A 144,179-nucleotide genomic window follows, 5' to 3' on the forward strand; every position below is an offset into this window, starting at 1 on the left:
TAGTGGGGATTCGACCATGCTTTACCTTCATTGTTTTAAATATGGGAACCTGCATCAGGTGAGACCTGTATACAAATGGTTAAAATCTAGCTCAGCATCTTGCTTCCAGTGGAGGTCAGCTAGGCCTCTGAGAAGGAAAACATGGGAGCAGTGGGCGTCACCTCTTGTTTGGCCTCCACCTCCAATCAGGGGCGTACCGACCACAGGGACATGGGGTATCACATGTGCCCGGGTGCACGCCATCTAATCACATCAGGAGGGAGCCAGGCCTGGACCATGCTCGCTGGCTTTGGGCGGTAGACCTGGGCACTGTTGCCAGCTTCGGGCAATAGACCTGGGCACTAGCACTGGTTTCGGACAGTAGACCTGGGCAGAGGTGGGATCCAGCAGGTTCTCACAGGTTCCCAAGAGTAGGTTACTAATTATTTGTGTGTGCCGAGAGGGGGTGACTAATTAGTGATTTTGCCACATGATTTTTGCCTTAGTTACGCCCCTCCTCTCAGCAGTAGCGCGCAGAACTTGAAGCAGTCTAGCAGGAGGTGCACCGGCGTGCGTGGCAGCCTGCGCCTGCGTGCATTCGTTTCCCGCCCAAGGACCGGCGCAGCGGCTGCATCCTTGCCACAGTCCCCAGAATGCCCGGCCACGCCCCCATCGTGCCCCGCCCAGCCCCATTGGCGCTACGCCACAGTTTGAATCCCACCACCATGGGAACCTGTTACTAAAATTTTTGGATCCCACCACTGGACCTGGGCACTGTCACCAACCTGGCACTCCTCTGGGAAATTGGCAGATGGCTCGATCTCTCTCTCTCCACCCCGTATCTCAGGAAAATGGAGCTGGGGGGAACTAAGATGTTGCCCAAGGCTCCATTTTCCCTAGGTATGCCTCTACCTCCAGTCTCTATGGTTGAACTTTGGACCACAATTTTTCAGAAATGCAATACCCTTGTTGATACTTTTACAAATGCAAAGTGTGATACGTTGGCGGCATTGTGACATCACTTCCTTTCCTCTCCCCGCAACAGACACCTTGTGAGGCAGGTGGGGCTGAGAGAGTTCTGAGAGAACTGTGACTAGCCCAAGGTCACCCAGCAGGAACGTAGGAGTGCGGAAACACATCTGGTTCACCAGATATATAAGTGGAATAATAAATAAATTAAATAAAATAAAAATAAGCCTCCGCCACTCAGGTGGAGGAGTGGGGAATCAAACCCGGTTCTCCAGATTAGAACCCACCTGCTCTTAACCACCACACCACGCTGGTGTCTGGACATCCTGCTTGCAAATCAAAGGCTCTTCTGCTGAGTAGGGTGGCCAACTTGCACGTCTGGAAATACCTGGAGATTTAGGGAGAGGAGAGAACTTGGGAGAGTATAATGCCCTGTAGTCCCCTTCCCAAAGCAGCCATTTCCCCCAGGAGAAGTGGAGTAAGCGTTTTCAATAAAATAAACGATTCGTTCAGGCTGGAGATCAGGTGTAAGTCCAGGGGAATCTCCAGCCCCCGCCTGGTGATTGGCAACCCTACAACTCAGCCACAGCTGCTCCCCAAGAAGAAGAAGAAGACGAAGAAGAAGAAGAAGAAGAAGAAGAAGAAGAAGAAGAAGAAGAAGAAGAAGAAGAAGAAGAAGAGGAGGAGGAGGAGGAGGAGGAGGAGGAGGAGTTTGGATTTATATCCCCCCTTCTCTCCTGTAGGAGACTCAAAGGGGCTTACAATCTCCTTGCCTTTCCCCCCTCACAACAAACACCCTGTAAGGTGGGTGGGGCTGAGAGAGCTCCGAGAAGCTGTGACTAGCCCAAGGTCACCCAGCTAGCGTGTGTGGGAGTGTACAGGCTAATCTGAATTCCCCAGATAAGCCTCCACAGCTCAGGCAGCAGAGCTGGGAATCAAACCCAGTTCCTCCAGATTAGATACACGAGCTCTTAACCTCCTACGCCACTGCTGCTCTTAACCTCCAAGCCACGTGACCCTAGCACCTCCTCGCTGCGTTCGCCGTCAAGCTATTTCTGTCCCTGCCTTGCTGGGATGGAGCAATTCTCCAGCCACTTGGGACTATCCCTGCCGAGCCCCCGATCTGATTTCCACAAGCAAGTGACGAAAGGGAACTCCCCCGGGGTCATGTTTCTGCCGCCTTTACCTGGCTCCAGGTAGCAGGACGTGAGGTTTGCTGACAGCTGATGGAACCGGGGCACAGGTCTAGGGGAAAGGGATGCAGGGATCAGAATGAGAGAGCAGGCCCCCCGCTGTAATTATTCCACGCCCGCATGTCTTGCAAGGGAGCCGTGGCGTCTCTGCCGGTTAACCTGGCAAGATTTCAAGTCTGATAATTGCTTTCTACTTCTGTCAGCCCCTCTTGCCCGTCCAAAGGGACGAGGCTTCTGCGTTCCGAGCTGAATTACAAAGAGGCAGGAAAGGAGAAAAATCGACTTTTTGAGTACCCTTTAAGCAGGCTCGGAGGTGGGGGCACCCCACACGCACGCAAAAAAAGTGAAACGCGGTCAGGTATCACATCTTGGATTTGCATAGGAAAAAAATCCACCCCTCACAATCCAAACTCCAAATAAGCAAATGGCAGAATTAAGTATTGGCATTTTGGGATCACCTGCCGTTTTGTCTTTTGAGCGTATCGAGGGAAGCACTCACGGATACCCACGCACATCTGTGGCACCCCTGTTTGTAATACAAGGTCAACGTGTGTTTGCGTTACAATGAAACTGATGGACCAGTCCTTGGGTCAATGTGGGGTTTCAGTCATATGGTCAGCTATACATGGATAGAACGTATCCTGAGCATTACTCAAACATATAGGAATCCTGAGCATTACTCAAACATATAAGAATCCTGAGCATTACTCAAATATAACAGGAATTGATAATAAAACTGCAAGGATTGTCATGCCCTTATATAAAGCCGTGGTGCGACCGCACTTGGAGTACTGTGTTCAGTTCTGGTCACCACATCTCAAAAAGGACATCGAAGAGATAGAAAAAGTGCAGAGAAGGGCAACGAGGATGATTGATCAACGAGGATGACTGGAGCACCTTCCTTATGAGGAGAGGCTGCGGCGTTTGGGACTCTTTAGTTTGGAGAGGAGACGTCTGAGGGGGGATGTGATTGAAGTCTATAAAATTATGCATGGGGTAGAAAATGTTGACAGAGAGAAATTTTTCTCTCTTTCTCACAATACTAGAACCAGGGGGCATACATTGAAAATGCTGGGGGGAAGAATTAGGACTAATACAAGGAAACACTTCTTCACGCAACATGTGATTGGTGTTTGGAATATGCTGCCACAGGAGGTGGTGATGGCCACTAATCTGGATAGCTTTAAAAGGGGCCTGGACAGATTTATGGAGGAGAAGTCGATCTATGGCTGCCAATCTTGATCCTCCTTGATTTGAGGTTGCAAATGCCTTAGCAGACCAGGTGCTCAGGAGCAGCAGCAGCAGAAGGCCCTTGCTTTCACATCCTGCAGGTGAGCTCCCAAAGGCACCTGGTGGGCCACTGCGAGTAGCAGAGAGCTGGACTAGATGGACTCTGGTCTGATCCAGCTGGCTTGTTCTTATGTTCTTAAGGCCATTGCTTTCACATCCTGCATGTGAGATCCCAAAAGCACCTGGTGGGCCACTGCGAGGGGTGGGAGATAGAAATTAGATCTACGACTATTTCACACAGCTATCACTTCACGAGACAGCCATCAAGGGATGAAGGTGCCTGTGTGAACTGACCTTTACACTAGTTCCCTGGTGATTTAAATGACTCTGATTAAATATGATCCTTGGAGAATTCACAGCCAGTGGATCACAAACCAACAATATTGGCAAATGTCTCAGGTGCACAGAAATTCTTGCCCAGTTACTAACTTTCTGTGTGCTACACTGGATTCACGTGTAGAAAACTAGCAGTCAGCTGACCCTAGACTTTTTACATCGGTAACTGGAAAGTTATTTCTGTGCGAAGGGAAAAAATCCTCCCAAGAGATGAGCCTTAAAATTCATTTCTTTCCGCCACTTCTGCTATTTAAACTTAGAAGAACAGCTTTCTCTGCTATGTGTGTGTACACATATTACCGGGTCTTGGTCTTATCCTATATATCCCTGAGAATTTCTTTTAATGCTTGTGTTTGGAAACCCATAAATATGAAGTAAGTTAGTGGATTTCGTGGCTGGGGGGGTGATGCTTTTCAATGGTTTTAGCTAAAAGCTTCGGAGCACGGGAGAAACCGGAGGAATTTATTAGCATCTGAAAACAGAACATGACTAAAAGCACGGAGACAAACCCGGCATTAAGGACAAAGGGAAAGGAGGGATTTCAGCAGATAGGAAATGGACAACTTAACCTCCCTCAGTTCCATCAAACAGCACAGATTGCTTATGCATATCTGTAATACAGATGCCATGTATCTCATATATATTCAGATGGATATCAGGACACTTCAGGTCTTCAGCGGTAGACAGAAAGCTGATGGTTGGTCCCCATATTGTTCACCACTCCCTGATCACTGAGAGAAGCCTTAGCATGGGAAATGTTTGTGTTTGTCTCCTGAACGTCGGGGTAACAGAGGACATGGTGGCATTCACGCACATTTGGATAGCTGGCTGTTGTGATAGGAGGGCAAGTGGACTGTCCGCACAAGATAACCCAGCTGCGAATAATTGCTGCAGCCAGCATCCAGTGATGTGTGGAAAGAACCTACGTTTTCTGGAATGCTAGAAGAAGAAGAAGAAGAAGAAGAAGAAGAAGAAGAAGAAGAAGAAGAAGAAGAAGAAGAAGAAGAAGAAGAAGAAGAAGAAGAAGAAGAAGAAGAAGAAGAAGAACAAGAACAAGAACAAGAACAAGAACAAGAACAAGAACAAGAACAAGAACAAGAACAAGAACAAGAACAACAAGAACAACAAGAACAACAAGAGGAGGAGGAGGAGGAGGAGGAAGTAGTGGTGGTGGTGGTGGTGGTGGTGGTGGTGGTGGAGGAGGAGGAGGAGGAGGAGGAGGAGGAGGAGGAGGAGGTGGAGGAGGAGTTTGGATTTATATCCTCCCTTTCTCTCCTGTAAGGAGACTCAAAGGGGCTTACAATCTCCTTTCCCTCCCCTGCCGCAATAAAAACCCTGTGAGGTGGATGGGGCTGAGAGAGTTTGGAGAGAACTGTGACTAGTCCAAGGGATGTGTTGGCGTGCACCAGCTAATGTGGTTCACCAGTGGCAGAGCAGGGAATCAAACCCGGTTCTTCAGATTAGAGTGCACCCGCTCTTAACCACTACACCACGCGGGGATGAGAAAATGGGGCTTCAGCACTTTCGTCCCTTCTGTCTTCTCATTTGTCAAGCCCCATCTCCCTCTTGGGTCCTGCCATGGTTATCCAGAGAGTCCAGGATATTGTGACGCCAAAGAATCCCTTGCTTGGGCTTATACTTTGTTTAGAGATGGGTAGTAATGACTTTTCCAAGCCTAGCCAGGCAGCATCTGCTCCTTATCCGGGGTCTGACCTTGGAAGAGCTTCACAGCCTGAGAACCCTTTTGGTTTTGGGAAAGACCTTTCGGGGAGGGGGCAGTGGTGTAGCTTCAAGGGGAAAAGGGGATGCACTGGGTGTGCACCGGTTCTGGGGGGCGGCGGGGGCGAAGGGCGCACGTGTACCCCGGACACAGTTCCCCCTCACTCCGGCCCTGGGAGGGGGTACATTGCTGGGGATACAGACTGCAGCTCTGAGTGTGAATGTTAGATTCAGCAAAAAACCCTTTTTTATTTTTATTTATTATTATTATTATTATTATTATTATTATTATTATTATTATTATTATTATTATTATTATTATTACATAATAATAATAATATATGTATGTATAATATGTACAATAATAATAATAATAATAATAATAATAATAATAATAATAATAATAATAATAATAAACCCCCCTCTCCGAAGGGCTCAGGGCAGTGAACAAACATACAGATAGAGCACACAATAAAATCAATAGTATCAAATTAATTAAATAAGCATTAGATAGTAGCTCTATACATGTTAAAACTAACCCCATTAAAAGCAGCGTCCAATCAAATATACAGATGGCGCCCTTTAATGTAATTGTTCGTTACTCTGAAGCAATAAACCTGATTTCGACACACACACACACACACACCCGAGGTCTGGTTATTGGGAGGTCAGCGGGCTGACAATCTAATTGCAAATGTAGCTAAACTCCCACTCTTTAATTTTAGAACAAAAATTAGTCCATGCTCCACACTAGGTTAGGGACCACCAACATGTCTTGTTCGGTCTTCAGTTTCTGTCATTATTGGTTCTGATTCCTCCCCCGCCCAAAGGCATTATATTTTTTTGCTTTTCCCTCATCCTAACCTTTGGCATTGCAGAGAAAGCTGACGTGGAGAACGACAAAACATTATTCAGAATGTAAAATCCAGCGAGTTACTACCTACTTATGAATTTCCACAAGCTGCCTTCCAAATTCCCCGGGATAAGTGGGATGAGAAACACACGCACTAATATGTGTGTACACACAAACCGGACAAAGCTGTCTTCTTAACTCTTTAACTAGGGCAGGGTGTTGGGATAAAATGAAATTCATAGTCAACGGATTTGTCCTTATCCTTCTCTTTTTTTTGGGGGGGGGGGGACTTTGCTTTCCTGAAGGAAGAGACACTTTTCTGTTTATTGTCGAAGGCTTTCGTGGCTGGAATCGCTGGGGTGTAGTGTGGTTTCCGGGCTGTATGGCCTCGTTCTAGAAGCATTTTCTCCTGGCGTTTCACCCGCGTCTCTGGCTGGCATCGTCAGATGGGTCTCCAAGAATGGAAGTTCTTCCCACTAGCAGAAAATGACTCTGGAAAAATGGCTTCATAGAAGAAGCAACCACATAGATCAGTGGTGGCGAACCTTTGGCATTCCAGATGTTATGGACTACAATTCCCATCAGCTCCTGCCAGCATGGCCAATTGGACATAGGACATAGATGCAGGTTACCACCACAGACATACCCTGTTTCCCCTAATATAAGACATCCCCGAAAAATAAGACATGGTAGAGGTTTTGCTGAAGTGCGAAATATAAGGCATCCCCCGAAAGTGGAAAGACATAGCAAAGTTTTTTTGTTTGGAAGTATGCCCGACGAAGACAGAAACACAGGAAAAAATAAGACATCCCCTGAAAATAAGACATAGCACATCTTTTGGGAGCAAAAGGTCAATATAAGACACTGTCTTATATTCGGGGAAACACGGTAGATGCAGGTTAGGATTACCAGCCCCCAGGTGAGGACCGGGGGGCTCCCAGGATTGCAACCTGTCTCCATGCTACAGAGACCGGTTGGTCTGGAAGAAATGGATGCTTTGGAGGGGGGAATCTATTGAATCACATCCCCACTCCACTCCCGCTGCCTTTGTGGTGAGCCAGCGTGGGGTAGTGGCTGAGAGCAGGTAGACTCTTACCTGGAGAACCAAGTTTGATTCCCCACTCCTCCACATGAGCGGTGGAATCTGATCTGGGGAACTGGATTTGTTTCTCCACTCCTACACATGAAGCCTGATGGATGAGGCCTTGGAGGCTGAAGCTTTCAAAGAAGTTGTCTCAAGAACTCTTTCGGTCCCACAAGATCCCACCACAAGGTGTCTGTTGTGGAGAGAAGGAAGAAGTAAAAAGCCTTACTAGAGATCTCCTTAACAAGAGGAAGAGTGGGTATAAATCCAAACTACTACTACTACTACTACTACTACTACTACTACTACTACTACTACTACTACTGAGACAGCAGAGGCATGGGAGGGTTAAGGCTGGGTATTATCTAATCTGGGAGGAACCCGGTTTGATTCCCAGCTCTGCATACAGGCTGTAGAGAGCTTATCTGGGGAGTTCGAGATTAGCCTGTACACTCCACACCTGCATCCAGCTGGGTCACCTTGGGCTGGTCACAGCTTCTCAGGAGCTCTCTCTCAGCCCGCCTACCTCCTGGGGTGTTTGTTGTGAGGGGGGGAGGGCAAGGGAGATGTAAGCCCCGAGGTCTCCTGCAGGAGAGAAAGGGGGGATATAAATCCAAACTCCTCCTCCTCCTCCTCCTCCTCTCCTCCTCCTCCTCCTCCTCTAAATCTCTTGGAATTTACCAGACCGGAGCTGATCACTTTAATAACAATTGAGCACTCCAAACAAAAGGCCAATGTGGTGGAAAGAGCCATCAAGTTGTTGTTGTCGTCGTCGTTGTCGTCGTTGTTCTTGTTGTTCTTGTTGTTCTTGTTCTTGTTGTTTATTGGATTTAATATACTGCCCTATCCCCGAAGGGCTCAGGGCAGTGAACAATATAAAATATCATATATAAAAATATACATACAATTTAAAACAGTTACATTCTAAAACAATTATAACTGAATTACAGTGGTAGGGTTTTCAAGGCAAGAGACATTCAGAGATGGTTTGCCATTTTCTGCCTCTGCTTCAGCTGAAAGAATTCTGAGAGAACTGTGACTGGTCCAAAGTCACCCAGCAGGCTACATATGGAGGAGAGGGGAATTGAACCAGATTGTCCAGATCACAGTCTGCCACTCTTAACCGTTAACCCTACTGGTCAGTGCTGTGTTTCAAATCGCCCTACTGCATCGTGGGAAATCAGCATGACCCATAACATAACCCAGGTCTTATCACCACAATTCAGTCGGTCATTTCAGTTGATACGGTGCAAGCAAGTGCATCTTTGCAACATGTAGATGTGCAGCTTCATATTTAAATGAGTCACCATGCATAAATGGGTGGGGGGCTGTGGACTCAAGTAGCTCTTTGTGCATAAAGGTTGTGGGATCCATTTAGGTCCTCGGAGGAGGTCCTACTTGTGATCCCTGGCCCCAAAATGATCAGGCTGTGGCCTGGGACAGAGAGGGCCTGGCCTGGGTGGAGACAGGCTCCCTAGGAGATCCCGAGGCCCTGCTTGGGACACAGAGTTTCCACAGGGCCTGCAAGACGGACCTGTTCCGCCAGGCGTTTGGCCAGCCTGGTTAAAAACATCTACCATGTCATCTGGCCTCCCTTGGGCACAAGGGGGGGAGGGGGGTAGCCAGACGCCATCTACATTTTTAAATGGGTTCTGTTTTTTTATGTAATTAATATTTAAATTATGTTTTACTGTATGTTTTAATCTTGTTGTAAACCGCCCTGAGCCCTCAGGGGGAGGGCGGTATATAAAACTAATAATATAATAAATAAATAAATAAATAAATAAATGTGAAGCTGGCCAGCCATTTATTTACCACAGAGATTGCAGGTATTCCTAGAGCAGTACGTGGGAAGTGATGTCACCACATCAGCAATCCTCCACCAACCCAAGCCCTGCGCCCTCCAAAAACTCCCAGACATTGCCAGCACAGGACTGGCAACCCTACACAGCCAGTGAGACGATATTGGCCTTGGTATACTCTTTCTCGTGAACAGTTGACAGGAGATTTGTGAATTAATCCGCCATTTCCTGGATCGTCTTTGTTCCAGAATGCTCCACTTGGGTCCTAGTGCTAACCAAGTTCTGTCCCCAAGGCACCAGAACCGAGGCAGAGCAAAGAAGGTCCAGGAAATGGCGGATTCAGGACCAAGGAGGTCGAAGAAATGGCGGATGAATTCACAAATCTCCTGTCAGCTTTTGGCGAGAAATAGTATAGATGGATGGTCTTACGATTCAGTATGAGGCAGGTTCAGATGAGTTCATCCAGTGGTGGGATCCAAAATTTTTAGTAACAGGTTCTCATGGTGGTGGGATTCAAACTGTGGCGTAGCGCCAATGGGGATGAGCGGGGCATTCTGGGGGCGTGGCCGGGGATTCTTGGGGCGGGGCATTCCTGGACGGGGCTGTGGCAAGGACACAGCTGCTGCACCAGTCCTTGGGCAGAAAACAAATGCACGCAGGCGCAGGCTGCCACGCACGCCGGTGCACCTCCTGCTAGACTGCTTCAAGTTCTGCGTGCTACTGCTGAGAGGAGGGGCGTAACTAAGGCAAAAATCACGTGGCAAAACCACCAAATAGTCACCCCCTCTCGGCACACACAAATAATTAGTAACCTACTCTCGAGAACCTGTGAGAACCTGCTGGATCCCACCTCTGAGTTCATCCCATAGCATCACCTCAGTCCTGAGTAAATAAGATGGACGTAAAGATTCTAGAAATAATCTCCTTTGAAAGTTGCCTCCAAAACGGTCAAATGTGCCAAGTTAGATGTGGGAGGTGGAAACCTGTGGATTTTTTTGTGCTTGAAAACTGAGACGTTCGGTGTTTTAAACGTCGTCTCTTGTGATATCCAAACAAAACACCAAGGCGGAGTGGCCAGAGATCCCACTGTCTTAAAGCTTGCCGCGCCGCCAATAAAAACCATACGTGCCCTCGACGCTTAATGCCGCGCACAACAAAGCAAAATCAATATCGGCGTGATGCTTTTTTATGTACAGCCAGATAATCAAAGGACATAGAGTGTTTTTAAAAAAAAAATAAAAAAATCCTTCCAGCAGCTGATCCGACCCGGCGTCGAAGCAGTTAAGCGATTGGCAACAAGCGGTTCCTAATAAACACTCAGCTAATTCTGTAGGAAAAGCACTAATTAGAAAAGCAATAATAATCGGTGTAATTGCTCTAAATTACCCTCCAAACAGAGAAGTGTGTTTGGATACTAAAACGCAGCTGCTCCTGAGCAGGGGAACGCTGTCGCTTCTAGACAAAGCCGGCTACACTTTTCGCTACTGCCCTCTAGAGCAGCTCGTGGGGAAACGGCCTGGGAAACAGGACATTCCGATACATGGACAACCAGAAGGTATCTTCAGCATGTGGGGCTTATGTAAGCAGGGGAGTATTGGGGAGGGGGCTTTGCCTTAGACATCACAAATGTATTGACTATATCAACGCCAAATTAGACAGCTTTAGACATTGGATAGCTTTAAAAAGGGCTTGGACAGATTTATGGAGGAGAAGTCGATCTATGGCTACCAATCTTGATCCTCCTGGATCTGAGATTGCAAATGCCTTAGCAGACCAGGTGCTCGGGAGCAGCAGCAGCAGCAGAAGGCCATTGCTTTCATATCTTGCAGGTGAGCTCTCAAAGGCACCTGGTGGGCCACTGCGAGTAGCAGAGTGCTGGACTAGATGGACTCTGGTCTGATCCAGCTGGCTTGTTCTTATGTTCTTATGTTCTTGTGACAGCTGGGGTGGTGTAGGGATGCCAGGTGGAGCCTCCTCTAGAATTGCAGCTCATCTCCGGACTACAGATTTCCCTGGAGAAAACGGCCGCTTCGGATGGTGGACTCTATGGCACTGAGGTCCCTGACCTCCTCAGGCCCCACTGAGGTCCCTGACCTCCTCAGACTCCTCCCCCAAATCTCCAGTTTTCCAACCTGGAGGTGGGAACCCAACCACTCCATTCCCTGCTGGTGGCCAGGGGAAACTGGAAACCTAGGGTGGCGTAGTGGTCAATGGAGACCTGGAAGACTTGGTTTTGAATACCCGTAGCCCAGGGGTCTGCAACCTGTGGCTCTCCAGATGTTCATGGACTACAAATCCCATTAGCCCCTGCCAGCATGGCCAATTGGCCCTGTTGGCAGGGACTGATGGGAATTGTAGTCCATGGACATCTGGAAAGCCACAGGTTGTAGACCCCTAGCACAAGGTTAGACTCTTTGGCTTGATTGCCGTAACCCCCACAATATCAATCTGTGGAAAAGGCTGATCCACTGAAAGACAGAGCATGGTGGGACAGAAGATAAAGATTTGTTCTTGACCGGCCATATTGTATTCATTGAATATCTATTTGCATTATTTATAATCCGCCTTTCTTCCTGGGACTCCAGAGGAATTACACAGAACAAGTCCAATTGGCCATGCTGGCAGGGGCTGATGGGAATTGCAGTCCATGAACATCTGGAGAGCAGCAGGTTGCAGACCCCGTAAGCCCCTTTGAGTCTCCTACAGGAGAAAAAGGGGGGATATAAATCCAAACTCCTCCTCCTCCTCCTCCTCCTCCTTCTTCTTCTTCTGATGCTTCTTGGAGTTCTCCCATCTAAATACTAGCCAAGGCTGACCCTGGTTAGCTTCCAAGAGCTAATTAGGGGCTATCCAGGTCAGGGCTCCAAGGAACCTACAGTGCTGCAAATGCTTTCCACTTTGTTGTTTACAATAACTGTATGAGGAAGATGAGGTTGAGAGAGTGTATCTGGTTCATGATTACCCATCATGTAGAAACACCAAGGCTGGTTCCGCATGGGCCAAAAACAGCAGTGTGAAAACGGTGTGAAAATGGCATAAACCCTTTTGCACTGTTTTAAACCCTTTTACACCGTTTTCACACTGCTGTTTTTGGCCCATGCGGAACCAGCTCAAGTTTCCGACTACAGCAAGAAATCTCTCGGCCTCACACTGCTGTGCCTGGTGCCGGTCAAATTGGGGGGGAAATGGCTGCACAACTCAACAAAACCATAGAGTTTGGGAGAAACCCTAGAGCATCACACTGGCACTTTGGCATCACTTCTGGTTATTCACCAAAAGTGCCACCATGCCTTTTGCCTGTGATGCTTTTTACAGAGAAGCGGGGGGGGGGGGGGGTTCTGTACAGAGTTATATATTCCATGTCATTTTTTAAAATTAAAAACCCAAGCATCTTTAATATATGTTATTTCTAAATAAAACTATAAATGAAACTTTTTTCCAAAAATGGCGCCACACTTCCTCTCCCCACAACAGACCCCTTGTAAGATCGGTGGGGCTGAGAGACTTCAGAGAGAACTGGGCCTGACCCAAGATCAGTCTTCAGGTGGAGGAGTGGGGAATCAAACCCAGTTCTCCAGATTAGAGCCCACTGCTCCTAGCCACTACGCCAGGGGTAGGGAACCTGCGGCTCTCCAGATGTTCAGGAACTACAATTCCCATCAGCCCTACCACCAGCGGTGGCCAAATACCGACAGAAACTTTCGGTGGGAATTATGGATCTAATTTATGACAGGATCCTACACGCCAGGGGTGGGAACCTGCGGCTCTCAGATGTTCAGGAACTACAGAGATTCCCATCAGCCCCCCCCCTACCAGCATGGCCCAATTGGCCATGCCCAGGTGAAGCTGATGGAATTGTAGTTCCTGAGCTGTCTGGAAAACAATTCTACACTTCATGTCTCTGCCTCTCAAGCAGAAACTGTAGAACCTGTCCTTCTGTACTGCCCGCCCTATAGCAATCTTCAATCCACTATATAGTCCCATCCTGTCAGCCTTACCTGGAAGATCTGAAGAATCTTATGTTTCTTTTCTACCTGCAGACTTTTCCTGGGAGATATTAAGATGAGTTGCCAATTTTGGCCTTTGGCCGAACAGCTGATTGACACTAATTTTTCTGGTGTGTTGTGTGGTTTCCGGGCTGTATGGCCGTGTTCTAGCAGCATTTTCTCCTGATATTTCTGCTATACAGAAGAAGAAGAGTTTGGATTTATATCCCCCCTTTCTCTCCTGCGGGAGACTCAAAGGGGCTTACAATCTCCTTGCCCTTCCCCCCTCACAACAAACACCCTTTGAGGTAGGTGGGGCTGAGAGAGCTCCGAGAAGCTGTGACTAGCCCAAGGTCACCCAGCTGGCATGTGGGAGTGTACAGGCTAATCTGAATTCCCCAGATAAGCCTCCACAGCTCAGGCGGCAGAGCTGGGAATCAAACCCGGTTCCTCCAGATTAGATACACGAGCTCTTAACCTCCTACGCCACTGCTGCTTAACCTCCTACGCCAACATAATCCTGCTGTGCTAAAACTCCCCCATCCGATTTAATTTTACTATTTGACCATTGTTGTTATTACCACGGATAATCATATTTTATTTTCACTGCAATCGGGGGTTGTTGTTTTTTTTTGGAGTTGGTTTTGTATCAAAAGAAATACGGATGGACCGACTCGCCCTGAATGTATTTGGATTGGTTCTTCGGGTCAAACACATGGATGATTTGACACAACCTTTGCCACCAAACGGACACGTCCAAAGGCCATTTCCTCAGCCGCCCCTTGACAATAAAGGACATGGAAGAGAACAGACGATGTACATCAGCGTCATTCTGCAGAGGAGAGACAGCCTTCCTCTTTCTTCCACCCGCAATTAGTCCTCGTGGATACGTATTAAATGCCTGTCTTTTATGCTTTCCCCTTCGCTCCTTTTCCACCCGCCTCCTTCCTTTTCTTGAGATCTGGCTTATTGTGCTTGGCCTGGTAGAGTGGAAAATTTAATTTGAAACTAATTAGCTTTGAAGTTGGCGAACGGTCCTCAAGTTACGGGGCCTCACCTTTCCCAGAGGATGTAGCTCACCTGTAGCCAACACTTGACAAAGCCGGGATCCGACAAAGGATCTGGGATTGGCCATTGTCTCGGCAGAAAGGTCAAGGGTAGTTTATGACAAAGCCCTAATCAATACTTTATTACCCGTAAATGACCAGAGGGCCTCTTTTGTCGGCATTTAGTATTATTAGCTAAAGGTTCGGTTGGCATGCAAAAGATCTTTATCGTCACAATCAACTTGTTCCCTTTTCTTCCGAGCTCAAACAAGACAGCCTTCGGAGTCCTTACTTTTGAACCTCTCGGAGCACGAGTTCTATTTGTGTCAACAACATTGCAAGGGAAACCCGACCCGACACACGCCTGTTCAATGGTTTTTTCGGTCAACGAAAGGTCACTCCTGAATAGAAATGTCATTCAGAGTTGGCTCCGTGGTTCAGCCGTAGCACCAACGGAGCAGGGTGATTGGAGCTGACGAAGCGACGTGGCTGACGGCAACCCAGCAGGTCAGAGGTTCAAATCTTGCCACAGTCACAAACTCGATATGTTGGCACGGGTGAAGCAGAGGTGGGATCCAGCAGGTTCTCACCCGAGAGTGGGTCGCTAATTATTTGTGTGTGCCGAGAGGGGGTTACTAATTGGGTCTGCTTTTCCGTTAGAAATTCCATTAGGTCCAAAAATCATAAAGTCTTGTTGTTTCCTATGTGGCTGGTTAGCAAAGGTAGAAAACGGGATAATTCCCCCTGTTGGGCTGTTTTAAAAACATGTTTTAGAAATATGGTAAAGTTCCTGGTTTAAGGAAAGTATCCTTCTTTTGATTTCTAGAAACAAAATTAAGTATTTGAAAGTATTAAGTATTTGACAGGCAGTCAATTAGAGGAGAAGTAGTTGTTTCTGTTGGCAGTAGACGACAGGACTTGCTATAATGAGTTTAAATTATGGACAGAAAGAGACCAGCTGGAAATTAGGAACTTTTTTTTGCAGTAAGAGTTTTTTACAGTAACAGAGAAATTATTAATGCCCCGCCCCCGGAATGCCCGGCCACGCCCCCGTCGTGCCCCGCCCTTCCCCATTGGCGCTACGCCACTGTTTGAATCCCACCACCATGGGAACCTGTTACTAAAAATTTTGGATCCCACCACTGGGGTGAAGCCATTTTAGCCCACTCCCCCTCCACCTACAAGGATCATAATACTGGTTGAGGCTGACTTTCCAGCAAAGTGGATTACTGTGAGGAAGGGTGTGCTTTTGAATACTGAAAACCCGACACTACTGCTAAGCTAGAGCTTTTGTTGTAGAAGACTTGGGACTCTATGCTCTTCTGAATGGCCCTGGCCAATCCAATCTCACTCCAGCCGAAAAGGTTAGTCGGGTCAACACTGTTTATTAAAGGTAAAGTTTCCCCTTCAGTCGTGTTCTACCCTGGGGTACCACTGCAAGCAGTGATTTCATAGGCAAGCCGGTTTTGTGGGGTAGTTTGCCATTGCTTTCCCCGGCTATTCTTTACCCCCTAGCGATGTGCTAGGTACTCATTTACTGACCAAGGAATGGATGGATGGCTGAGTCGACCATGAGCCAGCTGCCAGGATATCTGACCCTCAGGGGGCTCGAACTCCTGACCATGTGAGTGGCAGTGCAAGCACTTAACCACTACGCCACAATGCTCCTGTTTATTACTTGGGTGGCAAACCACCAAGGAAGTCCAGCATGCTACACAGAGGCAAAAACCATCTCCATTCGTCCGTTCCCTTGACATCCTCCAATTCAATTCCAGGCAGGCAAGAGAAAACACCTCCATATTAGAGGCAGTGAAAAATCTTGCTTGCAAATGGGGCACGGAGGGGCACAAATTAACATGATTTTCCCATCCATACCAGTAGGGGGCAGCCTGACTTCCCTGTCCTCAGTCTCAATTTGCCTACAAGGCCTTGAAGAACCAAACTGACCCTTCACAGAAAGATGGTTGGACCGCAAGCGTTCTTAGCTATCACAGGCGTTCCAAACCGGATCCCACCATAAGAAGCAGGGTTTGGATTTATACCCCATCTTTTTCTCCTGTAAGGAGTCTCAAGGGGGATTACAAATTCCTTTCCCTTCCTCTCCTCACAACAGACACCTTGTGAAGTCGGTGGGGCAGAGAGAGTTCAGAGAGAGCTGTGACTAGCCCAAGGTCACCCAGCAGGCTTCACGTGTAGGAGTGGGGAAACAAATCCAGTTCACCAGGTGAGAGTCCGCCTCTCAAGTGGAGGAGCAGGGAATCAAACCCAGTTCTCCAGATTAGCATTCACTGTTCTTAACCAGTACACCACGCTGGCTCCTAAAGAAATGGCATTTAGCCCTGTGAGGATGCTTAAAGACTATGTGTTAAGTAGGCTTCTGTTTATATTTGCTTACGGTAACGGTGAATGTAGAGATATTGGAATGCCCCCTAGTCGCATCTCAGAGAGGAGTTAATTTTGGACCACACTGAAGCTCCATCCCACCTGGACGTCACTGAAGCAACTGTCTTTTAAGAGAGACTGAGGCCCCTTCCTCACATGCAGAATATCACACTTTCAATCCACTTTTAGTGCACTTTGCAGCTGGATTTTATGGTGCAGGATAGCAAAATCCACTTGAGAACGATTGTGAAAGTGGATTGAAAGTGCATTCTTCTGCATGTACGGAAGGGGCCGAAGTTCAAAATGGGAGGGGTTGATATTTAAAGTAAACTCTGTCCTTCTCAATTGTGTATGGAAGTAAGCTGGCTTTTGGTGACCTTAAATAGGTGTCAAACTCGCGGCCCTCCAGATGTTACGGACTACAGTTCCCATCATCCCCTGCCAGCATCATGCTGGCAGGGGATGATGGGAATTGTAGTCCATGACATCTGGAGGGCCGCGAGTTTGACACCTATGCTTTAAACAAACCAATAAGCAATCTCTGCATTGTGGGGATGAGCTGTCCCTGGCACCTCCCAGCTCTCCAGCCCCCACCTGGAGGTTGGAAACTCCTTGTCTATGGAGGCCCAGGTAGTGCACCCCACTCAGGCGGCATTTTTCAATACATACATAGGCCTTTATTTCATTGTACAGGAGCAGCAGTGGCGCAGTGGTTAAGAGCAGGTGCATTCTAATCTGGATGAACCGGGTGTGATTCTCCGCTCTGCCGCTTGAGCTGTGGAGGCTTATCTGGGGAATTCAGATTAGCCTGTGCGCTCCCACACATGCCAGCTGGGTGACCTTGGGCTAGTCACAGCTTTTTGGAGCTCTCTCAGCCCCACCTACCTCACAGGGTGTTTGTTGTGAGGGGGGAAGGGCAAGGAGATTGTCAGCCCCTTTGAGTCTCCTGCAGGAGAGAAAGGGAGGATATAAATCCAAACTCTTCTTCTTCTAAAGAGGAAGAGGTATATTGAGCTCTCTCAGCCCCCTCTCCTCACGGGGTGTTTGTTGTGAGGGGGGGAGGGCAAGGAGATTGTCAGCCCCTTTGAGTCTCCTGCAGGAGAGAAAGGGGGGATATAAATCCAAACTCTTCTTCTTCTAAAGAGGAAGAGGTATATTGAGCTCTCTCAACCCCACCCACCTCACAGGGTGTTTGTTGTGAGCGGGGGAGGGCAAGGAGATTGTAAGCCCCTTTGAGTCTCCTACGGGAGAGAAAGGGGGGATATAAATCCAAACTCCTCTTCCTCTTCCTCTTCCTCTTCCTCTTCCTCTTCCTCTTCTTCTTCTTCTTCTTCTTCTTCTTCTTCTTCTTCTTCTTCTTCTTCTTCTTCTTCTTGACATCAATGCATTTTTCCATCTTTGCCAGGCGAAGGAGCTGGTGCCCTATCTTTCCCAGACCAATCTAGCAACTATAGTCCATGCAACAGTCACCTTTAGGCTAGACTACTGTAATTCACTGTGTGCAGGGCTGCCCTTGGATCTGCTCTAGAATCAACCTTGTGCAGAATGCGGCCATGGAGATCCAGGTTTAGAAAGTCCTGGAGATTTGGGAGGGGGTGGAGCCTAGAGTGGGAGTGGTTTGGGGAAGAGGCGGGGACCTCGGTGTGGTCCACCCTCCAAAGCAGCCGTTTTCTCCAGAGGGAGTGATCTCTGTTGTCTGAAAATGAGCTGCACTTATGGGGGACTCCGAGGTCCCACCCGGAGGTTGGCATCCCTAGAAGGGGACCTTGACAGCCACCCTAAAGTGCCTACCCTGCAGGGCTGCCAGGTCTGGTTGGGAAATTCCTGGTGATTTGGAAGCAGAGCATGAAGAAGGTGGAGTTTGGGGGAGGGAGAATGGTTGGCAGGAATCGGTTGCCATAGAGTCCACCCTTCAGAGTTTCCCTTTTGTGCAGGGGAAGAGACTTATTCATCCCTTAGAACAGTGATGGCGAACCTTTTCGAGACCGAGTGCCCAAACTGCAACCCAAAACCCACTTATTTATCGCAAAGTGCCGACCCGGCAATTTAACCTGAATACTGAGGTTTTCGTTTAGAAAAAAACGGTTGGCTCCGAGGCATGCGTTACTCGGGAGTAAACTTGGTGGTCGTTGGTGGCTTTGCTTTGAAGCAACTGTGCAACTCTTCCAACGAGTGAATTACAACCCTAGGAGCAGAGGTGGGATCCAGCAGGTTCTCACAGGTTCCCGAGAGTAGGTTACTAATTCTTTGTGTGTGCCGAGAGGGGGTTACTAATTGGTGATTTTGCCACGTGATTTTTTGGCTTAGTTACGCCCCTCCTCTCAGCAGCAGCGCGCAGAACTTGAAGCAGTCTAGCAGGAGGGGCACCGGCGTGTGTGGCAGCCTGCGCCTGCATGCATTCGTTTCCCGCCCAAGGACCGGCGCAGCGGCTGTGTCCTTGGCACAGCCCCGCCCAGGAATGCTCCGCCCCCGGAATGCCCGGCCACGCCCCCGTCGTGCCCCAGCCCAGCCCCATTGGCGCTACGCCACAGTTTGAATCCCACCACTATGGGAACCTGTTACTAAAATTTTTGGATCCCATCACTGCCTAGGAGGGTTTACTCAGAAGCAAGCCCCATTGCCAGAACTGAGCTTACTCCCAGGTAAAGAATCGCGCTTTAATTCTTTGCATGAAAATCAGTGGGGTTTAACAGTGCTTGACAGGGTTACCTACACTGCTTCCCCAAAACTAGGTCTTAGGTTTAATGCTAATAATCGAGCCCAGAGACCCAGGCCAGCCTAGATGTGTGTGGGGGTGGGGGTGACTTTGTTTGTGCATGCCCACAGAGAGGGCTCCGAGTGCCACTTCTGGCACCCGTGCCATAGGTTCGCCATCACTGCCTTAGACTGTTTACTAATTAACCACGCGAGCCAGCAAGGTGTAGTGGTTAAGAGCGGTGGACTCTAAGCTGGGGAACTGGGTTCGACTCCCCACTCCTCCGCATGAGGCCTGCTGGGTGATTGTGGGCCAGTCACAGCTCTCCCCGAACTCTCTCAGCCCACGCAAAGGCAGGCAATGGCAAACCACCTTCGACCTCTCTTACCTTTAAAGCCCTACAGGTGGCCGTAAGACAGCGCTTTGCACCAGACGTACGCAAGCATTGATTGGCGTGTCAAACCTCAGCATTGGGTTTTTGATACGTGTGTGATGCGTGTGGTTGTCGCCGCTTTGTTCAAACATTTGCGTGTGTGCTTTAAACAGGCTCACAATTGTGTGATTGTTCCGTTGGAGTTCCAAACTGTAGCACTAGGGGGTGCTGACTTCTCAAAAATGACCCCCTTTCCACAGTGCTTTTGTAACCTCAGCTTGTGGGTTCTGTGGGGCAGAACCTGGAATGAGTTTGCAACAACAATTTTTAAAAACACAAAATGGTTTACTTTCTTAACACAGAACATATAACATCAACATTTAACATCACACTTCAAGGTCCTGTTCAGGTTGCATTTTCAAGTCCTTCTAGTTACAGTCTACTGATAACTGCCAAGTCCAATTCTTCTTTGCAAGTGGGTTGGCTCCTGAAGACTCCAAGGGCTTGGTGAACAGGATTCAACATGGTGAAGGTTTCCAGGAGAACTCTCACCCATTACAACCACAAAAAGAAACCCTGAAACAATAAACTCCAACATTTACAACACAGCAAAAATAAACAACTACCTTCCCAGTAGTTCCCAACAACATTGCAGTTACCTTAACAAGGTGTTAAGGGCTTATACAAACCAAGGTCCGAGTCTGGTCGCCTTGTCTCCTCCAAACTATGAGCTCTGCAGCCTTCTGCTGCTTTGAGTCTCCACCCCTTTCTGGGTCAACCCATTCTGAGCATGGGGGTTACACTTTCAACACCCCCTTTCTTTTTGCCCCCTACAAAAACTTTAAAATGTAAAGCTAGATTATTTCTTTATTAGATTTATAGCCTTCCCTTTCCTGTCAAGCTGGGCTCAGGGCGGGTCACAACATCAATATCCAATACTAAAACCAAAACAAAATTTCCACAGTTTACTCCAGCTTTGAAATTCTTCAGTTTTCTGACACCCTTAAAACCAATAAATAGGTAAATCAGAACGAGGAACAGGGCTAAAGCAAACAACACAAAAAAGTTCCCAAGAAATCTAGGAAAAGGATCAAGAAAAGAAAAACGGTATTCTAACTACACTGTTGTTGATTGGATATAATTAGTACCACAGTGGCGTAGCGCCAAGGGAAAAGGGGGTGTGACGCACTGGGCGTGGGGCATTCTGGGGTGGGGCAGGGGTGGGCGGCAGCATGACAGGGGTGCAGGGTGCATGCATGCCCTGGGCGTAGTTCCCCCTCGCTCTGGCCCTGTAGTACCACAGCACTCTGTTTTGCATGAAAGTACACCCTCACAGACAAAGGAGCAGATGAGTAAAAAAATATGAAGTGGAAGATCCATTTCAAGGTTATTACTCTTGTAACATGTGTATCCGAAGCTATATTTAGATGGAGGCAGGACGGAGAAGTTCTGCAATTGTAGATGGAGGTGGTTTATTGAAGGCCTGCCTCACCTTCTATCCTTGCAGTGACCAATACGAATGAAACCAGTTCTTGATTTGAGGTCCCCAACTTCTTTTTACCCCTCATTGGTTTGATGGGATGGCAGGTGACAAAGTGGCACCTCAAATCCTTGGACGGCTGACCTTGCCTTGTAGGAGACTCCACCACACTCCGAGGTGGTGCATTCCACTGTCCAACAGCCCTGACGGTCAGCCATTTTTTCCTGATGTTCAGGTGGAATCTCTTTTCCTTCACCTTGAGCCCATTTCAAACCTGAGTTTCCCAGATTCTAGTCCAACACTTAATATTTCATTTAGGGGAAAGACATTATCATGCATCCTCCTGACCTTGTCAACATTAATAGATGGGAAAGTTCTTACTATACCCGTAAAAAAGGAGTTGTAATTAAACATCCCTTCAGAGAAACAAAGGCAAAAACCACCCCTTATCTATTCCTTTCCTTTCCCATCATCTGTGTTTTCATTCCTCTTAGGAATGGATTCCCTTTAAAGACAGGCTCTAGTTTCATTTTGAGTACTTGAAGCGATAACTATAAGAATCTACCCTTTGGCCCAGACATTGCTGGACATTTCATTAAATAACTGGGCATGGATTTGATGGCTTGAGGCCCAGGTGTCAAACTCACGGCCCTCCAGGTGTTATGGACTACAGTTCCCATCATCCCCTGCCAGCATGATGCTGGCAGGGGATGATGGGAACTGTAGTCCAATGATAAGGCTGTATCGAGGCACGCTTGAGGTTCCTAACATTTATTCCACTTCTCTTGGAGAAAATGGCTGCTTTGGAAGGTGAACTGAATGGGACTACAGTATGCATGGTATCCGTTTCTTGGCCTCTCCTCCTCCTCCTCCCCTTTCCCTTTCCCCTTCCAATCTACTCCCTGAGACCCTGGAGAGCCACTGACTGTCAAAGCAGACATGAGTGACCTGGACGGACCAAAGGTCTGATGCCGCAGAAGGAAGCTACGAGCGTTCAAAGAGCCACCAAGCCCTGCTACACCCCGGCTTCACATACACCACCTTTGCAGGCCACCTTCCTGTTCCCTATTCCTTATTCTCTGCTGCCACCCAGTGGCTTTTACATGCCATGCAGTTGAAGGTTGTTACAGGCAAATAGGGGCTTGTGGCCTGCTTCACATTGAGCATAAATTCCTACCCGACCTCTGCCAGATAGTACTCCGGGCAATTTCCTTTGAAGTAAAATAGAGTTGACCCAGTTCCACCAAGGAAGGGTACTAACCTAGGTCGAAGCCATTGTTGTTCCCCACTGCAATCAGCTTGATCCCAGCTCGGAGGGTGGAATCATCCTGTGCCTCTTCGCCGCTCCGTTCCGATTGGCTACTGTTCTATGGCCATGTTCCGTCTATCCCCACACACGTTATTAAAAAAACCTGCCACAGGAATGGAGGGACGAAGGTGGCGTTTTTTGATTGGCCAGCTGTACACATGCCCGAAACACTCAGCTGTGATTGGCTGAATGGGGGACTCCTGGCACCAGAGATTCCACACTTTACTGGAATCGAGCTGAGTTCGAGCATGGTTCCCTGAAAAAGTAGTAGTTCCCAACTGAAGTCGGAAATTTGACTGTTACACATGGCGAAGCTGGTACAAAACCACGTCAATCCCAGTGGTTGTGCGGAGCACTTAGGTCAAACACAGCTTGAACTTAGATCGATAACGCAAGTGCGGAATCAACCTCAGATGGAGGAGTGGGGAATCAAACCCTGTTCTGCAGATTAGAATCCAACTGCTCTTAACCACGCAACTGCTCTTAACCATTTTTATTTTAAGTCATTTTTATTTCAACGAGGCGTTTGGAAAACAGCACCATTGAAATATGCTCCAGTACCAGTCTTTATCATCATTAGCCCAACCATTTTTCCTTCACCTCAACACTTGTCGATTCATAATTTTCCAAAGACACCGCTAGAGCCAGTGTGGTGTATATAAGAGTGTAGCTAAGAGGGGCAAACTCTGGAGAACCCGGTTTGATTCCCTCACTCCTCAACCTGAGCAGCAGATCTAACCTGGAGAACCGGAGTTGATCCCCCCACTCCTCCGCATAAAGCCTACTGGGAGAACTTGGGCTAGTCACAGTTTTCTCCCAACTCAATGCAGGCAGAGGCAGGCAACGGCAAGCTACCTCTGAACATCTCTTGGTTTGAAAATCCTACCGGGTCACCGTAAGTCAGTGGAGACTTGACAGCTCTTTCCATTACCAAGATGCCTTTAGTGCCACCCTCCCTCCCCTCCTTTGCATGTCACCCCTCCCCCCTCCCCTCCCCTCCCCTCCCTCCCCTTCCCTTGCATGCCACCCCTCCTTTCCTTCCCCCTCCCTCTGCTTGGGTGGGTGGGCCAGATCCAGATGCCAGGCCCCCTCCCCTTCCTTGCATGCCACCCCTCCTTCCCCTCCCCCTCCTTCCCTCCCCTTCCCTTGCATGCCACCCCTCCTTCCCCTCCCCCTCCCTCCGCTAGGGTGGGTGGGCCATGTCCAGTCAGCCAGCAAGCCTCAGGTATAACGCCAGCCTGGGAAGGCTAACAAGTGTAAACCTTTTCCCAGACGAGGGTGTTGTGGGTTTTCCGGGTTGTATGGCTGTGTTCCAATAGCCTTGCAGAGGCGGAGCTACCAGGGGACTGTGGGGTGCGTGTTGCACTGGGCGTGCGCATGGGGGTGGAAAATCACCCCTCTCCCACGGTGCCCCCCCCCACACACACACACACACACCTTCATCAAACAGTGCAGGCTGGAGAAGCGGCCTGTTCCCTTCAGGTTGAAAACGGCCTGGTGGGAACTACACTTCCCAGGAAACTTTGCGAGCTCCAGGGTCTCATGGGAAGTGTAGTTCCCACAAGGCCATTGTCAACCTGAAGGGAACAGGCCGCTTCTCCAGCCTGCACTAAGGTAAGGGGTGGCGTCGGGGGGCGGGGCACCATGGGTGGGAGGAAAACAGAGTGTGCACCAGGCGCACGCTGGCCCAGCTACGCCTCTGTGGTTTTGGCTACAGAAAAAAGGGAGATGGCAGTTAACAGGTGTTGAGATGGGATACGGGAGAGGCACAGTATAATGAGGGATTACTTTGCAAATGGCTCCAAGACAGCGGTAGCATCTTTAGACTCAATTGCACCAACTTCACGAAGACCAGACGGAAGCTGGGGATTATAAATGATCTCCAGATGCAGTTATATGCTTCCTTGGGGAAAATGGCAGCTACAGACTCTATGGTATACCATAGTATCCGTCAGTATCCGTCAGAATCTGAATGCCTAGAGTGACAAGTCATCCCAGCTGAGCTCTCTACCCAAAACACCCCAGGGACTGTTCCCAAATCTCCAGAATTGTCCCAAGCTGGGATTGGTGACACAGTCAATTTGCCTTAGTGGAGAGCTGTGTTCCGGCTGCTTTCTATTTCAGTTGGGCCAGCTTGACGAAGACCAGCGCTCAGAGGAAAGCAAGGTTAAGAGAGCAGTAATTCTGCCCGTTCACTGCCTTCAGGGCCCTCTCCTTCAACAGTCTTGATAAACAAATTCATAACATTGCACAACTCCCTGGAACTCTTTATTAGCCATTTATGAGTCGTATCCTCTCGGTCAAACCCCAGCGGCCACCCGTTAGTCAATACCTTTGCATTGATGATGATGTAATTTCTGCTAATTAGCCAAACCATTTCAATATCCAACCATTTCAATATTCAATATCCCCCTCCCCCCCCCATCCGGTGGTTTATTATCAGACCGATTCTTTTTAAATTTACTGGCTCATTTATCACGTGTGCGTTTTCTCCTGGGCTTGTACTTTGGCATCAAGGCTGCAAGAAGTCTAGACACAACTTTGCCTCGGCTGACAAGGATATTTTGCAAAAACAGCTTCTCAGAACTCACGGGTAAACGCCGTTTGATGTCCTCTATCTCCGCGTTTTTGGCTCGCAGAGATGTTTGTCTGTTGCGAGCGTTATCACGCTGCCGTACAGCAAACTTTACGAAGATCTTGGGAATGTTTATCTTTTGCTGCGCTAAGACAGGCAATGACCCTCGCTAACTGCTGAATAAAAATCTTAGAAAGCACAGCATAATGGATTTTCATCATTCCACACTGATCCACACGGACCAAATGTTGGCGCAGGGTTAATACTGACTCTGCTTTGATACCTTTGTGCTAACTAAGACCCTAAATGTACATTGAAATCAGTTTAGCTTACCGGACCCCACCCTCAGAGAAAGAGAGTCCCCAACAAATTCTGATGGTCTCCTTGCACAGACAAACTGCTAGAGCTCCCAGGCGGAAACTGGAAATTATAAATGATCTCCAGATGCAGAAATCTGCTTCCTTGGGGAAAATGGCAGCTACAAAGGGCAGACTCTATGGTATACCATAGAATCTGTCAGAATCTGAATGCCTAGAGTGACAAGTCATCACAGCTCAGCTCTAGGAGCAGCAGTGGCATAGGAGGTTAAAAGCTCGTGTATCTTATCTGGAGGAACCGGGTTTGATTCCCAGCTCTGCCACCTGAGCTGTGGAGACTTATCTGGGGAATTCAGATTAGCCTGTGCACTCCCACACACGCCAGCTGGGTGACCTTGGGCTAGTCACAGCTTCTCGGAGCTCTCTCAGCCCCACCTACCTCACAGGGTGTTTGTTGTGAGGGGGGAAGGGCAAGGAGATTGTTAGCCCCTTTGAGTCTCCTGCAGGAGAGAAAGGGGGGATATAAATCCAAACTCTTCTTCTTCTCCTTCTCTTCCCAAACACTCCTGGGATTGTTCCCAAATCTCCAGAATTGTCCAAGCTGAAATTGGCAATTTGCCTTAGTTGAGAGCTGTTTTCCGGCTGCTTTCTATTTCAATGGCACCAACTTGATGAAGACCAGCCCTGTCTAGCCTCGGAAAGCAGGTTTAAGAAAGCAGTAATTTTGCCCACTCACTGCCTTCGGGGCCCTCTCCTTCAACAAATTCATAACATCGCAGAACTCCCTGGAACTCTCTTTTAGTCATTTATGAGTCCTTTCCATGAACAGAAGACTAGTGCTTTCATTAATGCTGATAACTATGGCTCACTCCGCACATGCAGAATAATGCACTTTCAAACTGCTTTCCGTGCTCTTTGAAGCTGTGCGGAATAGCAAAATCCACTTGCAAACAGTTGTGAACGTGGTTTGAAAACGCATTATTTTGCGTGTGCGGAAGGGGCCTATGGTATGGTACAGTAGATACAGTTCATATCTCCATTCTACCACAAAGCTCACCGTGGGACTTTGAGCCACTTATTATTAGGTTTAGGGACAGAAATAATAAAAGTGAGGCACGGAGAACCACGTACGACATCCTGAACTCAAAATGCATTATAGTCTATTCAACAGCACACAGTAAACTTACTATCTCGGCTGCAGTTTTAAGATATCTTTGCATATCGCAAAACCCTGTGACTGGAGGAAACAACTCTTCTGTAGTACATTAAAGCTGTTTTCTGCATTTTTTTAAATCTGTACCACATTTCAATATGTGCTTTCCATGGAAAAAAAATATTTAATTTGCTTATTTCCACTCCCGTTCAGCCTGTAATGTGTTTTTGTTTTAAAAATAAATCCCGATCCGGAATTTCCATAACCGCAAGCTGCCACTGTTTTTATTTTCTGCAATTCGTTTTAAATACCAAAAGAGCAGGGTTGCCAAGTCTACCAGAACTAAGAATTCATGTCCGGAGGGGGGAAAATGGAAAGCTTTGATGTCCTGAAGTCTTCTACTCCAGCCAGAAACCTCAGTAGCCCCCACTAGTTTCAAAAAGCACCTTCAAACTATAATTCCGTGATTTCCTGTCTGCCTGCTTCCAAGTTGTGCAGATTCATTCTTTTTGTGAACAGAAGAAATGAAAAGTTCCTGGTTTTGATCATGCTTAACTGTGTCTCAGGTATCCACCTACTTCAAAAACAACTAATATCCTTCCTGCTTCTTTTCAGCAGAAATGAGGCAGGCCAGTAATAGCACAACGGAGTGCCAGAGAAATTTTGCAAACCATTTAACTTTGAGGGAGCAGCAGTGGCGTAGTGGTTAAGAGCAGGTGCGTTCTCATCTGGAGGAACCGGGTTTGATTCCCCACTCTGCCGCTTGAGCTGTGGAGGCTTATCTGGGGAATTCAGATCAGCCTGTGCACTCCCACACACGCCAGCTGGGTGACCTTGGGCTAGTCACAGCTTCTCGGAGCTCTCTCAGCCCCACCTACCTCACGGGGTGTTTGTTGTGAGGGGGGAAGGGCAAGGAGATTGTAAGCCCCTTTGAGTCTCCTGCAGGAGAGAAAGGGGGGATATAAATCCAAACTCTTCTTCTTCTAAAGAGGAAGAGGTATATTGAGCTCTCTCAGCCCCACCCACCTCACAGGGTGTTTGTTGTGAGGGGGGAAGGAGATTGAGTCTCCTACAGGAGAGAAAGGGGGGGATATAAATCCAAACTCTTCTTCTTCTTCGAAAGATTTCAGAGAGTTAATACCCGATGAAGGTAAAACCAGAGTGCTTAAAATAAATGTACTTATTCTTTGGGGGAGGGGGGGGTTCTCTTTATTTTTCTCTGGTTGTCCTCTTTGTAGCTAAGCTGTTTTAAAAACTAATAAAAAAATTTACAAGAAGATATTTTCCAAACCTAGGAGTCTGCCCGGTGGATCTCTGCATGATTTTCTGCTCCAGTGGGACTGGCCATTTTCTTATGAAGACTCCACCAAGTGTGCACGATGCTACCATAAGTCTGCGTCTGGATTCATTCAGGTTTTCCCACAGAAGAGAGGTGTCACCCTTTCCAGGACTGCCACTGACCTGCGGTCACAAGTTCACCCCCACTCCCACACACACATCTAGGCTGGCCTGGCCACTGGGCTTGATTATTAGCATTAAACCTAAGACCTAGTTTTGGGGAAGCAGTGTAGGTAACCCTGTTAAGCGCTGTTAAACCCCACTGATTTTCATGCGAAGAACTAAAGCGCGATCCTTTACCTGGGAGTAAGCTTGGTTGCTGGCAATGGGGCTTGCTTCTGAGTAAACCCTCCTAGGGTCGTGATTCACCCGCTGGAAGAGTTGCACAGTTGCTTCAAAGCAAAACCACCGACTACCACCAAGCTTACTCCCGAGTAATGCACAACTCTGAGCCAACCTTTTTTCTAAACTAAAATCTCAGTATTCAGGTTAAATTGCAGTGTTGGCACTTTGCGATGAATAAGTGGGTCTTGGGTTGCCATTTGGGCCACTCGGTCTCAAAAAGGTTCGCCATCAGTTATAGGCAAATAAATTGCTTTTTGCCGTAAAGTGTTAAATAATGAAATAAAAAATAGGCGATATGGTGAACATAAATTGGGGAATCTGTACAGACTGGCCTGCAAGGAAACTGAAGTATGAATCTTGCAAATGGAAGGGCAGGGGCATCAAAGTTATGGCCTTATGACGTCTGTCGGACTCCATCCGGTCCTGGTAGCACTAAAGGACACAAGCAGGAGTTGGTTCCCTTGTGCCCTCGAGTGCTCTCGCAGGAATCAGGACCACTTCGAAACTGTCACTGCCCCAGAGAAGTATGTGGAGGCACTGATCGAGGGGACCTTGATCTAGCTGCTTGGCCTATAATCCATCCCTTCCTCCTGATAGCGGAGTCAGAAGTGATTTTATTCCATTTCTGGTCTTGTTTTGAATAAAGATGGAACTATGTTTTATTTCTGTGTAAGTTAGGTAGGAACATACTATATTAGGTAGAAAGGAGGAATTATAGCTATCTTTTGTATTTGTGCCTGCATGGAACCATGGAATCATTTGCTAAAACCATGGATGGACGTTGACAAAAGGGACCCCGGAAGAAGTGCCTCAATCTGCCTAATCCCACCAGCAGGCAGATAAGGGTGCCATCGTCGTTAAGTTTAGTTTCCTGACCCCAAGCACCCAAAGGACTCTTTTGTGTTGTTCCCGCCAGTGCTTACGTCATCGCCTCGCCCTGCTTCGGCCGCGAAATTCAAGAAGGGACTGCCCACTGGACTCTAATTGGTTCCTATGTACCTGTAGATGTGTGATTGGTTGTCATGTATTTTGTGAATGAATGGTTGCAGGCTGTCCTGTGTTCTCCCGGACTCCCGGCGGAGAAAGTGTATATAAGTTGTTGTAAAGCTGCTAGGCAGCGCAGTTGCTGTGGTGTGGAGGTGCTGACACGTAGGTCGGCATCTCAATAAAACCTTTTATTATTTCACTATACTCGCTGTGTCGAGTCCCGTTTCTGTTCCTCTGCGCTGCCGAGAGCTGGTTGGTCTGGAGCTATTAAAAGTTACCAGGCAGCGCGGTAACACTCCAGTGGCATTGCAAGGAAACATTGGGACACAGCAGACTCAGAATGGCCTTCTAGCAAGTATTGACAACCGTCCAGGGGCACCTCTGTCCCCCACAAAGTGGTGAACTTTCTTTCCGGGGGGGGGGGGCAGTTTGCAGCAAGAGACTCCTGTTCGATCAGAGTCTACTTCAGGGGTCTTCAAACTATGGCCCTCCAGATGTTTATGGACTACAATTCCCATCAGCCCCTGCCAGCATGGCCAAGTGGTAGGGCTCATGGGAATTGTAGTCTCTGAACATCTGGAGGGCCATAGTTTGAAGACCCCTGGTCTACTTCCTTGCTTGGGGAGCATGGAGAGACCCTGGCGCAGCTGAGCACAGCACCCTCAGCCCCAGCTGGGCATGCAAGCTGAACTTCTGCTGTCCGGCAACGATTCTGATCAGGCTCTTAAAAGGTAGTTACGGGGCGGCCCTTCGATGAGAGCCAGCATGGTGTAGCCGTTATGAGCCGGTGGACTCTAACCTGGAGTAATCTGGGTTTGATTCCCCACTCCTCCACCTGCGCAGCTATCTGCTGAAACAATTTGTTTCCCCACTCCTACGTTCCACCTGGGTGACCTTGGGCTAGTCAGTTTTCTCAGAACTCTCTCAGCCACACCTGTCTTGCAAGGTGTTTGTTGTGGGGAGAGGAAGGGAACGGAGCTTGTAAGCCCCTTGGACTCTCCTTACAGGGAAGGCAGGATATCAATCCCAACTCCTCTTCTTGGTAAGGAAGAACTTCTGCAAAAGGAGGCAACGCTTGATCAGTGGTGGCAGCAGACACAGGCGGGACAGTGCAAGAGAGACAACTGAACCTGTCCCCCGCATGACCCACCGGAGTGGCACCAGGGGCTCCAGTCCCCTTCCTCATGAAGCCTGTGTCTGGCACTCTTTCAAGGACAATGCAGCAGCCGAGAAATCAAAAAGCAGGCCGCAGTCTGGGAGGAGTCTGGGAGGCCTTGTCCCTTTGGAGAGCTGGGACAGCTGAGGGATTAAGGGACTAAGGGAAACCTTGCAACACTTTGGGAGTACTATCGAGGCCAGACGATCACCTGGGGGCAACTAGCTCAGTGGTTTTAGGAATGATTTGTGTTTGTAAACTACACAATATCTGGACTTAAAAACTTTGTTTAAGCAGCGTTTATTTTACACGTTGTGTAGATGAGAACTGTCTTTGCTTGGTGTTCTCAGATGTTTACAAGTAATTCAGCTGTTTGGGCTGCAAGCCGCACAGTGTAACTGCGCTTTCGGGGATCTTCGGAGTCCCCCTGAGGGCTGCTGTGGCACTCTTTTATATCACAGGTGTCCGGGCGCGGCCGTGGCTCCTGCCACCGAGCCCGGACTTGCGTGTTGGGACGGGCTGGTGGGGACCTCGCCACGATCGAGGGAGAGACCGGGGACAGATCGGGACACGGCCAGGTCGAAGCGGCGACGACAAGACAGGGCAAGGACCTGGCCGCACCTTGGGAGGAGCAGTGAGGCTGTAGTCTCGGCCGCACTCAGGGCGCAGCTGGGCACGGTCAAGGAGACTCAGTGGACTCAGCTGGGAAGAGGAAGGGATTTAAAGGCCGGAAGGGCATATAAGGGAAGAGGCAACGACGCTTGGGAGCTGCCGCTGCAGCGGGAAGCAGGGAGGGGAACTGACAGTGCCGGAGGGGAAGAAGGGGGCGTGCGGCTGGGTGCGGACAGGCGTTTAGGCAGGAAGATAGCCAAGCCCAGGAGATTGGCCCTGGTCCCAGTGAAGTAACTGGGCAGGGCGTGCCCCCCCCCTTGAAGCCTGGGCCCAGCTGCCAGCGAGGCAACTGCGGTGGACCCTGCTCCTGCACTCACAGGGATAGGAAGGGAAGGCTGTGAAGCCTGGGACGGGCCATCTATAGCCCTTTGGGTTATACTGTTTCTTGGCCCCTCGGGCCAATTGGAAAAGAACCTCTCTGGGGAGACAAGCCCCCAGGACAGGGAGGGAGGGAAGGAACCAGAGGGGGGATCCAACCAGTTCTCACCACTTCTCTAGAAGTGGTTACTAATTTTTTCTGAGTGCCGAGAAGGGGTTACTAAAGCAACCTCCCTGCCCAATAGGGACTGGAGGTGCGTGTGTGCGGTGGCGCCACTGCTTGAATCCCACCACCATCGGAACCCGTTATTAAAATTTTTGGATCCCACCGCTGGAAGGAACCACAGCCCGAGAGCCCCGGGCGGGGAGGGGAAGCCCCACAACAGGATTCTCTTTCCGTTGGTGGGCTGCCTTCTTGTCTCACCGGCAACATAATGGTCAGATTTATTTGGCTGGAACACCTTCAAGATAAGCAGAACAGATTTCAAAGGCCATTTGCAGCAGGGCTGACATGAAGACAGCCTGCGAACAGGAGACATTTTTTTTTTTTGGCCAAAAAGGCATCAGAACAATGTTTCTGTGAAGCCTTTTGAAAGTTTTTTCTGTTTTGGACTGTCTTTTTGTTCCTACACTCTGTTGATACTTAGGCAAGTGTCGGTTTCGAAATAGCCGAAGATCTCTGACAATCAGATATGTTTCAATCAGATGAAGAACAGCCGTCTAACATCCTTGGCATGCGCTACTTATTGCTGCAGATGTGCCACACACTTACTTGCCTGGGATTAGATGAAGGGTTTTCGAGGCCGGCTATAGCCCTATGCATATTCGTGACTGTCTCTTTAACCAAGCAGAAGACAGTAAGAATGCTCCAGACACCAATGTTTTCAATGCTTTCAAAATTACTGAACGCCCCCCTCCCCCCCCCCAATCCCCACACAGAAAAGATGCTCTTCAGATTGGTGGATAACACCTCCAACCTCCTGAGACAACCTGACCGTCATTTCAAGGAAGACACTAAACAGGCCTGCCTAGGGGAATTAAAGAACCCAGAAACTTCTCATAAGAACAAGCCAGCTGGATCAGGCCAGAGTCCATCTAGTCCAGCACTCTGCTACTAGCAGTGGCCCACCAGGTGCCTTTGGGAGCTCACAGGCAGGATGTGAACGCAATGGCTTTCTGCTGCTTCCTCTGAGCACCTGGTCTGCTAAGGCATTTGCAATCTCAGATCAAGGAGGATCAAGATTGGTAGCCATAGATCCACTTCTCCTCCATAAATCTGTCCAAGCCCCTTTTAAAGCTATCCAGGTTAGCGGCCATCACCACCTCCTGTGGCAGCATATTCCAAACACCAATCGCATGTTGCGTGAAAAAATGTTTCCTTTTATTAGTCCTAATTCTTCCCCCCAGCATTTTCAATGAATGCCCCCTGGTTCTAGTATTGTGAGAAAGAGAGAAAAATTTCTCTCTGTCAACATTTCCTACCCCATGCATAATTTTATAGACTTCAATCCTATCCCCCCTCAGACATCTCCTCTCCAAACTAAAGAGTCCCAAACGCTGCAGCCTCTCCTCATAAGGAAGGTGCTCCAGTCCCTCAATCATCCTTGTTGCCCTTCTCTGCACTTTTGCTATCTCTTCGATATCCTTTTTGAGATGTGGTGACCAGAACTGAACATCAGACTTCTCACCCTGACTCTGTAACACAGCATGCCCTCCCCTCAGAAGGTCAAGAGTTTTGCCAGGGGGAGGAGGGGGTGGAGAACCACTGTGGATTAACTGACGCTCTGCAGGTGGTTCTTGTGATCCACAACCAAGTGTGTTGAACATCGGACTTCTTCACACATCCTCGGAGTGGAATATCGCAGAAGGCGGCTGCCGCGTCGCCATTCAAACAAGCCAAGGCGAGAATTAAAACTTTTTTTTATTAGTGTATTCACATATTAGGCAATTGCAACACGCATGAAAAGCTTATTTCTTAGGCTTACGAGTTCTACCAATACAATAGGCTACTGGTAAAACTAGCACAAAAATTGGTAACTGCTTTGCCGATCCTTTTTATTTGCCCGACCCCCCCCCCCCCCGCTTTGACCACCTCCCCCACCCACCCGACGCCTCCAGTCTTGATTTTTGGTATTGCTCCTATGCCCTATTTATTAACGGCATAAAAAAATGAAAAGATTTGTCGTTGCTACCCTCGATTCAGTCAGTTGATTACGAAGCTTAACACTGGCCACGTTTGTTCTCGAAGCTGAAGTCGGCGCTAGGCGTACTGTCGGAAGTACGACCCCAGCGCAAATGAACAGTCCGGGAAAGGGGACAGAGGGAGGAGAGGGAAAGAAAACAGACAAAAGGCAATCCCGCTACTGCCACGGCGACGACGAGAATGACAGACAGCTAGATCACAAGGTTGTTAGTAAGATGTATACTTTTTTTTTCCAAGTCAGAAAAAAACCCTTCTATACAGTTTCCCAACCCTCACCCAACCCAGTCTTATCTGTAGAATATAATTCAAAATATTTTTAAAGTAAGGTTCAGATGTAGTGTCCTAGGGTTCACAATAACATGTACTATGGAGTCCGGCCACACCCAAGCCGACCGTCTACTTCTGCAAAATCCAGCCCCATAGCAACGGATGCTCACAAAAAACATATCCTTTGGATCTGACTGACCCCGTAGAGCCTCCTCTGAACGTCAAGTTGCATCTTTACACCCCTGGGGAAGCTGAACTTCATGGCACGAAAGGGACAGAGGGGTGGTCCAGATCTCTGATGCGAGATCTTCGTTTTAACATTTAAGCCCACGAGTCAGGGGAAAGGCCAAGTCGATGCAGAGCTTCTTGTACGTGCCCGGTTCTCTTGTTCGTTCAGTGCCGTCTGCTATTCCGCGGCAATCTCGGCACCCAGCTGCCGTAGTTAGGAGCAGCTCAGGGAGGGAAAACAGCAGCATGCCAAACAGTTGGCAGCTTTAAAGGAAGAGGGATCTGTCGATCTTTACAGGGGCAGAGGTGATGGGCTGGCAGTCCCCGCAACTTCCAAAATGGTAGATGCCAGTCCCTGCTAAACTGACAACTGGAAGGTCTACATCATGAAAGGAGTAAGGGGGGCTTTTTTTCCAGGCAGGTGCTTCTCAGAAAAATATGCTCATCTGTGAAAGGGGATCCATGGATCTGCAATGCACACAGTTCTTCTCTGGTCGGCAGTGCAAGGCTCTGGAACTGATCTGGGGAGGGGAATTGACTGCTCAGCTAGAAGACTTTCCTTGAGCCACACAAGCAGACCCACGCTGTGGACCCAAGCACTTCAGTGGCACGTCGGAGGACCAGTGCCAGGTCGGTCAATCTTGCAAACATGCCATAGGATTGGGGACTCCCTCCCCCACTAACCGCTGCTCTGCATTACCCTGGCGACTACCTAAAACTAGTCTGGGTTCTTCAAACCAAAGTTTGAAGGCCACTACAAAACCAGAACCAAGGAGGAACTGTGGCTGGCCTTCAGTATGACCTTAGTGCTGACCTCAACCTTGGCTAACTGTAGGCAGGGAATTAAATAAGAGGGTTAGAAGTACATGATCCTGTAGTCTTATCCAACCTCCCAGCCATGGTTGGAGAGATTAAGCAAAAATGCCCACAAGGGAGTCTTTCAGAAGTGACCCCCCTCCCCCAAAATTTTCTAACAGAAAGGTGCCAAGCGGCCCACGGGACCAGCAGTGCCGAGCACCCGTTGCCGGCAACAGATGCGTAATCCTGGACGGGCAGAGGAAGAAACGTGTTTTCTAAACATGATGCCGTGCGGGAGAAAAGTGATAAAAAATAGACACTGCAGGCTCACTGAGCACACCCGGCATCGAAGATTTCAAGACGACCCAACCCAAGCATCGTGTCCTCTCCAAAGGGGTTTAAAGTAGCAGCTACTACCTGCAATAAAAGCCTATTATAGGGCAGCGGAAAGCCTGCATATATATATATTTATATATAAAAATATAAAAATATGGAGAAGGAAAGACCTGGGCTTTTACGAGATGTCGGTTTAAATTAGAGAGGGGAGCTCTAACCATCTATCAAAGGGAATCAAAAACCGAGACAGCGGGATGCTGTCTTGCTGGGGGGTGGGTCCGTGATGCGTTAAGCAAACGCCGTCCATGTTATTGGTAAACCTGTAGGACACTCACATTCATATATACCCAATAAAAACACCATTAAAGTCTTTAAAATGTCCCCCCCCCTCCATCCGAAGAAGGCGTTTCTATACACTAACGTCTTTTTATCTAGTATCAGAGTATAGGAAACAGAATTCACAAGGTGCTTTAAAACTGATCAGACCCTCAAGTGCTTTGCGTCCCCTGTCTGTCTGCCTGTCTCTCTCTCTCTGAACTTTTTTTTTGTTTTTGTTTTGGATAGGAAAACAGTTCATGGAGACCACACACGGTTACTATGACAGACGAGCTGTTACGTGAAGTCTGCTGACAAGGCTTGGTATCTTAGGCCCGCTGGTAAAGAGGAGGAGCTTTACGACATGCTAGAGCAGCGTACTGATGGGGAGCCCATCTGAGTCAATACTTTATCCAGCCACTGGAGAGGCCCGTTCAGGTGAAGTTCGATCCAGCAAGGAGTGCTTGTGACTGTTTGCCGCCTGGAGGGAAAAGAGGGGGGTGGGGGAAAGCAAACGTGCTGTGAAGCCGGGAGTCGCCAGAGACAATAAAACCCCTGCCCGCATCCTAGGCCAGGTGTCCCAAACCTTTTCGAGCCAGCTGGCGCTCTGACGTACTGTGTCAGGCATGGCTCTACAATGCCTGCTCTAAGATGCCCCTCGTGCACAATGCCCCTCGTGCTGTCCTGCGCACTGGCGATCTATTGGACCATCTGCCAACCCCCTCCCTTCCCAGGGTTTGATCACTGGGGCTGGGTGCCAGATGTCTTCTATTATTCATTAATTATTTATTGAAGGCTACTGCTGCAATAGTTTTATAGGTTTAAGGTTTTGTATATTCTAATTGGGGCTATTCGATTTGTTTTATTGTATTGCTATTTGTTGTACACCGCCCTGAGCCCTTTGGGGGTAGGGCGGTTTATCGAATCGAATCGAATGAATGAATGAATGAATGAATGAATGAATGAATGAATGAATGAATGAATGAATAAATAAATAAATAAATAAAAATAAGAGGCAGCGCCAATAGCAAAAATGGCCGAGGCAGCTTACCTTCAATCACACAGTGAATTTTTTAGAATCCTGGACAGCCAATCAAATCACCAATGGCCAGCCAGAAGCCTTGATGGGCAAAAGCGCCACAGGACCCACCCACTTTCTAAAAAGCACTTGGCGGACACCAGGAAAGCTGGTGGTGAGTACCATTTATGTATTTATTTAAATGTATACTTTGCCCAATTCCTGGCAGAAGTCGGGCTCTGGGCAGCTTACAAAGATGGCTAAAGATAACCGTACATTCATTAAGTCTAAAACCAATACCCACCACAGTTCTAAAATACAATTTCTACGCTGCCACGGGAGAGAGGCTTGTTTTTAAAAAGAGGCTCGTCTGAAAAAAAAAGTTTTTAAAAGCCCTCCCAATCATCAGGGGAGGTGGGCTGGAGCCAGAAACAGACGCTGCTTGTGCTGCTCCTTGCAAAAGCCAACTATGTTATATGGATAAATTGATATACTGAAATGAGAGTTTCAAGAAGGAGGGAAGAGTTGGACACATGGAAGTGGGGGCAAAAGGGAAGGCATGGACGGCAGTGTGAGGAGTGGGAGGGTGGAGCTAGATCAGAGGTGTGCAACCTGCGGCTCTCCAGATGTTCATGGACTACAAATCCCATCAACCCCTGCCAGCATGGCCAATAGGGAACATCTGGAGAGACACAGGTTGCACACCCCTGAGCTAGGCAGGCTGGCCATGGGCGGAGGGAAGAGATCCAGGGTAAAACTATGCTCCCTTGAAAATATCCCCACTCTTGCAGTAAAGCAAAATTACATTTGTGGTCTCGCTTCCCAGAAGTGGTCTCGCTTCCCAGAGGGAAACCAGAAAGTGAAAGCGGGGCTGGAGGAGAAACATCCGCACAAGAAATCTTGCTGTGACAGACCTTATAGACACCTTGCGCATAATCAGCTGTTGCGTAACTATTATATCTAGAAATGTAATCAAATGAAATGTACTAGTAGATTGTGATTTGTGAGAAAAAAACTTCTTTCCTGAAATGTGTTTGGTCCACATATATTATTGCGATGGAATAGTGCTATAAAGCTAGCAGCATCACATCTACATGTTAAAATGGTCTTTGATCACTGGATGGGGAAACCAAAAGGCCATGGAAATGTACCCAGAACAGGAAGATGCCCAAATAAGGCACTTCAAAGGCTCTGGGTAACCGCATGGCACGGAGGGTAGTTTTCTTGTAGACTAGAGAACAAAGACCAGGTGACACTATCATGGGCTAAGCTAAGAGAAGCACCTCTTGGGCAAGAGGTCCCAACAGAACCATAAGAATGTATTTAGCTGAGCAATCTCTGTAACTGCATTTATGTTTTATTTCTTTGATTTCTATTTTTCAATAAATTCTTGAGAACTCAGCTGGTTGGAGTTATTGGAGAAAAGGACCCAGATTTTACTGAAACAAACTTGGCTTTCCCCGGCTTGGATTCATGATAATTATATCATTGGATTTATCCGTGATACTTTTGAGAACCGCAATAGATGCAAAGCGCATAGCAGTTTATGACTTGCAAGCCCCAGAAGCCCGTTTTCTTATTAATGTGATTTTGAGTACACTGCTGTATTAAAGATAGATTTTGTCCAATTCCTTTTCATAGTGTCACCCATAAAATCTTGGATTTCCAATTCAGTGGGATGGCATCTGCTTGGTAAGGAAGAGAAAGATTCAGTTCCAAGCACTCCAGGTAAAAGGATCAAGTAGCAAAAGGTGACCAGGGGGTCACTTCAAGCTTACCACTGACCAACAGGCACAGATCAAACTCAAGTCCCTCATCTTCCACATGTCTTACAGGAGCAGAGGGAATCAGTTAAGGAAAAAAGAAGATAGTTTGCAGATCTAACCCAATCTGCACTCCCAGAGGCGTATCGGGGAGAAATGAAGCCCGGGGACACCTTCTCCGGGCGCCTCCCCACGTGCTCAGAGGCGGGGCTCGGGGGCGGCTCAGACAGCCACTACGCTATGGCAGCAGGCTGGCTCTGCATTTAGGCGCCTCTCCCGCACCAACCCAGCTCTTCCGAGCGAGGTCGGCGCAGGGAAGGAGGGGGTGGGGGTGATTCTGCCCCCCTCCCCGCGCCATTGCGCCCAGGGTCACCTGGCCCCCCATCCCCATGGGTTGTACACATTTGTGCATTCCCCTGGAATGTGTCAGACTGAGCCAGTGAATGAAAGATTGACACAGTGCATAAAACTACTGAGTGACAATGGCCCTTTGTGGCAAGGAGACAAGAAAAATTGGCCAGAGGACAGAGGAAGAGAGGAGCTGGAAGGCTAAAGCACGTACCCAGAATCCACCTGCAGAAATCAAGAGCAAACTGCCTTACAGACAAATTGCCTTGTCTACCATTACTGGCAATATCATTGCGGAAACCTCACACTCAAGGCTTCCCTCGATGACAGATCCCCACCTAACGTGAGGGGAAACAGCCCGTTTAAAAAAGTAGTTTGAAATTTGACTACACTACCTTGATTAAACGAGTCTAATAGCATAGAGAAAGGCTACAACTGCTTCAGAATTGCACAGGAAATTGGATTGAAGTGCAGCTGCGGAATACAAGCAAACGGCTGCATCTCCACAAAGCTGGGGTACTGCACCAAAGCAGCCACTCACATCCAGGGTGGGTTTTGCCCAAACAGAAAAACCCAGTGGTGCATGATTTGCTAGTCGAATGCAGATTCACACCTGTATTCAGCCCCCCATCCTTTCACGAAGCTCATCCTTATGGTGCACATTCGGGTGAGCTGATACACCGCTTCGAAGCCCTGATTCACCGACTGAGCTAGAAGAGCAGCAAATTCCTGGTTGTTGAAGATCTTCAGGTTGCAGCCTGCAAAAAAACCAAACACGCGATCTTACTGCTACTGCAAGCTATTAACGGATTAATGATTTCCCGCTTTAACGCTCAATGGGGGAAGCCTTATCAAAGAGACAAAGGCCTCAATCAATCTTTATTACGGTCATAGAACAGCATAAGATAGATTAGATACTCAAAAATTTAAGGAGATAAAAATATAGTTAAACTATAAACATATATCTAAAAGAATCTACGAGCAGGAAGAAACTGGGAATACAAAAAAAAGTACAGGAACATAAAGGGAATTGGGTAAAAATGTAAATGTTAAAAGGAAACAGTGCAGAAGGGAACAATAAAATTGGCACATAAAAAGGAAGGCTACAGCTATTAGGTCAGAGGTGTCAAAAATGAGGCCCAGAGGGCTGGATCTGAGAGGGCTTATCAGTGCCCCTGAGGCAAACCCTAATCCAGGTGTCTGCAACCTGCAGATGTTCATGAACTACAATTCCCATCAGCCCCTGCCAGCATGGCAAACTGGCCATGCTGACAAGGGCTGATGGGAATTGTAGTTCGTGAACATCTGGAGAGCCACCTGTTGCAGACCCCTGCCCTAATCCTTGGGCCACGCTCCCAATTTGGCCTGGTCAAGCAGCCACCTACCGCGCCCCTGATCTGGGCTGGTGAGCCTTTTGTGCGCTCACCAGCCCCCCCCCTTCCAGTGCTGACCACCTCCCCCTGTGCTGAGCTGGACTGGTGAAGCTGCTGTGGGCTCACCAGGTAAGACTGCCACACACACCTGCAACAGTGCCGATCACCTCTCCCAATGTCATTCTGGGTTGGCAAGCACACTGCAAGTTCAACAGCCAGGACAGCAAACCCCCTCCGCCCCCGGTCACCATGGGCTGGCAAACCTGCTGCTGGCTTGACAACCCAGGCAGCTCCCCCCCTCCCCCAACTGCTGATCCAGGCTGGTAGCCACACCCAGCCCGACCAAGTCACAGTAATGTCATATCCAGCCTTTGTTGACAAGTGAGCTCAACAGCCCTGTATTAGATCACGGTACATTCCAGTACAACTTTATTATCCATGACACCTGAGCATCCCACCACAGCACATGCTGCCTACAGCACAGAGATGCCATTTCATTTCAGTCGGGCGCAAGTACCTCACCTGGCGGGATTTTGCAGACAGTTGCAGGATGCCACCCGTATCTCTGATTGCAGTTGGGGCTCTGGACAAAGATTGCGCTGTCGCTTAGGCACTCGGCAAAAACCTCCCCGCCGATGTAGTACAAACGTACTCCCCTTCCTAGAAAAAGGGCATGCCCGAGTCAAGTTTAACACAGACTTCATCAAGTCTTCATGATTTATTGCACTGTCTCCTTTGCAACCCAAAATAAGCCACCTCCAAAATTAACTCCCACATCTATGCAAAACAAGGAGCTGTTTTTCAACACACGAGAACAAGTCTGAGAAGGCGGGTTGTCCCTACCTATGTGCCGTCTTGTCATTTCCACGGTGGCGTTTCTGTTAACATTGGAAAGCAAACCTAGGCAGAATCTTTCAGAGTTCGACGGATCTGTAAAGCCGTCTACGGTAAGTGAAGGCTGCGATGCATGGAAGGTCTCTCCCACTCTCTGGTTTAATTCATAATATGCTATTGAGCACCAAAACGCAGGCTCTGAATAGGTTACTGGCTGCAGGTCTGAAGGAAAGAAGCAGAGAATGTGTGTTAATAGGCATTGCACACCTCTAAAATTCTGGAATTAAGTAGCTACTCACAGCAACAAGCCCACGGTACTCATACGATCTTGCCCATAGTTCAATGATCCCCTAAATGTTTGCGCATTAAAACTGAGAAGTAAAGGAAACTGTCAAATGAACAGACAATGAAAGGGACTGGATGCAACGTATCTGTTCTGCTTATGGCAGTGCATTCTGCCGGCTTGAGGATGGAATGCAACTAGCACCCAGGGGGGAGGGAGGGAGTGGCATATCTGCAATGGGGACAGGGTCAAATGACCCTGAGCGTAACGACAGGGGGGCACAAAATTTCCCCCCTGCTGCGACCCCCTCCTGCCCCATGCCGACCCGGATGAGGAGCAGGCCAGCTCCTGGGGCAGCCTGTTGCCGCAGCACCTGTTGGAGCTGCAGAGGGCACCCCCTCAGCCTCTCTGCAGGCTGCCTCCTGCCCTCCACAGGCCCTTGTGACAGGCACCGCAGGGGGTTCAGCGGCTCCAACAGGCACTATAGCAGCAGGCCGGCCTAGGTGCCTACCACCACGGTGCCTGTCCGAGCCCCCCCCCCCCCAATACACCTCTGGGGGGGATGCGTGCCACAGTCAGTGGGATAGGTGCACAGGATCATCTGAAAGTCTGCACTTCAAAGTACTAATAAAGAATCTTCACATCACAATTTTGTTTCTAAGTGTTTATCTCCATGTCCTCTCATTCTACAGCATTTGAAGTAAGCCTCTGGAGAGGCGGCACATATATTTTGTAAATAACTTTCCTAGTATTGAGGGAAAGACAATACTGGGGGTGCATTCTTGCCATGACTGTTTCATCCCAGCGCAGCACCACTTCGCAGTCACACAAGGTGTGCTTCACAGTCCATGTTTCCGGTGACCCGAAAACAGCAAATACGTGACCTATCACCTTCATTTAATGATAGCAAACACAGTAAAGTCACTGGGGTTCTTTTTAGAAACAAAATTGGTCAGCAGAAAGGTTTACACAAGCTGCGTTCAGTGTTCCAGGGTTCTGCTTCGGCACACTCTAGTTTTTAGGGAACCAAAAAAGTTTTCGGCATACAACTACCTGTATTACACATACAATATACCAGTGGTGGCAAACCTATGGCCAATTGGCCATGCTGGCAGGGGCTGATGGGAATTGTAGTCCATGAACATCTGGAGTGCCATAGGTTCGCCACCACTGCAATATACCATTAACAGGCCAACTCAAAATAGGCTCACCTCCGTCTAAAAGTGATACTCTTCCCACCCATTCTCCCCTTTCAACTAGGCCAGGGGTCTTCAAACTATGGCCCTCCAGATGTTCAGGAACTACAATTCCCATCAGCCTCTGCCAGCATGGCCAAGTAGCAGGGCTGATGGGAATTGTAGTTCCTGAACATCTGGAGGGCCATAGTTTGAAGACCTCTGCACTAGGCTCTCATTGTACAGTATGTGAAGGAAAGTAGAAGGCACCCAAAGCAGTTTCAACAATCAAAGTACGACATCAATGAACAGAAAAGGGAACGAAAGCACAAAAAAGTCACCTAAGTGCTGTGAGGTTTTTATGCTGGAAGTGGTTGTCTTTGTCCAAGATGACCTTAAAAATTTCAGGTGACCTTCAGCAAGGAGAGGTCACCTGAAATTTCTAACATATTCTTTGGCCAGAACAACCAATTCCACCAACTTTATCACAGTTCCTCCCCCAGATCTGCCTTCTCTGAATACAGCCTCCTTCATCCTAAGCTGGAGCTTCTTCCCAATGTGGTACATTTACATAAGTTACGAGGAAAGTATCTGGTGCTTACCCAGGCTGTGATTGACAGGAGAAAGAGTACTAGGAGAAAGCTCTGCTGGAGATCCTGTAGAGTTAATAGACTGTGTTAGTTGAGAACAAAATCTACTTCAGTATTTCTTTACCACATGCTAAATGTTTCTCTTGGGTGCTATGTAGCTGTTATTTGAAGAGCCGGAGGTTAGTTTTTACTAACCTGGGCACGTGGTACATTTATCCTGAAGATATCATCACAAAGCTACTGCCCCAACTGAGTAAGTACACTTGGAAAGATGACCAGGGGCATTCCACCCACGGGGAAATATGGGGCCAAATGTCCCCAGGTTGTGGCCATTCTGTCATGCCCACACACCCCTCCTCCTTCCCCCCCCCCCCAGGTCCATACACTGACTTCAAGACCTGGTGCAAAAAAAAGTTGTTTGGTCGTGGTGCGGGAGGGCGGCCGCCCATAAGGGGGAGGGGGAGTCAGATTTTGCACTGGGCTACATTTTCCCTAGATACAACTCTGAAGCTGACCCAAGCTTTGCTGTTTTAAAGTTCAGGAGCCAACAATTTAGCAAATTGGTAGAAACCTCATACCATAGGCGGATTTCATTTTATAAAGATTTAGAAGTCCCTCGGTTCAAGGGCCAGAATGGAAAGAGTGGGCAATTTCCTTATCATGGATGCGAAACAGATATGCAAAATTTCCTCAAGTAACAGGGCCGGACTTACAGCTCAATTCCATTACTACTTGGGAGAACCAAGGAGAAAGTTATGAAATCAAGACAGCAGATACCAAAATACTTGTACATATTTTGGTGTCTGCTAGCCTTAAAATCTCCTATTAGGAAATTTTAACTATACTTTCTACATTTATCATTAATTTCAGCCCTCCAAAGCCCTCCTTATGGCGCCACCCTCATTGCACTAGTGTTGTACTTTTATTGTCCTATATCTGTAATGCTGCTATGTTTTTATAGAGTTTGTAATATGATTTTAATTTCACTGAATTTACTTATTGTGTGTATTGTTGATTCTGGTCTGACGTACACCGCCCAGAGTCCTTCAGGGGTGGGCGGTTCTAAAATCTAATAAATAAATAAAAGAGGGGACGGAATGGTGAATTCAGTCTCATGACTATACACTGATCTTCTCTTTGCATACAAGACAAGATTTATTTATTTATTTGGATTTGTTACTACATCCTTTCCTGGCCACAGCTGGGCTCAGGGAAGCTTACATACATTTTAAAACACATCAATCATCATCATCAAGCCAGCTCAGTACCAATATCACTTAATCATTAAAATATAAATACAAATATAAACATAAATCTTTCTGATAGCAACTAGCCACAGCAGACCATAACACAGCCTAAAAGCTGTCCAACCCATCCCATCATGAATCAAATCACTGCTCGGTCAGGGAAGATGAGGGGGAATAAAGGTTTGGGGGGTGGAGGAAGCAAGATGGGATGGACTTATGGTTACTTCAACCAAAGGCCTGGCAGAACATCTCTGTTTTGCAGGCCCTGGGGAACTGATTAAGATACTGCAGGGCCCTAGTATCAATTGGCAAGAAGTTCCAGCAGACAACAGCCAGGGCCGAAAAGGTGTGGGTGAAAAGCTTCCAATCTTGATCTGAGATTGCAAATGTTTGGGAGGTGTTTGGAAGCAGCAGCAGCCGCAGAAGGCCATTGCTTTCACATCCTGCAGGTGAGCACCCAAAGGCATCTGGTGGGCCGCTGCGAGTAGCAGAGTGCTGGACTAGATGGACTCTGGTCTGATCCAGCAGGCTCTTTCTTATGTTCTTATGTTCTAATCTGCTATCATGGGCAATTGTCTAACCAAAGACAGTGCACTACTGTGTGAACCAGAATGCTACACTAGATGGGCCATTGCTCTGATCCAGCAGGGAAGGGTCAACGAGTTATCTCACGCAGTTCCCTTGATTGAAGCTTTTGCTTACCTGTATCCATGCTTTGGTTCAACTGCTGGTCACTTGTTTCTCCATCTTCACTGATATAACCAGGTGGTGGCGTTTCTACCAAGAGCAATTTTACAACTCGTGAGCCATTAATATAAAAAAGGTTTCTGAGGACCACACATAACATGAAAATGAAATTAAAATGTCAAGTTCTTCTAACAACAGAAGGGGGTCAGGCTGCTGTCTTTTCCCATCATGAAAACCGGGGTGGGATAGAGGGGGAGGGTGCCATTTGCTTCTTCTTTCACATACTACTGGTCACGCCCTTCCTAATCATTACACTCCAGACCTAGCACAGTTTAATGAAATTATGAGCCAGCCAGATGACGATCGAATGGATCTAAATTACAGCCACTCATCAGGCTGATGCTTTTACTACAGTTCATCTTATTCACTTTCTTCCACCTCCCTGCAGAACCTTCCAGCCACAGGAATGCTGGTTTTCCAAGTAATGATTTCTGCATGAAATTGCTGATAGAGAAGGGAATGATTCCACTCGCCAATTTGCATGGCTCTAGGTAGGTGGCTCCTGCAGTCCCATGAACCAACTTTTTGGGTTCAGAATGCAAGTGGGAAACAATGCTGGATCCAACGCCCCCATCCCTGGTTGCTGAAGCAGACACACCGTTCCTGAGATCATCTTTGTAGGACATTAAGTACACTGCAAACTCTAAACACAGCTGTGTAGTTTTGAAAAAAAATATATGCTATATGCCAATCTCAGACATATGGAATGAAACGTGGCCCTCTGTGAGTACAGCATAGGTGGTCTCTGTACATAAAATATAAACCGAGCAGACTGTAAAATTAAACATAGGTCAGCAGGGAAATAAACAGAATTTAAATGTGGTTACAGAAATATCTAAAAATAGGTAGCTTAAAAGCTTGGATATGGATGCAGCTAGCATTCCTGTAGACTTCTGGAACAAAGAAAAGGCTGACGAGATATGGAATGAACTCCGGACCCCTGGCCCTCTCACACTGATAAGCAGGGCCTTTTCAAAAGATCCTGAGGATAAGGTGGCCCACAGAAGAAAGCACTCCAAAATATACTAAGGACATACATAGGGCTTTTGGGTCAAAACCACAAAACCTTCCTTGAACTAGACCTTGAAAAATAACCAGAGTTTAGTACCTAGTCTTTCAGAGACCCCTGAATAGATCACGTCTCCAATCCCTAGACTCAATCTGTTGGCAAATATCAACTCTGTTTCTAATGTTGCATTAATTCCGACACCCATTAGAGTTGTGCGAGCCAGGCCACTGGAGTTGAACATCACCACTGATGACTGAATGGCCTTTTCAGGCAGGCGAACATACAGCTAACCATGCAGTAAAGACGAAAACAAACCCTAGGGGCCAGTGTAGTTTTCTGTAGCACCCTGGGCGCTGTATGGATTCAACCCCTCACATAGCAGAATAAGCGTGCTTTGTGCCATTTGCTTTGCATGAGTACCTGGTATGTAATTGCTCTGTGGTTCGATGCCTGCTGGAAAGTTAGTGTTTTCAGGAATGGAATGCGTATAGTCATCAAGCGGCGGAAGTTCGGTCAGAATCTCAGTATGTCGTGGCACTAAGACAGGAGGCAGAACTGGGGGAGAAAAGCCCAAAGTGTTAGATACGACACTCTAGACACTAACTGCACGGCTTCGTAAAACGAGAATCAAGAACCAACTTTGAACCCTGTCCAAACTGCACTAATCTCATCCAGCTGGCTTGTGTCAAAGTACAACGGGCAATAGGGATCCCAGCTGGTCAGACACACACTAGATCCAGATTCCCTTGGTGTTAAAAATGGCAAGCAAGGAGGGATGATTTAGGAAAAGGACGCAGCTCTCCAACGGCAAGGGAAAACAGAGTCAAGACATACAGCACTGGCTTCCCTACATTCCTCTGGCTCGCAATAGTTGTGGAAACAGGGGTTTTCTTTTTTGAGATCATAGACACCAGAAGACTAATTTCAGATAGACCATGATGAGGCTCAGACCACCCAAAGAGATTTAGAGCTCAGCGGTTAGGAAGAATTGGCTTTTATACCCCGCTTTTCTCTACCTTAAGGAGTCTCCAGGTGGCTTACAAGCATCTTCCCTTCCTCTCCCCACAACACCTTGTGAAGTAGGAGGGGATGCGGGAGTTTGTGTAGAGGAGTGAGGAATCAAATCTGGTTCTCCACATAGGAGTCCACAGCTCTTAACCACTACCACAATTCTGGCTTTCAATGTTCTTTCCAGTGCCGAAGTTGCTTTTTTGGCCTCAAGGTTAGTCTGATACTACTGGAGGCTATCAGGGAATAACGCCAGACAAGTGAAGACAAGTGAAGATGCAGTTCGCACCAAGTTTCAGATTCATGGAATTCCCTCTCCGCAGAAAAATCAAAGGAAGGTTTATCCTTTGGGTTGACTTCAGTGGCTAAGACTGCAAAGGGAGATATTCATATATTGTACAAACTGTGTTTTCTAAGCCATAATCTAAACTTAAGTATTATTATCTAACCTAGGCCTCCACAATGACGTATATGCCAAATGACTTAAAGAAACCCTCTACTGCCTTAGCTGCAAGCATTTATGTCAACGTTTTGCAACACCCAGCTATACAGAACAGTGCCAAACACACGCATTCAATACAGAAAAACAATCCCACTTCGACATTTGAGCACCGTTGTCAAGATTGAAAAATTGGATCAATTCCCACTCAGCTCTGGGAATTCTTGCTCACAAACTTTGCACACACTGAGAATTATTTAAAAACTTAGTCAAGCGAGGCTGCTGAGGCGGCAGCACCTTTACGCCAAGAGCAGTTTGTAGGTGTCCTACCTGGAGTTTCCACTCTCTGGTAATGGTAGGGGTTAACGCACACTTCGTCCTTTTTAAGATTAAAAGCATAATCGCAGTTCTCAATTGCCTTAAGTTCGTGGTGACTGTGAAGGTCAGGCCAGCGCCACAAGCGGCAGTAAATGACATGCGGTAATCCTTTACGATGGGATACTTGCAGGCGGCCATCGAGAGACCTAAAGGGAGGAAAAGGGTTTCAGAAATATTCAGAGTTGTTCACAGGTAGCACAGTCAAGTCCAGATGTTCAGAACTTCAAGAGTTTGTTCCCTGCCCTTCTCCTTTCCCAGCACCCGCCCAACGGAAGGGCTACAAGAAAAATCCGCATTCTTCCAGGAACTCTCAAAATAAGAGGAAGACGGCATTACAAAATGGCCCCTTGCTTATACTGGCACCTAAATCCAGCTGTCCTTGTGTGTGAGGGGCTACTAGAGGCAACTGCACATCTGAATTAATTTAATGATCTCCTCCTTCCACCCCCCCGCCCCATTCCTCACAACTATGCAAAAACAGTTACTGCTTTAAGTACATCTTCATACAAGACTGCACATAAGATTACAGCAGTCAGACCCGAGTGATTCAGGTTGGCTTACAACAAGAGTCTGCAACCTGCGGCTCTCCAGATGTTCATGGACTACAATTCCCATTAGCCCCTGCCAGCATGGCCAATTGGCTGATGGGAATTGTAGTCCATGAACATCTGGAGAGCCACAGGTTGCAGACCCCTGGCTTACAACTTGAAGCTTGCATCAGACACTGTCGTATTTGCTAGTGGGTTCTGCGAGCTGTTTGCATCCTCGCTTCCCTCGCTGCTACCGGTTGAAAAGTTTTGCTAGTTTTAAGACAAAGGCTGCCTAGGCCTACACAAATGCAGATGGTTTATGACTCATGGGATGAGAAAGACGAACCTCAGGGCACGATGCAAGTAAAGGGTGACATGGGAAAAAGAACCCTCAACAAACTCCTCGTTCGACATTGAGCCTTGCTGAAGGCACATACCTGAACGACAAGTCAAAAGACAGTGTGCCGACTCGTAGTTTTTAAACACACTTCATCTGTGATTTAAAATTTCCCCAATCTTGCTAGACAAATACCAGACCATGTGGTTGCATTTCCCAGACCCCTGGGTTTCCCCACTTTTAACAGCACTGATGTGGAACAAGGATCTTCCAAAGTTAGAATTTCATTGGTCAAAACATCAGCTGAAAACACTTAGCAGGGGGGGAAAAGGTACTGTTGGTAAAATGCGTTGCTGACTACGAAGCATTTCCAGCAGACAGGTCCCTCGAAAGTCAACCCCTCCCACGAGATCTCTACAATGAGACACAGGGCAGAATATTCACCTGGTTTGTTCAGAGAAGCTGTATAGGCCTGTTGTATCCCACTGATCTATCGTATTTGGTGCACTCAGTCCCCAAATTTCAGAGCAAGTGCTGTGCATAAATTGAAAAAAACAAAAAAACAAAAAAAGTTGATGTGAATATGGAAGCATGATTATTTCAAACTATCATGATGTAAAGACATGGGGGAGGGGAATGTACAGAAAGCCCTCTTTCACATAGAAAATACTGCTTTTGCAACGAAAGTCTCGGCTGCTGTATTTTCGACATGAAGGAGGTCAGTCAAATGGAACATGTGACTCAACGGTAAAATGGTGTCTCAAAAAGGTGACCAAGTTAGCTGAATTTAAACAAACTGGCATATTTGTAAGGTACCTTAAAACAGGCAAAACCTCAACCTGGCAGAACATAGTATCTTTTTTTTTAAAGGGAAAACCTTTGCAAGCGTCAGAAACTAAAGTCACACCAATACGAAGTTAGTATTTCTACAAGTATTTTAAACAGCATTCAGGAACCACTAGTTGGTGGAGAAGAACTACTACATGAATGTGCAGGCCTTGTTCAAAAGATCTTATAACACCACCCTAATCCATCCAATTTTCCCCAATTTTCTGTGCCACAGAAGACGAGAAAAGGTAGTAATGTTAACTGTGGATAAGTACACTGCTAGGAATTTGATTCCAACCTTTAAAAAAAATTGAACAACTCTGCTTAAGATGTGGCATGTCTTTTAACACAAACAACTTTTTTCTTAAAATGGCAAACCAAAGATAGCTGCCGTTTTATGGAAACCCAACTTGACAAGGCTGCCAATCCAAGAAAGAGGAGGAAATCACAACGAATAACCATTTATACTACTGGCAGAAATGAAGCAGAAGAAATATTCAGCATTTTCCTAAGTCCCTGCCTTGCATTCTTCAGTAACTGTATGCTGGGTTTCCAGTGTGATGTACCTATCAGATACAGACAGTTCAGTGACTGCTCTAATGTAAAGTGTCGAGTGAAGTGTCTGAGATCCGCACACTTTAACAATTCTTTCCTGGAGAGCTCAATTTGCCTTCAAACCTTCCAACACTTACCAGCCCGATGTGAGTTACCCCTGTGTCAAGTGGACATACTGCATCCCTGGGACCAATCAGCAATGTCTTAGCTCTGACTGGTCACATCTCATGATGAAGAACCAGAGGGCCAGTCATCTTGCGTGTTTAGTGGGACACAGCGGACAGTTTCTGCCTAGGGAGTTTCCATTAATATAGTAGCAGTTAAAAGGAGATCTGTCCATTGTGGTTTTCCATTATCCTCAGTATACGGCAGAATCAGCCCACACAATTTCACAAGGAAGTGATAGTCGTCTACCTGCCCAGACACTTAGGTCAGCCACTTATAGCCCAGAGGGGAGATTAAGCTAGTTTTTTGTAAAGCTATTCTACCTGCTCTAACTACACATGACTTATTCTCTCAAGCGATCTCTCAAATACTTTTTTGCCCCCAAATTTATTATCTCTTAGCTTGGTCATTGGTCTTTTGACGTCGATTGACCTTTCAGAGTGAATGTTGTTTTCAATGTTTTACTTGTGCTGTTTTATTGTTTTGATATTGGATTTGTTTTTATGGAAATGGTGTTACTGGTTGTGTCACTGATTTTATATTGTGACCCGCCCTGAGCCCTGCGAGGATAGGGCGGGATACAAATCCAGTAAATAAATCCAGTAAATAAATAAATATCAGTATCTCCAGGTTCTGAGAATACCAGCGTACGTTCCAATCAGCATCCCGACAGTTAAGTTGATGAAGTTACCAGCTAACTCCAAACAATTCTGCGGCTATGTGGATACGTGGCCATTTTTCTCATTTATTTTCCCCTCAAATACCATTAATTTATCTGGGAAGTATCACATATGAAAATGTTCACTCAAGGCATTAAGGGTTTCCTGCTCATTCTGAAGCACAAATTCACACCTGCACACAAAACCACACATTCTTTAGATGTCCCACCATTAATAGTCAAATCCGAACTACCATTTATCAACCATAAATTAAGGCTATACGTGGACTTGGGTCATTGTTCTTGACTAGGGTTGTCAACTCCATGTTGGGAAATACCTGGAGATTTGGGAGGTGGAGCCTGAGGAGGCGAAAGGGGAGACTTCAGTGGAGTCTAATGCCAGAGAGTTCACCTTCCGAGGCAGCAATCTCCAGGTGAACTTGATCTGACAACTTAGAGATAAGCTGCAATAGCAGGAGACTGCCAGACCACCTGTTCTTGACCTTTCAGCACTTTCATGCATTTGACTGTACAGGAAGACTTACCCATGTCCAGAGAAGGCGACTCCAAAGAGCCAGCATGGCATAGTGCTTCAGAGCAGGTGCACTCTAATCTGGAGAACTGGGTTTGATTCCCCACTCTGCCACTTGAGCTGTGGAGGCTTATCTGGGGAACCAGATTAGCTTGTGCACTCCAACACACGCCAGCTGGGAGACCTTGGGCTAGTCACAGTTCTTCCGAGCTCTCTCAGCCCCACCCACATCACAGGGTGTTTGTTGTGGGGAGAGAGAAAGGGGGGGGGGATATAAATCTCAACTACTACTACTCATTATTATCTAGGGTGGAGTTGGAAAGAGGGCATGCCAGAATCGACCTCCCGAAGACAGGCTGATCAGGAAAACGGACTGGTGACCGGCGTTCCATCTTAGCCCCTTCCAGAGTGACTGCTGGCCACAGTGAGAACAGCCAGGTGTCATTGTCAGCTCGGGTCGAGCTAGATAGGGGTGGGCCATCAGAAATGCCGAGATACAAGGTAGGAGGCCTTGATGGAGAGGGGAAGGGTGAGGGAGCAGAGAGATGGCTCAAAGGGTGAGTGTGGCCCATGCCACGAGAAACCTATGGAGTCTACGGAGAGTAGGGACAGAGTCTCAGCTTGAGAAGTAGGCCAGGGCCAGAAAAGGAGTAGAGCAACCCCTTTCAAAAGAAGTGGGCAATGCCAAGGAGGAATCAGGCTAACAGGTCCCTGCATTATGGGGAACCTTGCAGCCAGGAAAGGCGGAGGCTCCATCTCCGGCTCATCCTTCCCGACACATTCTGAGGCCAGTAGCTGCCTGCAGGAGATGAAATCGGGCCCCAAAGGAGTAACTGGAAGGGGAGTGAGGGCTACAGCCTGATCTTCCCACAACCCACATCTAAGCTTGCAGGTTTACATGCAACACTTCCCACTACTAGGTTACATGTTAACATAACCTCTTGAACAATGTTGACAAAGCTCCAATCTAAAAATCATGCACTGAAGAAGAATATCAGACCCTGAAGCCTACTAAGCTATAAGCATTACGCCCTAGAAAAACTGAGGGGAGGGGGGTGTAGGACTCAGCGGGTTCTGATACTAAGTGCCCTAAAGAGGGGATTGGGGAAGTTATCTCGCTCAGACTCCAAGCCACCAGTTCTCACCTCCGTGGCGTAACTCTACTACACCTTTCAAAACCAAATGCACGCTTATAACACTTGCATTTCGTGAGTTTCCCTTCTGGGCAGTTCTCATATACCCAGACCACAGGGACACTTTTGAAATCAGGCTCTTGAGTCACTTAGGCCTGAAAAGCCATTTCTCCCTTTGGAAGGCGCTGGCTTCCTTTAAGCACTTCCTCCAGTTTCGAATGAGTCTCCACCTCCACAGAGGAAAGGTTTTGAAAATTAGTAGGTTGACCAGTGCTTCCTATTAGGCCAGAAATAATGTGCAAAAAGTCCATTCGCCCTCCCCCGATTCTTTTAAACAAAAACAACAGAAGCGCCAGATACCGGAATTTTTGTATGTTTTCACTACTCCAGCGATCTCCTATTAAGTCAGAATTTAAAATTCGAGTAACACAAATTCATTGCCAAAACCACAACTCGGTCCAGACATTTACGTATTCCCAGCATTCACCAAGTGCCTCTTGTAAAAACTACGCTGGGACCAAGAGTAAGAAATACTGCTTCAAACAGTGAAAAGATCTTTTCAAGAGTAGGCTAGATTTTAAATACACACACATACTGAAAAGTTCACAAGCTGCGTCTCGGATGTTCATTAATGTTAATAAATACTGTATATGGTCTGTCAAGGCAGATTTCAGACGTGTTGATGACAGGAAGAAGAGTTGGTTTTCATACTCCACTTTTATCTACCTTTAAGGGGTCTCAAGGCAACTTACAATCGCCCCGCAACAGACACTTTATGAAGTAAAGTAAAAAACAGACACTTTATGAAGTAAAGTAAAAAAACTACTTTATGAAGTGGGTGAGGCTTAAGAGAGTTCAGACAGAACAATTATTGGCCCATGGTCACCCAGCAAGCTTTATGTGGAGGAGGGGGAAATCGAACCTGGTTCTCCAGTTTAGAGACAGGCTTAAACAGTCTATGCTTCCCACATTCAAATGGGGGCCAGAATCTCCACCCTCCCTATCATTTAGAGCAGTGTTTCCTAACCTTTTCGACATTGGGGTACCCTTGACCTCGCTCTTCACAACTCAGGGTACCCTTGAAGTTCTTTTTTTTTTTTTGCATTTTTAAGGGCTTTTTTTCCATTTTTTGGCCTGTAGGTGGGGGGAGTGGCAATCAGGGGGAGGGGAGGGGAAGCAGCGTTGACAGCAGCATTGTTTGTTTGCCTAAATGTGGCATGGAGAGCTCCCTTTAAATCTACCCCCCAATCCACGCTGAATTTAGGCAAATAAAACAATGCTGTTTTTCAATATTGTTTAAAGGGAGCCCATGAGGCTTCCAACCCCACCTTCAAAATCCATTTGATTCCGGTGGGGGGGGGGGCGGGGGGGCGGACAGGCGGTAGCATTGTCATGGTACCCCTAGGACGTGTTCATGGTACCCCAGGGTACCATGGAACCCTGGTTGGGCATCACTGATTTAGAGAGTAGGAAGAAATCTGAGCAGGCAAAAGGCAAAGCTTCTCTCTGCCCTGAGCCCTCAATGGAAGAAACCCAAAGTCAGCCTTTGAGAAGGAGGGATTCTCCCAGCAAACTTGGAGAAACATGCCTCAAAACTGGCTTCTGGGTTCAAATGTTCAGCAGAATCCACTGAGATCATAGGCATGGCATAATTGGGTATGAATTACAGAGCGCTTCTCCAAGTTACACAGCAGGTTGGTGTTAACACAAGACTCCTCCATTCACTGAAAGCTTTAGTTCTTATTAAGGTATAACTGGCTCAAACCAGTTTAAAATCCATACATCCTCTTCTGTGAGGAAAGACCGACTGGAGATCTTACAAGGCGTGCAGAGATACCACTGCCATGATCTCTTAAGAGCAGCCTTCCCTTGTGAGAATGTCGGAGGATGCTTCCAGGAGACACAAGCGCTACTGAAACAGCTGTACAGCTATGGATTTAGGGCCTGGAAATTGAAGTGCTACAGGAGGTTCAAGCACAAATTTGGCTCTAAGAAACAACCAAAGATTCAAACTTAACCAAATATAACAGCACTGGGGTGTAGGATGGGGAGAGGAAACCGCGTCCATTATATTTTAAGCCTGGATTTCAGGTGCTAAGAATACTCAAGAAGCAAATAAAGTACAGGTTTCAGCAGCTGCACAAGAAAGTTACTCTCTGGATTGACATGCACAGCGATTTGCCTCACAGGCTATGCTATACTCTGTCTCACAAAAAGGTGCTGGTAGATTGTATATTCCCCCACCACAGAACTCAGTGGGTCAGAGAGCCTTGCAAAGGTGCTGCTCTCCCTGATGAGGCAGGAAGTAAACCGGAGATCAAGACAGGTGCCCAGGCAATTCCCAGGAAGTGACAAAATTCTACATCCTGCCTCCCTGAGAACGTGCGGGAAACACCCATCCAGATGTCCTCTGCCTCCAGTAGAATGCTCCGCCTGGACCCTCATGCCTACCTCGCTCTGTGTCGTACACAGGCCCTTACCAAGAAGAGCCAAGAGCAGCTCTCAGCTGGAATCAAGCTTGATGGAATCAAGTACCAAGTACATGGGGGTGAAACAGAATGCAGTCCAGAGTCCAAAGCAAAACCAAAAACAGAAACCAGAAATAGTGGCCTGCAAGTCCATGCATGGCATTGCTGCCACAATACAGCTTGACTACTAACTCTTTTTATTGCAGATATCCCACCTGCCAGTACAAACTCTTCACGCAGCTGTGTTACTGCAGTCTGGCTCCTGCAAAGACTTCTTGTCAAGCTCAGCCTGCCCCAGAGCTGCTAGCCTGCTGCTGCATCTTCTTCCCTGCAAACCGGCACGCAGCCTCCTCCGGCGATGCTCTTAGAGCTCTGGAGACAAAGGGAGTAAGAGGGTTGGCAGGGCCTCCCCTGGTTTGGTGTCAGGAGGCTGGTGAATCCCAGAGCTGGGGCCTGGCTGGGTCTCCCAGCCTGCTTGCTCTGTTGGCACCTCTGGATTTGGTTCCGCAGAGACTACCGAAGGTTCTCCTGAGCCGCTGGGCCAGGTCCTGCAGGAGGTTCTGGGGCCAAAGTTGTGCCCGTGTGGTGAAGTGGTTCAGAGCAGGTGGAGTCGAACGAAAATGAACCACATCGGATGTCAAATTTTACCTGCAAAGCTGACCTGAAGGAAAGGAAGCCTACCGAATGGGTGCGTTGGTCCGTCAAAGCCAGCACTGTCTACTGAGAGTCAGCATGGTATAGTGGTTAAGAGCAGGTGCACTCTAATCTGGAGAACCAGGTTTGATTCCCCGCTCTGCCACTTGAGCTGTGGAGACATGGCTGGTGGAGAGAAAGGGGGGATATAAATCCAACTCTTGTTCTTCTTCTCTTCCTCTGTACGAGTCCTCCTCTAAAGGGTCCCCAAACATGCTGGGGACAACACAACACCCTGCTCCCCCCATCCATTTGAAAGTTTGATGATAGCCATGCAATGAACTATAAATGTTCTTGTATCTAAGTACCATGTTCAACAATGCACAGAATAATGGTTTTGACAAAGGCAGCATGTAAAAATGAATCATATTTCTCATATTTGTTCGGGACTATATTCTAAGGCTGAAACATACCATTTTCTCAACCGTTGCACCTCAACTGACCTTGCTAACATCTTTACCTGAGACACAGTATAGAACTGTGGTGGCGAACCTTTGGCATTCCAGATGTTATGGACTACAATTCTCATCAGCCCCAATTGGCCATGCTGGCAGGGGCTGATGGGAATTGTAGTCCATAACATCTGGAGTGCCAAAGGTTTGCCACCACTGGTATAGAAGCTTATAGTCTCCAGAAGCAAAAAAAAAAGAAGCCCTCAACGACAGAACAAACTGAGCCAGAATTAAAAATGTGGGATAGAGGGAGTGTGACAAAGACTAACTTTTCACATATCACCAAACATGCCCACTGTTACCATTCACCGCACCTTGGATTCTATTTGAACATCAGAAAGCACAAGGCCAACCAGCTGACAAGATTCACAGGCGTTGTTTTCACCCTTGAGTGTGCTTCAAAGCTTAAGATATGCAATGCTGTCACGGCACCCCGACGACCCCTCTAGTATAAAGTGGCTGTGTGGGGATGAGGACCTGCAAGACCCACGTTCAAATCCCCCATCGACGATGAAGGTCACTGGGGGTCCCTGAGTTACTCTCCTAGAGTAAAATGTTTTACGAGGCTGTTGAGGATAAAAGGGAGAAGTGGAAACCGTATCCGCTGCTCTGAGTTCTCTGGAAGAAGGGTGGCATGTCATGCAGCACGCAGTCTTGGCCTAAAGCCAGACATTCCGCACAATGAAGCCCTGAACAGCATGCATGCTTGAAGCGCCTGTCAGTCGTCCCAGTACAGCCATATTCACAGAACCAGCAAACTACATATTTTATCCTGTTTGGACAGTAGCTGCCTGCTATTTGTGCTTACCACTGATCTTCAGCTTCCCCAAATGTTGTTTGTGTGTGTGCATCAACACACTTGTGCGTTGTGTCAGCACACTTGGAGGCCCCATCTTGCATGCTCCTGGCCTTATACCACTTCTCTTTGCCCCAGATTTCAATAGAGCAAATGACACTACCCGCCAGCTATACAGGGAGGGGAGGGTGCTTCATGTTACACAGAGCACTGAAGGAGGCAGAGGGTGACGGCTCCAGAACCTCAATGAAGAATGACAAACTTCACACGAGTTCTCTGCAATTAACTGGGAACTTGGGGGAGGGGATCTGTCTCTTCTGGGTGCCCTACAACACCAGAAGGAGGCAAAAAAGAGCTGAAACATACGTTTGGAGGAGGCTAGGACAGAAAGCTGCAAGGAAGACTGTTAATCCACTTAGGGCAGAATACTCCTTAGTTCCCCTCTACAGGCAAGATGCTTAGAGAATTTTATTAAAAGAAAAATTCCTACTCAGGCACAGGGTGAGAGAGAGACAGAGACAGACAGACACACACGCTTCCCAACACCTCAGTGAGAAATTAAACTGATGGGGTATGACTGGCCCCAAGACTATTACATATTTCGAAGCAAATGCCATCTTGTGGATTAAGGACTGGATCTCATTGGACAACAACCATTTATTAACTTTAGAGGGTTTTAATTTAATGAGAGGCTGGCATGATTTTCTATGGCCAATAGAACAAACAAAAAACTATCGGAACTTCAATGCACATAAAATAAGGAAACCGCTAGGGAGGGTGTGGAACAAATACAAACATATTTTTTACCAAAAAACACCTACTTGGATTTCAAGATCTGAAACAATTCAAAATAAGGAACACGCAGATTTAAAAAAATGGCCTATATACAAAGAAACACTTAAACAAACGAACTCAAATAAGGTATTAAAAGAAAGAGAGGAACTTAATCAAGAGGGAATTAAATGTGGATGGTTCACATATAGACAACTGAAAGAAATTTTTGAGAAAGACAAAACAAACTGGAACTTTGCAAAAGAAGACGAAGAATTAGATATAAATTTACTCAAAAATGATTGTAATATAGTAAAAAAAATGTATAATTTGTTATTAAGGTTCAAAACGGAAAAAGAAATTGTTAAAGTAAATATGATTTCATGGGCCAAAGATATAAAGAAAGAAATAAGTTTGGAAGAGTGGGAGACCTTATGGAAAAATTATAGCAAATTTACTTGTTGCCAAAATCTAAAAGAAAATTTTTATAAAACATTTTACAGATGGCATTATACCCCCATCAAATTGGCAAAGATAAATAAAAATTCCAACTCTAGATGTTGGAATTGTAAAAAACATGAAGGAACACTTCTCCACATGTGGTGGAACTGCAAAAAAGTGGCCAAATTTTGGAATAAGGTGACCAACACAATAAACAAAATCTTCAAAATTAAATTAAAAAGGAAACCGGATATATTTATTTTGGGAATCACAAATGATAATACAATTAAAAAAAAAAAAACATGTAAAACACACCTAATTACAGTGACAGATTAGAGAAAATAGCTCAAATTGGAAAAAATGTTAAATCTATAAAGTAATGTGGGAAATGGGAAAAAGGTTTTGAACTAATGAATTAGATAAATTAACATGGATCCCTGAGAGACAACCAGGGAAAATACTTGAGAATTTGGCAGCCCGTTACTTATTGTGTTTGGATGGAAAGAAAGTAAATGAAGAAGCATATATAATTGTAATATAGCATTTAACATTAAGAGATATGTATGCAATTCTATAAGATAGTAAAATAAATGCAGGAATAGGGAGGATATTACTTTATTATTGTATAGATTGAGACTGTAAGTATTTGATCTCTCTTTTCCTTTTAAAACCTAGAAGGACAGTTAATAACAGCAATATATTGGTGAAGGAATAGCAACAATAACAAGAGATCTCACTTGTGAAGTCACTGGATGTTTAACGAGACGAGGACTATTTGTGTAAACTTATTTAGGAAGTGGTTGGATTAGAGGAAAGATAGAGCAATAAGATTTTAATTTCTGTATTTGTTTTTTGTTTCTGTTTTTTATTACTTCCATTGTAATAGGTTTAGACATTATGTAACCATTTTAAACTCAATAAAACCGTAAAAAAAAAAAAAAAAAGACTATTACTTCTTCTAGATCAGGGGTCTGCAACCTGCGGCTCTCCAGATGTTCATGGACTACAAATCCAACTGGCCATGGCAGGGGCTGATGGGAATTGTAGTCCATGAATATCTGGAGAGCCGCAGGTTGCAGACCCCTGTTCTAGATCAAAATACTCCCTGGTTCCTCTTTGTGGAGTAGAGGCTTAGAGACTTTTATTAAAAGAAAAACGACCACTCAGGTATACGGTGGTATACATTTTTCTCTTCTTAACAACTCTTGTGAGTAAAGCTGATGGATAGAACTTAACTGGCCCTAATATACCCAGTGAACTAAAGTCAAACACAGACCACTTGGATTTCCCTGGCACTTGGATTTCCCTGGCTACTGCCTGGCACTCTTTTCTGCTCCCATAGGGCAGCTAGCAAATGGAAACATACACATTAAAAATCTCATCTTAAAATCCATTAAAATTAATGCACTAATATATCATTGAAACAAATTAAAACTTGAGCCTAAAAAAAGGACAACGGATAAGTTAAAATAAAGCAGAGGAAGGATGGACCACTGAGGGAATTCCGAGCAAAAGAACAAAGACTTAACTCATTGGTGGAACAGAAGGAGACGGGCGATATCTCCAGGAGGAGAAGTTCCTGCTTTCTGGTGCCACCACTGAGAAGGCCATTTCCTAGACTGCCACCCCACCTAATCTTAAACAACCAAAGCAGACCCTCTAAAGCTGAGCGTGGTGGCCAGGTAGGTTTATAAAGGAGTAGGCAGTTCTTCAAGTACGTTGCTCCTAAACCATGCACGGCTTTAAGCGTCAGCACCTCGAATCGTGCCCAGAAACAAACTGGGAGTCAGTGTAGTTGGAACAAGACTGGAGTGATGTTGCCTATGCTATTCACCCTAACTGCACCAAATGATATTTCCAAACATTTTTCAAGGGCAGCTCCACATACTTTGCATGGCAGGGTGTTGGACTTGATAGCCCTCGTGGTCTCTTCCAACTCTATGATTCTATGTAACAAGGACAGCCAGTTTTTTCTTGCTCAGGAAAGGCCACGACTGGCTAACTAGTCAAAGCTGGTGTAAAGCACTCCCAGCCACAGCTGCCACTACGTATTCTGAAGCAGGCCTGGGTCAAAGAGCAGCCCTCTCTCTCCCAGGGGTGTACCAGGCCTAAATGGTGCCCGAGGGCATCACCGCCTCCCCGTGCCTGGAGCTCAGAGTGCCACGGTGGCCAGTCCAGACAGGCGCCACAGCCACTGGCTGCCAAGCCCTGCCCCCTGCAGGCCGGCTTCTGCCCTCCCCAGAGCCAGGGGAGGGCAGAAGCCAGCCTGCAGGGAGGGTGGGGAATTGCGGCAGGTCCGCCAGGCGGGCACACACCCCCCCACGTGACGAAACGGCGTATCCCATGTCCCCACTGGCAGTACAGCACTGCTCTCCCCAAATTACGGAACTGTCCTTTCAAGGTGAGTGCAACTCCATCCAGAATGGCGAAGCCCCAAATCCTGTGTCAGACCTTCTGCCTTGATGAGTCTAAGCTTCGGTTTCTTAGCCCACATCCATTCCAAAATTGCCTCCAGGCCCTGGTCCAGGGATGCTGCCGCCTCCCTGGGATCAGCCGGAAGTGAACGACAGAGCTGAGTGTTATCTGCACGTTGATGAAAACCCAGACCAAATTTCCTGATGAGTGATGAGCTCACCCAGCAGTCTCATATAGATGTTAAAAATGACAGGAGGAAATATGGAACCCTGCAGAACCCCACCAGGCCGTGGGGCTGAGCAGCAAGCCCCAGCACCCCCTTCTGAGACTTACCCTCCTGGAAGGGTAGAAACCACCACAGTGACTCTCATTATCTTCTTAAGGGATACAACTTCTGTCCATTAAGGAGATGAAGCAGCTAGACCATGGTGAAGCTACAATTTTTCAGGCTGTTTTTTTTTCTGATCTAGTTAGCAGTGAGGAGAAGGAGTGGCTCAGCAGCAAAGCATTTGCTTGGTGTGCAGAAGGTCCCAGGTTCAATCCCCAGCATCTCCAGTGAAAGGGACTGGGTAACAGGCAATGTAAAAATCTCTCTTTGAGACCCAGGGGAGCTGCTGCCAGCCTGAATGGGCAAAAGTGACTTTGATAGACTAACAGCCTAATTCACACGGGAGTTTCATGTGTTCAAGGAACTATTATTTTCCGTTAAGCTGTCTGTGAGGAGGGGTGGGTTTTGCCAGCCAATAAAAACTGCCCAAATCCTAGGCCAAGGTGGCAGGTAGGTCTATTGCAGGGGGCAGCAACCTTTAACACCCAAAGAGCCATGGGGGCATGGCCCCGCCTTCTCAAGCCCCGCCTTCAGCCTACAAGGCAGCCATGCAAGCTGACGGACAGAGTAAGTTGCAGGGGCGGCTGCACTTACGGAGGCATGGCGAGGCGGGTGTGAGGTGACAGCAGGCGCAGATGAGGGAAAGGAGGGGAAAGGATGAGGAGAGGAATGAAAGAGGCGAGGGGAAAAGGCTGCACTCGCCATGGAGAGTCCCAAGTCAGACAGTGGCGGTGACGCCAACGACGGCAAGTTGCACTTGGGACGCGGCGAGTGCGCCTCCTTCCCCACCCCCTCCTTCCTTCCTCTCCAGCATCTTTTTCCCTCCTTCCCAGGCACAAGGACGAAAGAACCGAATGAGGCTCTGGAGCCGTGGGTTGCCGACCCTGGTCTATTGGAAGCTGCACTGTGTTTCCAGATGACAACAAACGTGAAGACGTTGCTATCTGGCATCGTTACCATCAGATTCCGATCATCACTGTTTGTCACTTTCCTTTTAAAAAGTCTCTGGTTTGCACATAATGCAGAGGCTGTTCAGACTTAGCGCCTCCGTTCACCAGCCGTCTCGGACGAAGGGCTGGCTTGGTGTCTGTGTCAACTCATCCGAGCAGCCGAACACCCTGTTCGTTCGGAGGCTTTTGAACATCTGCTTCTTGTAACTTGCGTGTTTCTTCGAAAGGGACCACCCAAAATACATGGGAGGTTGGAGCTGCTCTTTGAAAAAGTTCTACATCTTCAAACTCCCTTTCCTCCTTTTGCCGCGCCTAAAATAACAATCCATTATTAAATGGACAGCCAACATGGTTTACTGACTGGAGTGTTAGACTAAGTTGCGAGACCTCTTGGGCCGGTCTCTCTCGGCCTAATCGTCCTTACATGGTTGTCCTAAAGATAAAGATAAATTAGGAAAGGAATTAATAATAAAACTGCAAAGATTGTCATGCCCTTATATAAAGCAGTGGTGCGACCGCACTTGTAGTACTGTGTTCAGTTCCGGTCGCCACATCTCAAAAAGGATATCGAAGAGATAGAAAAAGTGCAGAGAAGGGCAACAAGGATGATTGAGGGATTGGAGTACCTTCCTTATGAGGAGAAGCTGCAGCGTTTGGGACTCTTTAGTTTGGAGAGGAGACGTCTGAGGGGGGATATGATTGAAGTCTATAAAATTATTCATGGGGTAGAAAATGTTGACAGGGAGACATTTTGCTCTCTTTCTCCCAATACTAGAACCAGGGGGCATACATTGAAAATGATGGGGGAAAGAATTAGGATTAATAAAAGGAAACATTTTTTCACCCAACGCGTGATTGGTGTTTGGAATATGCTGCCACAGGAGGTGGTGATGTATAGCTTTAATGTATAGCTTGGACAGATTTATGGAGAAGTCGATCTATGGCTACCAATCTTGATGCTCCTTGATCTGAGATTGCGAATGCCTTAGCAGACCAGGTGCTCGGGAGCAGCAGAAGCGGGCCATTGCTTTCACATCCTGCAGGTGAGCTCTCAAAGGCATCTGGTGGGCCACTGCAAGTAGCAGAGAGCTGGACTAGATGGACTCTGGTCTGATCCAGCAGGCTCTTTCTTATGTTCTTAAAGTGGGAGAATGGAGTTTTCAAGACCTTTTCAGATTTGTATATTTGTGGGGGAGAGGGGGATGGGAGCTCCTAAAAGTCCTCACACCAGGGTTGTTTTGTTTCAGTTGTAAGCTGACTGCTAAACACGCTGCCTCAACTCTGTGGAATCTCTTATGCAAGGCCAAAGCTGCGGTTGCTGTTTTGTTCTTGTTAATTTGACATTCCTCCCTGCATTCTCTTGAATTAGAGATCAGATTCTCACAGGCACGCTTTGTGTAAGAACATATCCTGTATGAGCTCACAGCTGAATATGTAAAGTTTTATTATAAAATATTACTTGGAGTGATTTTTAAAATTCATGCCCACTCTTCTCCCTGTTGGAATAGCCAAAGCCAGCTTACAATATTTTTCTCTCCTAAGAGACTGGGTAAGGCTAAGAGTTAGGTAAGGCTAAACCACTTCCTCATATTGATACATTCACTGGATAACCAGCAGGAATTTTATCTTGATCCGGGTAGCTTGAATAAGATGGTTAGCTCAAAGCCTACGCCCTCCCCGATTTCTCCACTCCCCAACATCTTAACAAATTATGTGGTTGCACTGAAACACACACACAAAGTGTTTAGCTTTTAACTACAAATGGAGGATATGCCATTACAGGCATTATAGAAACAGGACAATAATTTAGAACTCAACTGAACACTTGGCTTGAAACATGCATGGAGGTGGAGAGGGGGTGGCGTGTTGCTGCAAGGCAGAAGGGAATTGCAGGAGGGATCAATCCTTCTTTAGCCCCTTCTCTTCCAATGGCCCCATGCAATGTGACGAACACGCAGCTTGGTGCTGAGACGCTGCAAGGCGGTTAAGCGCCTGTCTCCGCTTTCCAATAAAACAGCAATGGCCCAGGCTCCCACTTCCAGGTTTGCTCCCAAATACCAAAGCTAGCCCTAACATGCATGTGTATCCACACATTTCTTTCCACGACCGGCCCAAGCAGTCCCGTAGCACTGGCTGAGCTTTTGTTGCTGAGCTTTTGGAGACACAGGAAGCCACCAGAGCATTTGTTCTTCTAGCTCATGGTTCCGCCAGCTAAGCAGCAATAAAGTTCCATGACCTCGGTCACAGGCCCCTCCCCACACCTGCCACATGAGATGGAACTGTTGGGGACCGAACCACTCATATACAAAGCATGAACCAAGCCCTGGTGTTGCGCCCTGTTATTGCCTCTTTCACTGAGGGCATGAAGGAGACCGAGGAAGCTGACGGAATGAACTGTATATACACGCCAATGCAGTTGTCCCTCCCACTTTGCTACCTGCCAAATTATGGTTTTGACTGATTGTGGGCTGGTGACAGATCCTAACCCCCCCCAAAATGAGCACCACCAAGAACCCCCCAGAGTGAGCCCCGGTACCACAAGAGGGGCTGCCGATGAAAAGCTCTCCACACTCCACATTATCAAAGGGCTGCTGCTGCCAATACCAGCATCTGCCGCCACCTCCAGAGGAAATGAATAGTCACCGCTGCATGCAGGTTGCCCGAAAAATCTGCAGCCCCCATTGCTCACAATTTTATATTGTTGTCCACATTGTGGGGGGAGCCGCACCCCTAACCCCAGTGATGTAGGAGGGCCAAGTGTACCTACCCACCCAGCAGAAAGGAGGAGAGACTATTTCGCAAAGTTTAGAACACAATGACTATGATTTCAGTCACAGCACAACCTGCTTTGGCTGCAACATGTTCAAGGGAGGGAGAGGGAAGGGGGCCCAGCATCTGGACATGGTTCACCCACCCTAGCGGAGGGGGATGGGAGGAAGGGGTGGCATACAAGGGAGGGGGGGCCCAGCATCTGGTTATGGCCCACCCTAGCGGAGGGAGCGGGAGGGGAGGCGTGGCATGCAAGAAAGGGGAGAGAAGGGGACATGGACATCCCCCTACTATCAAGTATAAAGCCATTCCAGTCTCTGTCAGCCTGCCACAAGCAAGAAATCTGAAAAAGCCAAAGCCTATAAGGATGAAGAATGCCAAGTTTCTGCATCTACAACATGTACCCTGTTTCCCCTAATATAAGACATCCCCGAAAAATAAGACATAGTAGAGGTTTTGCTGAAGTGCGAAATATAAGGCATCCCCAGAAAGTAAGACATAGCAAAGTTTTTGTTTGGAAGCATGCCCGACGAACAGAACACAGAAAAATAAGACATCCCCTGAAAATAAGACATAGCGCATCTTCGGGAGCAAAAATTAATATAAGACACTGTCTTATATTCGGGGAAACACGGTAGCTGTTTTCCTGGAGGCAGGTTGATTTCTATGGACAAGGGGAACCTTTGTCCTTGAACAAACAGGCAGCTAATATAGTCATACTGAGTAACACCTGTCAATGAATTCAACTACTACCATTACAGGGGATTTCACAATGGCAGGGCTATCCAGTCATCTGAATACTTTGACTTGGACAGTTTGAAGGTCTGTTTAGTAAGACTCCTTTTGTTTAAAATACACTACTGAAATGCGAGAAGAAACTGCTCCTTTGAGCACTTCTTGCAGCCCCCATTCTGTTGCTGCTTGAAGCAAGCAACCTTTGCTAGAAAGTTACTTGTAGCAGGTGGAATTCTTAGAAGTTTTGATGGCACTACAGGCAATGGCACAAGTGCACCAAGGCAGCTCCCGTGAATCTTCCAAGTCTTGTGACTTGTTCAGAGAGCTTACCTTACATTGCTCACCTAGTCAGAGTCACAAGGAGCACAACACTAAGAACATAAGAACATAAGAACTAGCCTGCTGGATCAGACCAGAGTCCATCTAGTCCAGCATTCTGCTACTCGCAATGGCGTAACACTCAGGCTTCTCTCGCAGCTGATGATCCAAGAAGCCCCGTGGCTTCTGCATTCTCCAACATCACAAAGTAATGTCTTTTTATAACGTAACAGGACAAACTGTAAAGAGATATCTGGAACAAGGAACGCCATACAGGGACATGATTCTGTACAGTCAACTGGTTTTAGCCAACAAACTGCTTTGCTGATGAGAAAGGGGGGGGGGCGTGGGGGGGGGTCTCCTTTGACTTCCAAAAAAGGCTATGCTGGGTATTAACAGGTCCCGCATGGACAGAGGCTGTAATGAGCAGGTCAGTCAGTTGAGACTGAGCAAAATGTTTGGTGGACCAACCCAATGGAAGCCATTTCTTTATCTGGAAGAGCACGAGAAAGAACATGCTAAACACTGCATGCATCTTACATGATTAGGTATCAAGCTTGGGTCAGATCGGTTAAGATACGAATTACATCATCAATTTTACTACAATAAATAACAGAAACAGGCGAGGATGAGGTTACCCCATGGTGTCATGGTATGTATGTATGTATGTATGTATGTATGTATGTATGTATGTATGTATGTATGTATGTATTTATTTATTTATTTATTTATTTGTTCGTTCCACTTTTATACCACCCTCCCCCAAGGGGCTCAGGGCGGTTTACAACATAATACAAGTGGATAAATAGAATAAAATGTTAAAATTTATATTAGTTAAAATGCAGCGCTCCAAGTATATAAATATTTAAAACAGATGGCGTTCAGCCTTTCACTCCCCTGACTCTGAGAGGGGGACAGCGGATCTCAGTTGTTAATATCTAAAGTTCTGACCGCTGACAGTCTAGATCTTTAGAGGCCTGCAAAGCTTGTCACCCATTAAGTAAAATGCCATCCCACCAAAAGCAGAATACATTTTTCAACTTTGCTCTTCACTGGAGACTAAAAAGAATACACTGTCAACACCACATGGCTGGTCACATACATGACTATACTGTCTCAGAAAAATATATTAGTATGGTCAGCTGAGGTGCAACAGTCAAGAAAATATATGCTTCCATGTTAGAAACTGACCGGGAGCGGGGGAAACCCCCACCCCCTCCCCGGACTTTCAGCCGGATCGGCGGCCGGCGGGCAGCGCGGGGAAACCCCCACCCCCTCCCCGGACTTGCGGCCGGACTGGTGGCCGGCAGGCAGCGCGGGGAAAAACCCCACCCCCTCCCCGGACTTGAGGCTGGCAAGCGAGGTCCCGGCGGCTCGGGGCGCCGCAGGGGAGGCCCGTCGCTGGGCCGACGGCAGGCTCGACTGGCGCTCCACTTTTCCCTCGGCCGGCGTGTTGGGCAGGGGCAGGAAGAGGCGCGTCGAGTGCGCTCAGGAGTCCCGCAGCTGCCGTGACCGGAGGAGAGGCGAGCCGGGAGAGCCTGATCAGCTGAGCCCTGTTGGGCTGAAGACAGAGGAAGGAAGCAGACACGGAGGAGCAGGGAAGGAGACAATTGGGAAGGAGATAAAAGGAGGCACGACCAGGAAGGAAGGGAAGAAGGGAGAGAGGGAGAGACGGAGGGAGGGTGTGTGTGGAAAGGTGGAGGAGGGAAGAGAGGGAAAGAGGCAAGGAAGGGAACAACAGATAGCGTGTGTGGAGGGAAGAGGAGAGAGGGAGGAAGAGAGACCTGCTCTCGAGAGTAAGGAGAGCGCAGGCCTGGCATTCAAAGCAGCTGCTGAGGGGAATGGAGAAGTCACCATTCCAAGGGCTAGCCGGGAGGCTTCCCTACTCTCCATCCCTAGAGTGCTACAGGTCTTAGGGAAGCGGTGGGCAGCCGGGCCACCCTGTGGCTAAAGCGGCTGTCCCACTTAGTCCACTCCCCGGAGAACGGGAGTGAGGCCGGCGATTCCAACAGCCGGGCAGGGGACGGTGGGTTGGCAACAGGGGTCCCAACAGGGGCCCCATCCCGGGCGCAGGACAGAAATGTTTACTTTTATTAGTCCTAATCCCGACCCCACCCAGCATTTTCAATGTATGCCCCTGGTTTGAGTATTGTGAGGAAGAGAGAAAAATTTCTCTCTGTTCTCTCTGTCAACATTTTCAACCTCATGCATAATTTTAGAGACTTCAATCATATCCCCCCTCAGATGTCTCCTCTCCAAACTAAAGAGTCCCAAACGCTGCAGCCTCTCCTCATACGGAAGGTGCTCCAATCCTGGTAACTTGCTCCATAGATATTCTATTCTTTCCAGACACCTGCTTAAGCAGTGGCACAGATCTCTCAAGAAGCAATATGAGGGAGGGTGATGTTATTTCACATCCTTCAACAGATATGTACTTTCCTCCACAAAACAGTTTGATGAAGGTACAGAAGACGTACCAAACATAATTACTGCAAACAACGTCATCTGCTGCTCTTTTATGTGGTTCCAGGTGTCTAAGACACATGCCCTTAACAAGACTCAGTGACGAGCCAAATGTGGAACAAAACAAGATTTTAAACTGCCAAGCATAAAAGCTCCTATACTGGTGAATGAACACAAGCCTTAAAACCTACCTCTAATGATGCTTCTATTCAGCATTGGAAACAAACTTTTTCGCCTTCTGTTACTTGGGACAACCCTAGATTATAAGACTGATTTCTGCTCTTAAACCCCGTTAACCCAAAGGAGCAGGTAGTTCAAACCAGTTATTTTTGTGAGATAAACGTTTGTGAGATGAACAGTTCTGAATATTATTGATTCAGACACAGAAAGATTACAGCTATTTCTGCCAAATTTGATATCTGCTGTTTGTACTGGATAACATACCCTTCGTTTCCTTTTAAGTACACACTTTGTTTCTCTTCTGTCTGTAAACACTGCTAGCTAGGATTACTGTTCTACTACTGCACAGGTGTCAAACACGCGGTCCTCCAGATGTTATGGACTACAGTTCCCATCATTCCCTGCCAGCATCATGCTGGCAGGGGATGATGGGGACTGTAGTCCACAACAAATGTCTGAAACTGACAAAGCAGGGAGAAGAATAGGGAGAGAATCAATGTAAGAAAGTTGGCATGCAACTTCCGCTAGCTTTATGTTCGCAGTGCTGGTTTGCAAAGGTTATTAGACTAAAATTCCAGGCACAGAGATGTCAAATATGGTCCAAAGGCTGAACCCATTCACTCTTTAAGAGACTGTGCCAGTCCACAACTTAAATAAGCTAATTGACATTAGTGGTCCCTTGCTTTGAAAAGGTTGCCTAAGTCAGCTGTAACCTGACAGTACTTTCTAAGGCCCCTTCCACACATGCAGAATAATGCACTTTCAATCCACTTTCACAACTGTTTGCAAGTGGATCTTGCTATACTGCACAGTAAAATCCAGCTGCAAAGTGCACTGAAAGTGGATTGAAAGTGCATTATTCTGAATGTGCGGAAGGGGCCTCTGTGATAGTACCACAGCATTCTATGCCATGGGATATTAGCCCAGTGGCTACTGTTTTACCTCTTAAGGAGCCAACAAACAGATGAGTACCCACAGGGGTATGTTTTCTTTAAATGAGACTATGTTTCCAACTACCACAATTAACAGAAAACTTTTCCATCATGAGTATCTACTTCTGAAAAGCCATTTACAACATCATTCATCACAATATTCCATGGACTGAATTCCCACAAGTTATACCTGGGAAAATCGTTTTAAGCTACTTACAATTTTAAAATGGTCTTTCCCATCACCTTTGGCTTGATCCTTTTAACTGGAGATGCTGGGATTTGAATCTGGGACTTTCAGCATACTGAACTAGCCCCCCCCCCCCCCCCATGAGCTCTAGTTTACAAGTCTAAATGAATACTGAATATCCCGTATGGTCTTTTTATACTTCCACTTCAAGCATTTACACCCCACTTTATTTCCTTGAGTTTACAGTGGCAAACAACACAACAAGCTGCAAGGACATAAAAGCACACAAGTTCGTTAGCCGAATCCAGACAGGCACAGAGATTAAAAAGGCACACAAATCTGTCAAAAGGGTTTACCTTCCCCCAAGAGCCCCTGAAACAGAACCACCGGTGCCAAGAAAACATACTGCTAGGAAATGGCTGTCTGAGGAGTGCAATTAGTACATGGGAGAACCATCAAATGGGCCGGACTAATGTAAGAATAAAACCAGTCAAAGAGTGGATTAGTTCTTGAGTTCCAATCATTTTCATGTCAGCTTTCTTTCTTACTTGCTTGTAGACTTAACAATCTCCAAGTTTTCCATTTATCTATTTATTTCCCCTGTTAACTTTTTACACTCAGTAAGTTGTACAGTTCCTAAATCCATTGCCTTTTCATAGCTTTCTTTGACTCTGCTATTTAACCATGTTGGCATCTCCTTTGCAACACCATCTTTATTCACTGAATATATTTTTTAGAAGCTCTGTAGCTCCCTCTAGAAGTGGGATACTCGTCTTCACTGTTCTTTCATCACAGCAGCATGGAAGATCCAATTATTCTAGTTCACTAGAGGACCAGAGTAGAACTCAAGATGTTCCAGAAACCAAACAGAGGGAAAGGAGATATTGTTTTATTGTACTAATGCGTAAGGAGGTTTTTTTTTAACTGTACTAATGGGTGGTTTTATGAAGTTGAAGAATTTTTAAAATGTGTTTATACCTGTTCAGGACTGCCTTGAGAGCTCCGTATGCGCTCTTAAAGCAGGCAAGATCAATTCTAGCAACAGACATTGTTTATACAAACCCAGCCAGTTTAATTATCATTTACAGTTCTGTTCAGTAAATATTAGCTGACTGAAGTGTTGACCAAGGAAAAGCCTGGTTCATACGCATTTCAAGGAATACGAATCCACGGAGGGACTCCCAGGTGCCCCCATCTACCTGCTTCACACACTTTAATGCATGCCTCACAGGAATTTTAGAGAGCGATGTCCAGACGTGGATCTTAACGCGTGGCAACAAGTGCTAAGCCAAAGATTCAGTTAAGAAAAGAAACCACATTTAAAAAGTACATGTTATCCACGGAAAACAGTACATTTACGGCAAACACCAACCACAGCAACATTAGACGTAACAGCTGGTGTACTCCAATTCAGTACTGCAGGATTCTTACCTTGGTATCGTAACGCATTTTGTATTGCAGTTCTGAGTGGTGATGGCTTTTTCAAGCTCGTCTAGCTGCCCGGTCTTCTTGAGCTTCTTAACCAAGCTCTTCACCGCTTTCTCGCACCATTTTTCCTCCTGACCATTCTGTTCACTTCCACCGGCACCTCCTGAGCCACCAGCAGATTTCTTCCACCCCAGCAGCCTCTTCACAACAGGTGGGGTAAATGGCAATATTGATGACATGGCCAAGGCGGAGTACAATTGCCGCAAGAATTCAGCTGCCCTGCAAAATCTGGGGAAAGGGGGGAGGAATCTGTTAAGACAGCTCAAAGTGAGAACCGACCTTAACCTTTCCAGGAAAAAGAGACAGCCCATCATAAGCCCTTGAAATGTACATGACAGCACAAAAGGCCGTCAATTTTAAAAAGGCTTATTGTCCTATTTTTTCCAATTATAAGAGTTCTCATCCCTGTACTTTTAGTTCATAACATTAATTGTGACCAAGGTCTCCCATATAGGAATGCTTTTAATATTTTATCATGAATAATACACTCTCCTCGGTACCAGGCTTCATGCTACCAAATGACAGGCAGGCCACTTTTCAGAAAGCCTTCATGAAAATGCTCATTTCTTTTGTGTCGCTCATTTCTTTAGAAGAATGGACATCAATGTCCTAATTAAACGCGAGTGCACTCCCACAACTGCATGCACCCGCATAACTTCCACAAGCGCCAAAATGATGGCCATCCTCAACTGACAACATGAGGGTATCCAAATCCTCCCCCCCCCCCCGCCACCTGCTGTCGACAAAAATTGAGCTATACCAATTTAAACCATCTTTAGTATCTCTGCAAGCAGAAGAATAACAAAAAAAAGAAAGGATGAAGTCAAGACCTTAACAAAAATAACCACTATAAATATGATAATATGTTTATTCATTTAATAACCAAATACAAAATTAATGTGTGCCAATGACTGAATATCAATATCAAAGAAGCAACCTGGTTACATGTATCTGAATTACAAGACTCTGAAGGTTACAACTCTTGTACAAATAACCACTTAATTGTAAGTATCTGAAGATAAAGACTGCTATACAAAGAGATGAGCTCGCAGGTATCATTTGTTTCAAGGGGAATATCTTCACTGTACTCATTCTTATCTGAGATTGCAAATGCCTTAGCAGACCAGATGCTCAGGAGCAGCAGCAGGCCATTGCTTTCACATCCTGCACGTGAGCTCCCAAAGGCACCTGGTGGGCCACTGCGAGTAGCAGAGTGCTGGACTAGATGGACTCGGGTCTGATCCAGCAGGCTAGTTCTTGTGTTCTTATTTTTTTCTCATATTTAGAAACAGAAAAATGGTTCACATAAAGCTATGTAGTCTTGACCTGAGTGAATAAAAGGTCATACAACGCTAGAATTCCAGGAATTTCCAGCATGTACCTATGGAAAAGATGCAAGTACCAGGACAGCAATTATTTTGTAGGGCTGGACCAAAATGAAAGGAATCATGGATACTTACCATAAGGGTTCTTTCTGCTGAGATAGAGAGGACATATTAAATCTTAGGTGTTCCCTAACAGCTGTTCAGGGAGGCAGGACTAAACTTGCCACTTCCTGTCTCCGGCAGTAACTCGTGGCTCAGTTTAAATATGTTCTGAGCTCATAAGTAGGACAGGAATAAAAAACAATGAACTTAGGACAGTAATAGGAAGAAGTTAAACAACGCTGTCATAGGAAGAAGAGAGCCACAGTAGCCAAAAATAACAGTTGCTAAGGGAGAAGACGAACCCAGACTTTTCCTTTTCCACACTTTCCAAGTGTTGATGTCAAGCCTTATTCTGGTCTTCTCACTTCTGCAGCAACTCAGAGTCTTATCATATCCACCACTTCTTCACTCTTTGGGTGGCCAAGATGCCCTCCTTATCTCAGAGGAAAAGGAACCCTCACGGTAAGTTCCAAAGATTCTGTTTTTGCTGGTGAGGAGGGACTGTTGTAGCTGCTTCTTCAGGTGGGAACTTTGCATCATCCACCACTTGCTGCAGAACTCAGCACCTGAAAGTAGACCTTTTGAGCAGAATACTCCACAGGTCTTGGGATTTTTGTACACATAATCTGAGGTTTTTCACATCCTTCTCATCCTGAGAGGGAAAATCTATCATGGCAGCAGGCCATAACAGAGATCCAGTTTGGGAATATTTTAACAAAGTTCCACTACCTATGGAGTAAAGCAGGCATGTGTGCAAAATGCAAACACCGCAACAAAGAAATGCAAGGCCTGGTGGCCCAGATGAAACTGGAAACAATTACAAAATTTTTGCGAGGTCAACTCTCTCTCCATTTCTAACAGCATAACCAAATCAGTAATTGTTCCGATAATTGTAAAACTAATCTGAAAGTTATGATTCTAAAAATGAAACTTTCATCGGGTTGTAAATATTAATATTATACATGCAAGAATGAGTCTTCGTGTAGAAAACCATGATTTAAATCTAATCTTACTGACCAGTGATTTAAATAGTCAATTAAATTATGATTTAAATTGATCTGACTGCCATTTAGAATAAAGTCTTCACACACAGTCACTTAAATGGAACCTGTCTTAATGGCTTGAAGGGAGTTGGGGTAAGAGCAGGTAATACAATGTGTATTCTTCATGCAGGAACCATGAAATCTATTAATGACTGGCAAACTGGTCTGCACCACCCCTTACAGTAGCAGAAAAAGAGTTTTGATTTATAGCCTGCCTTCCTCTCCTGTGAGGAGTCTCAAAGCAGCTTACAAACTCCTTTGCGTCCTCTCCTCACAACAAACACCTTGTAAGGTATGTGGGACTGATAGACTTTTGAGAGAACTGGGACTAGCCCAAGGTCATCCAGTAGGCTTCATGTGGATCAGGGAATCAAAACCACTTCACCAGATAAGAGCCTGCCGTTCATGTAGAAGAGTGGGGAATCAAACTCAGTTTTCCAGATCAGAGTCGACTGCTCTTAATCACTACACTACACTATGTCAGGATGTTTGGTCAGAGGAACATCTGAGGTATTACTGTTGCTATGGTTGTTATCTGGCGATGCAGGGTAGATGCTTTGAATCGTTGAAAGGTCCCGTCCTGAAAAGCTACCAACCCAGGTTTTACTGGCCTACATGGTTACATTGGACCCAACCCCAAAGGCTTTCCAAAAGGAGTTGTAGATATATCAGGTGGTTCTTACACTAATAATTCCACTAGGGATGGGAACCAAGATCTGCAAGGCCATTCCAGAGCCACAAATATAACGAGGGCCCCTTCCTGGCATACCTTCTTCAATGCCTTTGGGATAACTGGTAGAGGCAGGAACAAAGCAGACAGCAGTCCCTGTGGTCTGGATGTTAGGGCATCCACTTGCTCTGTCCATGAGTTACAGTATCTGGAAAAGAATCATGGTGCTCAAAATCTGGAGCAGAGGCAAAAACCTCAAAACACTGAACATGTTTATGATCAGCTGGAAAGTCTGTTTTGATAGACAACTTCTTTTTTCCACGGTTTGTCTCCTCTGCCAGTCTGCTTGAGTGTAGAGGGACCCCTAAAGGTGCTCTGTGGAGATCAACTCCAGATTCATAGATTCCTTTCTGCCCATAACATAACACTCTTCGCTTCCCGACGTAGGTGGACGACCTGGATCCCCATTGTCTTTTGATGGGGGTCTTGGCTGATATGTTGTCAGTCCTGATGATGATGTGCTGATGCAGGACAGAGGACTGGAAGCACAGAAGCGACACCCTCATCGACCTGATAATGACAATTCCAGGACAATGATACTCAGTCTCTTTTCTTCCTCTTTCCAGAAACCTTGGGCTGGCTGAAATTGCAGGGATGCTCCCCAGCTGCTCAGACTGGCATCTGTGAAAATCTGTATTGAATTCTTCCGACTATAAGATTGGTCCACCAGATCATGCTTTCTCTGATCAAAGTTATCAGTGTCCACATCTTGTCCCTTTTTGTGTGTAGATCATTAGCTGATGAGGTTGAAGGAACTACTGAAGAAGTCAGAAGTGCAGATGACCCCCCACCCCGGGAACCAAGCCTATGCACGAAATCGTGAGTCCCTGTAACCAAGTCAGGGGCATTAATTTATCAGACTTTGCTTTGGAGATGTACTTGGCCAAATTCAATAATTTGCTGGCTTTTATCTTTTGGAAGAAATAACATATTATTTGGGTATCTATGATGATGCCTAAAGACTATAGCTTCTGTGTCGGGAGGAGGATGCTTTAGACTCTGTTCAAAAGTTAACAGTGATTTTCCAACATATGATCAGACACGTCCTTGAGGGCTTTTTCCTTTTGTTGATGAACAAATGAATTTGGATGCTCTACCTTCCAGCAAGGTCCACTAGTGTCACCAATATTTTGAAGAATGCTCGAGGAACTGAGGTCAGTCCAAAGGGAAAGGTTCTGAATTGGGAATGATGAGTTTGGTAAGAAAATCTGAGAAACCTGCTTCGGCCCACATAGATAGGGATGTGAAGGTATTCTTCCATGAAATCAATGGAAGTCATAAATGTTACTGGAGTGAAAGCTTCAGAGATGGAATGTTAGGTCTCCATGCAGACCTGTTTTTCATTGACAAATTTGTTGATGTATTTTAGATTTAGTATGGCTCTCCAGTCGTGACTGATTTTTTTCTCTACAGGAATAGAACAAAACCCGACTCCCCACAAACATTGAAGACAATCAAATGTCAAAGCAAATGTCAAAAAAGAATAATTCTGAAGAAAGGAGGACAGCAACGGCAAAGAAGCCCACAGCCATGGCCCCGACACCCACCAGACAGTGACATGTTGATGATGCCCCATGTCAGCCATTTTTGAGTGGAAGTAGTCAATCAAAGTATGGTGATGCTGGAATCTCCCAGATCTTATCCCTGGACATTTCCTATGGTTTAATCAGTGTATTGCAGAAGCTTTGTCCACTGCAATGACCCGTCAGTCCTCTACCCTCTCCCACTTTGGATGTGACTTCAGTACATTCTCTCACACACACATGTTCTTCATAACTCACTGGCTCAAAGAGTGACAACTCCTGGTTTGTCATCACAGGAACAAACACAGTTTATCTGTAGGCTCTTACGCTCACTTGGCCTCCCTCCCTCCTTCCTTCCTCATGCTCAGTCAGTTAACAGCTCCCACATCTTTGCCCAACCGCAGTCTGTTCACTGCACTTGAATTACAAACTACTATTTGTTCTCGGCCCTCCAAGGAACCCAAACCAATACAAAAGTGATTAACTGAGTAATGTGAGGTTAGGAAAATGTGGAGGGTGGGGGAGGGCGGCAGAATGAGAACGCAAGAAAAGGACGGAGTCTCACACTCTTAATGTCTCCTCCTGTTTGCTGTTAAGTGTGAATCGAGCCAATGGGAGCATCAAGTGATGATTTGCACATGCATGTGGAAATGCTGCCAGAAATCCAGTTCCCTAGATTGAAAAGCCATCACACACATCACCATGAATGAAACAGTCATGCAGTGAAGCCAAGTTCAACTGCAACTTATCAGCTGTTATCAATTTAGGAGTAGCTACAGTTTTCTATTCTAGATACATTACAGTGCAGTAATTAAAAACTAAACTGTATTTCACAATGAATGATTATCAAGCATGAGGATGTATATTCCTGCAATGTTTAAACTTTTTGGTAATTAAGTTCCCTTAATCCATTCACAATGCCATGCTCTTCCAGATATTTCTGTAAGATTATTTGGGGCAATTTTTCAATCCAGAAGGTAGTTTGGTTTTGCAGTTCTCAAAATCAGATTTACTGGTATTTATTGATATCGCATTTGGGTAATTAATTTTAAATGTACTTGGCTGGAATAATTTTATTAGCTGCCCTGAGGCTGGCCTTGTGCTGGGAAAGGGCAGGATATTAAATTTAATCAAATTTTTGCAGAGATAACATGCCTCTTCACAGCAAAAATCTTACAAAAATCATACAGTTCCTTTGCAAAGGATCAACCTCTTAAGAAGTTCAATGAATAGATGACTATTTGGAATGGAACAGATCTGCACAAGAAATGAAGTGTGAAGAGGAAGGGGCTAGCAGTAAAAAAAATGAAGGTGAAACCTTTTGAGCAGAATACTCTACTGGGAATTTTGGGTGTACAGCCTGAGGTTTCACATATTATTCTCTCTCTCTGGAGGAGAAAATCTATAAGGGCAGCAGCCTGTAAAAGAGACCCAGTTTGGGAATACCTTAACAAAGCTCCAATACCTATGGGTAAGGTATGCATGCATGCAAAATGCAAACACTGCAACAAAGAAATGCAAGGATGGGTAGACCTGAATGAAAATGGAGATAGACAATTGTGGAGAAATGGCTCCTTCCCCCCCCCCCTTCTGTTTCCTTTTTCTTTCATCCTCTCCTTCTCCAACCAGGTACCAGAGATTTGGAGGACTAAGAAATCCCAGAGATACATCAGGAAATGCTACCTGACCTAGGGGGAAATGATATCTTGACCCAGCCTGACCTGGTCAAAGGAGGGTGGGGTCTGGGATCTGATAAATTGAGGGGAAGAGAGGGGCGAGGTCTCTTGGCTCAGGTCTCTCTGGAGGGGAGCAGAGCTCTTGCCTGAACTGGGAAGGCGGCATCCATTTTCTGGACCATGTGCTCAGCCAGGTAATGTGAGCTCTTTGCCAATGGCAACATTTTAAGCTCTAAGGACCTACCCTGCTTTCTACCATCTTTAGCCAGGGTATGTATTAGTGATAGGAAAAGAGGATTTGCGTTTTATCTCCTTTTATTTTGTAACCCTTGCTAAATCTGGTGTGTGCTAAAACATATGGTAATCATTTTCTTTTTAATAAATACTTTTAAAACCTTAGCTGTGGAGGAAAGTTCTCTGTACCACTTATGCCCTACTGTCTTGGACACGCTATGTAACCAGGAGGTAGAGGAAGGCTGAGCAGCTTTTCCTCCAGGATCTCCAGTCTACCCTGTGGAACCCAGGAGAGGGGAACCAAGGGGAAACTGAGGCAGGGGCCTCGTGCAGTGGGAAAGGAAGCTGGGAAATCCTGATCTTCCCCAGCAGGCAGTCCTCAACTGATCAGGTGGTGGCAGCATACCCAAAGAGAAAATTAGCCCTCCCCAGGAAAAGTCAGTAACTCCTGGGGGTGTGCAGAGTGTGAAATAGGGCCTGCCAGCCAAAAGCAAGCCCGTTTCGCCACAACAATCATAAAATTATTGTGAGGTGAACGATCCGTGTGTTTCTAATAGCATAACCAAATCAATAATTGTGTGATACAAGTGTAAAGCTAAACTGAAATTATTCTAAAAACGAAACCTCATCAGATAACAAATACTAAAATCATACCAGCAAGAATTAATATTTATGCAGAAAACCATAATTGAAATCATTTGTTATTTAAATCAAATCCATCCTGCAAGGAAGCAACCCCCCCACAAACTTTCAATCCTTCACCACAGATTCCACCAGAGTAAAATAATTTCTCCATTATGAATATAGATTCCAGCCTGCCTAAAACATTCTGCTTTAGCACAGCAGTGAGGAAATACCCTTCAGCTGTTAAGCAGACACAGAACTCCCCACGCAGACAAGACGTCAAAATATAAGGCCCACCATTCCAAAAGGGAGATTAAGCATCATACATCAAAAATTTAATGTACAGCTGCATAGAAGTCAACAACTGCATTTAACTCCTATCCTCTCTGTTTTTATGTCAGCAATGCATGCAGTTAGCAAACTGTAATAGCCGTAACCGAGACTAGAGGCTTATGATTTTCCACCTGGATCGTGACGCAGCATAATACTAGAGGAACAGTCAGCATTTGACTGTTCAGTTGTTCTGTGACCTCAAAACAGATAAGCACTGGCAAAAAAAAGTCAGTGAGAATAATTTTGATTGGGTCTAGAAATGTGAAGGCATGGGGTAAACAAAAAGGAATTCAGAACCACCACCACCACCACCCCGTCCCCCATTTGTCTCCCAAGGACTTTTTAAAGTGTTTTCAACAGAAAAACTGGAAACATGGAGAACTTCGACAGCTATGCAATATTTTCTCTTTCAGAAGGAATGAAACACTTTTTAAAGACAAGGGGGTAAGACTGTAGACATACAGGGGTGGAAAATTTCACCAAGTCACAGCTGACTTTTGGTGGTTTTTAGGGCAAGAGATGTTCATGGGTGGTTTGCTGCTGACGGCTTTTGTGTGGGCTGAGGGCGTTCTGAGAGAACTGTGACTGGCCCAAGGTCACCCAGTGGGCTTCATGTGGAGGAGTGAGGAATCAAACTTGATTCTCCAGATTAGTCTGCCTCTCCTAACCACTACACCACAGCTCTTTAAACTAGACGTACTTGTGCACCTAGGAGGATACCTAATCTTCATGAGGGGAGCACGCAGGCCTTTCATGGCTTCTCAGTGGTTGCCTGTATGCTGTTCTCCTTTTCTCATGTCTCTTCCTTTGTGGGTTGATCTTTCACCTCTACTTTAAACCACTGTGAAACACACACCCACGGAACAGGCAGCTAGCGGCTCACTGCTATACATGCCTGGATGGATAGAGGACCACAAGAAGGCAGAGTTTAAAAAAAAAAAGGCACCAAAACCTTTAGAAGAAAACATCAATTTAGTACTGAGCTCATTCTAACTCAGAACCACAGAAGGAAGACGACAGCATCTAGTTGGAACTAAATCTGGCAGTGCAGATATTATTATTGACCCTTTGTGTAACCCATTTTCCGGCCAAATAATAAATTGTTATTTACTGCAAACCTTGTACTTTCGGTTTAACTAATATTTAATCAACATTTTAGACACCAACATTTAAGGTACATGTGCTAAGGTCACAGAGCATGAATCAGATTACAGTTTTGTCTGTTGCTGTTTTGCTTGTAAAAACTAGGGCATTCATAACTTGTTCTACAAATATATCAAAAATTACAATTTTATCATGCTAATTTACTAATTATGCATTTTGTGCTGTTAAAACAGCAAAAGTAATTTAAGTTGGAAATTCAAACTTGCTATATTGTTTTCTGAAAAATGGCTCTTCCTGCAGCTTCAAGATTTCCAAAAAAATTTACAGTCCTATTAAGGTCACAGCACTGGGAGAATAAGGCACATCTTCTCCACATGGGTTTTCCTCCTTCCAACTCCTATCGGCTATGCACAGAAATAGATGTGCATAACATTCTCATCACTACATGTTTATATGTTAATTTGGCACCAGTCAGTGGTGGTGTATGAATTTCTTTCTTAACCAATTGCCTTCTAGGCTGGTTCTGATATTCAATTAAACAGAACTTTTTAAAGTAATCAAGCTACAAGAAGTTGGGGGAGAGTTAGGTTAAAGTTAGATGTTATCTTTCTTACGGTGATGACAACCAGGGTTACCCCCTGTATTTATACACATCAAAAATTGTCATCGCTTTAATAAAGTTATGATACATTGAAAAGCTGAAGATTAGGTTTTGTGGTTAGAACTAGAATATGGTCATTAAAACGCAAGACTGAAGCCAGGCTTTTACATTTTGGAGCTGGTTGCAATAGTTGAAGAAAATTTGCCAAGATCTGGTTCAAATCCCCTTAAGAAAAGAAAGTACGGCAATGGTGCAAAAATAGGTAAAATAGGCTTCAAAACTTACGCTCTTCCTTGAAAAACCACTGCAAGACTAACAGAAAAAGCCTCCTGGGCGCCATGCATAGGGAATTTCATCTGAGTAATAAAATATATCTTACATACTTTGCAGTGAGGAGGGTATACACAATAAAAAGACCCATAAAGCAAATATAGTCTCAGGAACTCCACTGCTCATAACCACCACACCACGTCAGCTCTCATACTTCATTCTTGACTCGTACTACAAAGTCAAGAATAGCTTTGGAGAGCGTGATACCATCCCTGCAACTATAATAGGTACCTGCCCCCCACCCCCAAGAGCAATGCGGTCTCGGATCTATTGTGCACTTATGACACACCCGTGCCTTAAAAGTGGCCCGTTCAGTTTCACTTCTTCTATTGTGAACTGCCCTATCTCCTGGCTGTTGTTCTTTATTCTGCAGCAGGGTGGGATTTAAGCATACTCCTGCCCTGGGTTTGTGCTTAGGCAGCATGGGGGGAGTTCCACCATTTTAGGAAATTAGCATGGAAAAGTCAATACACTTTTGTGCTGAGTTCCTATTATCCATAATGAAAAGGAGAAAACACAGTTTTGTCCCTAAAGCAAAGGCAGGAGCCATTAAAGATACAGTGGTGGCGAACCTATGGCACGGGTGCCAGAGGTGGCACTCAGAGCCCTTTCTGTGGGCACACGTGCACAGAGTTCATCACGGGGGGGGGATCATCCCCACACACACACCTCTAGGCTGGCCTGGGCACGATCCTTTACCTGGGAGTAAGCTTGGTTGCTGGCAATGGGGCTTGCTTCTGAGTAAACCCTCCTAGGGTCGTGATTCACTCATTCGAAGTGTTGCACAGTTGCTTCACCAAGCTTACTCCTGAGTAAAGCATGCCTTGGAGCCGACTTTTTTCTAAACTAAAACCTCAGTATTCAGGTTAAATTGCCATGTTGGCACTGCAATAAATAAGTGGGTTTGGGGTTGCAATTTGGGCACACGGTCTCGAAAAGGTTCGCCATCACTGGAATAGGGTGTATACTACGTGCAACAGAGAAAGCAGCCCATTTATTCAATCTCATTACTATTTAATTCAAACAAGCTGAAATAGTGTGAAACAGACTTTTCTCTGTGATACACCTCTGAAGATGCCAGCCACAGATGCAGGCAAAACTTTAGGAACAAGATCTACCAGACCACGGCCACACAGCCTAGAAAACCCACCACAACCAAGCTGAGTTTACACCCATTAGACTAACCCCCTTAAAGATGCATGACAAGTCTGCAGCAGCCATTTTTAATCATAGTATCTTGAGCCCTTCTTATAGGCATGGTCGCTCGTACGCTACAAGTTTCTTTGGGGGGATGGGAAAAGAAACAATTCTTATAGTGTGTTACTATCAGCACAGGGTACTGTGGTGGTATCATGGAGATTCAGGAAATTCAAAGCAAACCGTTTTAAAAGCCCCATATGCAAGATTAATAAGCAACCATGCCAATGAGGATTAGCTCTTCTCAGATGTGTTCACAAGATCACACATCAATAAGCCTATAATTAGCATGTTATGTTGACATGCAAACAGCATCAGTATTTTTCCCTGATAATTTGAAGACACATGTTAATCAGGCCCCACATACCTAATTAAACTTTACCGACTGTATTTGAGTCATCCACTATCTGTCTTTTGAAGTAACGGATGACCCTTAACATCCAATATAATAACAGAGAAGAGCAAAGGTTCATCTGTCAGATAGCTCAGATGCATCCGGAACCTCACAAACAAGCATATAAATGTCGGGTGGAGTATTTTCCAGGGCTTTATTTGTCTGTGGAAGTCGACCCGAATATAAGTCGAGGCACCTAATTTTACCACAAAAAACTGGGAAAACTTATGGACTCGCATATAAGTCGAGGGTGGGAAATGCAGCAGCTACTGGTAAATTTCAAAAAATAAAAATAGATTCCAATAAAATTACATTAATTGAGGCATCAGTAGGTCAAATGTTTTTGAATATTTATTTCAAAGAAAAACAGTAAACTAGCTCTGTAAGTGGAAGAGAGGATCAACAAGAACATTATGGTCTCAACAATAACATTGAAAGTACAAAAACCTTAGCTCAACCAGCAACCAAAGAGTTAAAATCCTTCAAAACTGGATTTTTGGTCAGGGGAGGAATGTTTATGTTAGCGGTACCAACATTTCAGAGTATCTTTAGGAGACCCTCCTGATGATACTACCCAGGTTTGGTGAAGTTTGGTTCAGTAGCCCCATCTACTACTACAAAATGTAGCCCCATCTACTATTAGCTCCCATTGGGAACAATGGGGGACGGGGCACCCCCTTTGGGGGTTCAAACTTTACCAAACTTGGGTGGTATCATCAGGAGCATCTCTTGAAAAATCCCTGAAATTTTGGTGCTGCTAGACTAAAAACTGTGCCCCCTGGCGGCCGACAAAGTAAAAACCCTAAAATATTTTTTAAAATACACCTCACTCACATATAAGTCGGGGGCGTTTTCAGCACAAAAAATGTGCTGAAAAACTCGACTGATATGTGAGTATATACGGTAACATAAATAGGCAAGCTTGACAGTTTAAGAGTGATATTTAATGTTTTTCAGGTGATCCTCCCTGAGAATTGCACGAGTGCATTTTATTGATATTTAAATGGAGGGTAGAGGTGGCAAGTCCACAAATATAACGAATGATGAAACAAAATCATGAATTCATCTGTTCGTAGCCAATCTCTTCCATCTGGTGAGGTATAAGAATTTTAGAACGGGTTGTGGAATCAAAACCAATCTTAAAAGGAACAATTCATGCAACTGATGACATACCCCAGAAAATTCAACAAATAGTAAACCAAACTGACAACCTCATAACATACAGTTATTTGGATGCATTAAAAGTTGCCTGTCAGTTTTCAGTGTATTTAACTTTTTCCCTTAAGTTAAACAGTGCAAAAAACTGTATGATATAGCGTCTATACTTTCTCAGAAATACCATTACCAATAAAAATTATTCAGCACAAAACTGTGAATCTTTGGATACTTAAGCCATGCTTTTTCCCTAATAAAATATTCCAGTTGCAACAATATTTGTTGCTACAGAGCAAAAAACCAGTGAGACACTTCCAACATATTCAGTTTAAATAAACATGCTAAGTGAGCTCTCACCTTTTAGGGCATATAACAATTTTCTAGAGAATTTTCCGGTTCTAATGTTTTGAGAAGTAAACCAACCTGCTTCAAGGCAGTACCATTTAGTGATCACGTCTAATAGCTGCTGACAGTCCATGAATCTTAATCTTGTTTTAATGCTATTTAGACTAGCAGTCACTACATCTTGAAATAGTGAATTCCACAAGTTAATTGTGCAGGATGAATACACTCTTCCTTTTGTCTGTTCTCTATTACTCTATTACTGCAAGTTCTCTATTCTCTTACATAACTCCAAGTGGCAAGGGTTTTCAAGGCAAGAGACATTCAGAGGTGGTTTGCCATTGCTCACCTCTGCGTCATGACCATGGTGCTGTTTGGACATTTCCCATCCAGAGGTGACCCTACTTGGCTTTCAAGATCTGATAAGACTGGGCTAGCAAGATAGCAAGAGTTATAGGATAGGCCATACCAAGATATTCTGGATGGCATGCCAGCATTCACCAACATCCAACAACTATTCACTCAAGGGTGTTGTGGGGTTTCCGGGCTGTATGGCTGTGTTCCAGTAGCATTTTCTCCTGACATTTTCTCCTGACATTCAGCCTGCCTCTGTGGCTGGCATCTGCAGAGGATTATGAAGATTCAGAAAAGTCAAGCTAGGTATTTTCCAAATTGGACACACCGAGCCCAAAAGATTCACCATCCCTGGGATAGGCTATACATGAACTTATGATAAACAGCATGGGTTAGCCACGCAATGTATGATCACTACAAAGTCTGCAAATAACTTGTACTGTCGAAGGCTTTCACGGCCGGAATCACTTGGGTGCTGTGTGGTTTCCGGGCTGTATGGCCGTGTTCTAGCAGCGTTCTCTCCTGACGTTTCGCCTGCGTCTGTGGCTGGCATCTTCAGAGGATCCTCTGAAGATGCCAGCCACAGACGCAGGCGAAACGTCAGGAGAGAACGCTGCTAGAACACGGCCATACAGCCCGGAAACCACACAGCACCCATCTGCAAATAACTGCTATATTTGCCAGCTTTACAGCTCTACTGGCTGGGGTGGGAGACAATTTTCTCAACAATCCCCCAACTGTTTTCAAATTTTATAAAGAAAAAACTTGACAAATTTAAGGGGAACGTTGAAAAATGTTTTCCCCTTTTCGGAATGAAAAACTGACAGACATTATACTCAATCAAAACGTACAGCATTCAGCATCTCTGATGGCAAGTTTGGGGGAGCACTGTGAAATTTATTTCTTTTTGGAATGAGCAGAATGTGCTAAGATAGCATAGTGAACAGCAGTCTGAACCACTCTGACTTTAGCACTGGGTGAGTACATTTGCAATTCCGCTTGTAGAAAACTAAGGCACTTATACCTTTTAAATGCCACAGAAGCGCTAATTAAATCGGATTTTGCATGTAACTAAGTTATAAATAATGTATTCCTCTTCTTAAAGCAGTAGAAAAGCTTAGAAGTTACAGGAAAGTGTGCATGCGTCATCAAGTCCCAGTTAACTTAAAGCAACCCCACAGGGTTTTCAAGGCAAGAGATATTCAGAGGTGGTTTGCCACTGCTCGTCTCTGCATGGGCTGGGAGTGTTCTGAAAGAACCGTGACTGGCCCAAGGTCACCCAGCAGGCTTCATGTGGAGAAGGGAAGAATCAAACCTGGTTCGTCAGATTAGAGTCTGCCACTTTTAACCTCCAGCCCAGGCTGGCTCTTGAGAGGAAAGTACTGCATATATTTCATTTCCCCTAAATATCCAGTTTTCTCAAAAATAATTTCCCATAGCTTCAAAATTTCCAATCGAATGTAACAGTTTTTAGCCATCCCTCACCTTTGATGTAACTGCCAATCTGAGAGCTACATCCAGCGTCACCACATCTTCTGCAACCTTCCTAGCTTCTACCTTGAAGGAACATCAAATTTAAAGGCACCTCCTGACTTGACAATCGCTCCTCCAAATGGAAAACAAGGCAAGCGGCACTCAGGTCATGGTTTTTGAAAGTCTGGAGCAGCTCCTCAAGCCATTTTGCTTAAAGGCCCTTGGTGGTCGGGTCAACATGAGAACAGAAGCATTTCAGACCGATCTGTTGCTTCCCCAACAGCAGAGGAGGAAATGGACCAGCGGTAACTGCCGTTGGGCACAACACCCGCACGTGAAAATAGCAGAAGCAAAAAACCTTTCATGATGTTTAAGGGAATCGTTGCTGCCTTGGAAATGGGGGTGTGAAGGCCCGTGGGGAAAAAACTCCCATTTTTCTGGCCAAAAAAAATTGGAAAATCTGGGGCAAACAAGTCTGTATGAAATATTTTCTCTTTTAGAATAAGTAAAAGGCCTCAAGACACATTTTTTTTCACACTAAATGCATATTGTGAAAGAACAGACTTATCCCAGTGGGAAACATTAAAGAACACTGAAAAACATGCACAGTTTACATACGCTATGCTTTACTTAAAAAAAATAAATACAAGTTAATTTTGCCAACAATTAGCTATATTGTATTTAACATTAAAACGTTAAAGAGTTCAGGCGTTTCACTGTATATTCACTTTAGCTTTATATTTCGTCCCCTCATCACAGAAGTAGTACAATCTCAAAATCGCCTTCCTTCAGCCACAAGCAGTTATTTTCAAGAGAGTTTGACGCTGCAGTGCAGTGGCTGAAGCCAATGGCTTTAGAATGGTGCAACTCAGCTTAGGAGATGGAACTGCGAGTCAATTATCATACTGACCACAGCAGCAGGCATTCTAGCGTCAGAATCAAAAACTGTGGAAGAAATCCTGACAACTCGTTTGCAGGTGAAATAGAACTATGTTAAAAATAATTCCTTCCCAGAACTCTGTCAGTCTTGCTGAATAGGTGAATGTGCATATGGGGGTAGACACTCTAGCTTGTCACTTAAATCTTTAACACATAAAAATCTGATTAGGAACCTAACATCAATAAGTGCCCCACTCTTTTAGCTTGGGAGGGAGCATGGTGGGTGCTCAACACCCTGACCAGCCATGGAGCCACCAAAAGACCAAGGATAAAGCGCCTTCAGATTACAAGGACAAGCAAGAAAGACTGGCAGCCTCATTTAACACACAAAAGTTGTTCGCTGACAGCTAGATAGCTTGCTGTTACCTACAAGAAGGGATGGAAGGGGACCTTTTGAAAAACCTACCATCATGCACTGGGAGGGAACAGGGATTCTCTCATCTGAAGACACTGCAGCTTTAAAAAGAAATCTGATAGAGTTACAAGCACACTGGTTTGCCAGCTTTGCTGAGCATTTCCGTGCACTTTATGTCTTATATCTGCCAGCTAATGCTACAAGTTCACAGCACTAATCACAGGAGATGCTCATGAGCAAATTCTGTGATGCACACAGACACAGAACCCTAACCTTGCACTGTTCAGGGTATATAACATAAATCAATCTGGAGCAAACCTTTTGCACCAAAAAAGCACTTCATTGCCTTTTAAAACAAGGCTCCTCTGTATTACTAGATCAGGTCTATCCACAGAACTGTAAGCTCACCTAAAGAAACACATATGTGCATGACCAAGTAGCCTAGATGAGAAAACCAGCAATTCTCAAAAGCCATTCACTGCTACCAAGAACAAAGCTACAAGGAACACTAACCAAGACTGAATAGACATTCAGTCAAGAGATATAACAAGAATTTGTGTCCAGTGCCATAATGGCTGCTTTTTATTGCCTTGGAAAGTTTGGCTACCCACTTACACACAAATGATTCATACTTATATGAAGAGTTGTCTAAGCGCTTACTTCCATGCGTAGAAAGCTTGTCAACTGTGCTTACACAACCTATAGATCTTATCTCTCAAACAAAGAAAGATAAACACTCTTCAGCTGATACTCTTCAGCTGATACATAAAAATACCTATCTGTGAGAAGGCCACGAATTTCCTACGTAAGACAAACAAAAAATTCATTATGAGGACCAGAAAAAGAGAAACAAGAGCACACAAAACTAGCAACAGTCTATCACTGAAGTTTACACACACCTCCTGGAATTACATCTTACTTATAGCATGCTTGTTAGAGGTGAGAAGGGCAGGTTTACTAACAGCCGCTTCGTTCTAAGAATAATTTTGCTGGAACCACAGCGCTAAAGCCTTATATTTATTTCTTACTTCAAAGGAAAGGTAGCACTACCACATGCCATCTTATCTCGGGGGAGGGGGGGGGCTAAGAGAGAAGGAAAAGACAGCACAGAAAGAATGACCACAAGCTTCTTGTTTGAGTCCCTTTCCCAAATTTCTGCCTTGGGCGGTTTTCTTACTGAAGTACCTTTCTTTAGTTTCATCACTGTTGAAAAGTTTCAGTCCAAACCTCCTTCCTCATTATTATGGTGACAATGGTGAGAGAGAACCTTATCTGCTTTCCTCCCTGATGTATCTGGAGGGAAGATAAGCAACTATAACATCCTTCCTCTGACCCCAGAACTTACGCAGAGGAGCCTTACATAGGCACAACAACGCTGCTAACCACATTTTTTTCTCAGAAGTCCTATCAAATTCAGCAGGACTTACTCTCTGTAAAAAATTTCTTAGAATGGCAGCATTTTTTTCTTAAAGTATTGTTATTTGTTCAATATTATTGTTATTCAGAGGGACTGGGGGAGACAGAGGGTGAGATTGATATTATTATTAGCATTCTACAAATTTCTATAACTTACCTCTTGCTCAACTACATCTAAAGAAAGAACTGACGAAGGGGACAGAGAGATAGTGAAAACCCAAGGTTGGAGTCCTACGCACACTTACAGGGGAGTAAATTTTCCTACACGGGACAGACAAAACATTTACTGGAAAGGGGAGAAAATTTTAAAACAACACAAATGTGGTAACTTTATTAGCATTCTACAGAGTTGTACAACTTACCTCTTCCTCAACTACACCTAAAAAAATAAAGATTGGGGGGGGGATGAAGATACTGAAAGTCCAAGGTTGGAGTCCTATGTATACTTACACGGGAGTAAATCCACTAACTTTCCTACACAGGACAGAGAAAACATTTATTGGAAAGGGGAGAAAACAAAAAAAGTGATATCATTAGCATTCTATAGAGTTGTACAACTTACCTCCTCTCCCTCAACTACACCTTGAAAAAAACCAGAGGTGGTGGTGAGGGGGTGGGGGGGGGACATGCTGAAAACCCAAGGTTGGAGTCCTATGCATACTTACACGAGAGAGAAAAAAATCAGAGGAAACGTTTATCAGAAAGAAAACAAAGGAGGAACGTTTTAAGGAAAGGCTCAAGCGGCAGGCATGGAGTCAGGCAGCAGAGTCCCCCCCCCCATTACAAGACACCCCCCCGCAAAAAAAACAACCCATCCCATCATTCTTATCTTTTGAAAGGTCAGTCTTGAAGAGGACTGCACAGAGCGAAACCTGAACGACAAACGCACGCCGACTTTTCAAAACAAATTGGGGGAGGGGGGGAGAGGAAAAAAGAGGAGAGGGACCCCTCCCTCACCAACCTCGCTTGCTGGTTGCCGAGAGGAAGGCGTGGAAGGGATTACAGTGAAGAGATGCGACTGGGGTTGGGTGGGGGGGAGAAGCATCAGGCCGTGCTCCCCTCCCCCTGATGCAAATGAGGCGCCCTCCCCCCTCCTCCAACAGGAGTCCCCGATTCCGCCGAGGCCTCCCCCTTCCCCTCCCCCACCCGAGGAGAGGGCCTCCCCTCCCCCACCCGACAGACAGCACCGCCTCCTCCTCCCACCACAACAAAGCGAGGGAGCCTCCCCTCCCCCCTCGCGCAGCCCAGGCCTCAGGCCTCAACCGCCCGACTCAAGCCTAGGCCGCCCTCCGCCGCTCCCCGGTCGGCGGCCTCGCCTGTCCCCCCCGCCCCGGCCATCCTCCCTCGGCCCCCCGGAGACCCACCTCTTCGCCCCCGAGCAGCGCCTCGACCACCCTCGTTCTCTTTCTCGCCGCCCGGGCCGCCTCCCTCAGCGCCTCGCGGCCGCCATTGGCTAGCCAGGCGCTGCCCCATCCCGCCTCTCTCCTCTTCGGCGTCCTCCGGTTGGGCGCCGCTCTGGTCGGTCAAAAGGCAGCGGCTGCCCGGATTGGTTCGCGAAGGAAGGGAAGGAGGGCGGAGTTAAGTCCGCTCCGGCTTCTCCGCCTCCGAAACCGTGATGGGCGGCGGCGGTGGCCAGTGAACGTGCGGAAAGCTGGAGGGGAAAAAAGCAGCGCCGCAAGGTTCGCGAAGGAGGCGCTGGATTGGGCCACGGGGGCGTCAGTTGCGGTTCGTGAGGGCATCGGGCCGTACCGCCGCACATAACTGGGGGCGGGACAAAATTTGGTTGCGCTGCAATCCGTGGAGTAAGAAAGAAGGGTCTCTAGCAGAGGCCTCGCTAAGCTGTGGTAACCTTCCGCGCAGAAACTGCCACCTGCCACAGAGGGGAAATAGTCCAAACCGCGTAAACTTTTTGAAAAGCGGTTTTCCTCAGAAGAATCAAACCGTCCTAAACGGTTCGCCTGGGGTTCAGTTTCCTTTATCCCAACTGTTAGCGCAGAAGGAACACAACGTTTAAACAAGAAATGAAACTCAGCCACACAAATTGACTGAACTTTTCACGGATAATAAACTCTCATCATAAATAAATTCATGTTTCAAAAGAAAAAAGAACATTTTTTTTCAAACTGAGGCATCCCATTGATTCAACAAATGCCATTCTGTAAGAAACATTCCCTCCTGAGGGAGAGAACTTCCCTGTCTTAGGCAACATACCTAAATATATCTTTTCATCCACATTTTTCTTATTTCTGATTTTTTTTCAACTTACTTTTTAGGTGCCCGTTAAGTAGGGGCGTAATGCCCATTGGGCAAGGTGGGCAGCTGCCCAGGGCATCACCTTGTGGGGGGCATCAAAATGCAGGGTTCGTTTTTGGATATTTTTAGTGGTTTTTCATTTTTGGCCTGCAGGGGGCGCAGTTTTTAGGCTAGCGGCACCAAAATTTCAGCCTATCATCAGGAGACTGTCCTTATGCTACCCCCCAAGTTTGGTGAGGTTTGGTTCAGGGAGTCCAAAGTTATGGACTCCCAAAGGGGGTGCCCCCATCCCCCATTGTTTCCAATGGGAGCTTAGGAGATGGGGGCTACAGTTTTGAGGGTCCATAACTTTGGCCCAAACTGAACCAAACTGCACCAATTAGGGCAGGTCTCCTGATGAGACCCTGAAAGTTTTGAGACTGTGCCTTCAGAAATGTGCCCCCCCCCCCCCAGCCTGCAACCCCCATTGACAGCAATGCAGAAAACTCAATGCAGAACAAAGATTCTTTGGCAAATTTCTGGGATGTTCCTGCAGGGGGTGCACTTTTGGACATACGGCACCAAAATTTCAGGATATCATCTGGAGACTGTCCTGATGGGACCCCCCAAGTTTGATGCAGTTTGGTTCAGTGGGCCAAAGTTATGGACCCTCAAAAGGGTAGCCCCCATCTCCTTAGCAAAGAATGGGAAATGCAGGGGCGCGACGACATAGAGTTCCCCCTATTTTCTTCAGGTGAACTATCTCTGTGGCATCACCAGATCTCACCTGGAGGCTGGCATCCCTCTCAGTTGGCTAGGTAGTTGCCTTTCTCCCACCACGAGCTAGTGGGAATCCCAACTCCAACCATCATGCCCCACGTCCTAATTTGGTTGAAGTGCCATCCCTTGGCCTCAGTCTGAGGTTATAATATTTGGGTGGGAGACTTTCAAGGAATGCCAGAAGCATGAAGTGGAGGCAAGCAATGGCAGATACTCCTGAACATCTCTTACTTTGAATACCCTATGGGGTCACTATAAGTTGTGATTTGATAGCACTTTGTGTCTCGATAGCACTTTGCAGGCACACACAAACAAGAGACAAATTGCCTGGATCTCTAGCAGCCTGTAAAAAGACAATTTATCTGTAAATGGTTGCACTAAAATAAGGATGGAAATGTACAAACGGGTCAACTGCCAAACACACTGAAGATGGCACCTTCCAGTATACTACTGATTTTCACCTTCAGTTCCTGATCCAGCCTATGTCTTGCCCCTGACAACGGCACTCTCCATAATGTTCCTTTATTGGTCACACAGATATTTTTTTCTGTTTATTTCTGCTCAAGATTCTGCCAGGCAAGTCACAGCAAAACCCATAAACGTTTCTGAAAGTTGAAAACTTTGGGTAGGTGTTTATTTTCTTGTTGAGTTTGTGTCTAGGTTTGCAAACTTCTCTTAGGATTACAATTGACCTCCAAGGGATAAAATCAGTTCACCTGGAGAAAACGGCTATGCTATTATACCAAGGGTATATCTATGGAAAACCCCTCCCACCCTAGCCTGGGTGGGTCCAAAGTTAAACTGCTCCCGCAGATTCTGAAGTCCATTTAGACTTCAAAGACAGAGCCTGCATTTTCAACCTGGATTCAGCCAACCAGATCCAGCTTTAAACTGTGAGTTCAAATGTGACTTCAAAGGTGAAGCTTCGGAAACAGGACCAGTAGTGTGAAGCTGGACCCCACCAGGCCAAGGTTCAGTTCAATGCTGGGCTCGGCCTGGCAAGGTGCAGCTTTAAACTGCAGGCTCTGCCTCCACGTGGACTTTGGAAGTTGGATCCATTTGGGGAAGAACAGCATTCTTAGTAGGAAGGGGTCAGTCTGTCGAGGGCACGGCCTTTCAAGTGGTACCTAGGGCACATACACTGGCTGTCCCACCCTAGATACGCCTCTGCATTATACTTTATTGAAAGTCCCATCCCTCCTCAAATCTCTAGGTATCTCCCAAGCTGGAGCTAGCAACCCTATAATCTGAAAAAGATTGTTAAGGATGGTGGAGGGGAAGGGTTCTTTAGAAGTCGCATAAACCAAATTAAGCGCATGCCGTAATCTTGAACAGGAGCTTAGTTTGATTAATCTCACTTTATCTCACCTTTATGCTATTTCTCGTTCGTCCCTTCAGCGAGATCAGAGTTAAATGCTCATCACTACATCTGAATGATAAAACAATAGTTTGTACCCTAATCAGGGAGATAAGAATAAGCCAATTTACGCCGGGATGTCAGATACCACAGGATGGGCCAGTTCTGGTTTCTACCATCCCAGAACGGACTCAGCATATGTTTGAACAGATTAGCATCTCTGCGAGATTTACCCCCATTCCCTACACCATCTGTGCAATATCAGGAGCAGATGCGAAAGACGGAAGGGTTCAAAACATATATATAAGGGACAGTTCGATTATATATGCACACTGATAAGGAAGTATATACATAATAGATATGTGTGATTTCTGAGTGGGATCCCCTAAAGATGTTAGCAGAACGGATTGTATCTCTCCTTCTCCCTGGAAACAGCAGTTTGTCCTGAAAATCCTTTCTGAGGGCCAGAGACTCTCATGGAGAGAGTTGCCAATCTCCAGGTTGCTCCTGGAGATCTCACACTGTTTCAATTGATCTCCAGACAACATCGCTGGAAAAAATGGCTGATTTGGAGAGCATGGCATGGCATTGTACCAGTGGCGTATCGACAGAAAATGGAGACCAGGGCACGAACTGAGTTTTCTGCACCCCCCCCCCCTGAACTGAGTTTTTGGTCCCCCCAGAATTGAATTTTCCACCCCCTCCATGGGCAGATGAGTTTTTGCCTCCTATGGACTCCTCCCAAACCTCCTTTCAGTCATGTTGGAACCTCTCAGGGCTTCATCCACATTGACTCAGGGCCTACATATCTAAGGGACCACATCTCCCCGTACTGCCCCATCTGGTCCCTCTGCTCCTCAGAGGGAAACCTACTGTAGATCCCTGGCCTGAAAGATATCCGGCTGGTTTCTACGAGGGCCAGGGCTTTTATGGCCCTGGGCCCTACATGGTGGAACAGGCTCCCTAGAGACACCAGGGCCCTACATCACTTCCTAGAGAAAGCCGGAAATGAAGTCACATTATTCTCGGAATTGTGGGAAATTCCATGGTTTAGAGTTTCTGGTGTTGCCTAGAGTGATTTGATATCACTTCTGCTTTTTTCCTGGAATTGCTGTCAAAATGCACACAATATTCCCATCTCCCCCCACCCCACCCCACCCAGGTCCTGTTCTTTGGGTGAGACATTGTTTCTGGTTTGGTTTTAGTCATCCAGGCTGAACGTAGCGAACTCACAGGCAATTGAATTAGGTGCATGAATTTGCCCTGCCTTCCCTCTTGCTGATTTTTTTACAATGGCCAATTGTGTGTTTACCATGATTTCAAGCTGCTGGATTTTACGAGGGGCTAGTTCTAGCATGCGCCTCGGGATGGTATAGTTGAGTTTCACTGACTTGTTTTAAACATACATTTCTTCATGCTGTTCCCCACATCTACCGTATATACTCGTGTATAAGTCGACCTGCATATAAGTCAAGGCACCTAATTTTACCACAAAAAACTGGGAAAACTTATTGACTCGCGTATAAGTCGAGGGTGGGAAATGCAGCAGCTACTGGTACATTTCAAAAATAAAATAGATACAAATAAAATTACATTAATTGAGGCATCAGTAGGTTAAATGTTTTTGAATATTTATTTCAAAGAAAAACAGTAAACTAGCTCTGTAAGCCCTGATTCTCCCTTTAAATCCACTCAGAAGTGGGGGGGTGTGATTTAAAGGGAGAATCTGGGGAAATTTTGAGGGTGCCTGTCAGGGGAAGAATGTTTATGTTAGCGGTACCAACATTTCAGAGTATCTTTAGGAGACCCTCCTGATGATACCACCCACGTTTGGTGAAGTTTGGTTCAGGGGGTCCAAAGTTTATGGACCCTCAAAATATAGCCCCATCTACTATTAGCTCCCATTGGAAACAATGGGGGATGGGGTAACCCCTTTGGGGGTCCATAACTTTGGACCCCCTGAACCAAACTTCACCAAACTTGGCTGGTATCATCAGGAGTGTCACCTGATGATAGCCTGAAATTTTGGTGCAGCTAGCCTAAAAACTGTGCCCCCTGGCGGCCGACAAATTAAAAACCCTAAAAAAAAATTTTAATACACCTCACTCGCGTATAAGTCGAGGGGGGCTTTTTCAACACAAAAATGTGCTGAAGAAGTCGACTTATATGTGAGTATATACGGTAAGTTTCAAAAGTATTTATTAAAAATAGAATAGTTGCAAGTATGTTTTAGCACAGCACCAGATTGAGCAAGGGTTTCCAAAACAAAGGAGATATAAACGCAATTCTTCTATCCCTCTTTCTCTACGTACCCTACTCACTGTCACAACAGGGTAGGCTCTGAAGCTGAGAAGGTTGCAATCCTCACAGAGTTCCCATTACCTGGAAGACTGGCTCAGCTCCCTGGGCAAGCACAGGTCCCAAAATGGCTGCTCTCTCCAGAACCCAGGCATACAGTCTGCTTCCTCAGTGACCCAGCTAGAAGAGACCACCCCTCCCTGCTCCCAGGAGTTTTATCAGTTCTCCAGCCCCAACCGTCTCTCAGGGTCAGTCTGGGTTTATCTTTTCCTCCTAGGTCAGGTATCTCTTCCCAATGTGCCTCTAGCATTTTTAAGTCCTCCAAATCTATGATATCTGCTCAGAGAAGGGGAGTAAAAAAGGGGGAGGGGGAGAAGGAAGGAGCCATTTCCTCACATGCTGTATTTTATTTATTTATTATTTATTTATGTGTGCGTGTGTGTATATGTATATATGTGTGTGTGTGTGTGTGTGTGTGTGTGTGTGTGTGTGTGTGTATATAACTGTGTATATATGTGTGTGTATATGTATATATATGTATGTGTGTATGTATGTATATGTATATATATATATATATATATATATATATATATATATATATATATATATGTATATGTATATGTATATGTATATGTATATGTATATGTATATGTATATATATGTATATGTATATGTATATGTATATGTATATGTATATGTATATGTATATGTATATATGTGTGTGTGTGTGTGTATATGTGTGTGGGGGGGTTTCTGTCTGTCTGTCTGTCTAGACAGACAGACAGACAGACAGACAGGCAGGCAGGCAGGCAGGCAGACAGACAGACAGACAGACAGACAGACAGACAGACAGACAGACAGACAGACAGACAGACAGACAGACAGACAGACAGACAGACAGACAGACAGACAGACAGACAGACAGATAGATAGATAGATAGATAGATAGATAGATAGATAGATAGATAGATAGATAGATAGATAGATAGATAGATAGATAGATAGATAGAAGTGCCACTTCATTATAATTGTCTATCTCCGGCAGTTCCTGAAGCAGGGCATGAAGAATCAGGGCACGAAAACAATCTTGGGGCTGGTCCTCCTCTTCCCCTGAGTATCTGGGAATCTTAGACTTGACTTGACCCTCGTCATGTATGTCACGGAGATGAAAACAAGCAAACCTCAGCGCCAATATTTGTGTATATATTATGTAAACTCATCTATTTTGCGTGAGGAGGTGCTGAGGATCCCACATTTTGAAGCAACCGAAAGGACTCTTCCAGCTTCCAAAAAATTTGCTCACAAAATCTGATCCCAAAATCCATAGCATACAGCACCATGTGCAAATAATCCGTCACAGTATGTGACTTTATAGAGAAGTAGTTGACCAAAAATAAAGCCGAAGGGCAATGTAAAAGCCACCCCCGGCATACCCCCACACAAGAAGTGCCGTTGTTTTCCTGTTGTTCTTCTATTCAAATCCATCTTTACTGTGCATGCGCTGCTACGTCTCTTGATCCTCTCCCTTCCATTCTGGCTCATGCACAATCCATGAAGTTAATTTCAGGACCCGCGTGTGTGTAGCAGAGAGCTGTCATGGCGTAGTGGTGAAGGTGATGGGCTAGGATCTGGGAAACGCAGATTCAAATCCCCACTGTGCTTTGAAAACTTGCTGGGTGACCTGGGTGACCTTGGGCCAGTCACACACTGGTCGAATCCCCACTACCATCTTAGCCAGGTTTCAGAACACAAACTAACCAGGTTTGAGTGGCAGATTTTGTTTCTGGGGCTCATTCTACCCATTAATCCGCGTTCCAGCAGGACCTGGTTGCAAGTGGCATAGTTCCCATTAACACTGTTTAGAGCTGATCCGAGGGGAGGGATGAGGGTTGAAACCCTGACTCGTTTCCCGCCCTGGAGTGTGACACGGAATTCAGGCAAACAATCCCGAAGGCGAATCGCGCTACAAGCATACCTTTCCTTTGGTTTTGCTTTTCACTTTTGCGATGCGGCCAGCAGAAGGGGACGCATGCAAGCGCTAAAATGTGTAACTTTGAATGCGCATAATAATTTATTACACGGAGGTAACGGCATTAACTGGTTTGCACAGTTAACTCGTTAAACTCTTCTATCGTTAGGTTTTTTTTAATTACAGCTCCTCACAATGTAATGTTTCAGCCCAGTGGGAAAGGTCTCCCGCCCCATCAAGGCATGCCAATAATCAGGGGAGACTGGCTGGCCAAGCTTCGCCTGGTAGTGGGGATTGCTAAGAGTTCTGCAACCGGGTATGTCTACTGTGTGCTCGCTGTGGTGGGGAGGGAGAAACTCCGATGAAGAGGACACGGTTTCACAATGAACAGGTTTGGATCTGCGTGCAAATTTCAAGTGGGGATTCGACCACTCTCTTGGGATCCTTGAGGTGAAGAGCAGCCTATGACAAAGCATCCCTGATTGCCTCTTCCCTTGATAAACTTGGGCACTGCCATCACTCAGCTGTGACTTGCTGGCAAAACAAGTGCGTGTAGCAATGTACTCTTCGGTGCCAGGGCTGCCAACACTAGTGATTTCTGGTGATTTGGGGATGGGACCTGCCTGAAACAGAAGGGACCCCCATGAGGTACAATGCTATAGAGCCCACCTTCCATTTTCTGATCTGATCAGGGGAAGTGATTTCTGTGGTCTTGAGATCCTGTTGTAATTTGAAGACAACTCCAGGCCCTGCCTAGAGGTTCAATCAATCAACAGATGCAACGTTGAAGCTAATACACAATCAGAAACGCGTTGCATCCACCGCTTTTATGTGCTCAAAAATGTGTATCAAACAATAAAGTGCATATATACAACAGAACAAGTGCAACAATGATGCTATACAACCACACTCTATGTACCCAATACCTTCAAGAACAGAGCTTTTAGCTACAACTGTAACAAGTCTTAGCTGTAAAAGTATTGATTGAATCAATCTACGGAGTATCAGAGAATCAAGTTGAATATTCCGCACAGACAGATTCGCTTGATTCTCTGATACTCCGTAGATTGATTCAATACAAGAGGACATTGTTTCATCACGTTGATAATACAGCACGTTAATGCAGATAATAAACTGAGAATACTCTATACGAATGCTGATACTTTTACAGCTAAGACTTGTCACAGTTATAGCCAAAAACTCTGTTCTTGAAGATATTGAGTACATAAAGTGTGGTTGTATAGCATCATTGTTGCACTTGTTCTGTTGTATATATGCACTTTATTGTTTGATACACATTTTTGAGCACATAAAAGCGGTGGATGCAACGCATTTCTGATTGTGTACCTGCCTAGAGGTTGCCAACCATAGGAACGAATGCTAGATCCGATTAAGGCAACCCCCTCTTTTTATCCCTAGTCATCCATAGCTCAGGAGGGTTTTTCAAGTATTACGCCCCTGACTTCCCCTCCAGATTACAGTATAGGGACACAAGAAGTGGGTAGGAGGAGTTGTTACTGTCCTCTGTAGCAAGAGGAAGACGCACCAAAAACGTTCTATACGCACAAGACGTTTTTATGTAGAACCTACAGAATTGGAATATGGACTATATGGAACTGAAGCTTTGTTTCTGGAAAACAACAAAGAAATTGAAATGGACTAAGTGGATTATTCCATGTTTCTAGTTATAAGGAGTTGGAGAGACTTCTATGCTGTACTCCTTTAAGAACTTCTTTGTCAGAGGAAATAAGGAAAATGTAAAATACAAAATAGAAGTGTTAAGTTGTTTAATTATATGTAAGATGAATATACAAGATTAGACACAGCCAGAGTGCAACTAGTGTATTTTTGAGTTTATTTGGGCTAATGTTGACATTGCACTCTTAAAGATAGTGGTGATTGTTTAATTATAATCAAAGACCTCCTTTTGAAAGTATTAGATAGGGTTGAATACAGGAGGGGTAGTGGTGATAATTAAACGTTCAGTAATTAAGTATGGAATAGAGATATGTTCTCTTTTTCTAGCTTGTATAACAATGTTATTTCTTTTTTATTTATCCCTGCATCGTAGACCCCCCCCCCATTAAGATAAGGAGTGATTTTGTTTGTTTTCCTACCTGTATTACTCATATATATCATATTGTTTTTATGAAATAATAAAAAATATTAAAACAGGAGGGTTTTTCCGCACTTATTTTTGTCATTCTCTTTTGAAGAGAATCCTTCCTCTTTCACAACCAGTTCCTGCCAGCACACAGATAATTTCCTTTGCTTTGTATATGCGTTTTTAGAGTATCCCTTTCCCCGCTCTTCTCTTATCCACCGAACCAGTCGTTTTACCTTTTTGGATCGTTGAAAACATCGGCCCCATCAGGCATTTACATAGAACAACCCGCGTTTGCCTCTTGGCCTGGAAGGAGCCTCTAGAAGGAGCCTGACTTCCACTTGAACCTCGACTGCTCCCGAAGCAGGAGAAGAACACAAAGAACAAAGCACACGTCGGCAGCTTCCATTTGACACAGACATGTAGAGTTGCTGGCTCCAGGCCGGGAGTCATAGAACCATAGAGTTGGAAGAGACCACAAAGGCCATCCGGGCCTTTGGAATGACCCTTTTCTAGCATCCCTCCACCAAAATCATCCTTCCAGTCTCCACTCCCAAAGCTCTAGGAATTTCCAAGTGCAGAGGTGATAATCGCCACTAATTGATACCGGCAGAGGCATATAAGGGCAAGAGGCGGAAAGCTCGGGTGCACCAGTGCATCCCCTGCCCCGGAACACCCCCGCCACACCCCCACAGGGCGCGCATCCGGAGCATTGCACACCACCCTTCCCCCTTGGAGCTACGCCTCTGCCGTACTGTTCCTACTCCCAAAGGAGTAAATCCACATTATTCAGCTTTTGCAATGCATTTGATTCCTCTCCACCACTGAAAGAGACACAGCTATTTGAGAGGCTGTGCAAAATTAAGACTTACAGGTGTTGTTATACCTTTATGCATTTTGGTGCAGAAAGGCCTCGATTTAAGCTTTAGGTGCACCTACCCCATTGTCTGATGGTTGAACCTCCAGGTGGTAGTTGGAGGTCTCCTAGGATTACAACTGATCTTCAAGGGATTAGTACACCTGGAAAAAATGACTGCTTCCGAAGGTAGACTCTATGGCACGGCAACCCATCAAAGACCCTCCCCTCCCCAATCTGGCCATTCTCAGGCACACACCCCCCCCCCAAATTCCAGGTGTTTCCCAACTCACTGCTGGCAATCCTACTTCAAACCGATGTTGGAGCAGAGCCATAGCATCCAGCCCCAACTACCTGCCTTGCTTAGCATTACTTTGGCTTGCTGGTCCCGTTGCATTTTACTCAGCTACCTCGGAACAGCTGTTTTCAATGCACACTGGCTGGGAACAGGAGCCAATTAGAGACATTTAATGGCTTAATTGCCTTAATTTATTTTATTGTGGACTTTTCTGGAGGACTTGGACCAACCGTGGTGGGACTCTCATGACGTTAGTCAAAGTCTTATAGTGGCATTTTGAATCCCAAAGTTCATCTTGGAGTACCTGTGCAGACAGCGCCCAGATTTTCCATTAACCCCTTCCAGGGGTGGGGAGTCCAACACCAGGCACGAGATTCCTGGACCCCAAAGTGTAGAATTATTTGGGGAGGGCCCAGAGTTCCACAGCAGACCTCATCTCATGCACAGGAAGTTTCCCGTTCACTTCCTCCAATTCAGTACAGGTAGCATGGCAGGAAGTGACCCTGGAGAGATGCTGCCGCAACTCAGCTTGCGGGCAGGAAAGTGATGTGACAATCAAAGGCGGCATCATCTGTATAGTCAGTGGTGGGATCCAAAAATTTTAGTAACAGGTTCCCCTGGTGGTGGGCTTCAAACTGTGGCGTGAGCCAGTAGGGCTTGGCTAAGGGCATGGCGAGGGGGCGTGTGGCCGGGCATTCTGGGGGCAGGGCGGGGCATTCCTGGGCGGGGCTGTGGCAAGGACCAATTGGGCAGAGGCATATCTAGGGAAAATCTAGACCAGTGCCGGTCCTTGGGCAGGAAATGAATGCACGCAGATGCAGGCTGCTACACACGCCGGTGCACCTCCCACTAGACTGCTTCAAGTTCTGCACGCTACTGCTGAGAGGAGGTACATAAGTGAGCCAAAAAATCGCATTAGCAAATCGTCCACAATTAGTCACCCCCTCTCGGCACACACAAATAATTAGTAACCTACTCTCGGGAACCTGTGAGAACCTGCTGGATCCCACCTCTGTGTATAGTCTTTCTACACACTGTACAATCCGACCTCACCAGCAAATTTGAAACACTTCACATACTTTGACCAATAGATGGCGGGAAAGAGCCGTGCTGCTCAGCACAGTTACGTGTCCAGGGGCTTCAATGGCAGGTTTTATGTGTTTACTTTAGTTATACCTGACTTTTCTTCCCTACTGGGACCTTAAGTGGCTGACAGTATCCTTCTCTTCTTTACTGAGTCCTCACAACAACCCTGGGAGGTCAGTTAAGCTGAGAGTGTGTAAGTAAAGATAGTCCCCTGTGCAAGTACCGGAACATTACTGACTAATTGGGCAGAGGCGTATCTAGGGAAAATGTAGTCCAGTGCAAAAGCTGAGTTTTCCACCACCACCCCGCCGCCCTCCCATATGGGCAGTCGTCCTCCCCCACCATGACCAAATAACTTTTTTTGCACCAGGTCTTGAAGCCAGTATATGGACCGGGGTGGGGGGAGGAGGAAGTGTGTGGGTGATTTTCTGCCCCCCCCCCCCCACGTGACTAAATGGCCACAATCCAGGGACATTTGACCGCATTATGTCCCCCTGGGCAGTATGTCCCTGCCCACGGGGTGACATCCCATCACGATGTTTACTTGGCAGACCTGGGTACCAACCTCTCTTATATAAAACTGCCTTTCAACCTATGAAATGAAATCAAATTTTGAAAAACTCTAAAAAGAGGGATGCAGTGAACAAGTTACTATCTACTGAAAATATATAGTCTATAGGGCTTTGTAGGTAAAGTCCCCCTGCACAAGACAAGGTCGTTACTGACCCACGAAGTGATGTCACATCACAACATTAACTAGGCAAGTTATGTTCTATGGGGTTGTTTGCCATTGCCTTCCCCACTCATCTACCCCACTCATCTTCCCCACTCATCTCATTGCCTTCCCCACTCACCACCCAGTGGTGGGATCCAAAAATTTTAGTAACAGGTCCCCATGGTGGTGGGATTCAAACTGTGGCGTAGCGCCAATGGGGCTGGGCAGGGTACAATGGGAGCGTGGCTGGGCATTCCAGGGGCGGGGCATTCCTGGGCGGGGCTGTGGCAAGGACGTAGCCGCTGCATCGGTCCTTGGGCGGGAAACAAATGCACGCAGGCACAGGCTGCCTTACGCGCGCCGGTGCACCTCCTGCTAGACTGCTTCAAGTTCTGCGCGCTACTGCTGAGAGGAGGGGCGTAACTAAGGCAAAGATCACATGGCAAAATCACCAATTAGTAACCCCCTCTCGGCACACACAAATAATTAGTAACCTACTCTTGGGAACCTGTGAGAACCTGCTGGATCCCACCTCTGAGGACAAAATGGTCAAAGGCCTGGAGTCCATGCCCTACGAGGAGAGACTGAGGCAGCTGGGGATATTTCGTCTGGTGAAGAGAAGGTTAAGAGATGACATGATAGCCATATTTAGATATTTGAAGGGGTGCCATGTTGGTGAGGGAGCAAGCTTGTTTTCTGCTGCTCCAGAGACTAGAGCCCGGAGTAATGGGTTCAAGGTGAAGGAGAAGAGATTCCACCTAAACATCAGGAAAAACTTCCTGACCGTAAGGGCTGTTCGACAGTGGAATGCACTACCTCAGAGTGTGGTGGAGTCTCCTTCTTTGGAGTGTTTTGAAGAGAGGCTGGATGGCCATCTGTCAGGAGTGCTTTGATTGTGTGTTCCTGCACGGCAGGGGGTTGGACTTGATGGCCCTAGAGCATAGGTGTCAAACTCGCGGCCCTCCAGATGTTATGGACTACAGCTCCCATCATCCCCTGCCAGCATCATGCTGGCATGGGATGATGGGAACTGTAGTCCATAACATCTGGAGGGCCGCGAGTTTGACACCTATACCCTAGAGGTCTCATCCATGATTCTATGACAGAGAAGGGGAGAAGATAAGCACGTTAAGCTACAGCATCACAACCAGGGATGTCACTGCCCCCAGCCAGCATGTACTGGAAGTGAGTTTCGTATTGTTCAGGGTTCATACGTACCAACCCCTCCTCAGCGTACAAGAGATTTAAAAGGTTTAGAAGCCAGAAGTTGAAGCTAGCGAAGAGAAAGACTGTTGAGAGATGCTGAGGTCCATCACATCCACATTCTAGAGGGCACTGGTTGATTTCAGATAATATTTTATTTTGTCCATGAATTGTAAAAATGTGCAACAGGTACAATTACAGGCCTTTGTTAACCGATGGGGCATTTGCAAGTTGCTTCCTGCCACAAGCCTCAAAAAATAAATCAAAAGAAAGGAATCTAAATAACGTACTGCTCTACAGCAATTAGTGCAAGTCAAAGTACGACATTTCCTCGACGTGTAAAAACAGCTTGGTTCCTGACCACAGGTATGGAGCATCGCCCTGTTCGGAATCGCTCACCCAACTTTATGGCCTTAACAATCCATGCAAAAAAGGCTAGGTTGCAAAGGGTCGTTTTTTTTCCTGTTAACTTTGTGGAATGGTTGCAGCCACAACTGTGGGCTTGGATTGCACGAATAATGTTTGAAAGGGGGAAATAGTGGAATGCGGGTAGGTACCACGCTAGCGCTGCTAGCACCAGTAGAGTCGAGGGACAAAGAGGTTGGATCTTGCTGATGGTTTCCACAAAAGGAAGGCACTTCCGTTCGCAGAACGGAACTTCCTGGCCACCCTTCTCCCAGTGTAGTTTTAATTTTGCTCCTACAGGGGACCTGTTACCTCCCTTCTAGAACAACATGGGGAGACAAACTCAGGATCTGCAATGGGAAGGGGAAATCCACAAAAACGGCACCCTTTCCACGAACGGTTAAAAGAATCCAACCTACAATCATCTCTCCGTCTTATCCTTTATTGTGTATAACCGGTGTTGTTTGGGATCTTGCTAAATGAAAGCAGCAAACGTGTTGCAAGGCTAACAGAAAAATTAGCAAGAGAAACCGGGCCATAGATATCTAAGTTCCATTCTCAGGTGATCTGTGGCCTTTTCTGCACAGCACAAATAAAACATTTTCAGGACTAAAAAAACAAACATTTTGGGATGGAATTCCTCATAGTTCCCCCCCCCCCCGCAAAAACAGCTTTATTTCCAGCCTCAAAACGTTTTAAATGCATCCTCCTTTCTAGAGATAATTTTGGATTTAGAAGAAGAAGAGTTTGGATTTATATCCCCCCCTTTCTCTCCTGCAGGAGACTCAAAGGGGCTTACAATCTCCTTGCCCTTCCCCCCTCACAACAAACACCCTGTGAGGTGGGTGGGGCTGAGAGAGCTCCAAGAAGCTGTGACTAGCCCAAGGTCACCCAGCTGGCGTGTGTGGGAGTGCACAGGCTAATCTGAATTCCCCAGATAAGCCTCCACAGCTCAGGCGGCAGAGCGGGGAATCAAACCCCGGCTCCTCCAGGATTAGATACACAAGCTCTTTAACCCTCCCACGCCAATCGCTGCTCCTCACTGGCTGCTTCTTTGGGAAGCTGGGCATTTTATTTAGATGCTGTCTCTTTAAGAAGCCATTTTTTGGAGCTCACTCCTTGCTTACAGAAGCTCCTTGCCCTGTTTTTGGAGCATGTCAGAGCATTTTTTATATTTTGTGAGGCGTAATCTTCACAGCATCGGCTACAGACGAATGACAGCGTGAGTCTGTGAAGCAGGAGGCACCGATTTGTGTGCACACTGGTGAAAAAAACAGGGAAATCAGAAAATGGCTGCCAGGGATGGTTTCAAGGGGGTGGGTGAGAGCAAAAGGTGGGGGGATTGACATTGTTTTACAAATGTTTTGGGAATGCTGTGCAGAAAGGGCCTGTATTTCATTCAGAAAAAACTTGAACTCTGTGACCTGTATAATTTATGCAGATTTCCCTCCAGTTTTGCATAATTCATTTTGGACTTTGTAATGTCGAAGGCTTCCACGGCCGGAATCACTAGTGTGTTGTGGGTTATCCGGGGTGTGTGGCCGTGTTCCAGCAGCATTTTCTCCTGACATTTCACCTGCATCTGTGGCTGCTGGAACACAGCCATACAACCCCGGATAACCCACAACACGCTGTTTTGGACTTGCTTAGCGTGGTGAAACTCGATTCACGGGGAACTTTACTCAGCCACTCTTGGCCTTCTTAGATTAAGGTCGAATGCATTCCGCGACTTTGGCAAGTTATCGACATTCTTAATTCTGTCTTCGAAGCTAAGGGCGTCTCACCTAAGTGCGTCCAAGCACAACCACTGGGATCGACATGGTTTTGTACCAGCTTCACCCCCGTGTAACGGTCACATTTCTGACTCCAGTTGGGAACTACTTTACTTTTTTCAGGGGAACCCCGCTCGAACTCAGTCCTTCCCGATTCCAGTAAAAGTCACCGGAATCTCTGGTGCCAGGAGTCCCCCATTCAGCCAATCACAGCTGAGTGTTTCGGGCATGCGTACAGCTGGCCAATCAAAAAACGCCACCTTCATCCCTCCATTCCTGTGGCAGTTTTTTTTATAACGTGTGTGAGGATAGACGGAACATGGCCGTAGGACAGTAGCCAATCGGAACGGAGCGGCGAAGAGGCACAGGATGATTCCGCCCTCCGAGCTGGGATCAAGCTGGTTGCAGTGGGGAACAACAATGGCTTCGACCTAGGTCAGTACCCTTCTCAGGGAACTGGGTCGAACCTATTTTACTCATGTGTGGAATCGCCCTAAGCATGCATTCCCTATGGTCATCCCAGTATTTAACCCCTGCCATAAGCACTAGAAACTTGATTTTGAAAGCTGGGATTTTGAGGACACTGAATTCTGGGCTCAGGACCAAATCCTGTGTTGCTTGCTTCAGTTTAAACATCATACCTATTAGCAAAGTACTTGGTTGTCTTCTATCTGCTCTAAGCCTTCAACAGTTTTGACCCCCTCATCCAGAGGTGGGGATGTGGAATGGTATGGGATAGATCGTCCAATTTCATCAGAAGCTAAGCAGGGTTGTTACTTGGATGGGAGACCACCAAGAAAGACTCCAGAGGAAGGCAATGGCAAACCACATTTGCTTCTCACTTGCCTTGGAAGCCTCTTCCTGGGGTCATATACCCAACTTATATCTGTCAGCATATGCCCAGGTAGTTGATCTCTTGGCTCTGACCTGGCCATCCCAGCCTGGCCTGGTCTGGTCTAATCAGATTTCAGAAGCTACGTTGGGTCGGTACTTGGAAAGGAGACCACCAAGGAAGACTTTGCAGAGGAAGGCAATGGCAAACCACCTCGCTTGCCTTGAAAACCCCCATGGCATTACCATAAGTTGGGGCCAATTTGATGGCACTTTACGTGCATATATCAAGAGCCCCGTGGATGCTCCAATGTGTACTTAAGGATTGGTGCAGCCAAGGTTTTTTAATTTGTCTCAAGGAAGGAGATAGGAGGGAGATTCACAAAGAGGTGGGCAGAAAAACCTGCCTCCTCCAATGAAGCATGTGGAGAAAGAAACCTTTTGGTTGGTGGAGCTTCAACATTATCATCAGGCAGGGTGTCAAATGGAACCTTCAAAACCATTAGGGCTTGTTGGTTTCTCTAGACCTGACCATGGTGCCCTTGGCAACTGGCAGCTGAACGTGAGAACTGATGCGAACTGAAAAAGGTTGCGCTGGAGGTAGCGTGAGTTCAATACGAAATTTCTTTCTGTGGCGTTATCCTTATAATGGCCCAGTTGCTCAAGTATGAATTTCTCCTTGTACAGAAGCAAGGGCTAATCCATCTAAACCAGTGATGGCGAACCTTTTCGAGACCGAGTGCCCAAATTGCAACCCAAAACCCACTTATTTATCGCAAAGTGCCAACACGGCAATTTAACCTGAATACTGAGGTTTCAGTTTAGAAAAAACGGTTGGCTCCAAGGCGTGCGTTACTCGGGAATAAGCTTGGTGGTAGTCAGTGGCTTTTCTTTGAAGCAACCGTGCAACTCTTCCAACAGGTGAATCACAACCCTAGGAGGGTTTACTCAGAAGCAAGTCCCATTGCCAGCAACTGAGCTTACTCCCAGGTAAAGGATCGTGCTTTAGTTCTTCGCATGAAAATTAGTGGGGTTTAACAGCGCTTAACAGGGTTACCTACACTGCAATGCTAATAATCAAGCCCAGCGGCCCAGGCCAGCTTAGATGTGGGGGGCGACTCTGTTTGCGTGTGCCCACAGAGAGGGCTCTGAGTGTCACCTCTGGCACCCGTGCCATAGGTTCGCCACCACTGATCTAAACACTGTTAGCGTTCATTTCAATGGGCTTAAGTCTACTGTTGCCCATTTGTTCACTGTATTGTATCTGACGGCCGCTGTCAGAAGCAATATCCACAGGAAAGCCGGTGCAGCAAAACAGTCATCCTGCCCGTTACCAGCAATTGCACCTTTGCAGAAACAACCACCCTTTCTTTGCCATAGCAAACGAAGAAATTACTGTCTGGTTGTCTATCGCCATCTGATTTTTACTGGAAAGTTGTATTCTTAGCATTCATTTATCAGGAAAGTTGTTACTCTATTTTATTGTGGGAAGTGATTTAATTGTTGGCTGCCAGCCTGAGATTGCAAGGGGAGGGGCAGGATTTAAAAACAAATGAATACCTAAACAGCCCATAATTTCCCCCACCTGCATCACAGGGGGAGTTACTGAAATCTAAGCAGTGTGGATTACAAGGGTCAGCTGTCCAATAAATGTAAATCTGAGCTTCTTAAAACTTCTCGTGTACATATATCCAGTACAGGTGCCAAGTCCACTGTCTTGTATATCTGTGAAGTGCCGTCAAGTCGCAGTCGACTTACGGTAACCCCAGCAAGGGGCTTTCAAGGCAAGTTAGAAGCAGAGGAGGTTTGCCATCCCCTTCCCCAGTACAGCCTTTCTTGATAGTCTCTCTTCCAAGTACTAATTATGGCCAACTCTGCCTGGTGTCCAAGATCTGATGAGATGAGGCTAGTCCGGGATGTCTAGGTCAGAGCAGGGAGATCAACTACCTGTGACTGTGCCACTGAGTCACAACCGACTTGTGGCAAGGACCTTTCAAGGGAAGCGTAAAGCAGATGTGGTTTGCCATTACCTTCCTCTGCAGAGCCTTCCTTGGGTGGTATCCCTTTTAAGAACTGATCCTGCTTCGTTTCCAACTTACGGTGTCCCTGTACTATCTGAGACTTTTAAGGAAACAACAACTGAATGGAAAACTCCTGGTGTCCTTTTACCGCTGAGCTATAGAGAGTGTCTTAACCTACTGCATCTGTGTATGGTTCTCCAGTTGCACAGTGGCAGATAGGAAGGCGCTCCAAAGGGTGATCACTACTGCACAGAGGATTATCGGCTGCCCTCTCCCCTCCTTGGAAGAACTCTATAATTCCCGAAGCCTAAAGAAAGCCCAAAATATTCTGAGAGACCCGTCTCGTCCAGCACACTCTCTTTTTGAACTGTGACCATCCGGCAGACGATACAGGTCTATCAAAATGAGGACAAAGAGGCTTAGAGACAGCTTCTACTCTAGAGCTGTGGCTAGGCTGAACTCCGCGGCTTCGTGTTGATGTGTTTGGGGCTGTGTAGGGATGGGTGGAGGAAGGGGAAAGTGAGGATGGGGTAGGAGTCTGAATTTGTGCGCATCGAGGAATGATGCTGTAAATTTCGTTGTGCGTGCACAATGACGATAAAATGCTTATGCTTTACGTATCCCATCAAAGGGCTTTCAAAGCAAATGAGAAGCAGAGTTGATTAGGACGGGCTTCCTCTGCAGAGCCTTCCTTGGTGGTCTCCCACCCAAGTACTGATCCTGCTTGGCTTCCACGATTGGACAAGGTCACTCTATAGCAGGGGTCTTCAAACTATGGCCCTCCAGATGTTCATAGACTGCAATTCCCATGAGTCCTACCACTTGGCCATGCTGGCAGGGGCTGATGGGAATTGTACTCCATGAACATCTGGAGGGCCATAGTTTGAAGACCCCTGCTCTACAGCATGCCACCTTCTCTCTTTCCACAACCCTACAGGGTGCTTAAACAGAGCTTCTGCACAACTGAGGCTCCTTGTTCAATTCAGTGGAATGAAAAGCTTTTATGTGCCACACATGTGCCCTCCTGTGCCACACCTACACGAGTTCACCACATCAGGGTTAGTACTTGTCCAGTCTGCATGTGTTCCCATGTACCTCTAGAACCACAGGGGTTAGAACACGGGTGTCAAACTCACAGCCCTCCAGATGTTATGGACTACACTTCCCATCATTCCCTGCCAGCATGATGCTGGCAGGGGATGATGGGAACTGTACTCCATATCATCTGGAGGATCGTGAGTTTGACACCTGTGGGTTAGAAGAATGCTTTAAACAACTAAGTAAATGAAAACAGAACTGTCTAGGAATGTAGATGCTAAATGCATTGGGAAATTGGCCAGGATGAGGACAATCTACAAAGCGGAATTCTCTCCACGCAACAGCTGATGTAAGCATACAGTTCCAGCAGCCAGTCACCTCTGCTTATGGGCGAAGAAACTGCCAGAGGTCTGCAATATTCCGTCCATTACAGAATGAGCTCCGTCACCAGCCAGTCGACGTATAACCCCAACCAGATCATTTGGGGACAATCAAATGTAACTCACCAACAGTTGCAACCACCAGTAATCCATTGTTACCGTCGACAATCAACAGTCTAAAAAAGGTGCCAAACCTTTCAAAACAGTCCAATTTGAGAACCTTGCAATCAACTGGAAGAGCACTGCAGGTCAACACGACATGCAAATTTCACCAAGCCGAAATTTCACCAAGCCGAAATTTCACCAAGCCAAAATTTCACCAAGCCGAAATTTCACCAAGCCGAACACGGTGTTGCCTCTTTGCACATTAGGTGTACATTAAAATGTTTTTAAGTGCGTACCCCCCCAGAACGTAAGGTGCGACAGATGCAGCTTGCGAACGTATCTGTCCTACAGGTACACTGATCAGACGGCTTTGATTGGCTAGGATTCCCTGTCAAGTGAACACACAGCAGGTAAGCCCAGCCTTCTGCGAGACCATGCGTCCAATTGCCTTGAAATTCCTGTCGAGTTAGCAATGAGCAGTGAAGGAGCCCCGCATTGTTGCCAATAATTTAATAAAATCAATTAATACTGCTTAATAAATACGTAAAAGGAACTTCTCTTATCTTTCAAAAGAAAAATCTGCCACTTCGACAAAAGGTAAGGATGATTGTCCTGTGATTAACTAAGGCAAAACTGTTTTATGTGGGTTTTTCTCATTCTCTCTCTCTCTTATTCTTTCCCTCTTTTTTTTCTTTACATAAAGCAATCACATAAAAATAGTTTATAAATAGAAAAAATTCCAAAGGATTTCCCACCCTCCCCACCGCAGCCCATCCCAACAAAACAGGAAACGTTAGCAAAAAAAAGAAAAAGAAATCGCCCCTTTTGCTTCAAGTACGTGTAGATCATACAGTACTCTGAATCTTTGGATATTTTACAAGGACTCCGAATCGTAGACCGAAAGGGGGAAAAGAAACCTGCCGAAGGAAACGAATGTCTGCAAAACAGTTGTTCGGAAAGATGCCTGTACATATTTTTTTGTTTTGTTTAAAAAAGGGTGGAAAAGTCTGACGCCGTTTTTGAAAAGGTCCGGTTGCCCTTTCCCCTTCCCTCAACTCGTGAGCTGCAAAGACGCCATTTCGTGGACAAGGAAGAGGGGGAGGCAGTTCGTGGGGACGGGATAATTTCCCACGTGGTCTCCTAGTCAGAAAGAAAAGTCCTTGGCGAAGGGTCCCTTGGGAAGTAGGATCCTTGGGGAATGGGATCTGCAGCAGTTTTGAAGACCACGCAACCTTCTGCAGCCTGCGGAGAAAGGAGAAAAAAATATGTCAGGTCTGACTGTTTTAAGAACATAAGAACATAAGAACATAAGAACTAGCCTGCCGGATCAGACCAAAGTCCATCTAGTCCAGCACTCTGCTACTCGCAGTGGCCCACCAGGTGCCTTTGGGAGCTCACGTGCAGGAGGTGAAAGCAATGGCCTTCTGCGGCTGCTGCTCCTGAGCACCTGGTCTGCTAAGGCATTTGCAATCTCAGATCAAGGAGGATCAAGATTGGTAGCCATAGATCGACTTCTCCTCCATCAATCTGTCCAAGCCCTTTTTAAAGCTATCCAGGTTAGTGGCCATCACCACCTCCTGTGGCAGCATATTCCAAACACCAATCACATGCTATGCGTGAAAAGAAGAAGTGTTTTCCTTTTTTATTGAAGGTCTAATTCTTTCCCCCCCCAGCATTTTCTTAATGAATTGCCCCTGGTTCTAGTATTGTGAGAAAGAGAGAAAAATTTCTCTCTGTCAACATTTTCTACCCCATGCATAATTTTTATAGACTTCAATCATATCCCCCCTCAGACGTCTCCTCTCCAAACTAAAGAGTCCCAAACGCTGCAGCCTCTCCTCATAAGGAAGGTGCTCCAATCCCTCAATCATCCTCGTTGCCCTTCTCTGCACTTTTTCTATCTCTTCGATATCCTTTTTGAGATGTGGCGACCAGAACTGAACACAGTACTCCAAGAGCGGTCGCACAACGGCTTTATATAAGGGTATGACAATCCTTGCAGTTTTATTATCAACTCCTTTCCTAATTATCCCCAGCATAGAGTTTGCCTTTTTCACAGCTGCCATGCATTGAGTTGACATTCCCATGGAACTATCAACTAAGATGCCCAAATCCCTTTCCTGGTCGTCTGGTAGTTTTTCCGGGGTCATCTGGTAGTTTTTGCTCCTAATTTCACCCGCATCTATGGCTGGCATCTTTAGAAGCATGTCTTTCTATCCATGGCACAGTATGGAGTGATTGGATGATGGCAATACGTTATCATCCACTTTCGCCGCCACTTTGACAGTCAGTTTATCGGGCTAAGATTTTATGACAGAAGGTCATGCTCAGAAAAGAGGCCCGTTGTTGAAGGACCTTGCGAAACATGAACTTGGCACCTGGATTTTTCATTTCCTGTGATATTAAAATGGAACCGACCGCTCATATTTTGTCCAAGGTCAGTCCTCCCAACTCCGTCCAAAACCCTGTTGTCAAATCAACTTGCTTCTCCTGTCCATCAAACCCGGAGACACTTATCCTCAAATCTCTCACTCTCCTCCACATCTGAACACCTCCCTCAACAGCTTTTGGTGGCCTTCCCTCACCCTGCCCTTCCTTTCCATCAGTGGCTTTCGCTCCTTCACTGACAGCTACCCTGATGTCCTTTCTTAAACGTCCTTCCCTACCTTTATGTCTAGCAGCAATGGCGTAGGAGGTTATGTCTAGCAGCAGTGGCATAGGAGGTTATGTCTAGCAGCAGTAGCATAGGAGGTTATGTCTAGCAGCAGTGGCGTAGGAGGTTAAGAGCTCGTGTATCTAATCTGGAGGAACCGGGTTTGATTCTCCACTCGGCCACCTGAGCTGTGGAGGCTTATCTGGGGAATTCAGATGAGCCTGTACACTCCCACACACGCCAGCTGGGTGACCTTGGGCTAGTCACAGCTTCTCGGAGCTCTCTCAGCCCCACCTACCTCACAGGGTGTTTGTTGTGAGGGGGGAAGGGCAAGGAGATTGTAAGCCCCTTTGAGTCTCCTCCTCCTCCTCCTCCTCCTCCTCCTCCTCCTCCTCCTCCTCCTCCTTCTTCTTCTTCTTCCTTCAGATCTCTCTTCGGCAGCCACTTTTTTTTGCAAAGAAATGCATACCCCCAAAATGTAAATATGCCTCCAACTAAAACAAAGTCTGCAGAACTGCATTTGCTCCCGTTTCACCCCTTGCTAGCCATTCCTCTGCCTCTCATTACCTTCTCTATTCTGCGTCTCTCTCTGTTGAAATTTAGAAGAAGAGAAGAAGAGGAGTTTGGATTTATACCCCGCCTTTCTCTCCTGTAAGGAGACTCAAGGTGGCTTACAAGCTCCTTTCCCTTCCTCTCCCCACAACAGATGCCTTGGAGAGGTAGGTGGGGCTAAGAGAGACCTAAGAGGACTGTGATGAGCCCAAAGTCATCCAGCAGGAATGTAGGAGGGCAGGAACACATCTAGTTCACCAGATAAGCCTTTGCCATTCAGGTGGAGGAGTGGGGAAACAAACCTGGTTCTCCAGATTAGAATCCACCTGCTCTTAACCACTACACCACACTGGCTCATTCACAAGCTACAAAGTCCTTATGCTTTCTCACATGTCTGCCCAAGTTTTGTTGACCAGATGTACCCTGGGTGTTCTGTGCTTGGGACTTAATTCCAACTTGCAAATGCCTGATATTGATCGGAACCACGCAGCATGTGGAGAAGCGACTTCAACCCTCACCGTTTTCCCCACGTGAAGCACCCCTGGCGAGCCTTTATTTGTTCTACTGGCATGCAGCCCATTTCTACAGCTATCGACAATCTGTACATGAGTTTCCCCAAAGTGGCATACGGCTGTTTCTGAGGTCACTTCTGGTTGGGAAAACTACTCAGGTGGGAAGAGTTAAGCCCTCATGCACCACAATCTTGATTTGAATCCTCAAAGGCTCCATCTGCCAGCAAACAAAGGCGGAGCAGCCAGATGGGTGGGCTTTAGGCTAGTCTCCATCACCCAACTACAAAGGAAAACCGAAGAAGAGGAAGAAGGAGAAGAAGAAGGAGAAGGAGGAGGATGAGAAGAAGAAGGAGAGGAAGAAGAGGAAGAAGAAGGAGAAGAAGGAGGATGAGAAGAAGGAGGAGAAGAAGAAGGAGAAGGAGAAGAAGAGGAAGAAGGAGGAGGAGAAGAGGAAGAAGGAGAAGGAGAAAAAGGAGGAGGAGAAGGCGAGGAAGGAGAAGAAGAAGGAGGAGGAGGAGAAGGAGGAGGAGAAGGGGAAGAAGAAGAAGGGGAAGAAGAAGAAGAAGAAGAGGAGGAGGAGGAGAAAGAGGAGGAGGAGGATGGAGTTACACCCTGCTTTTCTCAACCATAAGAAGTTTCAAGGCAGGTTACAAACTCCTTCCCTTTCTCCCCCCACAACCAGAGGTGGGATTCAGGCGGTTCGCACTGGTTCTCCCGAACCGGTAGCTAACTGGCTGGAATCCCACCAGGGCAGCCACACTGCCGCCCTCCGCAGCCACTGCCTTCCCTCACCTCCCCCCACGCCCAACTTCGGAAAGGGGGAGGCGCAGCACAGCAGCCAGGTGGCGGGGGGAACCGGTGGTTGGAATTTTCGAATCCCACCACTGCCTACAACGGACACCTTGTGAGACTAGTGGGGCTGAGAGAGTTCTGAGATAACTGGGACTGGCCCAAGGTCACCCAGCAGGCTGCCTGTGGAGAAGTGGGGAATCGAACCTGGTTCACCAGATTAGAGTCCACGGTTCGTGTGGAGGAGTGGGGAATCAAACCCTGTTCTCCAGATTGGAATCCACTGCTCTCAACCACTACCCCATGCCGAATCTCCAAGTAGAAAAGAGATATCCAACGTGACTCTGGGATGAGGATGCCCCTCTCCCCTTGCCATTCGTTGGACATGAGTTGGTGGCACACAACACACACAAGTACAGCGAAACATATAGGGCATGCACAAAGCTTCAAGCTCCTCCAGCTTCCTCTGCTTATCGCAAGCTTTCAATGTTCACAATGTCACAAAACATTTGAAACTGAACACATCTTATTGGGACCAGAAGCACGCGATCCAAACATTGTAACCACCCCCACCACCCCCAATGAAAAACAGGTTAATTTGCTCATTCATTAACTGTTGACATTCCCACCCTTTGACGGCAACCCACATTTGCCTCGAAGGAGTCCGCCTCATTCCGGTGTATGGTACGACCCTCCCAAGAAAAACTGAACGGGACGTACCAAAACCATCCGCTGGACCGGACAGCAGGTGACTCAGTTGCTAGGTTCAGAAATGGGGGCCAGGTGGTTGAGTCCTGCCAGTCCACTAAACCCCGTACTCCACGGATCAGGGAGCGAGAAATATGGCCGCGCTGAGAGGCTGTCACCGGGGCCCAGGGCAAAGGTGAAGATCCCGCCGTTCCGCTCCATGTCGAGGTGCGTCCTCCCAAACAGCTTCATGTGGGTCTCCTCAAACTGGCTCTCCAGCTCTTGTAAATTCAGAGCGTTCTTGGCCCCGTCCATAAAATGCTTCGGGCTGGGGCCCGGAAGGCACATCCCTGCGCTGCCAAGATGGCTGCCCATCTCTTCCAGAGCTGGCGGCATCAGGAAGTTTTTCGAGTCCGGCGGGCCATTTTGTGCAAACAACAAGCTCGTGGCCCTCCAGGCGGCCGGCTTGCGCCCCCTCCTGGGCCGGGAGATCCGGCAGCTCTGGCGCTTGATGTGGCGGTGCAGGTGGTCCGAGCGGGTGAAACTCTTGTAGCAGAACTTGCACTGGTACGGCCGGATGCCTGTGTGGATGCGCATGTGGTTCTTCAGGTCGTAGTTGTGGACGAATTTGGCATTGCAGTGGATGCAGAGGTAGGGCCTTTCTCCAGTGTGCTTGCGCATGTGGATCTTCAGCTTGTCTTGCCTGTGGAGAGAAAGAACAATCAACTCTTCCGATACAGCTAGTTAGAATCATAGAATCATAGAGTTGGAAGGGAGCCCCAGGGCCATCAAGTCCAATCCCCTGCAATGCAGGGAAACACAATCAGAGCACTCCTGACAGATGGCCATCCAGCCTCTGCTTAAAAACCTCCCAAGAAGGAGACTCCACCACACTCTGAGGTAGCGCATTCCACTGTCGAACAGCCCTTACCGTCAGGAAGTTTTGATGTTTAGGCAGCATCTCTGTTCCTTCACCACCCATGAGAAAGGCAACGAGGAGAAGGGCAGAGAAGGGCAACGAGGATGATTGAGGGACTGGAGCACCTTCCTTATGAGGAGAGGCTGCAGCGTTTGGGACTCTTTAGTTTGGAGAGGAGACGTCTGAGGGGGGATATGATTGAAGTCTATAAAATTATGCCTGGGGTAGAAAATGTTGACAGAGAGAAATTTGTCTCTCTTTCTCACAATACTAGAACCAGGGGGCAAACATTGAAAATGCTGGGGGGGGGGGGGGAATTAGGACTAATAAAAGGAAACACTTCTTCACGCAACGTGTGATTGGTGTTTGCTGCCACAGGAGGTGGTGATGGCCACTAACCTGGATAGCTTTAAAAAGGGCTTGGACAGATTTATGGAGGAGAAGTCGATCTATGGCTACCAATCTTGATCCTCCCTGATCTGAGATTGCAAATGCCTTAGCAGACCAGGTGCTCAGGAGCAGCAGCAGCAGAAGGCCATTGCTTTCACCTCCTGCACGTGAGCTCCCAAAGGCACCTGGTGGGCCACTGCGAGTAGCAGAGGGCTGGACTAGATGGACTCTGGTCTGATCCAGCAGGCTAGTTCTTATGTTCTTATGACTCCTGGCCCTAGCCTCTGGAGCAGCAGAAAACAAGCTTGCTCCCTCACCAACATAACATCCCTCCTAATATCTAAACATGGCTATCATGTCGCCTCTTAACCTTCTCTTCACCGAACGAAACATATTGAGCTCCTCAAAGGGCATGGATTCCAGACCTTTTATCATTTTGGCTGCCCTCCTCGGTTCCAGCTTGTCAATATGCTTCTTAAATTGCGGTGCCCAGAACTTTACACAATATTCCAGACGAGGCCTAACCAATGCGGAATAGAGAGGTGCAATCACATCCCTCAATTTAGACACTATACTCCTATTGATATAGCCCTGAATCGCATTGGCTTTCTTTGCTGCTCCATCATACTGCTGACTCATGTTGAATTTGTGGTCCATTAAGACTCCCAGATCCCGTTCACGTGTAGCGTTGCCAGCCCACAGAGGTGAACTAGCCATTATGGCAGCAGGGATTTTTGCTGGTTGTCTGGCACCTTGCCAGCTTGCAAGGCTGGACTCTTGCGATTACCAGCTTGTTCTAGCCCACAGAGCGGAAGAAGATGAGTTGGATTTCTACCCCATTTTTCTCTACCCCAAGAAGTCTCAAAACAGCTTGCAACTCCTTCCCTTCCCTCTCCCCACAACATACACCTTGTGAGGCACTGTCCAGTCCAGGTGCTCAGGAGCAGCAGCCGCAGAAGGCCCTTGCTTTCACCTCCTGCACATGAGCTCCCAAAGGCACCTGGTGGGCCACTGCGAGTAGCAGAGAGCTAGACTAGATGGACTCTGGTCTGATCCAGCAGGCTAGTTCTTATGTTCTTATGAGGCAGGTGGGACTGGGAGAGTTCTGGGAGAACTGTGACTAGGCCAGTAGGCTTCATGTGGAGGAGCGGGGAATCAAACCCAGTTCTCCAGATCAAAGCTTTCCCAGCCAGAAGCCACAGGTTGTTGCAGGTTTTCTGGGCTGCATGGCCGTGGTCTGGTAGTTTTTGCTCTTAACGTTTCACCAGCATCTATGGGCATCTTCAGAGGCATGTCATGGTGAGATGTAACTTTCACTGTAGCTACAAACATTTTTTTAAAATGTTTAAAAACTATCATGACAGCCCAAGCCAAAGGGATCCATGTGCAAAGACTGAGGTATCATAAGAACATAAGAAAGAGCCAGCTGGATCAGACCAGAGTCCATCTAGTCCAGCATTCTGCTACTCGCAGTGGCCCACCAGGTGCCTTTGGGAGCTCACATGCAGGAGGTGAAAGCAAGGGCCTTCTGCTGCTGCTGCTCCTGAGCACCTGGTCTGCTAAGGCATTTGCAATCTGAGATCAAGGAGGATCAAGATTGGCAGCCATACATCAACTTCTCATCCATATCAATTTCCAAATAAACACTGCGAAAGTCTACATCCAGCAGGTGGCAGCATAAAGCCGCATAACAGCTTCATGGGCTCCTGTCTGGAGACCGGCTTGTCATCTGGGAAAGCGTGGTGGTGGCGAAAAGTGCCATCCAGTCACAGCTGACTTATGGCAATCATGTAGGGTTTTCACGGTAAGAGACGTTTAGGGTGGTTTGCCATTGCCTGCCTCTCTATTATGACCCCGGACTTTCTTGGTGGTCTCCCATCCAAGTACTAACCAGGGCTGACCCTGCTTAGCTTCTGAAACGGGGCGAGCTCGGGCTGTCCAGGTCATGGATGGCAAAGTTCACCCCAGCAGGTACCCCAAGCTGGAAGAAGAAGAAGAAAAGAAGGAGAAGAAGGAGAAGAAGAAGGAGAAGGAGGAGAAGGAGAAGGAGGAAAAGGAGGAGAAGGAGGAGGAGAAGGAGGAGAAGGAGAAGGAAAAAAGGAGAAGAAGAAGGAGAAGGAGGAGAAGAAGGAGAAGGAGGAGAAGGAGGAGGAGGAGGAGAAGGAGAAGGAGAAGGGGAAGGAGGAGGAGAAGGAAAAGGAGGAGAAGGAGAAGAAGGAGAAAAAGAAGGAGAAGAAGGAGGAGAAGAGTAGTAGTAGTAGTAGTAGTAGTAGTAGTAGTCGTAGTAGTAGTTTGGATTTAAATCCCCCCTTTCTCTCCTGCAAAGAGACTCAAGGGGGCTTACAATCTCCTTTCCCTTCCCCCCTCCCAACAAGCACCCTGTGAGGTAGGTGTGGCTGAGAAAGCTCCAAAGAACTGTGACTAGCCCAAGGTCACCAAGCTGGCACGTGTTGGAGTGCACAAGCTAATCTGGTTCACCAGATAAGCCTCCACAGCTCAAGTGGCAGAGCAGGGAATCAAACCCAGTTCTCCAGATTAGAGTGCACCTGCTCTTAACCACTACACCGCTACTGGACTCGAATGTAGTTGTTCTACTGCAGCCCAACATGCCCGCCCTCTGAAACTATCCTGAGAATTCAGAAGCTGGCTATCCCGATGATATGGACAAATGCACCCCGCAAGCACTGGATCCTACTAAAAAAACCCAAACAGATACATGGAAGCCACTGGGAAAAACGGAGCGGGTATTGGGTCAAGGGAGCCTCAAAACAGCATCGCAACAGAGGGCCTTTTGTGAGCTGGTGGCAGTGCCACACGTGCTCAGCCGGCATGCCACAGGGCGGGTGCAACATGCTCAGGCTTTTCCAACATGGCCCCCACCCCACCCCCCGGCTGACCTTAACCCTGATGCTTGTACGAGCACGCCTCGGTTGCTGACGTGAACGGCTGGTAAGGCCATTAAATGCATTCCAGGCCGAGCGCGAGAAATTGTTCAGCCAGCGTGAATTAGCTCCGAGTGAAAGGGGCGGGGCCGTGGCTCAGCGATAAACAGATGTGTGTCTGTCATACGGAAGGTCACAAGTTCGATCCCCCGGCATCGCCAGCTACGTCTAGGACAGAGGTAGGGAACCTGCGGCTCTCCAGATGTTCAGGAACTACAATTCCCATCAGCCTCTGTACCCTCTAGGAGCAGGGCTAAGAAGGATCCTGGTTTGAGATACCGAAGCACTGATGCCAATCAAAGGATGCGGGCTACAAAGACCGACAACCGGACTCAGGGGAAGACGTGTGTATAACTCCCAGAGCCTTTGACAGTGTGAATGGGCTTTGGACTTTCCTGCAACTCCTTTGGATGAAACTGTGTTCCTGCATGGCAGGGGGTTGGACTTGATGGCCCCTCTGGTCTCTTCCAACTCCAGCTGAATTTGGTGCTGGATTGGTGCAGCCCTCAGAAGAGACCCATTCTCCTTGCTGGAGAATGTCTATAAAATTGAAGTCTATAAAATTATGCATGGGGTAGAAAATGTTGACAGAGAGAAATTTTTCTCTCTTTCTCACAATACTAGAACCAGGGGGCATCCATTGAAAATGCTGGGGGGAAGAATTAGGACTCATAAAAGGAAACACTTCTTCACGCAACGTGTGATTGGTGTTTGGAATATGCTGCCACAGGAGATGGTGATGGCCACTAACCTGGATAACTTTAAAAAGGGCTTGGACAGATTTATGGAGGAGAAGTCGATCTATGGCTCCCAATCTTGATCCTCCTTGATCTCAGATTGCAAATGCCTTAGCAGACCAGGTGCTCAGGAGCAGCAGCAGCAGAAGGCCCTTGCTTTCACCTCCTGCCCGTGAGCTCCCAAAGGCACCTGGTGGGCCACTGCGAGTAGCAGAGTGCTGGACTAGATGGACTCTGGTCTGATCCAGCAGGCTAGTTCTTATGTTCTTATGTTCTTATGATCTCATCTTCAACCAGTACCTGGAGAAACACTTGTCAGGGATGCTCTAGGACGGTTGATCCTGCATTGAGCAGGAGGCCGGACTAGATGGCCTCTATGGGACCTACCCAACTCTACGGTTCTGTCTTTGGGCCCCAAAGGAGAGGCAAATTTGCTCTCTTTTCTTTCGCTCTTGGCAGGTTCTGACGGCTCCGCCGTTCCCCCACAGAAGCCTTTTCAAACGCCTCTGTGAATTTAACTGGACTGCAGAGGCAAATAAATTCCCAGGTCTGGCCTCACCGAGGATAATTAACGGCTAATGAGCGGGGCCTTTAAGAAGAATAATATCATCTGGCAAGAACACGATATTGAAGCTTACAGGTTTGGGGGGAGGCCTCATTTCCGACACAGCGTTGGGGAATTGTACAAATTCCTGCCAAGCCTGACACTTCCCTGTTCTTTGAAACCACGTGCAAGCAGAAAATCATGTTGTCGCTGAATAGGATTCTGTCTTTAACAAGACCCACATCATGCAAACACTTTTTTTTTTGCCATCAAGTCACTGCTGGCTGATGGCGCCCCCAAAGGGTGTTCAAGGCAAAAGATGTTCGGAGGTGGTTTGCCATTGCTTGCCTCTGCATTGTGACCCATCCAAGTGGCATTCAAGGGAGGGGAGTGAGGGGCCCCGGAATCTGGATCTGGCCCACCCACCTTAGCCGAGGGAGCGGAAGGGGAGTGAGTGAGGGGTGGCATGCAAGGGAGGGGAGGGGACCCAGCATCTGGACCTGGCCCACCTACCCTAGTAGAGGGAGGGGGAGGGTAGGGAGGGTGGCATGCAAGGGAAGGGGAGGGAGTGAGGGGTGGCATGCGAGGGAAGGGGAGGGGACCCACCTACCCTAGTAGAGGGAGGGGGAGGGTAGGGAGGGTGGCATGCAAGGGAAGGGGAGTGAGTGAGGGGTGGCATGCGAGGGAAGGGGAGGGGACCCAGCATCTGGACCTGGCCCACCTACCCTAGTAGAGGGAGGGGGAGGGTAGGGAGGGTGGCATGCAAGGGAAGGGAGGGGACCCACCTACCCTAGGAGAGGTAGGGGGAGGGAGTGAGGGGTGGCATGCGAGGGAAGGGAGGGGACCCACCTACCCTAGGAGAGGTAGGGGGAGGGGGAGGGTGGCATGCAAGGGAAGGGGAGTGAGTGAGTGAGGGGTGGCATGCAAGGGAGGGGAGGGGACCCAGCATCTGGACCTGGCCCACCTACCCTAGTAGAGGGAGGGGGAGGGTAGGGAGGGTGGCATGCAAGGGAAGGGGAGTGAGTGAGGGGTGGCATGCGAGGGAAGGGGAGGGGACCCACCTACCCTAGTAGAGGGAGGGGGAGGGTAGGGAGGGTGGCATGCAAGGGAAGGGGGGTGAGTGAGGGGTGGCATGCGAGGGAAGGGGAGGGGACCCACCGACCCTAGGAGAGGTAGGGGGAGTGAGAGGGGTGGCATGCGAGGGAAGGGGACTGAGTGAGTGAGGGGTGGCATGCGAGGGAAGGGGGGGGACCCAGCATCTGGACCTGGCCCACCTACCCTAGTGGGAGAGGAAGTAGGGGGGGAGTGGGGAGGGTGGCATGCAAGGGAAGGGGACTGAGTAAGTGAGGGGTGGCATGCGAGGGAAGGGGAGGGGACCCACCGACCCTAGGAGAGGTAGGGGGAGTGAGAGGGGTGGCATGCGAGGGAAGGGGACTGAGTGAGTGAGGGGTGGCATGCGAGGGAAGGGAGGGGACCCACCTACCCTAGGAGAGGTAGGGGGAGTGGGGAGGGTGGCATGCAAGGGAAGGGGACTGAGTGAGTGAGGGGTGGCATGCGAGGGAAGGGAGGGGACCCACCTACCCTAGGAGAGATAGGGGGAGGGTGGCATGCAAGGGAAGGGGAGTGAGTGAGGGGTGGCATGCAAGGGAGGGGAGGGAGGGGGCCTGGCATCTGGACCTGGCCTACCCACCCTAGCTGAGGGAGGGGGAGGGGAGGAGGGGGTGGCATGCAAGGGAAGGGGAGGGAGTGAGGGGTGGCATGAGAGGCAAGGGGAGCTTCCAAGAGCTGCTTAGCTCCCAAGAGCTGATAAAGTTGGGGCTGCCTGGACCATCTATCCGGGTCAGGGGAAAAAAGACATCTAAAAAGTGGTTTGCCATTACCTCCCTTTGCATCGTGACCCTGGACTTCCTTGGCCCTTTCTGCACATCTAACACAGGATGACAATGGGATATAACTTGTTGTGGGCGGGAACTTTCCACAGGTCCCACCTCTGCATCGGGTCTACCCCAACCAGGCTTAAACGAGAACTGCGCTATCAGTCATTCTTTTTAGAAAGGCCCGGTTGGAGCTGGCACCAAGTGAACGGTCCCACGTGTTACTCGGCTGCGCCTTGTTTTGTCCTCCCTGCCATGCAGGAAAGCATGGACATCCAGAGATGTCAGTATGTCTGCAGGAGTTGTCCGTGGCCGGCTGCATTGTGAAGCAGTGGCGTACCGCCCATTGGGCAAAGTGGGCAGTTGCCCAAGGCGCAGAAATGTTTTGTCACATGGGGGCGTCTGATTTCTAAGCCCCACTCACTTTGGCTAAACCCTGCCCATTCTATGCCAGAGTCACCATAAGTCAGCTGCAACTTGCCAACAGGTTTTACCCAACTGGTTAGTTTAAAAAGAGGTATTGTTTGGCCCTGTATCAAGCCACTGAAATGGGCTATACCAGCCCTACTCCTTTTGGCATTCCCCACTTGAAAAGTGGCATTTATTTTGATGGATTGATTGATTTTCCACGTTGACAACGTTCTTAAAGGAACCCCTTCCTCTCTTCCTAATTTCCCGTCTTTCATGTGTTCAGCGATGGTAGATAAAGATTAGAAAACGACAGAGCGCATCCTGCCGAACTGCCCATTTTACTATGACTTTCGACTTCAGTACATGACTCCCGTTCTGTGCGCCTTACCTGGAAGATCTGAAGTATCCCACGCCTCCTTTCTTCTTGCAGGCTCTTCTCGGCAGATAATGAATCAGGTTGCCCAAGTTTGCCTTCGGACGAGTGGGTTACATAAACGGCTGACTGAGACTTAACAATTCTTCACAGTTGGCGTGACCTCTTTATTTTACAACCTACCCTCCCGAGTTTGTGTTTGTCATAATCTTTCACCTCTCTCCCTGATTTTACCACTATCAATAGTGCTGATCCTATTTTGGTTTCATGTTTACTTATATCTGGAGCTGAGTTTGTTTCGAAATGAACATTGACTGACTGACTTTCAAAGACTCCTGAGAGGAAAGGAACAGTCCCAGTTTGGGCATGAGGGAAAATCTGCCCCCATGCCTCTGGGTAAACTGACTATATAACGGGGTCCCAGGAACAGTCCCAGTTTGGGCATGAGGGAAAATCTGCCCCCATGCCTCTGGGTAAACTGACTATACAACGGGGTCCCCATACAGTTGCCATTCACCCCCTGACAACCAGCAAGGGATTGGAGGGGAGGACTTACTAGCTGTAAACCAGGGGTGTCCAACTCTGGTGCTTCAGATGATCATGGACTACAATTCCCATCAGCCCCAATTGGCCTTGCCAGGAGGAGCTGATGGGAATTGTACTCCACAAACATCTGAAGCACCGGAGTTGGACACCCCTGCTGTAAACAGAGACCAGTGCCCACGTCACTTCCAGAAGTGACATCATAATATTACCGACAACCCCGAGGACGGTCTGGTATTTCTCAAAAAAGCTCTGATAGAAGCCATTTTACCATAGACTTTTGCCCAAATACCAGAGCGTCCCTGTGCTCATTGACCATGTGTTGATGTCATGTCTGAAGCGACACTGATGTGTTGAACCTGGCCTCTGTTTACAGCCAGGAAATCCTCCTACCAAGCTGGCAAACAGTCCTGGCAGGAGGGAACTTTGTGTGGAGAATCTTCCCAGAGAGGGAATGGTAACTCTAGACCTGTGTGGTGGAACTGCCTACACGAATCTTTCTTTTATTCCTCCCTGTTTTTCTTGAAACGACATAAATTTCAATACAGTTTATACATTTTGTACATAAACAGAGGGAGCAACTTATCTGCTGTTTCACCAAGTGGTTTGCATACAGACCTGGTAAATCGGACTTCACAGATATTGCACATATATGGCTTCTCTCCCGTATGGGTTCTCATGTGCCGAGGCAGCTTCCCTGCGCCCATGATGATCTTGTTGCAAATGGGGCACTGTTGTGAAGCCTTGGGCTTGATCTTCCTTTCCTCTGGCCACCGCGGGAAGATTCCCCCAAAGTGGGCGGCGCTGAGGAAGTTGAGATAAGCGCCGTAATCGGTTTCGGCCTTAATGTGTCCCATGTGACCCGCCGGATTGCTGGCAAACATGTCCTTGAAGATGTCATTGGGAAACTGTGCCGGGGGAGGATCCTCTTTCTCTTCTTCCTTGATCTTCCTCTTCCGGATCACTAGATCTAAGGGGCCGTTGTCCAATTGCTGCTCTTCCATTTGGGAAAAGGGACTGAATTCTCCATTCCATAGGTGAGGAAAGAGGTCAGGCGCAAATGGAGACAGAGGTGGTCTCTGTTCTTGAATGCCAACTTTAGGGTAGAGGTTCTCCCTCAAGAGGGACTCAATGGAGAAGTCTCTTATCACTCCCAGGGATCCATTAGCACTGTTGGACGGGAAGTGGTTGTTGAACCCACTTGGACTTTCTGTGTACACGTCTTCACTCAGGTCAGATTTCGAAGGACTTTGGTGACAGCTGACGTCCTGGACATCTGCTAAGTTCTGGTCTGCAAAGTCTTCTACTTCCCCCTCCTCCTCCTCTTCATCATCGTCCTCCTCTTCTTCCTCCTCTTCCTCTTTCTCCTCTTCCTCCTCCTCAACAGGCTCCATGATTTCGAGGCAAACGTTGATGACGCACTGGATCTCCAACATCTTGGCCGCATTGAGGATGTGTTTGAGGTTGGAAGTCGTGATGGTGAGGGTTGAGGTATAGGCAAACTCTAGGATTGCCGAAAGTGCTTCAGGCTTGACAAAGTCAATCTCGTAAACATAGGGCTGGTCTGCTAAAGTGCCGGTAGTAAAGAGTTTCTTAAAGTATTGGCTGCAGGCAGCCAGGACGGACTTGTGGGTCCTGTACTCTTGGTCCTGGACAATGAGAATGACATCGCAGAGGAGACCATTGTGCCGTTGCTCATTTAAGCCACAAAGGACTTCGCTACTGTGGTTCGGGAAAGGGATCCCAATCAGATCTTCAATGCCATTGGCCATATTCTCATTTAGAGCCCTAGGATAAGACAAACAGAAAAAAACCCCATTAACGAATTAGCACATCCATATTCATTCACAAAGACAGAAGCTATGTAAAATGTTGAGGTACTTTGCAAGGAGGAAAAACCTTTGTAAACATTCATTTATTGAAGTAATTATACACTGTCTTTCTCCAGAAACTCAAGATGGCCTACAGATGCAACATCAGATCTTTATAGAACAATAAAATCAGTACCAGTAATCCTATCAACAGAGAGAGAGGGGAAGGAAGAGAGAGATCTAGTAACCTAAAATACAACACTCTCCTCTGATTATCAGTGCCAGAAGGCATCAATGGAGAAGGTCTCAGCTTCTACGTCCTGTTGTCAGACTTCTAGAGGAACCAGTTTACAATTATGCTATTAGATTTTTACATGCAAAATTGTGAATATATTCAATAACTCAGAGACAGAGAGAGAGCAAAGCAAAGCAAAGCACTGCACTATGTGCCACCCTAGCCCATATATCTTGAAGTATTTTCTGTTATTAAAAATCTTGTTAATGGTCTGCTATGTGTTGCATTCTTATTACATGATGCGTCATTGTTCGTTGTGTAGAGTCTGAGGAAATAAAGTGGAGCATAAATGTTTTGAATGAATAAATAAATATGACAGGCAAGAAATGTGAAAAATGGGAAACACTTTTCTTTTTAGTGAACAACCAGGGGGGAAAGCATAGCATAGTCACCAGAAAGCTAGCAGCATATTTGGATAGCGTGTTAATCTTTATAACAATGAATTCTTCAACGGTGCATTATCACAGTACATATTACAGCATTAGTTGAGGATAAATTACTCACGTTTAAACAATAAGCAGATATATAAAAATATTGTACGTGTATACAATATACACAGGAATGATGATTAAAGTTGCAAATCGTCTTACATAGAAAGCTTCAGTTTGCACTTTTTGAGTAAAACGAGGCCACTTGGCACACTACCTGTATTGCTTAATAAACCCTGCTCAAAGGAGAGCCATAATGCTCGCCAGATTTAATGTTATGCCTTCTGCCTTGTTACATGGCAGATTTAATAAGCAAGAAAAGGCTAAAAGATTGTGCCCATGTAACGATGGCTCAGTTGAATCTCTGGCCCACCAATTACTGCACTGTCTCAGATTCAAGGAAATCAGATCCAAGTATGTGAATCTTACTCCTTTACATTTGCCCCATCTCCCCGATTTAATTAGATTACACTACTTCTTGGACAACCCTGATCCTTCTCTCTGTATGATAGTGGCAGACTTTCTCCTGGAAATTACTAAATGCCAGTAGATTTCCTTCGACCTGTATTGTATATGCTTTTTAATCCGTTTTTTATTATTGTTGTACTGTTGTCTATGCCAATAAAGGCTTCCTTCTCGGCTTCTCGACTTTTTGAGTAAAATGTTCTTCATATTTCATTTATTCCAAAAGTGGGGGGGAAATGATATTTTACATGAGTGGAGTTTTGGGGGTGTTTTTGGTGCTTCTCAAAATTTCAAAATTTTTAATGGGAAAGCTGGAAAAAAAAAGTCCTCAGGGGGAAACACACCGGCACACATACACCTGGCATTCCAAAGCGTAGGAGTCCCCAACCTTTTTGTGCCTGTGAGCGCGTTTGGAATTTTGACATGGCCTGGTAGGCACGGCAACAAAATGGCTGCCACAGGAGGCCGAGGCGGCCACAAAACGATTGCCACCGCTTAACTTCAGTAACGCAGCGCGGATCCTTGGGCTGCGGTGACTGCTGCTGACAAAATGACATTTTAAAAAAATCTGCACAGCCAATCAAAGCTCCAATAGTCAGTCAGAAGCCTTGACTTGGGAGCAGCAGTGGCATAGTGGTTAAGACCAGGCGCATTCTAATCTGGAGGAACCAAGTTCGATTCCCAGCTCTGCCGCCTGAGCTGTGGAGGCTTATCTGGGGAATTCAGATTAGCCTGTGCACTCCCACACACGCCAGCTGGGTGGCCTTGGGCTAGTCACAGCTTTTCGGAGCTCTCTCAGCCCCACCCACCTCACAGGGTGTTTGTTGTGAGGGGGGAAGGGCAAGGAGATTGTAAGCCCCTTTGAGTCTCCTACAGGAGAGAAAGGGGGATATAAATCCAAACTTCTTCTTCTTCTCTTCTTGATGGGCAAAAGCCCTACCAGCGTGGAGCAGTGGTTAAGAGCAGGTGCACTCTAATCTGGGAAACTGGGTTTTGATTCCCCACTCTGCCGCTTGAGCTGTGGAGGCTTATCTGGTGAACTAGGTTAGTCTGTGCACTCCAATACATGCCAGATGGATTACCTTGGGCCAGTCATAGTTCTTCGGAGCTCTCTCAGCCCCACCCAACTCACAGGGTGTTTGTTGTGGAAGGAGGAGAGGAGATTGTAAGTCCCTTTGAGTCTTCCAAACTCTTCTTCTTCTACCTGACCCAACGTATTTGCTAGAAACGCTTGGTGCGCGCCAGAAAAGATGTTGGGCACAATTTTGGGGACTCTTACTCTAGATTTCCCCATTTTTCCCAAAAGCTTTCCCATCTCTGCTTCAACCAGTTCCTGTTCAGCATGGTGAAGTTGGTGTGTATCAAAACTGTAATAAACAAAGCGCACAGATTATGGTTTCCATGCGCAGAGATGGATCAGAAGAAGTATCGTAACATTTAAAACAGGTTCTGCATCAACCTGGCTCTTGAGATCAAATGGTCATTTTTTCAAAAAGTAAATATGCAAAACCAGATGTGCCTAGAAGAAGAAGAAGAAGAGTTTGGATTTATATCCCCCCCTTTCTCTCCTGCAGGAGACTCAAAGGGGCTGACAATCTCCTTGCCCTTCCCCCCTCACAACAAACACCCTGTGAGGTAGGTGGGGCTGAGAGAGCTCCGAGAAGCTGTGACTAGCCCAAGGTCACCCAGCTGGCGTGTGTGGGAGTGTACAGGCTAATCTGAATTCCCCAGATAAGCCTCCACAGCTCAGGCAGCAGAGTGGAGAATCAAACCTGGTTCCTCCAGATTAGATACACGAGCTCTTAACCTCCTACGCCACTGCTGCTCCTTGACCAGTGATGGTGAACCTTTTCGAGACCGAGTGCCCAAATTGCAACCCAAACCCCACTTATTTATCGCAAAGTGCCAACCTGGCAATCTGCCACTAATGCTGGACAAGTGCGGAATCTGAAACCGGCTGTCTTTTAAAACCAGAACAAGTTCATAGCCCGTATGGCGCAAGATGTGGGTGAAGCCGGGGGCAGTAACAGAGCCTAGATCTGAAGTGAATAGATCCAGTGCCCCACGTTGCCCCATGGCTACTGCAAGAAGAATAAATTTTGCCAATTACTTGCTCTCTTCTGGGCAGTCACAGAATCTCCCTTTTCTTGTTGCAGAACTTTTATTCCTCTCCCTTCCCCCACTGCAGCATTTAAGTATGGCCTGTGCCCAACTTCGATTTGGGAACTGCAGAATTATCCTGCATTTAGGGGGTTGCCAACTCTGGGTTGCAAAATTCCTGGAGAGTTGGGGGCAGAGCCTAGGAAAGGCGGAGTTTGGGAAGGATAGATAGTTCATACATCCCACCCACCCACCCCCAAAGCCTCCATTTGCTTCAGAGGGACTGATTACTGTAGTCCGGAGAATATTTGTAGTCCCAGGTGAACACCAGGATACACCTGGAGATTGGCTATCTTCTCTTCCCTGTAAGCTTCGCGAGCTTCTCTGCTTTGTCCTGCCCCTAAGAACATAAGAACATCAGAACAAGCCAGCTGGATCAGACCAGAGTCCATCTAGTCCAGCTGTCTGCTACTCGCAGTGGCCCATCAGGTGCTTTTGGGAGCTCACATGCAGGATGTGAAAGCAATGTCCTTCTGCGGCTGTTGCTCCCGATCACCTGGTCTGCTAAGGCATTTGCAATCTCAGATCAAAGAGGATCAAGATTGGTAGCCATAAATCGACTTCTCCTCCATAAATCTGTCCAAGCCCCTTTTAAAGCTATCCAGGTTAGTGGCCATCACCACCTCCTGTGGCAGCATATTCCAAACACCAATCACATGTTGCGTGAAGATGTGTTTCCTTTTATTCGTCCTAATTCTCCCCCCCCCCCCAGCATTTTCAATGTATGCCCCCTGGTTCTAGTATTGTGCGAAAGAGAGAAAAATTTCTCTCTGTCAACATTTTCTACCCCATGCATAATTTTATAGACTTCAATCATATCCCCTCTCAGATGACTCCTCTCCAAACTAAAGAGTTCATACATCCCCCACCCCCACCCCCCAAGCCGCCATTTGCTTCAGAGGGACTGATTACTGTAGTCCGGAGAATATTTGCAATCCCAGGTGAACAGCAGGACACACCTGGAGATTGGCTATCTTCTCTTCCCTGTAAGCTTCACGAGCTTCTCTGCTTTGTCCTGCCCCTACGCCCTCAAACTCTGCAGGTAAGTACAGGTAAGTCCCTGTGCTCCTGACATCCTCCAGTGGCCCCGTAACACTGTCCTATCTGTGCTCCTTCCCGAGGAAAACACCATTAACATCACCGGCGCTTTCCAGATGCCTCCGGAGCATCACGTCCCAGCAGTCGCTGCCAGACGCTGAACTCCCTGCCCCGTCCTTCACAGCCCTTAGCGATTGTGCTCCACAGTCTGTCTCTGAACACCTGCTCCTCCCGTCGCCTCCTCTGCCTGTGCTCTTGGTCTTTATTTAGACCGCTCCTGACAAAATGCAGCCACCTCCCATTAGTCTCGAAAATGTTTCTGTCCCCACCTTCCTTTAATTGTCCCTCCTGCTCTGGTCCACCCGGCTGGCTTGGTCTTTCCCCCCTCTTGGCGACAGATGTCCCCTGCGATGCTTTTTTTGCCTTGCCAGAATTTCTAGTCCGGGCACTGCGGCTTCGCAGGAGAGATCTGCAAGGCTGGAATTGTGAGCCTGGAAGTGAAGCTCTTGAGACGGTAGCTCTAAACCTCGGCACAGGGAGTCAAGTGGGGACAGTTCAACGTACCAACCGAGAATCATGTTGCTGCATATGTTGCTTTGCAGTGGCGTAGGAGGTTAAGAGCTCGTGTGTCTAATCTGGAGGAACCGGGTTTGATTCCCAGCTGTGGAGGCTTATCTGGGGAATTCAGATTAGCCTGGGCACTCCCACACACGCCAGCTGGGTGACCTTGGGCTAGTCACAGCTTCTCGGAGCTCTCTCAGCCCCACCCGCCTCACAGGGTGTTTGTTGTGGGGTGGGAGGAAGGGAAAGGAGATTGTAAGCCCCTGTAAGGAGAGAAAGGGGGAATATAAATCCAAATTCGCAGCAGTGGCGTAGGAGGTGAAGAGCTCGTGTATCTAATCTGGAGGAACCGGGTTTGATTCCCCGCTCTGCCGCCTGAGCTGTGGAGGCTTCTCTGGGGAATTCAGATTAGCCTGTGCACTCCCACACACGCCAGCTGGGTGACCTTGGGCTAGTCACAGCTTCTTGGAGCTCTCTCAGCCCCACCTACCTCACAGGGTGTTTGTTGTGAGGGGGGAAGGGCAAGGAGATTGTCAGCCCCTTTGAGTCTCCTGCAGGAGAGAAAGGGGGGATATAAATCCAAATTCCTCTTCTTCTATTCCAGGGGGAAATACCTCTTTTCCCCAGGTACTTTTGGAGGGATCAGTTTTTTAAATGTTCTATTCCTTGGTTCCGCTGCCAACCAAAAGGGAGACAGCAAATGAACAATCAGAAGGAGTATTGTCAAAGGCTTTCATGGCCGGAATCACTGGGGTGCTGTGTGGTTTCCGGGCTGTATGGCCGTGTTCTAGCAGCATTCTCTCCTGACGTTTCGCCTGCATCTGTGGCTGGCATCTTCAGAGGATCCATACAGCCCGGAAACCACACAGCACCCCAATCAGAAGGAGGTTGAGACTGGGAAGAAGAGCAACCACGAATCTGCTAGAAAAGCGTTAAGGATGTCTTGCCGGCTACAATCTGTCTCAGGAAAAGATGTTAGTGCGGTTGTGTATTCCTCCACCACAGAACTCAACGTGCCAGACCTTCTTTGTTGAAGAATGCCCCGCCTGGGTCCTAGTGCCAATCTAGCCTGCTCCCTCCCATCCATTTGAAGTAGGTACTGATGGCCTCAAGGAGGAAAACGGCATCTCTTCAAGCTATGTCGGGCAGGGAACATTGCACTGGGGGACGCGTGAACACCATTTCCCCACTCACAATGAACCTGATCCAAACTGGCACTTTGTATGCCCAGGAACTGAGTTTCCAGGAGGGAAAAATACCCAAAGCCAACAACAGGCAGACAACAGCCAACAGCCAGCAGGATCCTTGGGTTAGGCTAGGGCAGTGGTGGTGAACCTATGGCACGGGTGCCAGAGGTGGCACTCAGAGCCCTCTCTATGGGCATGTGCAAACAGAGTGCCCCTCCCCCAACATCTAGGCTGGCCTGGGCCGCTGGGCTCGATTATTAGCATTAAACCTAAGACCTAGTTTTGGGGAAGCAGTGTAGATAACCCTGTTAAGCGCTATTAAACCCCACTGATTTTCATGCAAAGAACTAAAGTGCGATCCTTTACCTGGGAGTAAGCTCAGTTGCTGGCAATGGGCTTGCTTCTGAGTAAACCCTCCTAGGGTCGTGATTCACCCATTGGAAGAGTTGCACGGTTGCTTCAAAGCAAAGCCACTGACTACCACCAAGCTTACTCCCGAGTAATGCATGCCTTGGAGCCATCCATTTTTTCTCAACTAAAACCTCAGTATTCAGGTTAAATTGCCGTGTTGGCACTTTGCGATAAATAAATGGGTTTTGGGTTGCAATTTGGGCACTCGGTCTCCAGGAGCAGAAGTGGCGTAGGAGGTTAAGAGCTTGTGTATCTAATCTGGAGGAACCGAGTTTGATTCCCAGCTCTGCCGCCTGAGCTGTCGAGGCTTATCTGGGGAATTCAGATTAGCCTGTGCACTCCCACACACGCCAGCTGGGTGACCTTGGGCTAGTCACAGCTTCTCGGAGCTCTCTCAGCCCCACCCACCTCACAGGGTATTTGTTGTGAGGGGGGAAGGGCAAGGAGATTGTCAGCCCCTTTGAGTCTCCTGCAGGACAGAAAGGGGGGGGTATAAATGCAAACTCTTCTTCTTCTTCTTCTTCTTCTTCTTCTTCTAGGGAAAGAAGAGTTTTTGCAGCTTGTCACGGTCAGCACTCAAATTTAAAATGTGTCGCGCATGACAACATTCTTTTTAGAAGCTGAGGATTTTGAGAACAGAGCTTTCTTCCCTCTCTCACAAGGGCTCCAAAGCTTTCCCAAAGCATTGTTAAATAAACACTGAGGCGGCCCCACCTCTCGATAACGTGTGGGAGGATGGGGGGGGAGAGTTGAAACTGGGCCTCCACCCCGAAGGGAGGCCTGATAGAGGCCAGTTCCTCCCATTTTTATCGCTGAGCTATGAAACATTCCAGCAGAGCCCCCGCTTGCGACAGTCCGGAGAAAGAAAAGACATTTCCTTCCAGCGGCTTAGCGTGCAATATTTCAGTCTCGGGCTGGGCCGTGGGCTCCCTTTCAGAGCGATAATAAAATCACTTTAATTGCATCAGTTTATTGGACAGAAGGATGCAGGCAGATGCACATTTTGTCCCCCGAGAAAGTGCACTGCAAAATGTACGTTTGACAAACACAGTTGAGCCGTTTTTGGTGGAGAGTTCCTTACTATCTGAAGCTGGAGAGAGGGAAATCAGGGCCTGTCAGCACTGGGGTTGCCAACCTCCAGGTGAGGCCTGTAGATCTCTTGAAATTAAAGCTGATCTCCAGACGACAGGGATCAGCTCTCCTGGAGAAAATACAAACAGAATACAAAGGTAGATCTGGGTCGTTTCCGCACTTGCGTTATCGACCTACGTTCGAGCTGCGTTCGACCTAAGTGCTCTGCACAACCACTGGGATCGACGTGGTTTTGTACCAGCTTCGCCCCGTGTAACGGTCACATTTCTGACTCCAGTTGGGAACTACTACTTTTTCAGGGAACCACGCTCGAACTCAGCTCGATTCCAGTAAAGTGCGGAATCTCTGGTGCCAGGAGTCCCCCATTCAGCCAATCACAGCTGAGTGTTTCGGACATGCGTACAGCTGGCCAATCAAAAAACGCCACCTTCATCCCTCCGTTCCTGTGGCAGTTTTTTTAATAACGTGTGTGGGGATAGACGGAACATGGCCGTAGGACAGTAGCCAATCGGAACGGAGCGGCAAAGAGGCACAGGATGATTCCGCCCTCCGAGCTGGTTGCAGTGGGGAACAACAATGGCTTCAACCTAGGTCAGTACCCTTCTCAGGGAACTGGGTTGAACCTATTTTACTCATGTACGGAATCGCCCCTTGTTCCTGGGAACAAGATCTACCAGATCACAGCCACACAGCCCGGAAAGCCCACAACAACCAGTTGAGTCAGTCCGTGAAAACCTTCGACAATACAACGCAAAAGCTTATTAAGATATAAAAGATCAAATCTTTTTGGAATGTAAAACTTTTTGGAATTTAACAGAAGAGATAGGATCCCATTTGGGCATCTTAATCTACCTTTTAACGCTGTATTATTTAAGGTCTGCCATTTGCAGTCTTTTGTATCCATCTTCAGGTCTTGTTTAAGACTGCTACTTAGGGACTTTTGTGTCCGTATAACAGAGTTTCTGTAGGAAGGGAAAATGGTGCCTGGGGCAAAATGGCGGCCCCTTCCACGCACCCTCCATGCCCCCGCGTCCCCAAACACCCCTCACCTACCTTTTTAAAGCGAAAAAAGCAGCCTGCTGCAGGCCGTGGAGATTCTCCGCCCCCCACCCCCCGTGCCTGTACCCGGGGCATCTGTCCCCCCTGTCCCATTGTAGCTCCGCCACTGCCGTATAAATATTGTTACATATATGCAGGAGAGACAGGATATGGGTAACAAAATGCGTTTGTATTATAAACTTTATTTTCATATGATAATGCATAAGTGACATTACAGTAACATTTTGACTGGGTACAGTTTTTGGGTTTTGTTTGTGTTTACATAGACTGCACATTCCCCCAATATACTGTGTTCATCTGGAGAAAACGGGTGCTTCAGAGGGTGGACGATATGGCATTAAACCCTACGGAGGCTCCTCCCCTCCCTAAACCACACCCCCACAGGCTCCACCCCTCCACCCCTGGAGCAGCAGTGGCGTAGGAGGTTAAGAGCTCGTGTATCTAATCTGGAGGAACTGGGTTTGATTCCCAGCTCTGCCGCCTGAGCTGTGGAGGCTTCTCTGGGGAATTCAGATTAGCCTGTGCACTCCCACACACACCAGCTGGGTGACCTTGGGCTAGTCACAGCTTCTTGGAGCTCTCTCAGCCCCACCTACCTCACAGGGTGTTTGTTGTGAGGGGGGAAGGGCAAGGAGATTGTCAGCCCCTTTGAGTCTCCTGCAGGAGAGAAAGGGGGTATAAAAATCCAAATTCTTTGTCTTCTTCTTCCAAGGAGGGCTGGCTACTGTATTATTGACCTTGTTGCTGAGTTGTATGCAACTGGTTGTTGTAATAATTTAATTGTATTATTTAGGGATGCCAATTTCCTGGTGAAACCTGGGCATCTTCTGGAATTACAGGGTATCTGGGCCAGGCCATTCCCAAATCTAGATCCAGAGGGCATCTGAGAGGATCAACTCAGAATCCAGTCCCTCACCCTGTGCTGGTAACTAGGGTTGCCCGCTCTGAGGAGGGAAATTCCTGAAGATTTGGGTGGTGGGGCCTGAGAGGTGGGGGCTTTTTGGAGGGGAGGGACTGCATCAGGGTACAATGCCGTGGAGATCAACTTCCAAACCAGCCGTTTACTCGCTCATCTGGAGGCCAGTTGTAATTCCAGAAGATCTCCAGGCTCCGCCAGGAGGTTGGCAGCCCAACTTGGCAACCCTAGTCCTGGCGGATGCGACCCTACTTGAAAGATACTCCCTGTGGTTTTTCCTAGATGAAGAACTGTGCATTGCGGGGGCCTCCCCCAGACGCAGCAAGGCTGTTCCACTGTTACAGCTCCAGAAAGCGAAGGGCCTGGGCATTTATTGGCCGTGGGAAGAGGATTTCTGCTGCCGGCCACCCCTTCCTCTCTCCCACCCTTGGGGAGATCAAGAAGCAGCCGAGGCCTTGAAGTTATCTCTGCCCTACCCTCACCCCCACCCCCTAGCCTTTGCCTTTGGGTCATTATGAGGGAGCCGGCTGCCAAGGCCCTGGGAAACAGCGAGCAGGTGGCACCAGGAGCAGCTGCATTTGCAAACATCGATGTTTATGGGCACCAACCTATTTTAAGGACTCCTCCTCCTCCCCAAGTTCCTGCTCACACAGGAGGCTCTGTTTTAAAAAGGGCTTGGACAGATTTATGGAGGAGAAGTCGATCTATGGCTACCAATCTTGATCCTCCTTGATCTGAGGTTGCAAATGCCTTAGCAGACCAGGTGCTCGGGAGCAGCAGCAGCAGAAGGCTCTTGCTTTCACATCCTGCATGTGAGCTCCCAAAGGCACCTGGTGGGCCACTGCGAGTAGCAGAGTGCTGGACTAGATGGACTCTGGTCTGATCCAGCAGGCTAGTTCATATGTTCCCAGTGACTGGACTGTACCACTATGGAGTGCGGCGGGGGGGGCAGTGTGGGGGGGAAGCTCACAAGATTTAAAGCTGCTCTAGAGAAAAAGGTTTTGCTGAACATAACGTTCTTGTCTACGTGCAGCCTCCCTGATAACCTAGCTTTCAACATGCAGGGCACTTTCTATCCACAGGGGAATTCAAAGATATGTGCAGCCAAGATTAGGACTGCCAACCTCCTGATGGGGGTAAAGGATCCCCTGCCCCCCAGCTGCAGCCCCCCCTAATGGCGACCAGCTGACTGGCAGAAGGGGGAATCAAACCCCAGAGTTTCCCCGGTGATGTCACTTTTGGCAGTAGGGTTGCTAACCTCTAGGTGGTGCTGTAGAGTTATTTGGGGGAAGGTGGGATTTTGGAGATACAATGCCAGATGCAACACCGTAGAACCCACTCTCCACAGCCGCCATTTTCTCCAAGGGTAACTGATCTCTGCCATCTGGTGATCCGCCGTAATCCCAGCAAGATCTCCAGCTCCCACCTGGAGGCTGGCAACCCTACGGTGTGCAGAAAGTGGCAGAAAGTGGTGGCGCCTGCGTTTCTATGTTCGCTAGTACGTACATTGTTCTTCTGCTTCAAAAAGGAGCACACGAGGGCAAAATATTGGGCACAAACTCCTTGGGCAGTGTGCTGATTTAGCAGATGAACAGAAATTAAAATTGGGGTGCTGTGTGGTTTCCGGGCTGTATGGCCGTGTTCTAGCAGCATTCTCTCCTGACGTTTCGCCTGCATCTGTGGCTGGCATCTTCAGAGGATCTTCTGAAGATGCCAGCCACAGATGCAGGCGAAACGTCAGGAGAGAATGCTGCTAGAACACGGCCATAAAGCATCCCAGTGATTCCGGCCCTGAAAGCCTTCGACAATACAGAAATTAAAATTTCTTCTGGACAATCCAGATGTGGACGATTCCGAGTCAGCTGCAACATTTCTATCTGAGATAACTGATGATTTTAAATAAGTGTATTGGCTGTTCGTTTTATTCTATTTTGTGCTGTGACTTTATGATTAATGTATATGCCAATAAAGGCTATGTATGTAAGTATGCATGTACGCACCCGTGTTTCCCCGGAAATAAGACAGGGTCATATATTAATTTTTGCTCCAAAAGATGTGTTAGGGTTTGGGCTTATTTTCAGGGGATGTCTTATTTTTCCCCCATGATTTTGCCCCCCCCCCCCACACGTGACCAGATTAGCTCCACCGAGGAATCTGTAACTAGGGCTTATTTTTGGAGTAAGGTTTATATTTCAAGCATCCTCCGAAATTCCGAAAAATCCTGCTAGGGCTTATTTTGGGGGTAGGTCTTATTTTCGGGGAAACAGGGTATGTACGCATGTATGTATATGTACATTGCTGTGTTCTTTTCCTGATACCTTGACATCTCTCCACTGTAGGATGAGAGGAAGCAGCCGATTCTACAAGGACTTTCAGAGCTCATGCCCTGCGGGGTGGTGGGGCGAGGGAGATGGCACCAATTGAGAGAGATCAGACGGTGACGCAGCACAACCAGACAGACATTTCCCTTCCCATCCCCTCCTTCGACACCCACCCAGGCCCATTAGAGGGCAGGTCGTTTCTGTTCCCAATAATAAGAAATCGCCAAAATAGGTCCAAAGGATGCGGCGCTTATTCGAAAATATAATCTTTCCCACACTCCCAAACTGGAAGATATTCAAGCCCAGACATAACCCTCAGCGACACCTTCTCTGTACCAGCTTTGTGAGCATATGCTGAATTCACACGTCGATGTGCATACATGTAAACAGAAAGGCTGCTTTAAACGCACAAGAAGAAGAAGAAGAAGAAGAAGAAGAAGAAGAAGAAGAAGAAGAAGAAGAAGAAGAAGAAGAAGAAGAAGAAGAAGAAGAAGAAGAAGAAGAAGAAGAAGAAGAAGAAGAAGAGAAGGAGGAGGAGTAGTTTGGATTTATATCCCCCTTTCTCTCCTGCAGGAGACTCAAAGGGGCTTACAATCTCCTTGCCCTTCCCCCTTCACAACAAACACCCTGTGAAGTGGATGGGGCTAAGAGAGCTCCGAGAAGCTGTGACTAGCCCAAGGTCACCCAGCTGGCGTGTGTGGGAGTGCACAGGCTAGTCTGAATCCCCCCAGATAAGCCTCCACAACTCAAGTGGCAGAGCTGGGAATCAAACCCGGTTCCTCCAGATCAGAGTGCACCTGCTCTTAGCCACTGCTCTTAGCCACTACGCCACTGCTGCTCCCAGGTTTCTCGTATGCAAAAAACATGTCTGCTTTTTAAAATGGGATTATTCCAGATTTCTGACGGAGCGGTGACCACATAAGAAGGTCGGGTTCCTGCACTTTACAACGTATGTGTGATTTTGGGCTTAGCCTCTCCAAACTACAAGCGATTTTGAAATTTTAATCCCTGCTGATTCACGCCGAAAAGCCCTCTTTCTGTTTCATTTCCTCCTTAGACACATTGAACTGAGGATTATTTATGTTTCTCTCTTTCGCTGCAACACATTTTCCCCCGTAAAACGAACACATCCTCTGCTCTATTTGGCTGCCAATAAATTGGGATTATGCACCGGGTTTACAAAACACACATAAAAGAGCAAGAATCAAGTCCTGAGTCGAATAAAAACTTAAGAGACCAAAAATGTTTAGGATATCTGGTTTTGAGAGCCAAAATTCCCTTTCTCAGTTACAGGTAAGAATGGGGTTCTCAAAGGCTTACATTCTGGAAAACTCGTGGATCTCTAAGGGCGTATCCCCACTTACCTTTGGTGCCCTTTCAGCACGCGGCATCTCTGGCACGTGCCCGGGCTTCCCCCCTCTGCGCGAGGTCATCAAAAGGCGCCGTTTCAAGGAGCGCCAGGGATGCCGTGAGCTGAGGGGGCGCGAGAGCGGCAGCATCAGGGCAGCTGCGTTGTCGCTGCCCCTGTAGTGGGGAGTGCCCCGGGACCCCGCGCTACTTGAGGAGAGTAGCGCGGGGCTTAAGGTAAGTGGGGAAAGGGCCCCAGATACCAATGTCATGTTGCCAATGTCATGACCATTGTATATGTACTGTATTATTATCTTGCTGTGCACCGCCCTGAATCCTTCGGGGGAGGGCGGTATAGAAATTAAACATAACATAACATACATCCCCCACCCTTCAAGTTGCAGCAATTTATGGGGCCCACAGAAGGTTCTCAGCACAAGAGTTGAAGAGTTGCCTCTGTGCAGCGACCGTCAACTTCTCTGTTGGCCTTCCATCCAAATTTTAAGCATGTCACAAAGAGAACGACCAGAATGGTTAAAGGTCTGGCATCCACATCCTATGAGGAGAGACTTAGGGAGCTGGGCATGTTCAGTCTGGAGAAGACGAGGTTAAGGGGTGACATGATAACCATGTTTAGATATTTGAAGGGATGTCATGTTGACGAGGGAGCAAGCTTGTTTTCTGCTGCTCCAGAGACCAGGACTAGGAGTGATGAATTCAAGGTACAGGAAAAGACGTTCCACCTAAACATCAGGAAGAACTTCCTCGCAGTAAGGGCTCTTCAACAGTGGAATGCACTTCCTCGGAGAGTAGTGGAATCTCCTTCTTTGGAGGTTTTTAAGCAGAGGCTGGATGGCCATCTGTCAGGAGTGCTTTGATTGTGTCTTCCTGCATGGTAGGAGTTTGGACTGGATGACCCTTGTGGTCTCTTCCAACTCCACGATACTGTAAACTTCTGAGATCGGACCAGATTTCCTGGACCATTCTGGAAAGGGCCTCTAAATGGCTACCAGACTTGAATCTTGCCCTCCGATCATAGACAACACGGCTACCCCACCAGAGACAAAAAAAAAAGAGGGACACTGGGACATAAATCAATCCCTACCTCGTGAGTACGTAACACACGAGAATCAAGAACGCCCAACCATGCAAAGTGGACGGCCAAAACACCCGACCGTGCCAGAAACAGACCAGAAAAGGAAACGGAACGGGGGGAATTTTCGCTCTGCCCGAATCCAGGATGCACCTGCAGTCCGGCCTACACGCTGGTCGGAGAGGACTCATCTGCCCACATGGTGCTTGAGGAAACCCTCTGCATGGGCACAGCCGAAGAGTGAGAAATAGCATTCGCAGCGGTTTGCGGGCAGAAGTCCAAATGCGTGGCGTATATGACCTGAACGGCTTGCTGGAGGGGGTGAAGGAGGAAGCAGGGTGTGTAGGGGGAGTATCTGGTCTGCTTGCAAATCCGCAGCCACCGCTGGCTCAAAATAACTCCAAGCCGGTCTGTGCAGGGCCTGGTTTGCAATTCCAGCTCGCAAGGTAAAGCCCAAAATCCATTAATTCTCCGAGACGCCCACTCCCCGCAGTCACAAAACATTCCAGGCGAGGCGGGCTTTGACTCATAAATCTCTTGCACAACCTTGTGAGCTCCAGAAAACAACACAGACACACACACACACAGACACACACACACACACAGACAACATGCCACACCACAAGGTGGGAGGGAGGGAGGGAACGGGGAGAGGGAGCTCCCATTGTCTCATCTTTCAGCATGTGGCATTCAAGCCGCGTTTGTGATTGAAACCTTCTCCGGACACACCCGAGAGACTATATTTGCGAAAACCGCAGCCGAACCCACCCCTGGCCGCTTCTTGCTTTGCAATCTACAGTTTTCAAGATTTATCTCAGGGTTGATTTTCTTCCCGCCCACTCCCCCGTTCAACCTCTGGCTGCTTCTCTGCAGAGAAAAATTATACACCACGTCGCACGTTTGTTTTGGAAAGGCCCAAGAGAAAGGGAGAGAGAAAAAAATATTTGAGGATGCGTCCTTCCCCAAAGGACTTTCGTTAGGTATTTAAACTATTTTCATTCGAAACATGGTGTTGGGAGGAGAGTTTTCTGATACAGTGCGTCAAGAAGAAGAAGAAGAAGAAGAAGAAGAAGAAGAAGAAGAAGAAGAAGAAGAAGAAGAAGAGGAGGAGGAGGAGGAGGAGGAGGAGGAGGAGGAAGACGACGAAGACAAAGACGAAGACGAAGACGAAGACGAGGAAGAGGAGTGGTAGTTTAAATTTATATCTCACCTTTCTGTATCTCACCTCACCTGTAAAGAGACTCAAAGGGCTTACAATCTCCTTTCCCATCCCCCCCCCCACAACAAACACCCTGTGAGGTAAGTGGGACTGAGAGAGCTCCGAAGAATTGTGACTAGCCAAAGGTCACCCAGCTGGCATGTGTTGCAGTGCACAAGTTAATCTGGTTCACTAGATAAGCCTCCACAGTTCAAGTGGAGGAGCGGGGAATCAAACCCGGTTCTCCAGATTAGAGTGCACCTGCTCTTAAGCACTACGCCACGCTGGCTCAAGAACTTAACAAGAGTCCATCTAGGCCAGCATCCTGCTTCTCACACCATCCCACCAGATGTCCCCGAAAGGCCACAAGTTGCGGCAAAGAAGCCTACAGAGGCAAAGAAGCCGTATTCCGTGGTCCCAGGCTCAATTCCTGGTATCTCCTCTCCAGTGACAGGCATTTAGAGGCATGCTTCCTCTGAGCATGTAGGCTCAACCTATTCGCGATGGCTAATATCCATTGATGAACGTCTTCTATGTGAAGGACCCCCTTTCTAAAGCCTTGTAAACAAGAGGCCCTCCCTACATCTTATGGCCTTCAAGTCAACAATACTAAAAAATCTGAGGCCAGCCCAGCCTAGGAAACATGGACTGTATATATAGTGACACAAGGCAATGAACTAATTAGCATATGCAACTAGTTTGAGCATAAAATCTATAGATAATTCATACACCATTCATAAAGATTATTCATAAAGATATATTGTGATTATGTTATAAGTAATATTCAACTGGATATAAAGGTAATAACAAAACATACAATTAAGAACATAAGAACATAAGAACTAGCCTGCTGGATCAGACCAGAGTCCATCTAGTCCAGCATTCTGCTACTCGCAATGGCCCACCAGGTTCCCTTAGGAGATCACATGCAGGATGTGAAAGCAATGGCCTTCTGCTGCTGCTGCTCCTGAGCACCTGGTCTGCTAAGGCATTTGCAATCTGAGATCAAGGAGGATCAAGATTGGTAGCCAGAGATCGACTTCTCCTCAATAAATCTGTCCAAGCCCTTTTTAAAGCTATCCAGGTTAGTGGCCATCACCACCTCCTGTGGCAGCATATTCCAAACAAGCATTAACATACAAACCACGTAACCCACTGGCAGCCAATTTATACCACACTTACATTTAGTTTGTATGTTAATGCTTATTTAGACGTTACCTACATCTTTGTTACCTTAAGCATATTCCAAACACCAATCACACGTTGTGTGAAGAAGTGTTTCCTTTTATTCGTCCTAATTCTTCCCCCCAGCATTTTCAATGGATGCCCCCTGGTTCTAATATTGTGAGAAAGAGAGAAAAATTTCTCTCTGTCAACATTTTCTACCCCATGCATAATTTTATAGACTTCAATCGTATCCCCCCTCAGACGCCTCCTCTCCAAACTAAAGAGTCCCAACGCTGCAGCCTCTCCTCATAAGGAAGGCGCTCCAGTCCCTCAATCATCCTCGTTGCCCTTCTCTGCACTTTTTCTATCTCTTCGATATCCTTTTTGAGATGTGGCGACCAGAACTGTACACAGTACTCCAAGTGCGGTCGCACCACGGCTTTATATAAGGGCATGACAATCCTTGCAGTTTTATTATCAACTCCTTTCCTAATTATCCCCAATGAGGGCACTTGGGCAACCAAAGAAACGTAATGGGACTGTACTTAGTAACAAATTCTCAAAAGCATTGTATAAGATGTCATAAACATTGTACATAAGGCAAGAAACCTGCAACATTCATACTGCGTTCCAATAAATTGAAAGAGTTAGTTCATTGCCTTGTGTCCCTATATATACAGTCCATGTTTCCTAGGCTGGGCTGGCCTCAGATTTTTTTAGTATTGGTTTGACTGTATATATTTGCTGATCTCTTCTATTCAACAATGCAGGAGGATTTCCTTGGGTCTGTTCTAAATCCATCGCTCCCATAGCTGCTCTCGCATTTGAGAACGAAGCCATATTTTTGCCATTTCCACAGGGCCGGAGGTGTTTCCAGATCTGGACCGTTTCGACTAGTCATGCATCTGAAATTAAGCCCAGAGCCTTCTGCGAGACACATACGGAGTCCCAGCAAGGAACATATTTACGGGACAAAACTTCCTTCAAGGTCAAAAACCAGAAAAACCTTTTTTTTTTAAAGGCAAATGAGAAAAGAGAGATAAGCTTAATATCAACAGACAGGAATACTAATATTTTTGCCTTCAGCAACATTTCGGAGCTCCTCTGGTTGGAGCTTTGGGGGAGGGGTCACAGCTCAGTGATAGAGCATCTGTGGCCCCATGTTCAATTCTGGGCATCTCCACCTAAAAGGACCAAGCAGTAGGTGCTGTGGAAGACCTCAGGCTGAGCCTGAGCTATGGGCACTAAGAAGGCAAGTCGCTTCGTTACTAAAATTCCAGGTGTGTCGGCCAGCTGTGTAAATACCACGGGACAGAAAACCACATCCTGGATTGGGTGGAGGAGGCTCACAGGGTTGGCTGAGAGCTTCCAGTACTCTCCCCTGCGTTCCAGCTAACATTTTCTGGTATCTGTTGCCTACCCAGGATATGAGCTTGGGTTGACACAACCCGGGTAGGGATCTACCTTGCCAGATCCAGGTAGGGATCTACCTTGTGAGGTAGGTGGGGCTGAGAGAGCCCAAGGTCTGTGACGAGCCCAAGGTCACCCCGCAGGGATGTGGGAGCGCGGAAACACATCTGGTTCACCAGATAAGCCTCTGCCACTCAGGTGGAGGAGTGGGGAATCAAACCCGGCTCTCCAGATTAGAATCCACCGGCTCTTAAACACTATGCAACACTGGCTCTCCTACGCACTGACAATCTTATGCAGTCTGAAGAGGGGGACCGTACCGCTTTAAATGACGCAGCAAAGATCTGTTAAATGTATTTATTCTTTTATTTGCTTCCTTTATACCCTGCCTTTTTCCTCAACAGGGACTCAAAGCATCTTATGCTATTCTATCCAACTCCATTTGATTTTCACATCAACCCCGTGAGGTAGGCTTGGCTGAGAGGTAGGCTGTGAGGCAGGCTTGGCCTAGCTGCTTCCGTGGCAGAGAGGGGATTTGAACCCGGGTCTCCCAGATCCCAGTCCGACACTCTGACCATTGCACCACATTGCCTCTCGCTGGATTTCATAGCATCTTTTTAAACTTTGGGGGTGAAGTTGTTTTCAGAGCCCAAACAGCTGCCCGTCTGACCGCATTGTCCATAAAAGTGATGGCATAAGCCCGTGGTGGTGAACCTTTGGCACTCCAGATGTTATGGACTACAATTCCCATCAG

The 144,179-nt window shown here is 47.0% G+C and overlaps 2 protein-coding genes across 6 annotated transcripts in view; both read right to left on the reverse strand.

Moving 5' to 3' along the window:
• Window positions 1–33,260: 33,260 nt before the first annotated feature.
• SMAD2 (SMAD family member 2) lies at window positions 33,261–89,611 on the reverse strand. Of its 4 annotated transcripts, none has more exons than XM_048503028.1 (11): window positions 89,455–89,611; window positions 70,784–71,068; window positions 49,028–49,117; window positions 47,669–47,862; window positions 46,312–46,446; window positions 44,838–44,912; window positions 42,901–42,954; window positions 40,850–41,062; window positions 40,529–40,666; window positions 39,247–39,391; window positions 33,261–35,985 (listed from the first exon to the last, which is right to left on the reverse strand). In XM_048503028.1, the coding sequence occupies exons 2-11, from the start codon at window positions 71,017–71,019 to the stop codon at window positions 35,862–35,864; spliced, it is 1,404 nt and encodes a 467-aa protein (XP_048358985.1). In that variant the 5' UTR covers window positions 71,020–71,068; window positions 89,455–89,611; the 3' UTR covers window positions 33,261–35,861. The 4 variants fall into 4 exon arrangements, with proteins under 4 accessions (XP_048358985.1, XP_048358987.1, XP_048358988.1 ...); XM_048503030.1 differs by lacking the exon at window positions 89,455–89,611 and adding an exon at window positions 89,052–89,174; XM_048503031.1 differs by lacking the exon at window positions 89,455–89,611 and adding an exon at window positions 87,860–88,071.
• Window positions 89,612–110,035: 20,424 nt separating this feature from the next.
• The window catches only part of ZBTB7C (zinc finger and BTB domain containing 7C), a 319,668-nt gene continuing 285,524 nt past the window's right edge, over window positions 110,036–144,179 (reverse strand). For both annotated transcript variants that reach the window (XM_048502738.1, XM_048502737.1), the window contains 3 exons: window positions 124,085–125,254; window positions 114,767–115,436; window positions 110,036–110,782 (listed from right to left, as the gene is read on the reverse strand). In XM_048502738.1, the coding sequence (XP_048358695.1) occupies window positions 114,800–115,436; window positions 124,085–125,238 (1,791 nt within the window). In that variant the 5' untranslated portion in view covers window positions 125,239–125,254 and the 3' untranslated portion in view covers window positions 110,036–110,782; window positions 114,767–114,799. The remainder of the gene's footprint in view (window positions 110,783–114,766; window positions 115,437–124,084; window positions 125,255–144,179) is intronic.

The sequence above is a fragment of the Sphaerodactylus townsendi genome, linkage group LG07 (genome assembly GCF_021028975.2).
Source record: "Sphaerodactylus townsendi isolate TG3544 linkage group LG07, MPM_Stown_v2.3, whole genome shotgun sequence".
NCBI classification, from domain to species: domain Eukaryota; kingdom Metazoa; phylum Chordata; class Lepidosauria; order Squamata; family Sphaerodactylidae; genus Sphaerodactylus; species Sphaerodactylus townsendi.

What these genes read in the sequence shown, in the direction of transcription:
- SMAD2 (XM_048503028.1), bottom strand. Translation starts at nt 71,019, where the DNA reads ATGTCATCAATATTGCCATTTACCCCACCTGTTGTGAAGAGGCTGCTG. An exon ending in ACAGAGCAATTACATACCAG is followed by an intron (nt 44,913 to 46,311) that starts GTACTCATGCAA and finishes TGCTCTTGGTAG; the next exon opens with AAACGCCACCACCTGGTTAT. An exon ending in TCCTGTCAATCACAGCCTGG is followed by an intron (nt 41,063 to 42,900) that starts GTAAGCACCAGA and finishes TCTTTCCTTCAG; the next exon opens with ACCTGCAGCCAGTAACCTAT.